The sequence below is a fragment of the Anomaloglossus baeobatrachus genome, chromosome 4 (assembly GCF_048569485.1).
Source record: "Anomaloglossus baeobatrachus isolate aAnoBae1 chromosome 4, aAnoBae1.hap1, whole genome shotgun sequence".
Lineage (NCBI taxonomy): Eukaryota > Metazoa > Chordata > Amphibia > Anura > Aromobatidae > Anomaloglossus > Anomaloglossus baeobatrachus.
In genome coordinates, this window is record NC_134356.1 from 395682512 (window position 1) to 395826690 (window position 144179).

Sequence of the window (144179 nt, forward strand, 5' to 3'; positions counted from 1 at the left end):
AGCACCCGCCCTGTACCTGCATCACCCAGTAATTAAAAAAAAAATATAATGATTAAATATATTATTATGTATATCATTATTATGTATAATATCCACTACTAGGATAGACGCTTTTGGTTTTCTAGCATTCATTCTGTACCTTTGACGTCATCCGTATATGTCCAGCAACTGCCCTGTGCCTGCATCATTATTATCTGCCCAGGCATCCATATCTGCACAGGACCCACCCTGTACTCACGTCATTCATATCTGCCCAGCACCCAGTCTGTACCTGCATCATCCAGATCAACTCAGCACCTGCGGACACCTGCATTATCCATATCTGCTCAGAAGCCACCTTGTACCAGCATCATCCGTATCTGCTCAGAACCCTCCCTGTACCTATATCATCCATATATGCCTAGCACCTGCCCTATAGCTGCATTATAAATATATGCCCAGGAAGACCTCTCTGTCCTTGCATCATCCATATCTGCCCAGCAACTACCTTATGCCTGCATCATCCATTTCTGCCTAGCACACACCCCGTACCTGTAGCATCAATATCTGCTCCTCACCCGCACTGTACTTGCATCATCCATATCTGCAGAGCACCTGCCTTATACCTACATCATCCACATGGGCATAGCATCCACTCTATACCTGCATCATCCGCATCTGCCCAGCAACTGTCTTATTCCTGCCTCATTCATGTCTACCCAGAACCCGCCGTATATCTGCATCATCCATATCTGCCCAGGATGTGCCCTGTACCTGTATCTCGTATATCTGCCCCCAGACCTGCCTTGCAAGTGCGTCATTGGTATCTGCTCAGCACCTGCTTTGTATCTTCATCCATCATAGCTACCCAGCATCTGCCCTATACCTGAATCATCCATATCTGCCTAGCACCCACTCTGTACCTACATCATCAATATCTGCCCAGCACCCACTCTGTACCTACATCATCAATATCTGCCCAGCACCCACTCTGTACCTACATCATCAATATCTGCCCAGCACCCACTCTGTACCTACATCATCAATATCTGCCCAGCACCCACTCTGTACCTACATCATCAATATCTGCCCAGCACCCACTCTGTACCTACATCATCAATATCTGCCCAGCACCCACTCTGTACCTACATCATCAATATCTGCCCAGCACCCACTCTGCACCTGCATTATGCGTATCTTAATCAAGGAGCTGGGAGTCCAGGCAGCCATCCATCCAGAAATAGAGCCATCACTAAGGCATGGGAGAAGGGAGTATAAGCCCCTCCCAAAATGTGATTGAGCGAACCACACGAGAAAGGGCACACACCTGAATAGAAGTGAAACAGGAAGGCAAGGCATGAGAAAGAAAGACAAAACATCCATCAGCGGTTGGGCCAACACAAAAAAGGCTGTGGTCTAATCAAGAGGAAAACCAGCCAAAAACCAGAGATTACCTGGTTTGAACCCTGGAGTGGAGCCATGATAATGCCTGCATCATCCATATCTGCCCAGCACGCGCCCTATACCTGCATCATCCATATCTGCCCAGCACTCGCCCTATACCTGCATCATCCATATCTGCCCAGCACGCGCCCTATACCTGCATCATCCATATCTGCCCAGCACTCACCCTATACCTGCATCATCCATATCTGCCCAGCACGCGCCCTATACCTGCATCATCCATATCTGCCCAGCACTCACCCTATACCTGCATCATCCATATCTATCCAGCACTCGCTCTCTACTTATTTTTCACCATTTTTATAATCTCTGCTTGCTGTTTATGAATTGGAACATTCTTCTTGACAGCTTATGAATCTGTTACAATGTATCAGTGCAGGACATCCTCTGTGAGGAGCACTGGGCAGCACAGATGTCTCTCCTATCCTGTTTGTTACAATGTATCAGTGAATGGCACCCTCTGAAGAGCACTCGACAGCACAGATGCCTCTCCTATCCTGTTTGTTACTATGTATCAGTGCAGAGCATCCTCTGTGAAGCACTGGGCAGCACAGATGCCTCTCCTATCCTGTTTGTTACTATGTATCAGTGCAGTGCATCCTCTGTGAAGCACTCGACAGCACAGATGTCCCTCCTATCCTATTTGTTACAATGTATCTGTGCATGATATCCTCTGTGAGGAGCACTCGACAGCACAGATGTCTCTCCTATCCTGTTTGTTACAATGTATTGTACCGCCCCGCGGACTCGGCTGCGACCGCCGTGCCGCTCGGATCCGTGCTCGTACGGTGGGTGGTGGTTCAAGCTCCTCACGGACCCGGGAGTCACGTCGCTCTGCAAGGGGGTTGGCGCTACACGCAGGGACTTCAGTGGGGGAAGTTCCACGGCCGGGGCCACGGTGGTTTGGTAGGGGTGTAAGTTTGTGACGCCACCCACGGGTTGTGGTGAATAGATGGACACCACTGCTGCCGTTAACTAGGCCTCCCGGGGATGGTGTTGCGCAGCTTGGTGTTGACCCCTCCGTGGGTAGGGGAGTGATGGTCCCGGGGGCCCGAGGGAGGTGCGGAGGCGTCGGAGCGGGTGCAGGCGTATGATGGTGCAGTGCGGCGCGGTGCGCGGCCCGAAGGCACTGGTGTACTCACTATGACACAATACACTGGAGTCTCTGGTAAACCAAACGGAGTGATGAACGGGGCCCGCAGCCGGCTGCAGCTTGTCCCTGAACGGGATGGTGGTTTCCGCCTTTCTCCTGCAGCTTTTTATATGAATGTTTGACTCCTATGCCTAAGCAACGATAGTCCGCTCCCTGGCTTGCTGGTTGTCGGAAGAGCCCTGTTTGCCCGCAGACGCTGGCCCTTTGGGTCTCTCTCTATGCCTTGGCGGTGGCTTTACCCTGTATGGTTGGGCTGTTGTCTTCTAACGGGTCTTGTGTGGGATAGGTCCTTAAGTCCAGTCCTCAATCAGTTGATTTGACTTGGCCTTGTCGGTTCGGGGCTTTGTACCCCTCCTGGTGCTCCGGTTTCCAATCGTTTCCCCGGTTCAGTAACGGTGGGCCACCGTCCCTACGGTTCCACCGGCTGTAATCCCAGCTCCTGCAGGCGGCCACCACCGTCTGCCTCCTTGCCAGAGGTGACTGGGCTCCAACCCAGCCACCTGAGTAGACTATTGGCAGGCCTGGTCACAGGTCTGCCTTTGAACTCAACCTCTCTCCTTCACTGTCAAGACCCATCTACTTGAGTGTCCTAGAACTTGTGTCTTTCCCGCCTCCAGGCCTGTGAACTCCTCGGTGGGTGGAGCCAACCGCCTGGCTCGGCCCCCTGGTGTGGACATTAAACCTGGAGGGTGGTGACAAGGGTTTCTTGGTTGGCTGCTGTCACCTACTCAGGGAGGGTGGGGGGGGGTGTGTGTGTGTGACTACCTGGGACGACCTGACTAGTCCAGGGCGTCACAGTATCAGTGAAGGGCATCCTCTGTGAGGAGCACTCGGTAGCACAGATGTCTCTCCTATGCTGTTTGTTACAATGTATCAGTGAAGGCCATCCTCTGAGGAGCACTCGGCAGCACAGATGTCTCTCCTATCCTGTTTGTTACAATGTATCAGTGAAGGGCATCCTATAAGAAGCACTCGGCAGCACAGGTGTCTCTCCTATCCTGTTTATTACAATGTATGAGTGCCTTTAACAAATCAGTCTGGAGTCCAGGTGGTTTAGCACATTACAAAGCAGGTGCCAGCTACTGACTGCCATCGCCCAGCGACTCCTCAGTAATATATAGGTCAGTGCATGATCGGGGGTGTAGTAGGAAGACGCAGAGGGTCCGGCGGATACTGTTAGATTTTATTCACATGTAAAGATTCGGTAAGTTTCTGGTACAAACCGTTTCCATCTCCCGAATACTAACCTTATAATTTACAATGTTCACTACAGACGCCCCTCCCCCACTTCGGGAAGCGAGGAGGGGGGCTTAATCTGCTATACATTAATACAAAGTAGTTACAAAATGTAAAAAGAACAAAAGACATTAAATTACAGTTTACAGAGTCTCCTATGATGAGGTTGTTGGACGTGCCCACCCTGGCGTGGATGCAGGTCAGACCGCGCTCAGTCACACTCCCCCGATCCTCTATCTATCATTAATGATGCCCTACCTGGTGCATCGTGGGAAAAAATTAAAGGGTGACTCCACCCAGTTTGTCCATTAGGAGGGGGGGTCTGTCAGACCAGGTAATTATAGCCATAAACCGAGTCCCGTTATTGTCTGCTGGTGGCAGGCAGATAATTATATCAGCTCTGTAATAAACACAGAGAGAACCTGATTCTAGTAGGGGGACCATTACTTTACAAGTGCTGGCTGAGGCTGATGTGCTCTGGGCTCTCAACTCTCCCCAGCCTGAGATGGCTGATAACAGGGATAATAGGCTGTCAGCGTACAGAACCTGAGAGGCGCTTGTGTATATACCGCAGTGCGGCCATACATAGAGCCCTGTGCGGCTGAATGTAACATGATTGTAGATGTTGATCAGAGAGTCCATGTGATTGGCGGCTAATCACCCCAGCACTTCAGGGGTTACTGGATTTTGGCTCTTGTCAGGAGGCCCCTGCTCTTTTTCCACTCACAGGAACTTGTACAGAATATAAAATAGTTTCCGATTGTTCTGCTGAGTTTCATTGAGGCGCGAACAGTTTCAGGGCGACACCAGGAGCCCCCGCGAGGCTGTCAGCGACCACAGACGTGACCGGATTTCATACACGTCGCCTTTTGTGTACCATGAAATGCCTAGTGAGCCCCTCACAGCCCCCTTCCCTGGAGCTCGGCCACCTCTGCAGGGAGCCTTGGGATGGATTTCCTCTCGATTTCCCTCATGCTGTGCCCCCTCTATCTGAGAAGCCGCCCACAACCAAGGGGCAATTCATTGGAGACCTTGGCCAGCATAACCCTTGCACTGGGCTCCATCAGATGGGGGGCGCCATTGTGATGACATCATGTGACTATCTTCCCAGGTTCTTTAGCACAGTCTTCTCTTGTGAGTGACCCTCTCGCAGAGGTCCTTATTTTATGAAGACCACCAGAAACCCTTAATCACAAGCCCCTGTGTCACCAGCAAGCATGGTACAAGAAGAGTGGGCTATGGTGTGGACAGAGGAGAAGGACCTGGAGCTCATCCCTCCCCGGCACTGGCCGACGGGAGATCGGATTTTGAGTGGATATGACAGTTCTGTTACCTTCCCGCCACACCTGCAGGAGAGGACACAATATGGACCCTTCTTCACCATGGACGGCAGATGTCCAGCAGCATAGTGACAGTGCATAGTTAAGTCCTGGGGTGCTGAGGGGTGCAGGCTGTTGGGGTGGTCTATGGGGAGGGTTAGTGGCTTCCGCTGCTCTTGCTGTTTCCACTTGACCAGTCGATGATGATAAAACTGAGACTCATGATCATGAAGAGAACCCCGAGGCCTGCAAAGCAGGCAGCCTGTGAGGACAAGAGGAGATATCAGAAACTCGTCTGGGATAGGAGGACATGGGGGATGAAGGGAGGAGCTCATCCAGGATACGAGGGCATGGGATGTGAAGGGAGGCGCTCGTCCGGGATACGAGGACATGAGATGTGAAGGGAGATGCCAGTCTGGGATATGAGGACATGGGGGATGAAGGGAGGCACTTCTCCGGGATACAAGGATATGGGATGTGAAGGGAGGTGCTCGTCCGGGATACAAGGACATGGGGGATGAAGGGAGGAGCTCGTCCGGAATATGAGGACATGGGATGTGAAGGGAGGTGCCAGTCTGGGATATGAGGACATGGGGGATGAAAGGAGGCGCTCTTCTGGGATACTAGGACATAGTATGTGAACGGAGGTGCCAGTGTGGAATACGAGGACATGGGATGTGAAGGGAGGTGCTCATCCGCGATACAAGGATATGGGGGTTGAACGGAGGCACTCATCCGGCATACGAGGACATGGGATGTGAAGGGAGGCACTCGTCCGGGATATGAGGACATGGGATGTGAAGGGCAGTGTCAGTCTGGGATATGAGGACATGGGGAATGAAGGGAGATGCTTGTCCGGGATACAAGGACATGAGACGTAAAGGGAAGTGCTCGTCTGGGATACAATGACATGGGGGTTGAAGGAAACACATGGGATGAGGACATGGGATGTAAAGGGAGGTGCCAGTCTGGGATACGAGGACATGGGGGATGAAGAGAGGCGCTCGTCTTGGATATGAGGATATGGAAGATAAAGGGGAGGCGCTCGTTAGGGATATGGATACATGGGGGATGAAGGGAGGCGCTCATCTGGGAAACGAGAACATGCGAGATTAGAGGGGGAGCTAGTCCAGGATACAGAGACATGGTATATGAAGGGAGGACCTTATCCTGGATACGAGGACATTGGGGATGAAGCTAGGCACTTGTCTGGATTACAAGGACATGAGGGATAAAGGGAAGTGTGCGCCTGGATCTTGGCACCTACCAGGATTTTGGGTGGTGATTTCGTTGGCTCTTTGTCTTTGGGCATTATACGAATGTAGAAGGCAGCAGGGAAGATGAAGATCAGACATGGGGCAGAGGTGGCACCTGCAACAAAAGAAAGATAAAGACACAAAGACCAAGACAAAGTTCTCCCCAAGATGAACGCTCTATATATATTATAGGTCCAGTCACACATAACGAGATCGTGAACGAGATCGCTACTACGTCACAGTTCCCGGATCATTGCTGAGTCGTTGGTGAAATCGTATGCGAGGTGTCACACACACCGACTTTAGGAACGAGCATGCGACCCGTATAACGATCTTGTAAATCGTCGGGTCCCTGTCACACAACAGCTGTGGTGACAATTCCGATCTCGAATCACTCATTTAGGTCGTTAACGAAATCGTTAGCTAGGTGTCAAACATACAGATCCATCCTGCCCAGCAGGACTCTAACGAGCCAAAAATGGCCCAGGCTGTTCAGCATCGACCAACGATCTCACAGCAGGGGGCGGATCGTTGGTACGTGTCAAACGTGACGAGATCGCTGGTGAAGTCATTGTTGCGTCACAGAAACTGTGACGTAGCAAAGATCTCGTTCACAATCTCGTTATGTGTGAAGTGGCCTTATCACCTTAGCCCTTACTGTTATCACAGCTTCTCCACTTGCAAATATCTGATTACTAAAGGCCAGTCACACTAAACAACTTACCAGCAATCCCAACAAGGATACAACCTGATAGGGATCGCTGGTAAGTTGCTAGGAGGTCACTGGTGAGATGTCACACTAAGCGACGCTCCAGCGATCCCACCAGCAACCTGACCTGGCAGGGATCGCTGGAGCGTCGCTACACGTGGAAGCATGCTGCGCTTGGTAACTAAGGTAAATATCGGGTAACCAACCCGATATTTACCTTGGTTACCAGCGCACACCGCTTAGCGCTGGCTCCTTGCACACCTAGCCACAGTACACATCGGGTTAATTACCCGATGTGTACTCTGCTACGTGTGCAGGCAGCAGGAGCCGGCTTCTGCGGACGCTGGTAACCACGGTAAACATCGGGTAACCAAGAAGCCATTCCCTTGGTTACCCGATATTTACCTTCGTTACCAGCGTCCGCCGCTCTCACACTGCCAGTGCCGGCTCCCTGTTCCCTGCACTCATAGCCACAGTACATATCGGGTTAATTACCCAATGTGTACTCCAGCTACATGTGCAGAGAGCAGGGAGCCGGCACTGACAGCTGAGAGCGGCGGACGCTGGTAACGAAGGTAAATATCGGGTAACCAAGGGAATGGCTTCTTGGTTACCCGATGTTTACCGTGGTTACCAGCATCCGCAGAAGCCGGCTACTGCTGCCTGCACATTTAGTTGTTGCTGTCTCTCTGTCACACACAGCGATGTGTGCTTCACAGCGGGAGAGCAACAACTAAAAAATGGCCCAGGACATTCAGCAACAACCAGCAACCTCATAGCAGGGGCCAGGTTGTTGCTGGATGTCACACACAGCAACATCGCTAGCAAGTTGTGCATCAGCAGCGATGTTGCTTAGTGTGACGGTACCTTTAGGCAGTATGAGTGGAGTGCTTCCTGCTGGCAAGACCGAATATAAGCTGCCTGACAGCCCCATTGTATCTGCAGCTAGAGCAAATGGATGGTAGTTTTCCGAGTCCCCTTATACCTTATCCTTATCTACATCTTACCGATGATGCCGAATATTCCCAGTATGGTGGGGGCAAAGATAACCAGCAGGTTAATGAGAGTGAGCAGCACCACGGCGATGATGATGTGCCGGATCCAGCTGAAGTCCTTGTTCTGGAAGAGCATGTGCTGAATGGCGCGGCGGACCTGCGGAGATTAGGAGATAAACAGCATTCAGTCCTGCACTATCACCACCGCCTCCAGTTTCCACAAAATACACTACACCCCAGGCAGCATCCTCCAGAAGATATCCTGCACTCGCTATAAGATATGCTACATCCCCCAGCCAGCAATTTCCACAAGATACGCTACACATCTCTCAAACACCACCCTCCACAAGATACACTACACCCCCCGGCCAGCACCCTGCAGAAGGTACGCTACACATCCCACAGCCAGCATCTTCCACAAAATATGGTACACCCCCCAGCCAGCATCCTCCACAAGATTGGCTACACCCCCCAGCCAGCATCCTCCAAAGATATGCTGCACCTGCCACAAGATACGCTACACCCCCCAACCAGCACTCTCCAGAAGATACGCTACACATTCCACAGCCAGCACTCTGCAGAAGATAACCTCCACACAATACACTACACCCACCAGCCAGCACTCTCCATAAGATACGCTACATACACTCCAGCCAGCACCCTCCACAAAATATGGTACACCCCCCAGCCAGCATCCCCCACAAGATACGCTACATCCCCAGCCAGCATCCTCCAGAACATATGCTGCACCTTCCACAAGATATGCTACACCCCCCAACCAGCACTCTCCAGAAGAATTCTACACATCCCACAGCCAGAACTCTCCACAAGAAATGCTGCACCCTCCATAAGATAAGCTACACCCCCCCACCAGCGAGCACTCTCCACAAGTTATGCTACACCCCCCAGCCAGCATCCTCCAGATGATACACTACACCTCCACCAGCCAGCACTTTCCACAGGATACACTACGCCCCCCTAGCGAGCACTTTCCACAAGATATGCTACACTACGCTCAAACACCACCCTCCACAAGATATATTAATCAGCCAGCACCCTCCAAAAGACTGAAGATATGCTGCACTCTCCACAAGATATGCTACACCCCCCAGCAAGCACCCTTCACAAGATACGCTACACCCCAGCAATCTCTGCACAAGATATGCTACACCCCCAAGCCAGCACCCTCCACAAGATACACTACACCTCCCTCAACCAGCACCCTCCACAAGATATGCTACACCCCCAAGCCAGCACCCTCCACAAGATACACTACACCTCCCTCAACCAGCACCCTCCACAAGATACGCTACACCACCAAGCCAGCACCCTCCACAAGATATGCTACACCACCAAGCCAGCACCCTCCACAAGATACGCTACACCACCAAGCCAGCACCCTCCACAAGATACGCTACACCACCAAGCCAGCACCCTCCACAAGATACACTACATTCCCAGCCACCACCCTCCACAAGTTATGCTACATCCCCCAACGAGAACATTTCAGCTCTTACCGGGAATAAGACTATGGGCACAGTGAGGGTGACCGCGGTGAGAACAGCCACACGTACACACAAGATGTGGATGTCAAATGGGTCCACGTAGCTGTAAGTGTGCAGAAGCTCTGACTCCACATGGTCTGAAAACATCAAAGAAGAAAGTGAGGGAGGATGTGACGGGGAGTAGTTATATAGGACAAATCTGCACATACAAGTCCCTAAATACAAATAAGTCGATTCAGTGTCTGCATTTGATGGTGGAAAAATTGAGAAAAAGCTGCCCAGCAATACAGGAGTGTTGCAGAATAAGCTTGCTGACTGTTTCCAATAATAACCAGAATTCGGTATTGTTGTTGTCGGTGATAGGGAACATTCTTGACCTGGTCCTGCTCACACAGCTGACAAATTCCTAACCTAGGATCCAGTCTGCACAATTTCTTGTGCACTGCACAAAGCTGCTATTATCTGTACTGATAGTTTGCTACAATGTGTCAGTGCAGGAAAAATATTCGGCCTTTTAACACCAAGTCCTGTTCTTTTCAGACCAGTCCCCCATGGTCTTATAGGAGAAGCATTTGTGCACTACACTCGGTCGCACCGAGCTCTGATTTATGGCGCTATATATTTATATTCATGCCTTTTACACCACTCGTTACAGAAGTAGAAGCTTCTCCTTTTCTAATGATTTGTGCATTTCCTGCAGAAGAGACGCCTCTCTCATGTGTCTGATGACATGAACCCGTCGCCTCCGTCCCTGCACCTGCAGAACATCACGCTGAGCGGCGACAACCCTCCTCCCGGGGTCCCGATCACGTGAACTCGCAACCTACCATAGAAGGTGAGGTATCCGAAGAGAGCGGCCAGGAAATACATGCAATACATGACGGCAATGGAGATATTAGACACTTGCTGCATCTTCTTCTTGGAGGCGCTGACAAGAGAAAAGTAACAACTATCAGGCTCCTGTCCATGATAAGGGACTGGATCAGCGGGGAGGCCTATAGGGGTGCGAGGTGGCGGTCACCCCCGTACACTACTGCGCAGGACGGAGGGCAGCAGACATTATATTCAGATATTCAGAACTATTAGGTCTCTACATCAAAGCACAGGAGGGGAAGGGGCAAATCTGAGGCCGGCAGAAGGGGCAAATCTGAGGCCGGGAGAAGGGGCAAATCTGAGGCCGGGAGAAGGGGCAAATCTGAGGCCGGGAGAAGGGGCAAATCTGAGGCCGGCAGAAGGGGCAAATCTGAGGCCGGGAGAAGGGGCAAATCTGAGGCCGGGAGAAGGGGCAAATCTGAGGCCGGCAGAAGGGGCTAATCTGAGGCCAAGAGAAGGGGCAAATCTGAGGCCGGAAGAAGGGGCAAATCTGAGGCCGGAAGAAGGGGCAAATCTGATGCCGGGAGAAGGGGTAAACCTGAGGCCGGGAGAAGGGGCAAACCTGAGGCCGGGAGAAGGGGCAAACCTGAGGCCGGGAGAAAGGGCAAATCTGAGGCCGGGAGAAAGGGCAAATCTGAGGCCGGGAGAAAGGGCAAATCTGAGGCCGGGAGAAAGGGCAAATCTGAGGCCGGCAGTAGGGTCAAATCTGAGGCCAGGAGAAGGGGCAAATCTGAGGCCAGGAGAAGGGGCAAATCTGAGGCCGTGAAAAGGGGCAAATCTGAGGTCGGGAAAAGGGGCAAATCTGAGGTCGGGAAAAGGGTCAAATCTGAGGCCGTGAAAAGGGGCAAATCTGAAGTCGGGAGAAGGGGCAAATCTGAAGTCGACAGAAGGGGCAAATCTGAGGCCGGCAGAAGGGGCAAATTTGAGCCAGTGACAGCACAGACCCCCGGCAGCACAGACCCCTGGAAGCACAGTCTCGTGGCAGCAAAGTCCCGCGGCAGCACAGTCCCGCGGCAGCACAGTCCCGCGGCAGCACAGTCTCGCGGCAGCACAGTCTCGTGGCAGCACAGTCTCGCGGCAGCACAGTCTCGCGGCAGCACAGTCTCGCGGCAGCACAGTCCCGCGGCAGCACAGTCCCGCGGCAGCACCCTGCTCTTCTGGATACTCACTCTTTCAGTTCTGTGTATATAGGAAGGACCTCTGGGTGACACACAAAGGCAAAAGCCATGATGGGAATGGTGTACGCAGTCTACAAAAATGGAAGATCCAAAAATAAGCACGAGGGCAGAACAATATCAGGATGAGTACATGACTTCTCACAACTACACACAACACTACACATGCAGCACTACAAACAGATGATAACTACACACCACACTACACACATGACTCCAAGCACACATATTACACAGTCAAGACATGCGGACTCCACAAACATGACACTACACACACAACCCTACATGTCGGTATTATACGACCACGGCAGTCTTGTAATCGTCACCTGTGAGTTCAGTGTGAACATCATGGCTGAGCATTCTCCACTTTCCGGCTCTGCTACATCTGTGTGACCGTTCTGATAGGCGTAGTCACCAGATGTCAGGCTCGTGTTCCCGAGCATCGTGTGGTTCATGCTGTCCCAGGACATGGGACATGGAATCTGGAACTTCTTATATATGACCTGGATTTGAAAAAACATGGATGTCAAAAAGAGGCTCTACACCCATAAACATACAAGAAATGAGTTTTCAGATGTTCAGGAGAAATGAACAACGCTGTTTTATTTAGTGCTGTAAAGGGTCGTGCTTGCTCTAGAGTTGCCATGGAAGCATTAACTTTCAAGTTCTGAGGTGCTTGGACTCATATCCTATAAATATCACTATCCAAGACAGGTCATGTGACAGGAAGTGCACACAGCTACTTTTCTGATGCTATGGTGACCCCAGAGCAAGCACAATACTTCATACTTCAGCTGCAATAAGTAAAAAAACAAAAATAATTGTGCAAAATCTTATATTTCGCAAGACAAATTCTTATGAAGAGTTCCTTTAAAGGGGTGATCTACTACTCAGACAGCCCCTTCCCAATCACCATATTACCCCTCCTCTGAGTGTTCGCTACAACTGAAGGAAGAAAAAGTGAAGTGGCTTATGATTGGCTACAGAGGTCATGTGATATAACATCACGCGAGACCTGGTGCCGACTTTGCTGGAACAACGCCAGCACCGATGGCGACTACATAATAATAATAATCATAATCATAATAATAATTTATTCATTTATATAGCGCTATTAATTCCATAGCACGTTACATACATTGGCAACACTGTCCCCATTGGGGCTCACATATTGACATTATTTTATCTGGTGGTATATAGCAATTGAGAAGGGGTTGTCTGAGTAGTGGACAATCCCTTTAAGGAAGATTTTCTGGAATCTGTAGTCCTTTTTATTTACTGTATGGTACACTGATCACTTACGGAGCACAAGAAGAACACCATACAGCTGAGGGAGAAGCCGCTGGCATATCCGAGGTAACCTGGAGAGAGACAGGAGAAGGCTCGTAATCAGGCGACGTTCATCACACTGCCATTATAATGCAATCACTCTGTCCAGAGTATATTATTCCCTGTTATCAGCCCGGCTATTTATCTGCCCACAAACACTTTACACTCACCCAGCTGCTTCATTAACGCCAGCGGCAGAATGATGGAGATCGATACTATAACAACCAGATAGTTCCCGTCCATGTACCAGTCCCTGCAAGAAGAAGACGAGGCGAGAGCATGAGACGGAGGAGAAGAGATAACGAGAGGACACAAAACAGTGAGCACAACATGGCCACAGGTATATAGTGTGAATAATATAATCCCCTATACATATACAATGTGAACAGTATACAAGGTAAAACGGCTGTAAATATACAGTGTTACCAGTATACGGAATAATATGGCTCTACATATACAGTGTGACCAGTATACGGAGTAACACGGCTCTACATATACAGTGTGACCAGTATACAGAGTAACACGGCTCTACATATACAGTGTGACCAGTATACAGAGTAACACGGCTCTACATATACAGTGTGACCAGTATACGGAGTAACACGGCTCTACATATACAGTGTGACCAGTATACAGAATAATATGGCTCTACATATACAGTGTGACCAGTATATGGAGTAACACAGCCCTACATATACAGTGTGACCAGTATACAGAATAATATAGCTCTACATATACAGTGTGACCAGTATACAGAATATAGCTCTACATATACAGTGTGACCAGTATACGGAGTAACACGGCTCTACATATACAGTGTGACCAGTATACAGAATAATATAGCTCTACATATACAGTGTGACCAGTATACGGAGTAACACGGCTCTACATATACAGTGTGACCAGTATACGGAATAATATGGCTCTACATATACAGTGTGACCAGTATACAGAATAATATAGCTCTAGATATACAGTGTGACCAGTATATGGAGTAACACCGGCTCTACATATACAGTGTGACCAGTTTACGGAGTAACACGGCTCTACATATACAGTGTAATCAATATATGGAGTAAGACGGCTGTAAATATACAGTGACCAGTATACAGAGTAACACAGCTCTACATATACAGTGTGACCAGTATACAGAGTAACACGGCTCTACATATACAGTGTGACCAGTATACAGAGTAACACGGCTCTACATATACAGTGTGACCAGTATACAGAGTAACACGGCTCTACATATACAGTGTGACCAGTATACAGAGTAACCACGACTCTACATATACAGTGTGACCAGTATACAGAGTAACCACGACTCTACATATACAGTGTGACCAGTATACAGAGTAACCACGACTCTACATATACAGTGTGACCAGTATACAGAATAATATGGCTCTACATATACAGTGTGACCAGTATACGGAGTAACACAACTCTACATATACAGTGTGACCAGTATACAGAATAATATGGCTGTACATATACAGTGTGACCAGTATACAGAATAATATAGCTCTACATATACAGTGTGACCAGTATACGGAATAATATAGCTCTACATATACAGTGTGACCAGTATACGGAGTAACACAGCTCTACATATACAGTGTGACCAGTATACAGAATAATATGGCTGTATATATACAGTGTGACCAGTATACAGAATAATATGGCTCTACATATACAGTGTGACCAGTATACGGAGTAACACAGCTCTACATATACAGTGTGACCAGTATACAGAATAATATGGCTGTACATATACAGTGTGACCAGTATACAGAATAATATGGCTGTACATATACAGTGTGACCAGTATACAGAATAATATGGCTCTACATATACAGTGTGACCAGTATACGGAGTAACACAGCTCTACATATACAGTGTGACCAGTATACAGAATAATATGGCTGTACATATACAGTGTGACCAGTATACAGAATAATATAGCTCTACATATACAGTGTGACCAGTATACGGAATAATATAGCTCTACATATACAGTGTGACCAGTATACAGAATAATATGGCTGTATATATACAGTGTGACCAGTATACAGAATAATATGGCTCTACATATACAGTGTGACCAGTATACGGAGTAACACAGCTCTACATATACAGTGTGACCAGTATACAGAATAATATGGCTGTACATATACAGTGTGACCAGTATACAGAATAATATGGCTGTACATATACAGTGTGACCAGTATACAGAATAATATGGCTCTACATATACAGTGTGACCAGTATACGGAGTAACACAGCTCTACATATACAGTGTGACCAGTATACAGAATAATATGGCTGTACATATACAGTGTGACCAGTATACAGAATAATATAGCTCTACATATACAGTGTGACCAGTATACGGAATAATATAGCTCTACATATACAGTGTGACCAGTATACGGAGTAACACAGCTCTACATATACAGTGTGACCAGTATACAGAATAATATGGCTGTATATATACAGTGTGACCAGTATACAGAATAATATGGCTCTACATATACAGTGTGACCAGTATACGGAGTAACACAGCTCTACATATACAGTGTGATCAGTATACAGAATAATATGGCTGTACATATACAGTGTGACCAGTATACAGAATAATATGGCTCTACATATACAGTGTGATCAGTATACAGAATAATATGGCTCTACATATACAGTTTCACTAGTATATGGAGTAACACGGCTCTACATATACAGTGTGACCAGTATACGGAATAATATGGCTCTACATATACAGTGTGACCAGTATACAGAATAATATGGCTGTACATATACAGTGTGACCAGTATACAGAATAATATGGCTCTACATATACAGTGTGATCAGTATACAGAATAATATGGCTCTACATATACAGTTTCACTAGTATATGGAGTAACACGGCTCTACATATACAGTGTGACCAGTATACGGAATAATATGGCTGTACATATACAGTGTGACCAGTATACAGAATAATATGGCTCTACATATACAGTGTGATCAGTATACAGAATAATATGGCTCTACATATACAGTTTCACTAGTATATGGAGTAACACGGCTCTACATATACAGTGTGACCAGTATACGGAATAATATGGCTCTACATATACAGTGTGACCAGTATACGGAGTAACACGGTTCTACATATACAGTATAATCAGTATACGGAGTAACACGACTCTACATATACAGTGTAATCAGCATACGGAGTAATACGACTCTACATATACAGTGAGACCAGTATACGGAGTAACACGGCTGTAAATATTGTAAGGATGCAATGTGGTAGATGGCCGGTATGTGTCACAGAGGTGGAAATCCTCTGCGATCTGAGCCTGGATTGTTTCTCTGGGACTTGTAGTTCCATGAGGATTTTTGTACACATTCAGGGCTGGGTTCATGGGATGGTCAGAAGTGATGGGCGGGACTGACCATCCACATACCTCCCATACATAGGTGTGTCTCATGGGATTTAATGGAGTTGTCGTTTGTCACATGATCTCTGTGTGCTGGTGGGAGCCATCTTGGTTGGAGCACATGTGCAGGAGATCCTGTGCATACAGGGCTGGTGAGGGCGCTGAAATGTCAGGGAGATGCAGAATCCACTGAGGCTTTGAGGAATTGGAACGTGTACAAGGGCCGGGATGGTGAGCCCAGTGTGAGAGTCTCCCTGGACTGGATGGAGGCAGACTGACAGCCTGCAAACCTACTGGCAGGTAACACCCCAGAAAGGGGAACTATACTGGCTGATGCCAGAGAACGAACTGTATGAACAATCGGCAGTTTAAACAGACAGTGAGACATTGTTGTCCTGTGGGAGAGTGGCTGTGGCCCGTTACACTGCGTGATTTATGAGAATGTGAATAAATCACCGAGATTGTTTAAGAGACCAAGTGCTCGTGTGGGTCTTGATCCCGCTGCCAGACGTGTGCCCAAAGACGTTCAGGGCCCAGGTTGTCACATTATGGTGGAGAATGCGGGTATATGGCCTGGTTTCTAGGGGCAACGCAGCCTGGTTGCTAAGGGCAACGGCCTAGGACGTATTCCTGGGGATACGGACTGCTTGCTGTTGATTGGCGGGTCCACGGAAATTTTTTGAAGCGGTTTACGGTGGATCGGCGGGTCCACGAAAATTGACGGCACACTCAAGCGGCTTGCGGTGGATCGGCGGGTTCACGAAGTTCCGGGAAAGCTGAGCGACCATGAGTGGAGCAGCAGGCCTGGATGTTATGGAGGCTCTGTACCAGTTCCTTGTGCGTGGACAGCAGGAGCTGTCAGTGTGCAGAGATGTGGCAGCAGTGGACCAGTTTGTGAGTTCCCTTCTGGGGCCAGTACGGGCATAGTGTACCCAGGGAGATAATGGGGAACGGTGTGAACTGGGATCTACAGACACTGCAAGGAAGCCACAGAAAGCCCAGAAGGGGATGGAGTCCCATAAAGGGGTGGTTGCCCAGAAGGGGATGGAGTCCCATAAAGGGGTGGTTGCCCAGAAGGGGATGGAGTCCCATAAAGGAGTGGTTGCCCAGAAGGGGATGGAGTCCCATAAAGGGGTGGTTGCCCAGAAGGGGGAGGAGTCCCAGAAAGCGGTGGTCACCCAAAATGGTGCGGAGCATCACAAATCCAAGGGTGCAGTGGCGCAGATGGACTGTAGCCAGGGACAACAGTGTTCATGCTACAAGTGTCCGGTTTGCAGTATAGACCACCCATCCGACGAGAAGCCATGTCTGTGTTCCGTGGAAGTGGATGGGGAATCTGTAACAGGACTCGTAGACTCAAGGAGCTTGGTGACCCTGGTGAGGGCCACCTCTGATGTCCACTTGATTCCTGGAAGGAAGATCCACGTCGGCTGCACCCACAATAATGGGACAGAATACCCGGTATCCAGCGTGGTCATTAAGACAGCCAGGGACAGTGGCTCTCATGATGTTGGTGTAGTCTCAGATTTACTGCACCCAATTATTATAGGTTGGGACTCTAAATTATTTGTGGACTTGTGGAAGCAGGGGGACGTATCCGGTTGCTTGTGTAAGAGCCGGAACAGCCCAAAGGAAACCCCACCACAATGGGAGGTTAAAAGGGGTCCTTGTTGTGGGGTTATGTGTGGTAAGGAGGAGATAGCACCTCCTAAAATTGACTGTCCTAAGTTAGGGGTGACGAAAGAAAATGATGGACGGACCCAACTTAGTGACATAAGAACTAAGGGAATAACCGATAGTGTGACCGTTAAAAACGGGGTAGCTCCAGAAAGTGAGGCAGATATCTGGTTAAGTGGGGACATGATAGTCCAGGACGTCAGGGGGAGTGACGATGACTCCAGGATGGACACTGACTCTTATAAAAGGACAAGAGAGTGCAGTGAGGTACAGACACTTGAGAAGGGCAAACCCTCCTCCAGACGCCGGAGACGTAATAAGCGCCGAGAGGTAGTGCAAGGTATACCGTCTGAGGGTGCAGAGAAGGTGAAGTACCTGGTTGAGGAAAACACGTTGCCAGTAGCAACTGCTAAAGTAGATACAGACAGCGATGTCCTATACAAGAAAGAGGAATCAGAAACTGAACTGACACATTGTAACGACAGACATCAGCAGGGTGAAATGTCAAAAAAGGAGCCAACCAAAGCAGTAATGGTGGTGTCTCCTATAGATTCCAAGCCTGAAGCAGAAGGTCTGTCGGACGAGAACGCTGTAGGACGTGAAATCCTAGAGGGTAATACAGGACAAGAAATCCTGGAGAGTGTTGGTGAAGTACAAATCCATAGAGGTTATGGTGAGCAGACTGGTAAATTACCCAGTGTTGGGGTGATGAAGGGTGAAAACGGTGCCAAAGTTCTAAGAGGAACAGAGTACCACGCTGAAGGGTGTGACACCCTTGCAGAAAAAGAGAAGACTGAAGGTGACACTGCAGAGACCGGCAAGGAAGTTGAAGGTAATGCAGTGAAGACCCAAGAGACAGCTGGTGCTGCAGAAGTGAAAAGAGCCTCTGATGAGGTGAAGTCTGGACCAGAGGTCTCATCGGGAACTGATAAATAAGGAATAACGTTTGGAACACCATTCTAAGTCTGAACTGGGTGCAAAAACCTAAAAAAACATCACTATGGGGAGATAAGGTATGCACACCAGTGACTATGTAAGGGGAATACATGGAATAGCAGAAACTGCTGTGTGAATACTGACTTGAAAAATCCAATAGCTATATGTAAGAGTGAAAATGTGAAAAATGGAATCTGCATTACTGCCATGAACATATGAATCAAGAGAAATTTAGCTACTGAATTGATCAATGCAATAGAGCCCCAACACTACGCCACTACGGTTTTTCGTTTGATTGATCAATTCAGTAGCTAAATTTCTCTTGATTCATATGTTCATGGCAGTAATGCAGATTCCATTTTTCACATTTTCACTCTTGCATATAGCTATTGGATTTTTCAAGTCAGTATTCACACAGCAGTTTCTGCTATTCCATGTATTCCCCTTACATAGTCACTGGTGTGCATACCTTATCTCCCCATAGTCATCGGGAACTGATAGCCTCAGTGACCTGCCTGGTAAGACCAAGATGGAAGACATAGAGAGTGTCTTGGTTAAGAAGAATAGCAAACCCAAAGGCTCTGAGGCTGGAGCTGACCCAGAAGAGTGTATAACTCAAGAGGTGGAGCCGTGGATGAGAGAAAAAAATAGATGTAAGAGACCAAAGGAATGGTCTAATGTCCTTGAAGGTCAAGAAACCTGTCCATTCTTTAAGTGCATGGTATATGTGCCCGAAGACCTAAGAGAAGTCTGTGCCCATAAGTCAATGCATGAGAAGTTTAAAGGGGTGGTTCACCCATTTTTTTTATTTTCTGTATGAGTTCTACTTACAATTCTAGGTATTTTCTCCATTGGCTTGTATTTCCATTTCTGGCACTGAGCGGCGCTATGCTGCACGCTCAGTGCCTGTCACATGACCCCCTGGAGCTGTGGCCGCCGGCATCCTCTGACGTCCCGGCATTTCCGAGCTCTCAAACAAGACTGGTACGTCACAGGATGCCGGCGCCACTCAGATTGAGTGACAGGGCTGTGGGTGGTGACTACCGCACGTCACAGCTCAGCATCGAGGGGAGGATCCGGAGGACGTCAGTGTGGAACCGGCTGAGCGTCCTGCAGATGGTGAGGCACGGGGCGCCAGTGTGCAGTACAGGGGGGGGGTTCTTCAGCTGAATCCCCCCCTGCACGTAAGTATGTGATCACACTGTCCACCCGCCCACTCTGCTGCGATGTCAGGAGAGCGGCCGGTGTCGGGCAGTGTGATCGTGTGCTCCTCCCAGCAGCAAGACACTGACAGGCATGTCACCGCTGTGCTCTGCCATCTGTCCTGCTGCATGGGACCAACTGTCTGCACTCTGTCACCTGCACCACAAGTCACAGAGTAGAGACAGTTGGTGACAGAGCACCTCTGCCACCCCCTCTTCTTTCCCCTCTCTCTCTTCTCCCCCTCTCTCTCTTCTCCCCCTCTCTCTCTTCTCCCCCTCTCTCTCTTCTCCCCCCCTCTCTCTTCTCCCCCCCCTCTCTCTCTTCTCCCCCCCCTCTCTCTCTTCTCCCCCCCCTCTCTCTCTTCTCCCCCCCCTCTCTCTCTTCTCCCCCCCCTCTCTCTCTTCTCCCCCCCCTCTCTCTCTTCTCCCCCCCCTCTCTCTCTTCTCCCCCCCTCTCTCTCTTCTCCCCCCCTCTCTCTCTTCTCCCCCCCTCTCTCTCTTCTCCCCCCCTCTCTCTCTTCTCCCCCCCCTCTCTCTCTTCTCCCCCCCTCTCTCTCTTCTCCCCCCCTCTCTCTCTCCCCCCCCCTCTCTCTCTTCTCCCCCTCTCTCTCTCTCTTCTCCCCCCTCTCTCTCTCTCTCTTCTCCCCCCCTCTCTCTCTCTCTTCTCCCCCCCCTCTCTCTCTCTCTTCTCCCCCCCCCTCTCTCTCTCTCTCTTCTCCCCCCCTCTCTCTCTTCTCCCCCCTCGCTCTCTCTTCTCCCCCCCCACCTCTCTCTCTTCTCCCCCCCCACCTCTCTCTCTTCTCCCCCCCCCGCTCTCTCTTCTCCCCCCCCTCGCTCTCTCTTCTCCCCCCCTCTCTCTCTTCTCCCCCTCGCTCTCTCTTCTCCCCCCCTCTCTCTCTTCTCCCCCCCTCTCTCTCTTCTCCCCCTCGCTCTCTCTTCTCCCCCTCGCTCTCTCTTCTTCCCCCCCCCTCGCTCTCTCTTCTTCCCCCCCCCTCGCTCTCTCTTCTCCCCCCCCCTCGCTCTCTCTCTTCTCCCCCCCCCCTCGCTCTCTCTCTTCTCCCCCCCTCGCTCTCTCTTCTCCCCCCCCCTCGCTCTCTCTTCTCCCCCCCCCCTCGCTCTCTCTTCTCCCCCCCCCCCCTCGCTCTCCCTCTCCCCCCCCCCCCCCCGCTCGCTCCTGGCATGGTCAGATGGTCAGTACAGAAATCTCTCCATCGTGGAGGGGTGAGAGGGAGTAATAAACATGGAGTCCCTACTGTGTCTGTGTATTTATTTCTAATAAAGTGTTTTTCTCTGTGTGATGTCTTTTTTTTTTTTTTTAAACCCTTTGTTGGAGATTCTTAATGGCCAGGTTAAACTTGGCCTGACATTAAGAATCTCGGGCTTTATACCAGCTGGTAAAACATAGCTGGTATTAACCCCTTATTACCCAGCATGCCACCTGCCACCAGGGCCACTGGAGGAGTTGGATACAGCGCCTGAAGATGGCGCTTCTATGAAAGCGCCATTTTCTGGGGCAGCTGTGGACTGCAATTCGCAGTGGGGGGCCCAGAAAGTTTGGGCACCCTGCACTGTGGATTCCAATCCCCAGCTGCCTAGTTGTACCTGGCTGGACTCAAAAATTTGGTGAAGCCCACATCATTATTTTTTTTTTTTAATTATTTCATGAAATTCATGAAAAAAAAGGGCTTCTCTATATTTTTGGTTCCCAGCCGGGTACAACTAGGCAGCTGGGGGTTGGGGGCAGCCCGTAGCTGCCTGCTGTACCTGGCTAGCATACAAAAATATGGCGAAGCCCACGTCATTTTCTTAAAAACGTTTTCAGGGAAAAACCTTTATATAAAAAAAAAAAATGCTTCCCTGCATTTCTATTGCCAGTGAAAGTAACACCAAGCAGCGGGGGCTAGCAGCCAGTAGCTGCTTTGGTTACCCTTAGCAATAGAAAATGCAGCGGGAGCCCACAAACAATGTGATTTTTTTGATTTTTTTATTTTTAATGAATTTTTTAAAAAAAAATCGGCATGGGCTTCGCCCATCGAGCACCAGAGCATTTTACTGCTCAATTCATCCCAAGTAATCAGATGACTCCAGTGTCGGCCGATTACTTGTTCTGTGTCCCCCTGCATCCATCGCAGCGTGTACGGGCTGTGAGGTCAGCGAGTGGAGACAGTGACATGCTCTGCTCTGACACATAGTGTGCTGCATGTCACTATCTTTCTCCACTCTGGCACTTGTTGTGCAGGTGACCGGATGCTACATGTCACTAACTGTCTCCACTATGGGACTTGTTGTGCAGGTGAGAGTGTATACAGTTGGTACTATGCAGCAGAAATCACAAGAGTGTGGCAGTTAGTGACATGTATCATCCGTCACCTGCACAACAAGTCCCAGAGTGGATACAGTGACATGCAGCACACTATGTGTCAGAGCAGAGCATGTCACCAACTTGCTCTGCTCTGTCACCTGCGGTGCTGCATGTCACATTTTTGCCGCGATTTGGTGCCTTTTTTGCTGCGTTTTTGCTCACTGCGTTTTTAATCCGTGCACAATGCCATTAAAGATTGTTGATGAAAAAAAAAAAAAAGGTCTGATGTCATTTCCTTATTCAAAATGTTCATTGTATGCAGGAGAGCAGACAGCAGCTGCAGAACTACAAGGCTCAGCATCCTCCATTCACTAGTGTATGCAGGAGAGCAGACAGCAGCTGCAGAACTACAAGGCTCAGCATCCTCCATCCAAGACTGTATGCAGTTTTTTACCCAAAAAGAAAAAAAAAATGACATGGGCTTCGCCATATTTTTGTATGCTAGCCGGGTACAGCAGGCAGGTACGGGCTGCCCCCAACCCCCAGCTGCCTATTTGTACCCGGCTGGGAACCAAAAATATAGAGAAGCCCTTTTTTTTTAATTTCATGAATTTCATGAAATAATTTAAAAAAAAAATGACGTGCGCTTCGCCTAATTTTAGTGTCCAGCCGGGTACAACTAGGCAGCTGGGGATTGGAATCCACAGTGAAGGGTGCCCAAGCTTTCTGGGCACCCCCACTGCGAATTGCAGTCCGCAGCCACCCCAGAAAATGGCGCTTTCATAGAAGCGCCATCTTCTGGAGCTGTATCCAACTCTTCCAGCTGCCCTGATGCTGGGTGGCTAGCTAGGTAATAATGGAGTTAGGGCTAGCTGTATATTATCAGCTGGCCCTAAGCCCGAAATTCATGGTGTCACGCCAATATTAGACATGGCCACCATGAATTTCTAGTAATGATAAAAAAAAAAACAACACACAGAAAAATATTTTTATTAGAAATAAAACACAACACAATTAGTGACTCCATCTTTATTGAAATAAACCCCCCTCCGCAGTAATCCTGGGTTAGGGTCCCGCGCCGTCCAATCAGGATCCAATATCATCTGATCGGTTTGCTGGAAGGCAAAGCGATCAGATGATGTGTCAGGTTAAACTACGTGAATCACATGACACATCAGCTGATTGTATAAAAGCCGATTATACAATCAGCTGAAGCATCAGTGCAAAAAAATAAATAAATAAATAAATACTCACGTCTGTGCTGATTACCGGCAGCTCCTGCAGCGGAGTCTGATCCTGGCCCATCACTGCAGGAGCTGCCGGTAATCAGCTGATGAAGTCCCCTGACGGCAGGATCAGCTGATAGCCGGCCGGGCGCGAAAAAGCCGGCGAGACTACGATCAGCTGATGCGTCAGGGGACTGCATCAGGTGATCCACCGCCAGGTCCTGCAAGCTTCGTACGTGCCCCGGGGAGACTGCACACAGCCAGAGCGGCGGGACCGAGACAGGGGCTGGAAGCAGGCATGGCACCGGGACCCTGCAGACAGGTGAGTATGACATACACATACACACACTCACTGTATATATACACACACACACTGTATATACGCACACACACTGGATATACACATACACTGTATATACGCGCACACACACTTTCTTCCCCTGGCTGTGTAGAGCTGCTGCTGTCTCTGTATGATTGATCTCAGTGCATCCACAGGGAAGAGGCAGGGAGGAGGGTTTGGGTGGGAGCAGAGTGGGTGTATTAGACACAATGGGTGTGTTAGATAAGCCAGACACCGCCCTAGAGCCACAAAGAATTCTGGGACTTGTAGGAACTGAACACAGGAAGTCAGAGGAGAGATTAACCCCATCAGAGCTGGAGCCAGCAATGACCGTGTGCTGCTAGTGCACAATAAAAGGTAATTTTGCTGAAAAAACATAATAAATGTGTTGAGGGGCACATATTAGCAAGATTTATCAGAAAAAAAAAAAATCAGTTTTGGTAACTGGACAACTTCTTTAAGAAGGCCGTAGGGGCCTGTGAAGTGTACTTTGCCCCAGAGACTTGTCGGTTGGTGGTGTGCTCTGCAAGTAATGTCACAAAGAAGCGGGTGGCTATCCTGAGTGACATGCACCTGCAGTGTCTTCACACGAAATGGCTCATCTCGGCACAGATGGAAGAAGACACCAGACGCTTGGAGTGTATGAAGCAGCTCACTGCAGAATTTCAGGAAGTTGTGGTGGTGAAGAAATCATTAATTGGGCTCGCATTAAGAGTGCTGAAAAGTAACATTCAGCAAGCCAGGAAGGTTCCAGGTATTACAGCAGTTGAATTAGAAGAACACAGTGGAACATTCCACATCTATGGGAAAACTGAAGAAGCAGTAAAAACAGCTCGAAGGCTGTTGGACTTTGTGGAAGAGGTCACACAAGTGCCCAGAGAACTTGTCAAGAAACTGATTGGCAGAAATGGAAGAGTCATGCAGGAGATGGTTGATACGTCCGGTGTGACGAGAGTAAGACTTAAGGTTTAGCATAAAGCCAGGTTAACCTGTGAAGTTGGTATGGTTCCATGTTTCATGGTGGAAACAAAGAAGTGTGTTGAAAATGTACGAGTTCTCCTAGAATATCGCCTGGGATACTTGGAAGAACTAAAGCAAATGGATCTTGAAAGACAGAAGATTGCAGAGAAACTTGGTCAAGTGAGTGGGAGGTCGCGACCGCTTTCGGGCCAGGGCCCAGAGAAGAAGTGTTGTCCACCTGATGAACGTGTTGCCTTCACTGGCAAGGGAAGTAGGTCCTGTAGGGAAAGGAGCCTAGGTCATAGAAGACCTACTTATACATCAGGCTATGGCACAGACTCTGAAGGGTCTAAGCCCTCTAAGACAAAATCTAAAAGAAAAGATGGAGGGAGTGACTGGTCCATAGCCAAAAGTGGTGGTGGGAGAAGGCAGAGATGGAAAGGTGACCTAAGACATCATGAGAGAAGAGGCCATAGTAGATTGGCAAACAGAGAGTGTGCAGGGTCTAGTTATGGGAGATCTCCTGTCAGCTCGGTGGTGAGGTACCTGGACAATAGCCCCTCTAGTGGACTGGATAGCGCAGAGTCAGGCCGCATGGTAGTTTCGACTGACGGAGTGTCTCACTACCACACTGACCGTTGGAGACAGTTATGGAACGATATGTTGGACCGGCGGACGTGTCTGAGAAGAGGGTTCACTGAGGAGGGTTTGTTGACAGTGGCAGATGGTAGGTCAGGAGTGGAAACTCAAAGTTGTCATAGAGAGCGCATTCGACTGGTAGGGTATGGTTTCCCTAATGCCCTGTCTCAGGGTCCCTGTAGGTTGTCGAGTGTTCCACCCTACAAGTTGGAACAAGTTGGAACAGAAGGATGCAATGTGGTAGATGGCCGGTATGTGTCACAGAGGTGGAAATCCTCTGCGATCTGAGCCTGGATTGTTTCTCTGGGACTTGTAGTTCCATGAGGATTTTTGTACACATTCAGGGCTGGGTTCATGGGATGGTCAGAAGTGATGGGCGGGACTGACCATCCACATACCTCCCATACGTAGGTGTGTCTCATGGGATTTAATGGAGTTGTCGTTTGTCACATGATGTCTGTGTGCTGGTGGGAGCCATCTTGGTTGGAGCACATGTGCAGGAGATCCTGTGCATACAGGGCTGGTGAGGGCTCTGAAATGTCAGGGAGATGCAGAATCCACTGAGGCTTTGAGGAATTGGAACGTGTACAAGGGCCGGGATGTTGAGCCCAGTGTGAGAGTCTCCTTGGACTGGATGGAGGCAGACTGACAGTCTGCAAACCTACTGGCAGCTAACACCCCAGAAAGGGGGACTATACTGGCTGCTGCCAGAGAACGAACTGTATGAACAATCGGCAGTTTAAACAGACAGTGAGACATTGTCCTGCGGGAAAGTGGCTGTGGCCCATTACACTGCGTGGTTTATGAGAATGTGAATAAATCACCGAGATTGTTTAAGAGACAAAGTGCTTGTGTGGGTCTTGATCCCGCTGCCAGACGTGTGCCCAAAGACGTTCAGGGCCCAGGTTGTCACATTATACAGTGAGACCAGTATACGGAGTAACACGGCTCTACATATACAGTGTGACCAGTATACGGAATAATATAGCTCTACATATACAGTGTGACCAGTATACGGAATAATATCGCTGTACATATACAGTGTGACCAGTATACAGAATAATATGGCTCTACATATACAGTGTGACCAGTATACGGAATAATATGGCTCTACATATACAGTGTGACCAGTATACGGAATAATATCGCTGTACATATACAGTGTGACCAGTACACAGAGTAACACGGCTCTACATATACAGTGTGACCAGTATACAGAATAATATAGCTCTACATATACAGTGTGACCAGTATACGGAATAATATGGCTGTACATATACAGTGTGACCAGTATACGGAATAATATGGCTGTACATATACAGTGTGACCAGTATACAGAATAATATGGCTCTACATATACAGTGTGACCAGTATACGGAATAATATGGCTGTACATATACAGTGTGACCAGTATACAGAATAATATGGCTCTACATATACAGTGTGACCAGTATACGGAATAATATGGCTCTACATATACAGTGTGACCAGTATACAGAATAATATGGCTCTACATATACAGTGTGACCAGTATACGGAATAATATGGCTCTACATATACAGTGTGACCAGTATACATAATAATATGGCTCTACATATACAGTGTGACCAGTATACGGAATAATATGGCTCTACATATACAGTGTGACCAGTATACGGAATAATATGGCTCTACATATACAGTGTGACCAGTATACGGAATAATATGGCTCTACATATAGAGTGTGACCAGTATACAGTATGAGAGTCCCCATGGAGACAGTGATACACTGTGACAGGAGAGGTCACACTTGATATGATTGGGTATGAGGTGACATGTTAAATTATTGGGGCTACTCGTAGATTGTGGCCGGCCTCTCAGCGTCTGTGGGCACACACATGGTGTCAAGGTAGGGGGCAGCTAGTAACTGAGCGTAACGCCGTGCACCCCCCCCCCCCATGGGTGCCTGCCAGCTCCTCTGTATTTTTCCACTTCTCCCTGTCTCATGCCTCGTTATTTTTAGGTGCTGTGCGTTACTACAGAGCTGGACGGCGTAGCTGGATCTCACCAAAAAGATGTGAGCAGCTACAGATCAGACGACAAGCAATTCACAACTACCACACTGCAAAACTCCAGTGCACACCATGCGGAGGACGGGGAGAGGGACGAGGACGGGGACGGGAAAAGATCGAAGTAAGGGGAGGGGGCAAGATATGTTTTCAGATTGGCAAGAGGATTGGAAAGAAAACCACATGTAATGCCATTCCCAATAGAATTATTGAATGCTGAAGTACAGCCAATGCAACACCCAGCGATAGGTCACATCAGCGACACCATGTAACAACCACTGATATATTGTAAATCCAGTGATACATTGTATCGCTGGATGTTGCATTGTAACTGTTACGCTCACTGCTGGGCATAAGGCGGCAAGCGGGAGTGACCATAGGGGGAATCCAGGCTAACCCGTTAGTGGGAGGGGCTTAACTTAGCGCCTGCCACGCAGCAGAACGCCAGGTGCCACTCCCAGGGCAGTGACCGGGACTGTGGCAGCTGAGCAGTACATGGTGATAGCAGGACAGGGAGAACACAGCAAACAGGGCAGCACAAGGGGCAAAGTCTGGACGGGGACAGGCAGGCAGGGTACCAGCAGGTAAGGAACTTCCAGACTTGATCCTCAGGTCACCGGGCAAGGGACAACAGGCTCAGGACATTAGGCGCAAAAGGTGTGAACTGTAGCAGGGTGTTGCAGGCCCTGCAGGTGTGGACCACAGCAGGGTGGTGTAGGCACTGCAGGCGTCAACTGCAGCACGGTGATGAAGGAACAACAGGCATGGACTGCAGCAGGGTGGTGCAGGTACAACAGGCATGGACTGCAGCAGGGTGGTGCAGGTACAACAGGCATGAGCCACAGCAGGATGGTGCAGGTACAACAGGCATGAGCCACAGCAGGACGGTGCAGGTACAACAAGCATTGATCGAAGCAGGATGGTGCAGGTACAACAGGTGTGGTCCGAAGCAGGGAGGTGCAGACACAACAGGCATGAACCACAGCAGGGAGGTGCAGACACAACAGGCATGAACCACAGCAGGGAGGTGCAGGCACAACAGGCATTAACCACAGCAGGGAGGTGCAGGCACAACAGGCATTAACCACAGCAGGGAGGTGCAGGCACAACAGGCATTAACCACAGCAGGGAGATGCAGGCACAACAGGCATGAACCACAGCAGGGTGGTGCAGGCACAACGGGCGTGGACCGCAGCAGGGTGGTACAAGCACAACGGGCGTGGACCACAGCAGGGTGGTGTAGATACAACAGGCGTGGACCGCAGCAGAGTGGTGTAGATACAACAGGCGTAACACTCAACAATACAATGTAACAACCAAGATACAATGTAACATCTGAGAAACAATGTAACAACAAATGAAACAATGTGACATCCAAGACAATGCAACATCCGTGATACAATCTAACATTGACTAATACATTGTGTTCCTATGTTACATTGTAACAACCAGTAATACACTGTAAGGAGCCAACTGTGTATTATCTCTTCTGATACAATGTCCCCTCCCTGTACATACAACCTCAGGTGGGAGTGACAGATATGGGGCAGTGAGATTTGCAGGGAGAGGAGCAGGATCCATTCTGGTCACTTGCAATAAGAGAGGCTTTGAGAACAGGCGGACGTGCTAAGGGCTATTTATTCTTAGGTGGGCGGCTGTGTGGTTAGGGCTGGCCAGCAAACTGCAGCTCTCGGGTCTGAGGGAAGGTGTGGAGAGATTTCAAGAGCAAAAAATCCACTAATTAAAAGCGACTCCAGAGAAAGAACAGAGAGAATGAAACGCGAAGCATCGAGCGCAGTCACCGTACATTGCACATCTCCGGCAGAGGACACATCTGCCTGCCGGGAAAACCAGTCCTAAGAGATCTTGTGTGACTGGTGACAAATGTGGTCAGACCACTGGGCCCACACACAATCAGATCCACCTCATTACTATGAACATGTGCAAAACGGCCTCATACACATCCACTCAGACTTAAAAGGCCAAATATCCTAAATATGGCCGCTGATCACAGTCACATGTGGCTGTCCGTGTCTCATAAAGTGGAGGATGGGGGGGCCGGGAGGTGTCTGGACTTGAAGAACGCAGCAGTCAGTCTCTATGAAGCTTTAAATGGCCGACACCAGAGAGCAATTCACCTTTGATACCGGCACATTGTATATTTACACACTAGAGACTCTAGGTTGCGGTCCCTGCCATCCAGGATGCGGTCCCTGCCATTCCTCCGGTGCTCTGCTGAGAACCGATGTTTTCAGCACCAAACCTGAGGCCGTATTCGGCTGGCGATGTGACTTACGTGGTTTTCTCCTTCAGGTTCAGGAACGTCTGGATGACCAGGGGCAGCTCTGACTTCACGATATACAGGTAGCTGGACATGGCTGCCGAGAGAGAGAACAGTGTGAGGTGTGCGGGCGTCCGGATCTGCAAGGTCACAGCGACATCTCCACTACTCACCTCCAATGTTCTGCAGAGTTATAGCAATGGCAGCCGCTAACTTTCCTGGGGTCCCAAAGGCTTTGTACCCCAACTGTTCGTAGGCCCGTATCCCTGCAATGCACAGGAGGTGATTACATGCCAAGACGTTGGCCATGACTACCGCAGAGGTGCATTAGGGACCACACTCACCTACAATGCCCGAGGACTTGAGCAGTAAGTGGATGGAGTACGTGGACAACAGAGCCACGGCCGTGAGGAGGAACCTGCAAAATGAAGGAAAGATCAGGGTGTCAGGAGCTGGTACTGTACCGTCGTGTTAGATGCACCCTAAAAATCTGCACAGCCGAGAAGCAAACCACAGAGCTCATGGCTCACTTCACCAATTGTAGGATCTCTGCTTGCTGTCAGGGAGGTTTGGATAAGTGCACAGTGTGTCAGACATCTGACTTAAGGGAGCAGCACAGCTTTATAGAGAAAAATAAACACACTGATACACTGCAACAAAGTCATCAGCTGTGAGCAAGACATGGTCACATGTTACCAGGGAGGAGGAATACTCTGCATGTGTATACCCACAGCTTGTCCTCAGGTAACACCTCCAGTCCTAAAGGGGGAGTATTCCAAACTCTCAGGATGAAGAGAGGAGAGGAGCGGCGCCTATGCTCGGATGGGCAGCGCTGTTACTGCCGCCAGATTAGGTTTCTGTCCCTGAACTGTGGGAAAGTGCAGCTGGCACTGAAAAGTCGGCCAGGAGATAAAAAGAAAACCATGACCCCCGATCCCTGCAGAGGCCCCGCAGTGTACCAGCCAGGTGTTACACAGCGCCGGCATAAACACGTCGTTCTGACCCACACCACAGCATGGGGGCGCTACAATCTCCCCTCCATCTTCTCAGACACATTCTGGGGTCCACAGTATGACAGCAGAAGGACTACAGATAAGGCTGCTTTCACACTACGTTTTTTTAACATCCGTCATGAACGTTTTTTAACGCAAAAACGGATCCAGTGCAAATGCGTTTTCATTTCAATGCATTTGCAATGGACTCGTGTCAACATGCGTTCACATGCGTTTGCATGCGTTATAGTGAGGATCCAGCGACTTGCAGTTTTTTAACTTTTTTCAAAAACGCTACTTGTAGTGTTTTTGAGCTGCGTCCAAATACTGCAAATTGCTGGATCCTGACTATACTGCACGCAAACGCATGTGAACGCTGGCATGCTGATAGACAGGATCCTGCTTGCTCTACTGAGCATGCCCAGAAACCAGCCTCAGGTGATCAGTCTCTCTCCCCCCTCCCTCTCTGTCTCTCTCCGCCTCCCTCTCACCCCCTCCCTCTCACCCCCTCCCTCTCGCCCCCCTCCCTCTCTCTGTCTCTCTCCCTCTCTCCCCCTCCCTCTCCGTCTCTCTCTCCCCTCTCTCTCCCTCTTCCTCCCTCTCTCTCCCCCCTCCCTCTCTCTCCCCCTCCCTCTCTGCCTCTCACCCTCTCCCTCTCCTCTCTCTCTCCCCCTCCCTCTCTCCCCCTCCCTCTCCGTCTCTCCCTCCCCTCTCTCTCCCTCTCTCTCCCTCTCTCTCCCCCTCCCTCTCCCCCGCCTGAGAGCTGCGGACACTCGTAACCAAGATAAATATCGGGTAACCAAGGAAAGCGCTTCTCTTAGTTACCCGATGTTTACATTGGTTACGTGTGCAGGGAGCTCGGCTCCTAGCAGCTGCGGATGCTCGTAACCAACATAAATATAAATATCGGGTATCCAAGCAAGTTACCCGATGTTTACCTTGCTTACGAGCCTCTGCAGCTGTTAGAAGCCGGCTCCCAGTCCATCACGTTCAGTTCCACTGACTCCCGATCACATGACTCCAATGCCCGCCCATAAACTTAAAGTGACAGGATCCTGCAAAATAACACATGCGCTTGCATGCGTTTTTTTGCTGTAAAAGCAGGATCCGCTTTTACAGCAAAAAAACGTTCATGACGCATGTAAAAAAAACGTAGTGTGAAAGCAGCCTAAACCGAAAAGACTGAGCAATAACCGCGATCAAAGACCCACACATCTCCATCCTAAACCCGAACCAATCCAGGAGTGCATCATCTGACAACCGTCCATCACCCTCTGACAACCCTACCATCCGCAGGGTAATAACTAATCTAACAGTACAGCATCTGACAACTGTGCATTACCCTCTGACAACCCTACTATCCACAAAGTAGTAACTAATCTAACAGTGCACCATCTGACAACCTTATCCTTTACATCCCAGCCATCTACCTGTCCTACCACCCTGACATCTGTGTTTCCAGACTCGGACCCCCTGACCTTGGGGTGATATTCGCACCCACAGGACTGATTGCGGCGTCCTCTCATTTAGGATCACATCTGTGATCGGTGTCGGGGTGATGAGATGGCGCTTAGCTCCGCTTGGTTAGGGTGAGTATTGGCAACAAACCTCAGCCCTATTAATGGATATTTCTTATTAATTTGGTGAGATGTTATTAACCGGCGGCAGAGTGGTTAACCTCTCACCGTACTGACACACTGTAACAAATCCAACAGCTCTGTGAGTTGGACTTGTCCAACCCTTTATGTTGCCTGTCACTGCCTGCAAGCAGACGTATTGAAGTCCTTGACAAAGTTGCAGAGATTCCCATTAGCCTTTATTTGCATGGGACTGCACCCGGGAGTACGGGCGCCTTCTACAATCATAGAGATGGCTACTTACAATAGGAGCCACTTACAGGAAGAGAAGAATGCCCGTGTTTGCCATGGCATATGCCAATCCCAGGATGCCGCTGCCCATGATAGCGTTGCTCAGGTTAAAGATGGACATTCCAAATGACGTCTTCCCCTCAAACTGTAAGGAAACAAGTGTGAGATTCGCCCATGGGCAGCGCGCAGCACATGGCAGGAGCAGGGCGCGTGCCTAGTCCATTCATCTAAACCATTTTACAAAGTCCAGTCCAGGAGATGGCGCCCTGCACTCCTCACCACACACCATTATACTGAGTCCACTAAGGTAGTCATTCCCCCTCCCACGCTCAGGTAGGCACAAGGGTAAAACCTGTGTGGTTAAGTGGCTGCTGGTATTTTTCTTAAACTGCACTGTGGACTAGGACCAGTTCCCGAACCTGCCCATCATGTATAGAGGCTACTGGGATAGTTCACATCGCTTGCGGCTGCCCCTGGTAACTTACATCTGTAAATCGCGGTTTCTCCTTCACGGAAGTGTGAGGGAGGAACTCCTCCAGCTCTTGGTTTTCGGCTCCAGTGTAGCTAATAAAGCAGATATTATAGGGTTAGTGGGGTGCAGTCTTAGGGGGACGCCATGCTCTCAGGGACATAGCAGGGGGGTGAGGAACACAGCGGAAAATGCGCATTTTACCTTGGCTCTGGCGTCTCCATTCCCAGTGCTCCATTGGTTTTTTCACACAGCCGCATGTCCACCATCTCTGTCTGTGGAGAAAGCTCCATATTTGGAGGTCAGTACCGCTCAGCGCCCTGTAAGAGATAAATATGGGTCAGAGAGTGGACCACAACAGTGAGAGGAACCCCACAGCGAGCGGGCTACAACAGCGTATGGGCCACCACAGAGAGCGGGCCACACCATAGAGCAGACCACTGCAATGAGATGGTGACGACAGAAAACGAGCCACTACAGAGAGCGAGCCACCACAGAGAGTAAGAACCCCAGAGAGCGAGCCACCACAGAGAGCAAACCACCACAGAGAGCGGGCCACCACAGAGAGCGGGCCACCACAGAGAGCGGGCCACCACAGAGAGCGGGCCACCACAGAGAGCGAGCCACCACAGAGAGCGAGCCACCACAGAGAGCGAGCCACCACAGAGAGTAAGAACCCCAGAGAGCGAGCCACCACAGAGAGCGGGCCACCACAGAGAGCGAGCCACCACAGAGAGCGAGCCACCACAGAGAGCGAGCCACCACAGACAGCGAGCCACCACAGAGAGCGGGCAACCACTGAGAGCCACTGAGAGCGAGCCACCATAATGAGATGATGACCCCAGAGAGCGGGCCACCACAGAGAGTGAGGAACCCCAGAGAGCGAGCCACCACAGAGAGCGGGCCACCACAGAGAGCGGGCCACCACAGAGAGTGAGGAACCCCAGAGAGCGAGCCACCACAGAGAGCGGGCCACCACAGAGAGCGGGCCACCACAGAGAGCGGGCCACCACAGAGAGCGAGCCACCACAGAGAGCGAGCCAACCACTGAGAGCGAGCCACCATAATGAGATGATGACCACAGAGAGCGGGCCACCACAGAGAGTGAGGAACCACAGAGAGTGAGCCACTACAGAGAGATGGTGACCCCTGAGAGCAGACCGCCATAATGAGCAGACCACACCATAGAGTGGACTACTGCAATGAGATGGTGACCACCGAAAGCAAGCCAGCACCAAGAGCGAGCCACCACAATGAGATGCTGACCACAGAGATCGGCCCACCACAAAGATCAGACCACCACAGAGATTGGACCACCACTGAGAGTGGACCACCACAATGAGAGCTGACCACAGAGATCTGACCACCACTGAGAGCGGTCCACCATAGAGAGCGGGTCACCACAAGCTGTGAGTGTGCCGCAGTCTGTATACTCTCTTCCTGATCATTCCTGCTCCCTGAAAACAAATATGATAAGGAGGGCGGAGCGGTGCGAGCCGCACACAATGTTTCCTGTACATACAGACGCACTCTTGGACCTCTTCAGATGGAGTTTCTCCAATTAAATTCATAATCCCATGATGCACCTGGACAGTATACAGACTCTCGTGCAGTATATGCTGAGAGTTGTGATTCAGGAGAGGAGACTAAGCCCCAGACGCCTCGGTGGTCTTCCTGACCTGGGGACAAATCTGACCACCAGTGACCCTACCACAGCCTTACCTCCTTTTCGTTGCCTACAAAGCTTCAGTGTGACCCCCTCCCCCAATAACCCCTCTTCATACATCCAGCCTTCTTCATAGCCCCCTCCCATAACTCTGGCCATTAATATCCTGAGTGACTGTGTCTATTTAGAAGTGTCATGTGAGCACAATGTGGAATTACAGCACTGCGCAAAAGTTTTAGGCAGCGTGGAATACTGCTGCAGAGTAAGAAGAAAGCTTCAGACATCGAATGTTTAATAGTTTATTTTATCATTTAACAAAATGCAAAATAAATGAAGAACAGAGAACTATAAAACCTCTCAGTAGTCAGTGACCGCCCGTCGTTATTTGTACAAAAGTTATGGAGGAACGCGGCAAGAAGTTGTCCCAAACATCTTGGAGAACTGACCCCCGATCTTCTGTGTATGAGGCTTGTGCGGATCCTTCTGTCTCTTGATCCCAGATAGACTGGATGATGTGAGATCAGGGCTCCGCGGGGGCCGGATCATCACCTCCAGGACACGATGGCTGGAGCCAATCAAACGTCTCTCTGATGGTGTTACATGATGGATAAGGATCTTCCGGGATTTCTGAGTGTAGAAGTGACCTTGAAGAAGTGATGGAGGCGCTGGGAGGTCACCACATACTGATGGGAGTAACCACCGCTCCACACATTGAGCAGGCAGGTGACAAATACAGTCACGTGGTCGCAACGGAGAGGAGCGGGCAGCCGGCGATCAGTAATAATGTTACTATATTCAGGACACTTACACACATGACCCCTGATGAAGGGGCAAAGAATAAAATAACTCAAAATATTAACACTTCTATATTTGGAAGTTTCTTCTTTTGCAGAATTTTTTCCACACCTGTCTACAACGTTTGCACAGTACTGTATATAACTTATACAAAGTAACCACCTATACACATAGGACAGTCTCCCAGAAGCTTTGTGGCTTGTCGCAGCACGGTGGCTCAGTGGTTAGCACAGCAGCCTTGCAGCGCTGGGGTCCTGGGTTCAAATCCCAGCAAGGACAACATCTGCAAGGAGTTTGTATGTTCTCCCCGTGTTTCCGTGGGTTTCCTCCCACACTCCAAAGACATGCAGATAGGGACTCTACATTGTGAGCCCCAATGGGGACAGTGTTGCCAATGTATGTAAAGCGCTGTGGAATTAATAGCACTATATAAATGAATAAAATTATAATTAATTAATTACCTATAGAAATTATTTATTAGCCCCCTGTTATCTATATAGCACCAGCATGTTGGGCAGCGCAGCACGGACACGTCACTGAGGTGGGTGACGATGTGGCTATTGCTGCCGGTAACACGCCGCCCCCCGGTGATGTCACCAAAAGGACGCAATGTTCCAGTCTAACAGAATAGTTTGGAGTTGTGAAAGCAGGACCCGTGCGCCCCTGAACGGGCCTTGACCTGCTCCTCCCCGCTACCGCTCGTTTCTGTTTGACAGGATTTATCTGATCAAAATCCACTTATATCCGGAAAACAAGGTGTCACTGGGCCACCAGCAGCTGTGTACCATGGCCGCTGGACCTGGGAAGGAACGGCACAAGAGCCAGTATACTGTCCTGGAGCTCATATGTACTGCACAGGAGCCTGTATACTGTCCAGGGGCCCATATATACTGCACAAGAGCCTGTATACTGTCCAGGGGCCCATATATACTGCACAGGAGCCTGTATACTGTCCTGGAGCTCATATGTACTGCACAGGAGCCTGTATACTGTCCAGGGGCCCATATATACTGCACAAGAGCCTGTATACTGTCCAGGGGCCCATATATACTGCACAGGAGCCTGTATACTGTCCTGGAGCTCATATGTACTGCACAGGAGCCTGTATACTGTCCAGGGGCCCATATATACTGCACAGGAGCATGTATACTGTCCAGGGGCCCATATATACTGCACAGGAGCCTGTATACTGTCCAGGGGCCCATATATACTGCACAGGAGCATGTATACTGTCCAGGGGCCCATATATACTGCAGAAGAGCCTGTATACTGTCCTGGAGCTCATATATACTGCACCAGAGCCTGTATACTGTCCTGGAGCTCATATATACTGCACCGGAGCCTGTATACTGTCCAGGGACTCCTATATACTGCATAGGAGCCTGTATACTGTCCAGGGGTTCATATATACTGCACCAGAGCCTGTATACTGTCCTGGAGCTCATATATACTGCAACGGAGCCTGTATACTGTCCTGGAGCTCATATATACTGCACTGGAGCCTGTATACTGTCCTGGAGCTCATATATACTGCACAGGAGCATGTATACTGTCCAGGGGCTCCTATATACTGCAGAAGAGCCTGTATACTGTCCTGGAGCTATACTGTACAAGAACCAGTATACTGTCCAGGGGCTCTTATATACTGCACAGGAGCCTATATACTGCTCAGTGGCTTCTATATACTGCACAGGAGCCTGTATAATGTCTGGGAGTTCATATATACTGTACCAGAGTCTGTTTACTGTCCATGGGCTCATATATACTACACATGAGCCCATATACTGTCCAGGAGCTTCTATATACTGTACAGGATCTGTATACTGTCCAGGGGCTCATATATACTACACAGGAGCCTGAATACTGTCCAGGGGCTCATATATACTACACAGGAGCCTGAATACTGTCCAGGGGCTCATATATACTACACAGGAGCCTGAATACTGTCCAGGGGCTTCTATATACTGTACAGGATCTGTATACTGTCCAGGGGCTCATATATACTACACAGGAGCCTGAATACTGTCCAGGAGCTTCTATATACTGTACAGGATCTGTATACTGTCCAGGGGCTCATATATACTACATAGGAGCCTGAATACTGTCCAGGAGCTCATATATATTGCAAAGAAGCTTGTACGCTCTCCAGGAGCTCATATACGTGTTGGCACCATTGAAATTGTTCCAGAAAATGAATTATTTCTCCAATGAAATTATTTTTATCATACACATGATTATTTCCTTTGTGTGTATTGGACGAACAACAACATAAAAAAAAAGAAAGCAAATTGGACAAAATTTCACAGAAAACCCCAAAAATGGGAATGACAAAATTGTTGTCCCCCTCACCTTAATACTTGGCTGCACACCCTTTACCCTTTGGAATAAAAAAAACCTACAATCGATCGCTTCCTATTACCGTCCACAAGCTTCTTCCACCTTGCACCTGGAATCTTGGACTCTTCTTTATAAACTGCTCCGGGTCTCTCATATATGAAGGAGTCTTCTCTTCTCCCAACATCAATTTTAAGATCTCTCCACAGGTGTGAATGGGATTTAGATCTGGACTCATCGCTGCCAATTCAGATCTCTCCAGCGCTTTGTTCCATCCATTGCTGGGGGCTTGTTGAAGTATTTTTGGGATCATTGTCCTGCTAGAAGACCCATGACCTTGAACGCAAACCCAGAATCTGACACTGGGCACTACATTGTGACCCAAAATCTTTTGGTAATCTTCAGATTTCATGATTGCTTGCACACAGTCAGGGCCCCTAGTGCCAGAGGCAGCAAATCAATCCAAATCATCTCTGACCCTCCACCATATGTCACTGTAGGTATTGTGATCTTTTCTTTGTAGACCTCATTCTGTTTTCGTTATAGAATGATGTGCTTTATCATAAAGCTCTATCTTGGTCTCATATGTCCACAAGACGTTTTCCCAGAAGGATTTTGGCCAACGGCAGTCTAGCTTTTTTATGTCTCTGTGTCTCCTCCATAGTGCTTCATTTCATTCAAATGTGGACGGATAGTTCACTCTGACACTGATGCCCCCTGAGCCTGCAGGATGGCTTGAATTTCTTTGGAACTTGATTGGGGCGGCTTATCCACCATCCGTCCTATCCTATGTTGCAATTTTTCATCACTGTCCACATCCAGGGAGATTAACTACAATGCCATGGGTAGTAAACTTCTTCACCATGTTACGCACCGTGGACAAAGGAGCATCAAGATCTCTGGGGATGGACTTGAAACCCTCAGATTGTAGAAATTTTTCAACATATTTGGTTCTCAAGTCCTCAGACAGTTCTCTTCTTCTCTTTTTGTTTTTCATGTTTTGTGTGGCACACAGAAACACCATGCAAAGACTGAGTCAACTTCTCTTTTTATCTAGTCTCAGGTGTGATTTTCTTATTGCCCACACCTGTTACTTGCCACAGGTGAGTTGAATGAGAATCAATGAGAATACTTGAAACAAAGTACCACTTTGTCTATTTTCTCTGGTGTTTTTTTGTGTTGTTCCAATAAACAAAAAAAATAAACATGTGTATAAGAAGCAATCATTTTCTGTAAGAAATACTTCATTTTATGGAACAATTTAACAGGGAGCCATCAGTTTTGGCCACAACTGTATACTGCATAAGAGGCCATTTACTGCTCAAGACCTCATATACACTGTCTAATAGCCGTTCATATACACCGCCCAGGAGCTGCTCATATACACTGCATAGGAGCTGCTCATATACACTGCCCAGGAGCTGCTCATATACACTGCATAGGAGCTGCTCATATACACTGCATAGGAGCTGCTCATATACACTGCCCAGGAGCCGCTCATATACACCGCCCAGGAGCTGCTCATATACACTGCCCAAGAGCTGCTCATATACACCGAACAGGAGCAGCTCATATACACTGCCCAATAGCCGTTCATATACACCGCCCAGGAGCTGCTCATATACACTGCCCAATAGCCGTTCATATACACCGCCCAGGAGCTGCTCATATACACTGCATAGGAGCTGCTCATATACACTGCCCAGGAGCTGCTCATATACACTGCATAGGAGCTGCTCATATACACTGCCCAGGAGCCACTCATATACACTGCCCAGGAGCTGCTCATATACACCGCCCAGGAGCCGCTCATATACACCGCCCAGGAGCTGCTCATATACACTGCCCAAGAGCTGCTCATATACACTGCCCAAGAGCTGCTCATATACACCGAACAGGAGCAGCTCATATACACTGCCCAATAGCCGTTCATATACACCGCCCAGGAGCTGCTCATATACACTGCCCAATAGCCGTTCATATACACCGCCCAGGAGGTGCTCATATACACTGCCCAAGAGCTGCTCATATACACCGAACAGGAGCAGCTCATATACACTGTCTAATAGCCGTTCATATACACCGCCCAGGAGCCGCTCATATACACCACACAGGAGCTGCTCATATACACCACACAGGAGCTGCTCCTATACACCGCCCAGGAGCTGCTCATATATAATGCCCAATAACCTTTCATATACACCGCCCAAGAGCTGCTCATATATACTGCCCAGGAGATTCTCATATACACCGCCCAGGAGCTGCTCATATACACCGCCCAAGAGCTGCTCATATATACTGCCCAAGAGCTGCTCATATACACCGCCCAGGAGCTGCTCATATACACCGCCCAGGAGCTGCTCATATACACCGCCCAGGAGCTGCTCCTATACACCGCCCAGGAGCCGCTCCTATACACCGCCCAGGAGCCGCTCCTATACACCGCCCAGGAGCTGCTCATATGTACACTGCCCAGGAGCTGCTCATATACACCGCCCAGGAGCTGCTCATATACACCGCTCAGGAGCTGCTCCTATACACCGCCCAGGAGCCGCTCCTATACACCGCCCAGGAGCCGCTCATATACACCGCCCAGGAGCCGCTCATATACACCGCCCAGGAGCCGCTCATATACACTGCCCAGGAGCTGCTCCTATACACCGCCCAGGAGCTGCTCCTATACACCGCCCAGGAGCTGCTCCTATACACCGCCCAGGAGCTGCTCCTATACACCGCCCAGGAGCTGCTCCTATACACCGCCCAGGAGCTGCTCCTATACACCGCCCAGGAGCTGCTCCTATACACCGCTCAGGAGCTGCTCATATATAATGCCCAATAGCCGTTCATATACACCGCCCAGGAGCTGCTCATATACACCGCCCAAGAGCTGCTCATATATACTGCCCAGGAGATTCTCATATACACTGCCCAGGAGCTGCTCATATACACCGCCCAGGAGCTGCTCATATACACTGCCCAGGAGCTGCTCATATACACTGCCCAGGAGCTGCTCATATACACCGCCCAGGAGCTGCTCATATACACTGCCCAGGAGCTGCTCATATACACCGCCCAGGAGCTGCTCATATACACCGCCCAGGAGCTGCTCATTTGTACACTGCCCAGGAGCTGCTCCTATACACCGCCCAGGAGCTGCTCCTATACACCGCCCAGGAGCTGCTCCTATACACCGCCCAGGAGCTGCTCCTATACACCGCCCAGGAGCTGCTCCTATACACCACCCAGGAGCTGCTCATATATACTGCTCAATAGCCATTCATATACACCGCCCAAGAGCTGCTCATATACACTGCCCAGGAGATTCTCATATACACTGCCCAGGAGATTCTCATATACACCGCCCAGGAGCTGCTCATATACACCGCCCAGGAGCTGCTCATATGTACACCGCCCAGGAGCTGCTCATATATACACTGCCCAGGAGCTGCTCATATATACACTGCCCAGGAGCTGCTCATATATATATATACACTGCCCAGGAGCTGCTCATATACACCGCCCAGGAGATGCTCATATACACCGCCCAGGAGATGCTCATATACACCGCCCAGGAGATTCTCATATACACTGTCCAGGAGCTGCTCATATACACTGCCCAGGAGCTGCTCATATACACCGCCCAGGAGCTGCTCATATACACTGCCCAGGAGCTGCTCATATACACCGCCCAGGAGCTGCTCATATACACCGCCCAGGAGCTGCTCATATACACCGCCCAGGAGCTGCTCATATACACCGCCCAGGAGCTGCTCATATACACTGCCCAGGAACTCATACATACTGTCCAGGAACTCCTGTATACTGTTCAGGAACTCATATATAGTGCCCAGGAGATGCTCATATATAGTGCCCAGGAACTCATATATACTGCCCAGGAACTCATATATACTGCCCAGGAACTCATATATACTGCCCAGGAACTTGTACATACATAATAAACTGGCTCTTCACATAATTCACAGAGGCTGAAAAAGCCCAGATCAATGCGATGTTCACTAAATTCAGTAATTTTCCAAATCAAAGTAGTCCAAATTAAATGTCAGCAAATCACAAGCGGCGCCAGGGTTATCAGCGTCACAGATATCGATCAGTGTTCTGGCAATCTGCCCCCATAACAACCTGTCGCTGATGTTGCAACCTAAAGAGTGAAGGTGAATGGAGCCAAAAAAACAATTATGGGGGCTACAAAGAAGGCGACTGTGCGGACACAGGAGTATTAGATAAATACAGTCTATTGTTCCCTGTTATCAGCTTACTCTTCTTATACATCAATCAGCAGTCTTTTATTGTTCTTTGAGACTGACTGGCCCTTTAAGAATATTCTGCACATTTTTTACTTTTTGAAATTTTACAGTTTTATTATTCAGATTTTATTTGTTCAGTTTTATGGGTAAAAAAGAATTTTAAAGGACAAGTGATGCCATGAAAGGGACGAGAGGGTCCAGGCTGTGCCACGGGCTCAGCAGCAACGAGGGGCTAAGTGGCCCCAGCACCCATCGGACTATTTTTGCACTATTGCACCTGTTCCATGAGCAGGCAGATAGATATTACGTCAGGCAGTCTCAGGGTGTATTATGGGTTTTACCGGTCGGGGGCAGACATTTGTTATAACCTTACTCCATGTCTTCTCTGTAATTAAATCCTGTGCAGATCTGAAACTTCTCACAGCTGAGGTTCTGCTACAGTGTATCCAGTGCAGATAAAAAGTGAGCAGCACAAATCCCTTCTGTTCTGATAGTTTGTTACAATGTATCAGTGCAGGCAATTGGACTGATTGTCTAGACTGGTTAGAACTGTAACGAACCCTCAGCTCTGAGATGTATCAGCCCGGACTGGTTTTCAGTTCTGAATGCACACAAAAGTGCTCCAAGTCATTGCCAGCAAGCAGAGATCTTGGAAGTGATTGCCAGCAAGCAGAAATCTTGATAATGATTGCCAGCAAGCAGAAATCTTGGAAGCGATTGCCAGCAAGCAGAAATCTTGGAAGCAATTGCCAGCAAGCAGAGATCTTGGAAGTGATTGCCAGCAAGCAGAGATCTTGGAAGTGATTGCCAGCAAGCAGAGATCTTGGAAATGATTGCCAGCAAGCAGAGGTCTTGGAAATGATTGCCAGCAAGCAGAGGTCTTGGAAGTGATTGCCAGCAAGCAGAGATCATTGGAAGTGGTTGCCAGCAAGCAGAGATCTTGGAAGTGGTTACCAGCAAGCAGAGATCTTGGAAGTGATTGCCAGCAAGCAGAGATCTTGGAAGCGATTGAGAAGACAGATTATTGAAGGTTATCCTATTACAGGCTGGGCTTTCCTTTAGGGCTAAAGGTTCATTGTGCTGCTTACGCCGGACCTAGAGACCTCGGCCCAGGCAAAGAGGCTTGATGTGCTCCATCCTGACACCCAGTACCTGGGGGAATATGCTAGGTTACCCTCCAGGCTACGCTTTTGATAACGTGTCGGCCCACCACGACAGAGGGCAGTTAGCAAATCTCCACCATTACATCCCATAAGCCAGGGGTAACGCAGCGCTCACTATGGAGCTCGGCAATGCTATAGGCAGAGATATACGATACCTCCAGGACACATCCTCGGACCCCCACCCCCAGAACATTCTGACCTAATTTAACCCAGTCTTGCCTGTAGCTGGGTGGGAAGTTGGATCTAAACTCAGCACTGACCCCGTTCTTTATTAATAGGAAGGCATAGCTGCCAGGGAAAACCTCCCCCCCCCAGTGACGCAGAGCTGGGGTGCACGGCTCGGCCTGCAGACTATATACTGATATATGGAGCCTTGTTTTTTTCCATTGCCAAAATAGGGAACATAAACATAGCAGGCAGGATGACGCCTTCCTGGCCAGTAACCGGAGTGGCCCCAGTGCCACGGCCGCCTGTGTACAGTATATGGCCTCCTCACAGACAGCGAGCACGGAGTCTGATCCATATAGGCCTTGACGTGGTTGGATGGCTTTTGTGCTCTTTGACCAAAAATCGCTTACTAAGTACCTCACAATTTTAATATTTACATCAATATTTCATGTATTCATTAATCACAGTGTGCTGACGGACCGTGTATCTCCATGATCCATATATTATTATGGGCCATCAGACATAACGCAATGTTCACAGGGGAATGTGCTCCTACTACACGAGGCTGAAAGCTGATCCTACATTGCACAACTGTGACATCTGGGTAGACTGAGAAAGCAGGGAATGCTGGGAGATTTCAGCTCTGAAGTCTGCAGAATACAGAACGTACCTTAATTCTATAAACTCTAAAATAATCATCATAGCTGAAATTCAATCTGAGGCCGTGGTATCTAAACACCATCGCCATATTCTTCTAACGCTTTCTGCCACCTAATGACAAACCAGTCAGGAAAAGTGACCTCTGGCTTTTTGACTACACAGATTCTAATTATATCATCTCCCGCCCCTCTCACCTAGCAAACTCAAATAGTGGACACAGCTCCTGTCAACTGACCCCTACCCGAATCATGAGCGCCAAAGGCAGACGCTCATGTGCCAGTTCTCATATTTGCAGATAAAGAGCGACCTTCACCGCATCTACCCTACTTTTAACAACCCTAACGTCCCCAAAACACATCACCCCGGGGTATCAGCACTGGTATCTAACATTCTCCAACCCCATTACACAGTGAGCATACACAATGTACCACTATAAACTGTGCAGTAACTGTGTACATACAGCTGAAACCAGAAGTTTACATCCACTATCACATGAAAGCAGAATAAACCTTTCCCATTTAGGTCAATTAGGAACCAAAATTATTTATATTTGCCAATTGCCAGAATAATGAGAGAGAATGTTTTAAGGCACTTTTATTACTTTACGCAAAGTCAAAGGTTTACATATACTAAGTGTACTATGCCTTTAAACAATATGGGAAAGCCCATATGATGATGTCATATCTTTGGAAGCTTCTGATAGGTCTATTGGCAACATCTGAGTTAATTAGAGACACACCTCTGGATGTATTTTAATGCACACCTGAAACACACTGCTTCTTTGTGTAGCATCATGGGAAAGTCAAAAGAAATCAGCCAAGATCTCAGGAAGAGACTTGAAGACTTGCACAAGTCTGGTTAATCCTTGGGTGCAATATACCTGTGAAGGTGCCTCATTCATTTCATATAAACAATTATATGCAAGTATAAACAAGATGGGAATGTCCAGCCATCATACCACTCAGGTAGGAGATGGGTTCTTTGTACCAGAAATGAATGTGCTTTGGTCAGACATGTGCATATCAACCTAAGAAAAAAAGCAGAAGACCTTGTGAAGATGCTGGCGGAAGCTGGTAAGATTGTGTCATTATCCACAGTGAAACGAGTACTGTATCAACATGGGCTGAAATGCCACTCTGCCAGGAAGAAGCCATTACTCCAAAAGAAACATAAAAAAGTCAGATTAATGTTTGTAAATACGCACAGGAACAAAGACTTTAATTTTTGGAGACATGTCCTTTGGTCTGATAAAACTAAAATTGAATTGTTTGGCCAAAATGACCATCGTTATGCTTGTAAGAAAAAGGGAGACGCTTTGAAGCCTAAAGAACGCCATCCCAACTGTGAAGCACGATGGTGGCAGCATCATGTTGTGGGGTTGCTTTGCTGCAGGAGGCACTGGTGCATGTCACAAAATAGATGGCATCATGAGGAAAGAAGATTATGTAGCAACACTGAAGCTGTAGCTCAAGACATCAGCCAGGAACTTAAGGCCCAATCACACACATCGACTTACCAGCGATCCCGAAAACGATGTGACCTGATAGGGATCGCAGGTAAGTCGCTGGGAGGTCGCAGGTGAGATGTCACACAGTCAGATCTTACCAGCGATGCAGGAACAATACAGGTCACAGTAGCGACCTGTATAACGATCTCAGCAGTCACTGTGACCCTGTCACACAGTGTCAAACACAGCGATGTGTCCTGCCCAGCAAGACATGGCCTGGACCATTCTGCAACGACTAGAGATCTCACAGCAGGGGCCTGATCGCTGGTAGATGTCACACATAACGAGATCGCTAACGGGATCGCTACTGCGTCACGGAAACAGTGACTCAGCTGCGATCTCGCTAGCAATCTCGTTATGTGTGACGGTACCTTTAAAGCTTGGGCGGAAATAGGTCTTCTATATGGACAATGACCCGAAGCATACTGCCAAACTGGTTACTGAGTGGCTTAAGGATAACAAAGTCAATGTTTTGGAGTGGCCATCACAAAGTCCTGATCTCAATCCTATTGAAAAGTTATGGACAAAGCTGAAAAGGCTGGTGCGAGCGATGACCTACAAACATGGCTCAGTTACACCAGTTCTGTCAGGAGGAATGGGCCCAAATTCCACCAACTATTGTGAGAAGCTTGTGGAAGGAGATCCAAAATATGTGACCAAAGTCATACAGTGTAAGGGCAATGGGACCCAATACTAAATGTATGTAAACTTTGACTTTGCAGAAAGTAATAAAAACGCCTTAAACATTCTCTCTCTCTCATTATTCTGGTATATTGCCAAATACAAATACTTTTGGTTCCTAATTGACCTAAAACGGAAAAGGTTTATTCTGATTTCACGTCAGATAGTGAGAAACACCGTCAGATGTGTCTTTATAGAGAGCGGAGGGAAAAACCTGCAGATGTGTCTTTATAGAGAGGTGATAAAAGCTTCTGGTTTCAACTGCACATTGCATTATTTATCTTGTACTGTACTGATCCTGACATCTTGTATACTCCAGAGCTGCATTCACTATTCTGTTGGTGCAGTCACCATGTATATAAATGACATTACTTGTCTTGCATTCATCTAGTGTTACATCCTGTATTTTACTCCAGAGCTTAACGCGCTATGTACATCCATTACGTTAGTTATGTACTGATCCTGAGTTACATCCTGTAGAATACGCCAGAGCTGCATTTGTGGCGCCCCTGAGGCTTCCGTCGCCACAGGTCATTGCACCCCACCAGCGGTGTGATGCCCCATTCTGGGAGAGGAAGAGAGTGAACTCCGGTCCCCTGGTAAATCCACACTACACCCATTGTTAGGTACATACTGGGACCAGGGAAAGTGGCAGGCAACCCTCCCATGCTGCATGCTGAGAGGGGCTGTAAGACCCATCCCTGCTCCCATAGGGTGGTAGCTTAGCAACTGGGGAGGTGGGAGGAGCCACCAGAGAGCAGATAGAGAAAGGAAGGCCAAGTTAGTTTCAGTTTACCTCAGGGAGGGAGAGAAGCAGCATGTAGTTGGAGGAGAAGAACGAGAGAAAGGAGGGAGGAGGAGGCCTGCTGAGGCAGGCAAGGAGGAGAAAGAAGAGAAGGAAAGAAAGGGTCGCAGGGCCGCGGGTAGTCCTGTAGGTACCACGAGCTGTCCTTGTTGGGTACCGCTGCCGAGGGCCCAGAGGCGCTACGAGTAGCTGCAGGCTGCGGTGGCCTGGTCCACAGTGACATCGGTGGAGTGATTAGCTGCGACAGGGGACGGTCCCTAGAGACTGGAGGAGTGAAAAGACAATCTTCAAACAGTAAAAACCGAGGCCCAGGGACGTTGTAAGCTCCCAGGGCCAGAACCCAGAGCAGCCCTTTAGAAAAGGGGTAATCAGCCGACAGGTGACCCCCCAGCCTGGAGGCTGTAATGGAGGCCAAGCCAAGTCCATCTTAACAAAGGCAAGGCTAGTGAAGACAGCAGAGAAAGAGACACTAAGCGGAGGGTACCGGATTTCACACTCTGAATCACCCAGAAGACGGAGGTCCCTGACAGTGGTCTCAGCAGTCCAAGGGTCCTTCCTGCCCTGACAAGAACTGTGAGTAAAGAACTGGAACTGCACCTCTGAAGTTGCCTCAGTTATTTCCGCTGCATAGACATTCACGAGCACCAACTGTGCCCCGGGCATTGCTCCACCTGTGGGGAGCAGTACTACCATTGCTGCCATAACATCATCCCGGAGGCCCCACACAGCAGCGGCGGCTTATTAGCCGCATACCACAGGTGGCGTCACGAACACAAACTTTAACTTAAGCCACATATTCTACTGACACCCACCAGGGCCACGGAGCCGGGCCCAGCCACCACTGACTACCACCGGACTAGTCCGGCCCGGCACCGGGTGTCCCATAGCCCTGGGGTGGGCGAGTCAATTTTGGCGTCACGAACAGGATTTCGTGCCCGGTCTAACCGGGTACTGTGCGCCTGGAGAACCGTGTGACAGACTGTGTACTTTACTGAGAAACCGCCGCCATTAGCGCTGCTGAGAGCGGGAAGAAGGGGGGCGTGCAAGAAGAAAGGGCGCGAAGAGAAGCCCCGCCCCCTTGTCCAAGAAAAGCGCGCGAAGCGGTGCCCGCCATAGAAAGCGGAAGAAAAAGAAGTGGTGACCAAATAAGCTGGCCGGCTGGCAGACAGAGTTTAAAAAGCCAGACCAGCAGACAACGAAAATGTACCTTATCGCAAGCGGAGTGATGCCGGTCGTGGTGGGCTGGGCGCCAGTCTGGCGCCAGATGCAAGTGCAGCCTCCGGCCCCGCCGCCGAGAAGGGAAAGGGAGAAGCCGAGTGGCGTGGTCGAGCACCCGAGCAGTGATCCAGCAAGCGTTCCCCAGGTCGGCAGCATGGTAGAGAGGCTGCAGGAGTGTACCCCAGGGACCGGGAAGATGGATCCCGAGCTGGACCTGCTCCGGGAGGAAATGCGAATCCTGGCTCGGAGACTGCGTAACCTGCAAGCAGAGGTGGACCGGCGGAGTGAAACACCGATGGTGCCGGAGAGTGTGGGCCACAGGATGGAGGCCGCGGAGCAGCGACCGGGTGAGCAATGTGAAGCCCCGACCCGTCCGGACCCACTGACCCACCAAGCACCACCGCCCTGTCCCTCCACTGTCCCGCAGGCCTTCCCCGCCAACCTCGCAAATGCTCGGTGGGGCACCGGAGGCCTGCCCGAAACCCCCGCAGACGGAGCCTGGGGAGGGGTGGACCCCGACCAGCTAGTGGGCCCCCTACCGAGTCCCCCTGTGAGTCTCCTGGGAGCGACATCCCCGGGAGTGCACTGGGACGCAGCGCCCATAGAGAGTAGGGGACTGCAAAAGCCCCTGCGCCCCAAGGAAACCGCACTGGCAAACGAGCTGACCTGCCGGAGATTGGTGCAGGAGTACCAGCAGGAGCGGGAGGCCCGGGAGGAGACGGCCTCAGAAGAACCGGAGTGGCGCCGCACTATGCCAGCGTGCGGCGTCTCTCCTGTCAGCAGCAGCCGCAGCACTACCTCAAGGCAGACCCAGGTCACAGAACTGAGCAGAGGTCCTGCGACAGCCACTCAGGAGACACAGACCCGGATCTCCATGGCTTGTTTGATGCAAGGTGCACGGCCAAAGCAGGACACCAAAGATCACAGCAACAGCCCCCTGCAAACAAGCAGCCCTTTGCTGGAACGCAGTGTTGTGCCTGCAAGCAGCCCTACTTCTATTCAGGCTGCAGCGCCTCGCAGAAGGTCAGTGACCAGTGCCCAGGGCCCTGCCAAAGAAGGACCCCTGCAAAGAAGATGAGGAGTTGCTGAACTGTACATAGCTGTACAGTTCAGCAACCCCTCATTCTTTTTGAAGAAGTCCCTCGTGTTTTGCCCCTTATTCTTTTCGAAGATGACACCCTTTCCTGCTGTACTGCCCCTGATGCTTTTTGAAGACGTCACCCCCCATGTTATGTGCTACCGGGCCACTGAACTGGAATGTGGGCCCCGGTGGAAGTGTATGTGTCATGTCATACCAGGCCACTGGACTTAGTGGCTGGTATGTTGTTTATGTGTCCTATGTAACCAGGCCATTGGACTTAATGGCTGGTTGATTTGTCCCATTTGTGTTTGATTGAAAGAAACGAACTGCCGGGCTACTGGACTTGTTGTAGCCGAAAATGTAGATAGTTGCACCCGTTGTGCCCCCTACCAGAATTGTGGGGGAAGTGCCCAAACTGTGCAATGAACTGAAAGTGCACACATAGTTTCTTTATAAGAAGTTCGCAACGTTCACTGATATGTGCCTCCCATAAAGGGAAGAAATGTTTTATTGTTTTATGTTTTGCATACCAAAAATGTTTTGCAGTTCTTCCACATGTTTTTGTTGTTTTTCAGCCCGAGGACGTGCTGGGATTTGCTGTGGGGGAGTGTGGCGCCCCTGAGGCTTCCGTCGCCACAGGTCATTGCACCCCACCAGCGGTGTGATGCCCCATTCTGGGAGAGGAAGAGAGTGAACTCCGGTCCCCTGGTTAATCCACACTACACCCATTGTTAGGTACATACTGGGACCAGGGAAAGTGGCAGGCAACCCTCCCATGCTGCATGCTGAGAGGGGCTGTAAGACCCATCCCTGCTCCCATAGGGAGGTAGCTTAGCAACTGGGGAGGTGGGAGGAGCCACCAGAGAGCAGATAGAGAAAGGAAGGCCAAGTTAGTTTCAGTTTACCTCAGGGAGGGAGAGAAGCAGCATGTAGTTGGAGGAGAAGAACGAGAGAAAGGAGGGAGGAGGAGGCCTGCTGAGGCAGGCAAGGAGGAGAAAGAAGAGAAGGAAAGAAAGGGTCGCAGGGCCGCGGGTAGTCCTGTAGGTACCACGAGCTGTCCTTGTTGGGTACCGAAGCCGAGGGCCCAGAGGCGCTACGAGTAGCTGCAGGCTGCGGTGGCCTGGTCCACAGTGACATCGGTGGAGTGATTAGCTGCGACAGGGGACGGTCCCTAGAGACTGGAGGAGTGAAAAGACAATCTCCAAACAGTAAAAACCGAGGCCCAGGGACGTTGTAAGCTCCCAGGGCCAGAACCCAGAGCAGCCCTTTAGAAAAGGGGTAATCAGCCGACAGGTGACCCCCCAGCCTGGAGGCTGTAATGGAGGCTAAGCCAAGTCCATCTTAACAAAGGCAAGGCTAGTGAAGACAGCAGAGAAAGAGACACTAAGCGGAGGGTACCGGATTTCACACTCTGAATCACCCAGAAGACGGAGGTCCCTGACAGTGGTCTCAGCAGTCCAAGGGTCCTTCCTGCCCTGACAAGAACTGTGAGTAAAGAACTGGAACTGCACCTCTGAAGTTGCCTCAGTTATTTCCGCTGCATAGACATTCACGAGCACCAACTGTGCCCCGGGCATTGCTCCACCTGTGGGGAGCAGTACTACCATTGCTGCCATAACATCATCCCGGAGGCCCCACACAGCAGCGGCGGCTTATTAGCCGCATACCACAGGTGGCGTCACGAACACAAACTTTAACTTAAGCCACATATTCTACTGACACCCACCAGGGCCACGGAGCCGGGCCCAGCCACCACTGACTACCACCGGACTAGTCCGGCCCGGCACCGGGTGTCCCATAGCCCTGGGGTGGGCGAGTCACATTCACTATTCTTCTGGTGCAGTCACTGTGTATATACATTACTTGTCTTGCACTGATCCTGAGTTTTATCCTGTATTGTACTCCAGAGCTGCAATCACTATTCTGCAGCTAAAGATCAGTCCTCACCCTGTGCTTGTTCAGTATCTGCACTGATCTTGCTGATTTGCAGTTTTGTCTTTACTCCAGACTCGGCACAGCCGCTTTCGAGGGTGGTTGTCGGCGGTGTGTGGTCCGCAAGCAGGTACAGGCAAGTGACATCTTACTGAAAAAAATCCCAGAAACTGATTTACAGAAAACATTGTTCTACTTCCCACAACAAGTGTGAGACTCTCCCGTGTGTAGATGTCAGTAAGGTTTACAAAGTCAGGAGGATCTAGTGGGCCCCTTCTTTTCTGCTGACAGGGGAGATTGTAGTTATTATGGGAAGGAGAACAATGTCTTTGGGATTTTCCCCTCACCTCTCCACTGATTACTATTTATGGTGGACTTGTGTATGAATCTGCAGATCCCCCCTATCCAGGTATACCCGCAGCCCTACAGCACAGCAGATCCCACATCAGACATATATTAGATCCCTGTAAGACTTGAGACCCCATCACAAACAATATGCTGAGCTTGTTTAGCCAAACTGAAGAAGAGCTGCAGTGTAAAGCATGGAGGAGTAACGTGAGCCTCTGAAGAGACACGCGGTAAACCTCATACGCCAATAAACATTGCGTTGCTCGTTCCAAGATTCCCCATGAATGGCAAGCCAGGAGTGTGGAGAAAACTAACAGCCATGGGCAGGCTAATGGCAGCCACCAGTGGTTGTCACTCAGCATTTGTTACCTGTGACCAAAAGAACAGAGGAACAGTAAAAGATGTCAGAGGGAAGCGGCACGCCAGGGGTTAACCTTTATGTGAATTCCACTGCAGATCTAATTAAAGTAACACAAAGGGTCACAATGGAAAACTACTTTAACAAGCTGATAAGACGCCTCCTGTACATTACACAAGGAGTGTTCACCGATTTAGACACCGCAGCACTCCATACAGTAAATGTAACATGGAGACCATTAACACCAACATCGCAGGGCTCCATACAGTAAATGTAACATGGAGACCATTAACACCAACATCGCAGGGCTCCATACAGTAAATGTAACATGGAGACCATTAACAACGACACCGCAGGGCTCCATATGATAAATGTAATATGAAGACTATCAACACTGACACCGCAGGGCACCATACAGTAAATGTAACATGGAGACCATTAACACCAACACCGCAGGGCTCCATACGATAAATGTAATATGAAGACTATCAACACTGACACCGCAGGGCACCATACAGTAAATGTAACATGGAGACCATTAACACCGATACCACAGGGCTCCATACGATAAATGTAACATGAAGACCATCAACACCGACACCGCAGCGCTCTGCCGCCCTGATGCGATAAATATAATATGGAGACCACCAACTCTGACGTCACAGCGCTCCACCACCCTTCATACAACTAATGTAGCATGTATACCATCAACTTTGATGACGCAGCCCTCCGCCGCACTCCATACAATAAATGTAATAGAGACCACAACACTGACGCCGCAGCGCTTTGCTGTCCCCCCTTATAAAAGATAAATGTAATATGGCGACCACCAACACTGACGCCGCAGTTCTCTGCCACCCTCCATACAATAAATGTAACATGGAGACCACCAACACTGACACCACACACCTCTGCCACCCCCATACCATTCCATTAACGTAACATGGAGACCACCAACACTGATACTACGCCCCCCTGCTACCCCATATTCCATAAATGTAACATGGAGATAACCAACACTGATAACAAAGCGCTCCACCACCCCCAAATGATAAATGTAACATGGAGACCACCATCACTGAAGTACTCCATCGCCCCCATACGATAAATGTAACATGGAGACCGCTAACACTGATGACGCAATAATCTGTCATCCCCCATAATATAAACCTAACATGAAGACCACCAACACTGACCCGCAGAGCTCCGCCGCTCCCATATGATAAACGTAACATGGAGACCACTATCACTGAAGCACTCCGTCAGCCCTCAATATGGAGGCCACCAACACTGACACCGCAGAGCTCCACTGCCCACATACAATAAACATAACAAGGAAACCACCAACACTGACACTGCAGAGCTCTGCCCCCCCATACGAGAAACGTAACATGGAGACCACTATCACTGAAGCACTCCGTCAGCCCTCAATATGGAGGCCACCAACACTGACACCGCAGAGCTCCACTGCCCACATACAATAAACATAACAAGGAAACCACCAACACTGACACTGCAGAGCTCTGCCCCCCCATACGATAAACGTAACATGGAGACCACTATCACTGAAGCACTCCGTCAGCCCTCAATATGGAGGCCACCAACACTGACACCGCAGAGCTCCACTGCCCACATACAATAAACATAACAAGGAAACCACCAACACTGACACTGCAGAGCTCTGCCCCCCATACGATAAACGTAACATGGAGACCACTATCACTGAAGCACTCCGTCAGCCCTCAATATGGAGGCCACCAACACTGACACCGCAGAGCTCCACTGCCCACAAACAATAAAAATAACAAGGAAACCACCAACACTGACACTGCAGAGCTCTGCCCCCCCATACGATAAACATAACATGGAGACCACTATCACTGAAGCACTCCGTCAGCCCTCAATATGGAGGCCACCAACACTGACACCGCAGAGCTCCACTGCCCACATACAATAAACATAACAAGGAAACCACCAACACTGACACTGCAGAGCTCTGCCCCCCCATACGATAAACGTAACATGGAGACCACTATCACTGAAGCACTCCGTCAGCCCTCAATATGGAGGCCACCAACACTGACACCGCAGAGCTCCACTGCCCACATACAATAAACATAACAAGGAAACCACCAACACTGACACTGCAGAGCTCTGCCCCCCCATACGATAAACGTAACAAGGAGACCACCAATACTGACGCCGCAGAGCTCTGCAACCCTCCGCCGACCCCCATATAATATGTAACATGAAGACCACCAACACTGCCACCGCAGAGCTCCGCTGCCCTCTTTCCTATGACGACAGTCATATCCACAGATGCATGTATATGACACTGATACTGCAGAGATAGACAGGCTGTGGGGCGTCCACAGTGCATCTTGACCCATGAGTCTGAATATTTTCTAACACCGGCTACCAATTCCTCTGCACAGTTCCATGAGAACACTGACTGGTATTGAGACTCCACTAGAGGGAGCTCTCTGAATACCGATTATACATAAGCCTCAATAGTAAATCTTTCTTTAGTGTGCGCCCCCTGGTGGTGACTGCAGGCAGCAAAGGTTTATTACTTCTATAGCCGTGAAGGGGTGGGGAGCTTTGTATCAGGATAATGTATCTCTGACAGCTATAAAGAATTTACCACGCAGCTCATCTCGATCCGGAGTCCACTGAAGTAACAGTTGTATGCCTTGTAAGGAATATTTTGGCTGGGGGGTAAATTAGACTAGATCACATTTTTTTGTGAAGTAAATTTTAGTGAATCTGTCATTGCTCTTTCAGGAAGGGCAAGAGTTAAGATCAGGGTGTGGCAGCATCAACCAGGAGAGCGGCCATGTTGGATTCCTGTAATGAAGCCCCTTCTATATAACGGGTGTGTAATACTGTACAAAGCAAACCCAGATGGCGACCACCCCCCGTGCTCGTCGTAAGCGCTGAGCACAATATTTGCTTCAATATTGAAGCACTTGTGGAATGTGAGGAGGATGAAGGCGCAGTGACCGCGGGGTCTGAGGGCCGAGGGCACATAGATCATGGCTGGGGGCAGTCACATCGTAGCTACACATTATGTCCCTCAGTGGGGTTTACATAAGAAGACCCCCTATGTCAGTGACCCGGACACGGGGCAGGATGGGAACCTCCCTGAGGTAAAAAAAGATGGGGCCCTCACTGAGGTAAAAAGACAGTGAGGTCCATAACCTGGTCACACAGGGGGTAACAGCAACAACCTGCCCGACGGGTGACAACTAGCAGCAAAAACAAGGAGTAAGAAGAAACGCCAACAAGCAGCAGAAGCCCAAAAATGTTCTGTCTCCCATATTAAATACTCACCGAGGACAGTCCGGCAGCTGAGGAGACAACTTACAGAATCATGGCGCAAATCTGTGACCATTCTGACACCACATCTGCACGTTCACCGCGGATTCACCTGTCAATGGTGGGAACGCCGCACCTTCTGCCTGACCGTAAAGACATTTAGTGCCTCACATAAAACCTTCTCTGTCAATCCCAGCCTCGTCGGCATTTATGAGCATCATGCGATGGTCATGTTTATCAGCGGGATGACATGTCTCAGCAGTTTTGCCATGTTACTGCTTCGGCTTTAGGTGACCGCCATCACAAAAAAAGAAAGTGGCTGTAAAATTCTGGGGCAAAGTTAAATCCAATGCAGGACGCGGATTAAAAATGTCCCTGTCTTCATTTTCATCACTTTAAGGCGATATTCACACTGCGCTTTTCTCAGGCTTTATTTTTTTTTTCCCTTTTTAGCAAGTGTGCCCGAAAAACACCTGAAAAATTGCTCAGAAAAAGCTTGAAAGACTTTTCTTGCTCATCTCTTTTGTAAAACCACTTTATTCTTTCAGGCCTTTAATCGCTTCAGGTCTCCAAAACCACCGGACGGTGAACAGAGGTGACCGGACGGTGAACAGAGGTGACCGGACGGTGAACAGAGGTGACCGGACGGTGAACAGAGGTGACAGGACGGTGAACAGAGGTGACAGGACGGTGAACAGAGGTGACAGGACGGTGAACAGAGGTGACAGGACGGTGAACAGAGGTGACCGGACGGTGAACAGAGGTGACCGGACGGTGAACAGAGGTGACCGGACGGTGAACAGAGGTGACCGGACGGTGAACAGAGGTGACCGGACGGTGAACAGAGGTGACCGGACGGTGAACAGAGGTGACAGGACGGTGAACAGAGGTGACAGGACGGTGAACAGAGGTGACAGGACGGTGAACAGAGGTGACCGGACGGTGAACAGAGGTGACCGGACGGTGAACAGAGGTGACCGGACAGTCTCCTAGCGCTTTCTGCTCGGATGCGGCTCCATATTGTACAATGGAATGGGAAGGCAGAAAGAATGGGGCCATTGTGTATTCACCTCAGATAACGCTAGCATTTTATACATCGCTTAATGGTTGTGAAAATATCGCAGCCATCATCTGCTGGGAAAAATGTGGGATCAGGTCCTGAGCCTGCACCAAAGTAAGGGAGCCAACGTAACTGTACGTCATGTGTCGGTAAGGAGTTAAAAATCATTGTTCTCGGCAGCACATCGTCTTCTGTAAATATATGCTGCGGAGAGATATTCTACATAAACAGAATGATTGTATTAATGAGCACTTTGTGTACATGAAAGGGCAGCCTATCTATAACCTTAAAGTCTGTGAATGGCGTGCACACAAGTGGGAGAATTGAGGAGTTAGTGAATGGGTCAACAAGACCAGGTCCAAGTCACAGAGAATCACTGCACACTCACATACAATGCAATATTCATTTGTGATTTTTTTCAGAAAAAATTGTGCACAAAAATGACCGTCTCTGATATTTCGGCCCAAGGGGCCTTGATCACAGGGTCGCTAAACAAAGCAAAAATTATATACAATAAATATACAAAAATATTTACAATATATACAAATGCAAAGTATAGATGTATCAGTACATAAGATAAAATGAATAAACCAATAATAAATAAAAAAATAAATAGCATGTGTGAAAGAATAGATCTGGTATATTGGTCCAAAATGCCACGCAGTGCCATAAACATGCTGAAGGTATAATGGGTAACTCATACTGTATATTCGTATGGTGGAACATGATAAAATATGGTGTTATATAAGGTAAAATAGGTGTCAAATACTATAGATATAGTCACATACATATATATCAATGCAAATAACATATCACACTGGATAAAATCATTCAAATGCATGGAATGGGAATCAACGAAAGAGGTAATCACATTGTGTGTGGATATATGTACCTGTCATAAGTAGTCCTGGTATAAGGATGTCTAGTGTGAAGTGTGAGGAATGCTGACGTACCTATGGGGATAAAGGTGGTACAGGTAAGTAATTTAACAAAAATAAGAATCCGGGTGCCCAGGTGGCTAATCTCAGACGATTTTAGGGGTGAAGATGATGGATCTGGAGGTCCTGTGCTGGTGTGGATACACGTGGTCTGCGCACGGACTGGTCACTGGTCTCCTGTGCCTAGCGTGACAGCCTCATAGCAATATATGAAGCTGTCATGCTCTGGTTGGGAGAGCCGCAGCCAATCTGTGCATTCTGGTCTGTGCATTCTGGTCTGTGCATTCTGGTCTGTGCATTCTGGTCTGTGCATTCTGGTCTGTGCATTCTGGTCTGTGCATTCTGGTCTGTGCATTCTGGTCTGTGCATTCTAGTCTGTGCATTCTAGTCTGTGCATTCTAGTCTGTGCATTCTAGTCTGTGCATTCTAGTCTGTGCATTCTAGTCTGTGCACAGATGTCTGAAAGAGTCCGTAGACAAATTTGTGAACAATACTTGAGAGAATAAGGTCTTTTGTGTACATAGAAAAAGTCTTAGATATTGGAGTTCAGCTCATGAAAAACAGGAGCAAAAAACAAAGTGTTGTGTTTTATCTTTTTTTTTTTTTTTTTTAAATTAGTATGGATCATGGTGATATTGCTGATGGTTCTATAGATGTAGGCTATGTAAAGGTACTATATACATACAGTTATAGGTGATGGCACTATAGATTTGTTCTATGGGTGGTGGCCAGATAAGATTTAGGGTATACGTTTGTGTACTATAGGTATTGTCACAATATATCTGGGTTAAATATGTTATGGAACTTTATATTTGTATCCCTTAGGCGGTAATACTTTAGATTTATTGTTTATAGATCTAGGTGATATAGGTGATGGCACTCTGCATCTCGATTCTATAGGTGTAAACACTATAGCTCTGGGTTCCACAGGTGATGACACCATATATCTGAGTTTATATTTCCGAGCTGTATAGGTGGTGGTACTATAGATATAGGTTATATGTTGAGTTCTATAGGTGATGACACTGTAGTTTTGCATTATCTGGGTAATCTATATACAGTGGCATGTTAAAGTTTGGGCACCCTGGTCAAAATTACTGTTATTGTGAACAGATAAGAAAGTTGAAGATGAAATGATCTCTAAATATCTGTCACGGTCGTCTCTCTATTGTAGAGACAAGTGACAGGTTCTGGGCCAGAGCTTGTTTGCTTTGAGACTCTGCAGATTTATTGTATTCCCTTTCCTTTGGCGAGGAGAGGGTTAACGTCTGTATTCCTTGACAGCAAGCATTCCATTGCCTTCCTAGGTGTTTCCGGTTTGGAACACTCCCAGTCCCAATATATACCCTCTGCTCCTTGTAGAGGGTGCCAGTTATTCTCTTCCTCATTTGGATGCTTGGTCTGGAGGTAGAACGAGCTAGTGGAGCCCTCTCTGCAAATTGCTGTATAGGCTCCAGTCTTGGTACTGACTGCAGCAGTCTGTTGTGTTTTCCCCTGTCTGTCTTTCCTTCCTTTGGGTTTTTATTAGTGCAGTGGTGGGGCTAGCATTCCTCACCTGCCAGCTCCCTAGCCAGGGCTATTACAAGGTTCTCAGGTATCCTATTCAGCGACAGGTGCGGAACCTGTATAGGGACTGGCTAGGAGTGTAGGGTACAGCTGCAGGTGAGTAAAGGAGGTGTCCCAACTTCTCCTTACTAGTGTTAAGGCCTACCGTTCTTAAAGTGTCCCCGTCGTATGCCATATTTCCGTGTCACCCAGCGTGACAAAGGCATAAAGTTAAAGATAGACACATTTCCTTTGTATTTTAGGCAAAAAAAAATTATTTTAACATTTTAAAATTAACTATAAAGGAAAATGGGCCAATGCAAAAGTTTGGACACACCCCTTTAGCCTTTTGTAGAAGCCAAGTTTATTTCAATCCTTGTTTGAGGGATATTAATCCATTCTTCCTTGGAAAAGTTTTCTAGTTTTGTGAGATTCCTGTGTCGTCTTGCACTCACTGCTCTTTTGAGGTCTAGCCACAGATTTTCAATGATGTTTAGATCAGTGGACTGTGAGGACCATTATAAAATCTTCAGCTTGCACGTTTTAAGGTCATTTATTGTGGATTTTGACGCGTGTTTAGGATTATTATCCATTTGTAGAAGCTATTCTCTTTTGAACTTCAGCTTTTTTACAGATAGTTTATTGTTTCATCAAGAATTTGTTGAAATTTTATTGAATCCATTCTTCCCTCTAAACCGTGAAATGTTTCTCATGCCAATGGCTGCAACACAACCCCAAAGTATGATTGATCCACCCCCATGCTTAATGGTTGGCAAGATATTCTTTTCCTGAAATTCTGTGCCATTTTTTTGTACACACATACCTTTGATCATTGTGGCCAAAGAATTATATTTTAACCTCATCGGTCCATAGGACTTGTTACCAAAATGCATCAGGCTTTTTTAGATGTTCTCTTGCATACTTCTGATGCTGAATTTTCTGGTGAGGACGCAGCAGAGGTTTTCTTCTGATGACTCTTTCATGAATGCCATATTTGTACAGGTGTCTCTGAAAAGGAGAACAATGTACCACAACTCCAGAGTCTGCTAAATAGTCCTGAAGTCTTTTGCAGTAAAGCGGAGGTTCTGAATTGCCTCTCTAGCAATCTTTCGAGCAGCTCTCACAGAAATTTTGCTGGGTCTTCCAGACCTTATCTTGACCTCCACTGCTCCTGTAATGCTGCTGCAACTGCCATTTCTTAATTATATTTCAGAAAAGGCAACTTGAAAACACTTCTGCTATCTTCTTATAGCCTTCTCCTGCTTTGTGGACCGCCACTATTTTCAATTTCAGAGTGCTAGGCAGCTGCTTAGAAGAACCTATGGCTGCTGTTTTTTGGCACAAGGTTAGAGGAGGCTGGGCCTTTATAAAGCTGTGAAATTTGCATCTCCTGACCTTTCCTAACGATGATCGTGAACAAGCCATAACCCTAACAGGATAATTAAGGTCTGAATCCTTGGTCAAAGTTGTCTATCCACACAAATCTTCAAAGGTGCCCAAACTTTTGCATCAATCAGTTTTCCTTTTTGTAATTTTTCAAAAGTAAAAGATGATTTTTTTTTTTGCCTAAAATACAAAGGAAATGTGTTATCTTTCAACTTTATGCCTTTTAGAGATAATTTCGTCTTCGACTTCCTTAGCGGTTCACAATAACAGTATGTAATTGTGACGAGGGTCGCCCAAACGTTTACATGCCACTGTAGGTGGTTATACTATGGTTTTGTGAGGCCCCATTATAGATAGAAGCCAAAGCTCACATCACAGTCATAGGGATGAAGCAAACAAGTCGGTGCCTCCGGATGACGCTTGCTGTTACTTCTGTGAATGGAGAAATTAATGTGTAACCCACTGTAAATGTAACGCAGCCACCGCTGTGGATGATGCAATTGTGTGCTCCTGTGTATCAGCCAAAACTATCGGAATATGAACAGTTCAAGGCAAATAATAAGGAACCGTTAGGGGAGCAGTTAAAACAATATAATGGACCCTTAGGCAGTTGATTTCGGGCCATAATGAGCAAGCATTGATGAGTTATATATAAGCGGGTTGGCGCTGCAGGCATACACAGCGATGGATCTGGCGATGTGCTGTCAATAAGTGATTTATCAGGTGAGCGCTGACATGTCTACATGGGCCGATAGTCAGGATCGTGCGCCGTTCCCTGAAAGTGTAAAGGATATGCAAAGTCTGCAGGGGACGAGGTATAAGCTGCTCCGTATGTACAGAAGAGGCGGCCATGACACCCAGCCACACACATTCCGTATAGGATTTAGGTGAAAATAAAAGGAACCCCATGAACCTGCACACGAGGCGAGGGGGATGGGGGAGTGAATACTGGCATCACTTATACTTTGTGCTTCTTTCATTCCTCACCATTTCCAAGACCTCTGCTTACTGTCACTGAATAAAAACATGCTAGTGAGTATAATGACATTTTATTCAGAGCTAGTAATTTGCACAGCTGAAGATTTGTTACCATGTATCAGTGCAGATCATTCTCCATGAGCCACACACCTCAGCAGCACAGAGCTCTCTCCTGTCCACTTTGTAACAGGTCTATACTGCTTAGCTTATTGAGTATTAGATCTGTAGTTTAGGTCTGTGCAGTCTGGGAGGACCCCCTCCCCAACTTCAGGTCACCCCAATATTGTTCTCATAGGGACACAACCCCACCTGACTACAGGTCACCCCAATACTGTCCTCATAGGGACACAGCTCCCCTGACTGCGGGCCACCCCAATACTGTCCTCATAGGGACACAGCCTCACTGACTGCAGGTCACCTAAATACTGTTCTCATAGGGACACAGCCCCTCTGACTGCAGGTCACCCCAATACTGTCCTCACAGGGACACAGCCCCACTGACTGCAGGTCACCTCAATACTGTCCTCATAGGGACACAGCCCCACTGACTGCATGTCACCTCAATACTGTCCTCATAGGGACACAGCCCCACTGACTGCATGTCACCCCAATACTGTCCTCATAGGGACACAGCCCCACTGACTGCATGTCACCCCAATACTGTCCTCATAGGGACACAGCCCCACTGACTGCATGTCACCCCAATACTGTCCTCATAGGGACACAGCCCCTCTGACTGCGGGTCACCCCAATACTGTCCTCATAGGGACACAGCCCCACTGACTGCAGGTCACCCCAATACTGTCCTCATAGGGACACAGCCCCTCTGACTGCAGGTTACCCCAATACTGTTCTCATAGGGACACAGCCCCTCTGACTGCAGGTCACCCCAATACTGTCCTCATAGGGACACAGCCCCTCTGACTGCGGGTCACCCCAATACTGTCCTCATAGGGACACAGCCCCACTGACTGCAGGTCACCCCAATACTGTCCTCATAGGGACACAGCCCCTGTGACTGCAGGTCACCCCAATACTGTCCTCATAGGGACACAGCCCCACTGACTGCATGTCACCCCAATACTGTCCTCATAGGGACACAGCCCCTCTGACTGCGGGTCACCCCAATACTGTCCTCATAGGGACACAGCCCCACTGACTGCAGGTCACCCCAATACTGTCCTCATAGGGACACAGCCCCTCTGACTGCAGGTTACCCCAATACTGTTCTCATAGGGACACAGCCCCTCTGACTGCAGGTCACCCCAATACTGTCCTCATAGGGACACAGCCCCTCTGACTGCGGGTCACCCCAATACTGTCCTCATAGGGACACAGCCCCACTGACTGCAGGTCACCCCAATACTGTCCTCATAGGGACACAGCCCCTCTGACTGCAGGTCACCCCAATACTGTCCTCATAGGGACACAGCCCCACTGACTGCAGGTCACCCCAATACTGTCCTCATAGGGACACAGCCCCTCTGACTGCAGGTTACCCCAATACTGTTCTCATAGGGACACAGCCCCTCTGACTGCAGGTCACCTAAATACTGTTCTCACAGGGACACAGCCCCTCTGACTGAAGGTCACCCCAATATTGTCCTCATAGGGACACAGCAACCATGACTGCAGGTCACCCCAATACTGTCCTCATAGGGACACAGCCCCACTGACTGCATGTCACCTCAATACTGTTCTCATAGGGACACAGCCCCTCTGACTGCAGGTCACCCCAATATTGTTCTCATAGGGACACAGACACCCTGACTGCAGGTCACCCCAATACTGTCCTCATAGGGACACAGCTCCCATGACTGAAGGTCACCCCAATACTGTCCTCATAGGGACACAGCCCCACTGACTGCAGGTCACCCCAATACTGTCCTCATAGGGACACAGCACCACTGACTGCATGTCACCCCAATACTGTCCTCATAGGGACACAGCCCTCTGACTGCATGTCACCCCAATACTGTCCTCATAGGGACACAGCACCACTGACTGCGGGTCACCCCAATACTGTCCTCATAGGGACACAGCCCTCTGACTGCATGTCATCCCAATACTGTCCTCATAGGGACACAGCCCCACTGACTGCAGGTCACCCCAATACTGTCCTCATAGGGACACAGCCCTCTGACTGCATGTCATCCCAATATTGTTCTCATAGGGACACAGCCCCACTGACTGCAGGTCACCCCAATACTGTCCTCATAGGGACACAGCCCTCTGACTGCATGTCATCCCAATATTGTTCTCATAGGGACACAGCCCCTCTGACTGCAGGTCACCTAAATACTGTTCTCACAGGGACACAGCCCCCCTGACTGCAGGTCACACCAATACTCTCCTCATAGGGACACAGCCCCCTGACTGCAGGTCACACCAATACTCTCCTCATAGGGACACAGCCTCCCTAACTGCAGGTCACCCCAATACTGTCCTCATAGTGACACAGCCCCCCTGACGGCAGGTCACCCCAATACTATCATCATAGGGACACAGCCCCTCTGACTGTAGGTCACCCCAAAATTGTCCTCATAAGGACACAGCCCCCCTGACTACAGGTCACCCCAATACTGTCCTCATAGGCACACAGCCCCCTGACTACGGGTCACCCCAATTCTGTGCCTACAGGTACACAGCTCCCTGTGACTGCGGGTCATCCTAATACTATCCCTACAGGTACAGGTGTTATTATATAAATATATATATACCTCTATGTAGGTCACTGGCATACCTTACACAGCTCTGTTCAGTAATTATCACATTATGTAGTGGTCTTCTGATATTTCTCTGAGATACATAACCCCCTCCGCTCTGTGAAATATTCAATTACACCCGGACAACAACTAAACTCTTTATCTTTTCTCCGCTCGACTGAACCCTGCACCTGGCATCACATCTGAAGTCACAGAAACCGTATCCAAGAAAAGCGATCGTCCTTGTCCTTCTGGTACCTGCATTAAAGGGCCGAAGTCAAACAGAAGGAGGAAGCGGCCAGAAAAATCAGAGGTAACCGGAGAATGCAGAAAATGACCACTTGTAAGTGCACAATGTAGGAGGAACTAATCAAAACACACTATGCAGGGCACACCACCCCGGCGGGAAAGGTCAGTATCCACGGCGCAGGGTGTACAGCGCAGGAGACACCGCACAGGATGTAAAGACCGGTATACACAGCTCAGGACACACAGTGCAGGAGAACAGCGTATGATGGATAGTGCAGGAACCAAAGCACAGAACATATAGCACAAGACGTACAGTGCAGGAGGCACAATGCAAAGGTCAGAGTGCAGGAGGCACCTATGGGACAGCACAAGGTGTACAGCTGGTAGAAAGGATCGTGCTGCAGTCCAGTCACTAAAGAGTTGCGCAAAAACAACATTTTTTTGTTCGACTAAAAATAATAATAATTTCAACTGGATCCATTATTTTTTTTTTATTTTTCCAGTAAGCAAAAAGCGAATCCTTATCAAATGGAAGAGAACGGATGGCTAGTCAATGGAAACGTTTCCAATAGTGTTTAATGTAAAAAAAACAAAAAAACCGAATCCAGTTGAGGTTATTTTTCAGCTGGACAAAAATGTTGTGTTTGCACTGGATTGTAGGACGCACAGAGCAGAACTGGATGCCCGGAGCAGGACGCACAGAGCAGAACGCACAGAGCAGGACTGGATACACGGAGCAGGACGCACAGAGCAGAACTGGATACACGGAGCAGGACGCACAGAGCAGGACTGGATACACGGAGCAGGACGCACAGAGCAGGACGCACACAGAGCAGAACGCACAGAGCAGGACTGGATACACGGAGCAGGACGCACAGAGCAGGACGCACAGAGCAGAACGCACAGAGCAGAACGCACAGAGCAGGACTGGATACACGGAGCAGGACGCACAGAGCAGGACGCACAGAGCAGAACGCACAGAGCAGAACGCACAGAGCAGGACTGGATACACGGAGCAGGACGCACAGAGCAGGACGCACAGAGCAGAACGCACAGAGCAGAACGCACAGAGCAGGACTGGATACACGGAGCAGGACGCACAGAGCAGGACGCACAGAGCAGAACGCACAGAGCAGGACGCACAGAGCAGGACGCACAGAGCAGGACGCACAGAGCAGGACGCACAGAGCAGAACTGGATACATGGAGCAGGACGCAAAGGGCAGAACTGGATACATGGAGCAGGACGCACAGAGCAGAACTGGATACATGGAGCAGGACACACAGAACAGAACGCACAGAGCAGAACTGGATACACGGAGCAGAACTGGATACACGGTGCAGGACGCACAGAGCAGAACTGGATACATGGAGCAGGACGCACAGAGCAGAACTGGATACACGGTGCAGGACGCACAGAGCAGGATGCACAGAGCAGAACTGGATGCCCGGAGCAGGACGCACAGAGCAGGATGCACAGAGCAGGACTGGATGCCCGGAGCAGGACGCACAGAGCAGGACGCACAGAGCAGGACGCGATGCCCGGAGTAGGACGCACAGAGCAGGACGCACAGAGCAGAACTGGATGCACGGAGCAGGACGCACGGAGCAGCACTAGATGGATAGAGCAGGACGCACAGAGCAGGATGCACACAGCAGAACTGGATACACGGAGCAGGACGCACAGAGCAGGACGCACAGAGCAGCGCTGGATGCACGGAGCAGGACGCACAGAGCAGGACGCACAGAGCAGGACGCACAGAGCAGCGCTGGATGCACGGAGTAGGACGCACAGAGCAGCACTAGATGCACGGAGTAGGACACACAGAGCAGCACTAGATGGATGGAGCAGGACGCACAAAGCAGGATGCACAGAGCAGCACTGGATGCACGGAGCAGGACGCACAGAGCAGCACTAGATGGATGGAGCAGGACGCACAAAGCAGGATGCACAGAGCAGCACTGGATGCACGGAGCAGGACGCACAGAGCAGGACGCACAGAGCAGCACTGGATGCACGGAGCAGGACGCACAGAGCAGCATGCACAGTGCAGCACTGGAGTAACAGAGCAGGACGCACAGAGCAGGACGCACAGAGCAGGACGCACAGAGCAGGACGCACAGAGCAGGACTGGATGCACGGAGCAAGACGCACAGAGCAGCATTAGATGCACGGAGCAAGACGCACAGAGCAGCAGGACGCACAGAGCAGCACTGGAGTAACAGAGCAGGACGCGTGGAGCAGGAGGCGCGGAGCAGGAGGCGCAGAGCAGGAGGCGCAGAGCAGGAGGCGCAGAGCAGGACTCATGGCTGCCATTTTCTGTAGAATTCAACAAATATTCACCATATCTTATAAGACTCAAGGACATTTCTTTGAAGTTCATAAAGGAACCAACAGTAATAATTAAATCCCAGGTAAGGGGCCACCCGGGGCCGTTACTGTACACACTGGACACTTAACCACTGAGCCGGCTGCTGCTAATCTCTAGTGCCTGCTGTGAGGTATGAGAACATTACATTAATATATATGAAATACATAGAATCCATTTAACATGGGATTAAGCACTCACAGCTCTGTGTACAAAATGACTGATAACAGAGAGCAGTACATTACACAGACAATGGTTGACCCTACTAGTCCTAAATGCCTGACCCTTGAGCTGCACAGTAAGTGGGGTAGGAGAACCCCCTAAACTTCTAATGAAGATGACATCCTTTTGGGTGATAAATGCTTCCGGTATCCTTTATACATCCTCGATTTCCACGCTCCGTTATCTGCTATACACCCCCAATATCAGTTACCCCCCCACTTCTCCCCCCACCACATACACACGGGAAGAAGAGAATCATGGGACTCAGCCTGTGGATGAAACATCAAAGTCTTTTCTCCTCGTTTGCGCTAATCTCTGGTGCAGATTATTTGCCGCTGATCTCTGCGATTCCGTTAGTTACACGTCTCTGTCTCTAATATTACTAATCTCTTTACTGACGACGCTGCGGGGAGCAGACGTGTACCGGGAACATTCTATCCAACATGGAGGAGGGAGAACCCACCTCTAGGATGTCACAGAAGAGGCGCCGCTGATCTGACAGATATTGGTCATATTGGTCAGAAATCTTTCTGTACACCCAAAGCCAAAGAGAAGCGTTCCGGAGTTTGGCCAGATCTGAAAACCGATCATCAGCTACGACATTTATACCGAACATCACTGCCAGAAGCCGGAGGACACCACACCAACAGCCACACAGTATAGCCAGTCTGACCGTGTACTCCACCTCCACCTTGTGCCAGCCATTGCACTGGTTACCTCTCCGCCACAGTACAATCTATACTTCTTTCTCTCACCCACAAATGTCTCCACAGTTCGGCATTACTGTACATAGTGACATATTACTTAGGTTGAAAAAAAAAGACCTAGGTCCATCTAGTTCCCTCTTCCTCCACCAGTTCTACATTTGGTCACTAAGTCATTTATAACCAGCAATGTTGTGTGTGCTGAGGAAATCATCCAGCCCTGATATAAAAGCTGTTATAGTATCTGCCATTACTACCTCTTGTGGTCGGCATTCCACAGTCTGACTGCTCTAACTGTAAAGAACCCTTTCCTATTTAGCTGTCGGAATCGCTTTTCTTCCACTCGCAGTGAGTGCCCCCTGGTCCTTAGTATTGTCTTTGGAAGGAATAAGTCATGTGCCAGTCCTTTATATTGACCACACATGTATTTATACATAAATGAGATCTCCTCTGAGACGTCTTTTTTCTAAGCTAAACATATCTAACTTTTTCACCCTCTCATCATATGTGAGGCCTTCCATTCCTTGTAGTGGTCTAGTTGCCGCCTTTGAACTGACTCTAACTTCTGAATGTCCTTTTTGAAATGTGGAGCCCAAAACTGGATCCCATATTCCAGATGTGGCCTTACAAGTGATTTCTAGAGGGGTAACAATACGTTGGGATCACGGGATCTAATCTCTCTTTTTATACACCCTAGAATCTTGTTTGCTCCTTCCTGATCTTGCCCATTCTGCAATTGATCTAAGATGAACATCTTCCATAATCTGAACCTCTCACTTCCATGTCCAGGATTTCTCTTGTGCTGCACCAGTTTCCTGGAATGCACTACCCTGGACGAATCAAGTAATACCTGGCCACCGTATTTTTAAGCATACCCCGAAAAACACATCTCTTTAGACTGGATTATCACCTTAACTAACCTAACTATCCCATGTTCCCTCTTTCTAATTTTTCCAGAGAATCTGGTCCCTCATATTCATCATCCTCCATGCATCCTATAGCACTTGGTAACTGGTTGATGACCGGATCATTGATGATGATTGGTTCATTGATTATGATGATGCCTCATACTGAAAATCAAAAGGGGGAGAGGCAACAGTAGAATAATGATGCCTCATACAGCTGATGATGACTCATACAGCTTTATATCATAACCTCTATTTACTATATTTTTGGCAGGGCCATATATGACAGCACATTCTACCTATCATGTCCCTTATTTCCTCACAGATTGTCGCTTAGGACCCTCACTCCTCCTGTAACTGTTACTTTGTACTATCTTTATGGTCTGTACATGTCCCCTCTCAATCACAGCCCTCTACAGGAAGATCCACACTGTGACCGCGTGCTCTATACATGGGGCTGGATGTGTGCAGCTGTCGGTCCCCATCAGCTGAGTGCTGCTGCTGTACACTCCGGCAAAGGAGTCTGTACTCACGTGTAGCGTGCTGGAGACCACGGAGCCCGGCGCAGGGGAGGCTGCGGGTGCAGACAGAGGTCCGGAGGTTAGTAGAGGAGGCTGGCAGCGCACTGCGCGGGGTCTGACGCTGGCACAGGCACTGACAGCATTTAAAGCTCCAGAGCAGAGAGTTAATGATTGCTGACTCCGCCCCCACTGCCCGGCTAGAAGGGGGGGCATCACTTGCTTCCAAAACTCTGTGCCTACAACCGCCACCGAGACCGGAAACTGTAAATACATATATACCCGAAACATGGAGAGAGGATACACTGAAAAGAAATATACACCCGAAATATGGACACAGGATACACTGTAAAGAAATATACACCCGAAATATGGAGAGAGGATACACTGAAAAGAAATATACACCCGAAATATGGAGAGAGGATACACTGTAAAGAAATATACACCCGAAATATGGACACAGGATACACTGTAAAGAAATATAAACCCGAAATATGGAGAGAGGATACACTGAAAAGAAATATACACCCGAAATATGGAGAGAGGATACACTGTAAAGAAATATACACCCGAAATATGGACACAGGATACACTGTAAAGAAATATAAACCCGAAATATGGAGAGAGGATACACTGTAAAGAAATATACACCCGAAATATGGAGAGAGGATACAATGTAAATATATATACACCCGAAATATGGAGAGAGGATACACTGTAAAGAAATATAAACCCGAAATATGGAGAGAGGATACACTGAAAAGAAATATACACCCGAAATATGGAGAAAGGATACACTGTAAAGAAATATACACCCGAAATATGGAGAGAGGATACAATGTAAATATATATACACCCGAAATATGGAGAGAGGATACACTGAAAAGAAATATACACCCGAAATATGGAGAGAGGATACACTGTAAAGAAATATACACCCGAAATATGGACACAGGATACACTGTAAAGAAATATAAACCCGAAATATGGAGAGAGGATACACTGTAAAGAAATATACACCCGAAATATGGAGAGAGGATACAATGTAAATATATATACACCCGAAATATGGAGAGAGGATACACTGTAAAGAAATATAAACCCGAAATATGGAGAGAGGATACACTGAAAAGAAATATACACCCGAAATATGGAGAAAGGATACACTGTAAAGAAATATACACCCGAAATATGGAGAGAGGATACAATGTAAATATATATACACCCGAAATATGGAGAGAGGATACACTGAAAAGAAATATACACCCGAAATATGGAGAGAGGATACACTGTAAAGAAATATACACATGAAATATGGAGAGAGGATACAATGTAAAGAAATATACACCCGAAATATGGAGAGAGGATACACTGTAAAGAAATATACACATGAAATATGGAGAGAGGATACAATGTAAAGAAATATACACACGAAATATGGAGAGAGGATGCAATGTAAATATATATACACCCAAAATATGGAGAGAGGATACACTGTAAATAAATATAAACCCGAAATATGGAGAGAGGGTACACTGTAAAGAAATATACACCCGAAATATGGAGAGAGGATACACTGTAAAGAAATATAAACCCGAAATATGGAGAGAGGGTACACTGTAAAGAAATATACACCCGAAATATGGAGAGAGGATACAATGTAAAGAAATATACACCCAAAATATAGAGAGAGGATACACTGTAAAGAAATATACACATGAAATATGGAGAGAGGATACACTGTAAAGAAATATACACCCGAAATATGGAGAGAGGATACACTGTAAAGAAATATACACCCGAAATATGGAGAGAGGATACACTGTAAAGAAATATAAACCCGAAATATGGACACAGGATACACTGTAAAGAAATATACACCCGAAATATGGAAAGAGGATACACTGAAAAGAAATATACACCCGAAATATGGAGAGAGGATACACTGAAAATAAATATACACCCGAAATATGGAGAGAGGATACACTGAAAATAAATATACACCCGAAATATGGACACAGGATACACTGTAAAGAAATATACACCCGAAATATGGGGAGAGGATACAATGTAAATATATATATATATATATATATCCACCGTGCGGAGCTGCCGCCCCACCACCGTGCGGAGCTGCCGCCCCACCACCGTGCGGAGCTGCCGCCCAACCTACACCCCACCTACTGTCTCCTCCCCAAAATCCTTTAGGATGTAAGCCCGCAAGGGCAGGGCCCTCTTCCCTCTGTGATAGTCTGTCTATTGTAACGTGTATATGTATTCTGTATGTAACCCCCTCATGTACAGCACCATGGAATCAATGGTGCTCTATAAATAAACAATAATAATAATAATATACACCCGAAATATGGAGAGAGGATACACTGTAAAGAAATATACACACGAAATATGGAGAGAGGATACACTGAAAAGAAATATACACCCGAAATATGGACACAGGATACACTGTAAAGAAATATACACCCGAAATATGGAGAGAGGATACACTGAAAATAAATATACACCCGAAATATGGAGAGAGGATACACTGTAAATAAATATAAACCCGAAATATGGAGAGAGGGTACACTGTAAAGAAATATACATCCGAAATATGGAGAGAGGATACAATGTAAAGAAATATATACCCAAAATATAGAGAGAGGATACACTGTAAAGAAATATACACATGAAATATGGAGAGAGGATACAATGTAAAGAAATATACACACGAAATATGGAGAGAGGATGCAATGTAAATATATATACACCCAAAATATGGAGAGAGGATATACTGTAAAGAAATATACACCCGAAATATGGAGAGAGGATACAATGTAAAGAAATATATACCCGAAATATGGAGAGAGGATACAATGTAAAGAAATATATACCCGAAATATGGAGAGAGAATACAATGTAAAGAAATATATACCCGAAATATGGAGAGAGGATACAATGTAAATATATATATACACCCAAAATATGGAGAGAGGATGCAATGTAAAGAAATATACACACGAAATATGGAGAGAGGATACACTGTAAAGAAATATACACCCAAAATATGGAGAGAGGATACAATGTAAAGAAATATACACACAAAATATGGAGAGAGGATACACTGTAAAGAAATATACACCCGAAATATGGAGAGAGGATACAATGTAAAGAAATATACACCCAAAATATGGAGAGTGGATACACTGTAAAGAAATATACACCCGAAATATGGAGAGTGGATACACTGTAAAGAAATATACACCGAAATATGGGGAGAGGATACAATGTAAATATATATATACACCCAAAATATGGAGAGAGGATACACTGTAAAGAAATATACACACGAAATATGGAGAGAGGATACACTGAAAAGAAATATACACCCGAAATATGGACACAGGATACACTGTAAAGAAATATACACCCGAAATATGGAGAGAGGATACAATGTAAATATATATACACCCGAAATATGGAGAGAGGATACACTGAAAAGAAATATACACACGAAATATGGAGAGAGGATACACTGTAAATAAATATAAACCCGAAATATGGAGAGAGGGTACACTGTAAAGAAATATACACCCGAAATATGGAGAGAGGATACAATGTAAAGAAATATATACCCAAAATATAGAGAGAGGATACACTGTAAAGAAATATACACATGAAATATGGAGAGAGGATACAATGTAAAGAAATATATACCCGAAATATGGAGAGAGGATACAATGTAAAGAAATATATACCCGAAATATGGAGAGAGAATACAATGTAAAGAAATATACAGCCGAAATATGGAGAGAGGATACAATGTAAATATATATATACACCCAAAATATGGAGAGATGATACAATGTAAAGAAATATACACCCGAAATATGGAGAGAGGATACACTGTAAAGAAATATACACCCGAAATATGGAGAGAGGATACAATGTAAAGAAATATACACCCGAAATATGGAGAGAGGATACACTGTAAATATACACCGAAATATGGAGAGAGGATACACTGTAAAGAAATATACACCCAAAATATGGAGAGAGGATACACTGTAAAGAAATATACACCCGAAATATGGAGAGTGGATACACTGTAAAGAAATATACACCGAAATATGGGGAGAGGATACAATGTAAATATATATATATATATCCACCGTGCGGAGCTGCCGCCCCACCACCGTGCGGAGCTGCCGCCCAACCTACACCCCACCTACTGTCTCCTCCCCAAAATCCTTTAGGATGTAAGCCCGCAAGGGCAGGGCCCTCTTCCCTCTGTGATAGTCTGTCTATTGTAACGTGTATATGTATTCTGTATGTAACCCCCTCATGTACAGCACCATGGAATCAATGGTGCTCTATAAATAAACAATAATAATAATAATATACACCCGAAATATGGAGAGAGGATACACTGTAAAGAAATATACACACGAAATATGGAGAGAGGATACACTGAAAAGAAATATACACCCGAAATATGGACACAGGATACACTGTAAAGAAATATACACCCGAAATATGGAGAGAGGATACACTGAAAATAAATATACACCCGAAATATGGAGAGAGGATACACTGTAAATAAATATAAACCCGAAATATGGAGAGAGGGTACACTGTAAAGAAATATACATCCGAAATATGGAGAGAGGATACAATGTAAAGAAATATATACCCAAAATATAGAGAGAGGATACACTGTAAAGAAATATACACATGAAATATGGAGAGAGGATACAATGTAAAGAAATATACACACGAAATATGGAGAGAGGATGCAATGTAAATATATATACACCCAAAATATGGAGAGAGGATATACTGTAAAGAAATATACACCCGAAATATGGAGAGAGGATACAATGTAAAGAAATATATACCCGAAATATGGAGAGAGGATACAATGTAAAGAAATATATACCCGAAATATGGAGAGAGAATACAATGTAAAGAAATATATACCCGAAATATGGAGAGAGGATACAATGTAAAGAAATATATACCCGAAATATGGAGAGAGAATACAATGTAAAGAAATATACACACGAAATATGGAGAGAGGATACAATGTAAATATATATATACACCCAAAATATGGAGAGAGTATACAATGTAAAGAAATATACACACGAAATATGGAGAGAGGATACACTGTAAAGAAATATACACCCAAAATATGGAGAGAGGATACACTGTAAAGAAATATACACCCGAAATATGGAGAGAGGATACAATGTAAAGAAATATACACCCGAAATATGGAGAGAGGATACAATGTAAAGAAATATACACCCGAAATATGGAGAGTGGATACACTGTAAAGAAATATACACCCGAAATATGGAGAGTGGATACACTGTAAAGAAATATACACCGAAATATGGGGAGAGGATACAATGTAAATATATATATACATATATATATATATATATATATATATATACACCCGAAATATGGAGAGAGGATACACTGTAAAGAAATATACACACGAAATATGGAGAGAGGATACACTGAAAAGAAATATACACCCGAAATATGGACACAGGATACACTGTAAAGAAATATACACCCGAAATATGGAGAGAGGATACACTGAAAATAAATATACACCGGAAATATGGACACAGGATACACTGTAAAGAAATATACACCCGAAATATGGAGAGAGGATACACTGTAAAGAAATATACACCCGAAATATGGAGAGAGGATACAATGTAAATATATATACACCCGAAATATGGAGAGAGGATACACTGAAAAGAAATATACACCCGAAATATGGAGAGAGGATACACTGTAAATAAATATAAACCCGAAATATGGAGAGAGGGTACACTGTAAAGAAATATACACCCGAAATATGGAGAGAGGATACAATGTAAAGAAATATACACCCGAAATATGGAGAGAGGATACAATGTAAAGAAATATACACCCAAAATATGGAGAGTGGATACACTGTAAAGAAATATACACCCGAAATATGGAGAGTGGATACACTGTAAAGAAATATACACCGAAATATGGGGAGAGGATACAATGTAAATATATATACACCCGAAATATGGAGAGAGGATACACTGAAAAGAAATATACACACGAAATATGGAGAGAGGATACACTGCAAATAAATATAAACCCGAAATATGGAGAGAGGGTACACTGTAAAGAAATATACACCCGAAATATGGAGAGAGGATACAATGTAAAGAAATATATACCCAAAATATAGAGAGAGGATACACTGTAAAGAAATATACACATGAAATATGGAGAGAGGATACAATATAAAGAAATATATACCCGAAATATGGAGAGAGGATACAATGTAAAGAAATATATACCCGAAATATGGAGAGAGAATACAATGTAAAGAAATATACACCCGAAATATGGAGAGAGGATACAATGTAAATATATATATACACCCAAAATATGGAGAGATGATACAATGTAAAGAAATATACACCCGAAATATGGAGAGAGGATACACTGTAAAGAAATATACACCCGAAATATGGAGAGAGGATACAATGTAAAGAAATATACACCTGAAATATGGAGAGAGGATACACTGTAAATATACACCGAAATATGGAGAGAGGATACACTGTAAAGAAATATACACCCAAAATATGGAGAGAGGATACACTGTAAAGAAATATACACCCGAAATATGGAGAGTGGATACACTGTAAAGAAATATACACCGAAATATGGGGAGAGGATACAATGTAAATATATATATATATATATATATATATCCACCGTGCGGAGCTGCCGCCCCACCACCGTGCAGAGCTGCCGCCCAACCTACACCCCACCTACTGTCTCCTCCCCAAAATCCTTTAGGATGTAAGCCCGCAAGGGCAGGGCCCTCTTCCCTCTGTGATAGTCTGTCTATTGTAACGTGTATATGTATTCTGTATGTAACCCCCTCATGTACAGCACCATGGAATCAATGGTGCTCTATAAATAAACAATAATAATAATAATATACACCCGAAATATGGAGAGAGGATACACTGTAAAGAAATATACACACGAAATATGGAGAGAGGATACACTGAAAAGAAATATACACCCGAAATATGGACACAGGATACACTGTAAAGAAATATACACCCGAAATATGGAGAGAGGATACACTGAAAATAAATATACACCCGAAATATGGAGAGAGGATACACTGTAAATAAATATAAACCCGAAATATGGAGAGAGGGTACACTGTAAAGAAATATACATCCGAAATATGGAGAGAGGATACAATGTAAAGAAATATATACCCAAAATATAGAGAGAGGATACACTGTAAAGAAATATACACATGAAATATGGAGAGAGGATACAATGTAAAGAAATATACACACGAAATATGGAGAGAGGATGCAATGTAAATATATATACACCCAAAATATGGAGAGAGGATATACTGTAAAGAAATATACACCCGAAATATGGAGAGAGGATACAATGTAAAGAAATATATACCCGATATATGGAGAGAGGATACAATGTAAAGAAATATATACCCGAAATATGGAGAGAGAATACAATGTAAAGAAATATATACCCGAAATATGGAGAGAGGATACAATGTAAAGAAATATATACCCGAAATATGGAGAGAGAATACAATGTAAAGAAATATACACACGAAATATGGAGAGAGGATACAATGTAAATATATATATACACCCAAAATATGGAGAGAGGATACAATGTAAAGAAATATACACACGAAATATGGAGAGAGGATACACTGTAAAGAAATATACACCCAAAATATGGAGAGAGGATACACTGTAAAGAAATATACACCCGAAATATGGAGAGAGGATACAATGTAAAGAAATATACACCCGAAATATGGAGAGAGGATACAATGTAAAGAAATATACACCCGAAATATGGAGAGTGGATACACTGTAAAGAAATATACACCCGAAATATGGAGAGTGGATACACTGTAAAGAAATATACACCGAAATATGGGGAGAGGATACAATGTAAATATATATATATATATATATATATATATATACACCCGAAATATGGAGAGAGGATACACTGTAAAGAAATATACACACGAAATATGGAGAGAGGATACACTGAAAAGAAATATACACCCGAAATATGGACACAGGATACACTGTAAAGAAATATACACCCGAAATATGGAGAGAGGATACACTGAAAATAAATATACACCGGAAATATGGACACAGGATACACTGTAAAGAAATATACACCCGAAATATGGAGAGAGGATACACTGTAAAGAAATATACACCCGAAATATGGAGAGAGGATACAATGTAAATATATATACACCCGAAATATGGAGAGAGGATACACTGAAAAGAAATATACACCCGAAATATGGAGAGAGGATACACTGTAAATAAATATAAACCCGAAATATGGAGAGAGGGTACACTGTAAAGAAATATACACCCGAAATATGGAGAGAGGATACAATGTAAAGAAATATATACCCAAAATATAGAGAGAGGATACAATGTAAAGAAATATACACACGAAATATGGAAAGAGGATGCAATGTAAATATATATACACCCAAAATATGGAGAGAGGATATACTGTAAAGAAATATACACCCGAAATATGGAGAGAGGACACAATGTAAAGAAATATATACCCGAAATATGGAGAGAGGATACAATGTAAAGAAATATATACCCGAAATATGGAGAGAGAATACAATGTAAAGAAATATATACCCGAAATATGGAGAGAGGATACAATGTAAAGAAATATACACACGAAATATGGAGAGAGGATACAATGTAAAGAAATATACACACGAAATATGGAGAGAGGATACACTGTAAAGAAATATACACCGAAATATGGGGAGAGGATACAATGTAAATATATATATATATATATATATATATATATATACCCGAAATATGGAGAGAGGATACACTGTAAAGAAATATACACACGAAATATGGAGAGAGGATACACTGTAAAGATCTGGATAAGATGTCAGAATGGGCAGATACAAATGGGCAAATGAGATTTAATGTTGATAAATGTAAAGTAATGCACCTAGGACAGAGTAATCCTATAGCTGCGTATACATTAAATGGAAGTAAACTCGGGACTACAGAACAGGAGAAGGACTTGGGTATTCTCATTACAAATAAGCTGAGCAGCAGCACTCAATGTCAGGCAGCAGCTGCAAAAGCAAACAAGATTCTAGGGTGTATAAAAAGAGAGATTAGATCCCGTGATCCCAACGTATTGTTACCCCTCTATAAATCACTTGTAAGGCCACATCTGGAATACGGGATCCAATTTTGGGCTCCACATTTTAAAAAGGACATTCAGAAGTTAGAGTCAGTTCAAAGGCGGGCAACTAGACTATTACAAGGAATGGAGGCCTCCCGTATGATGACAGGTTGAAAAAGTTAGATATGTTTAGCTTAGAAAAAAGACGTCTCAGAGGAGATCTCATTTATGTATAAATACATGTGTGGTCAATATGAAGGACTGGCACATGACTTATTCCTTCCAAAGACAGTACTAAGGACCAGGGGGCACTCACTGCGAGTGGAAGAAAAGCGATTCCGACAGCTAAATAGGAAAAGGTTCTTTACAGTTAGAGCAGTCAGACTGTGGAATGCCGACCACAAGAGGTAGTAATGGCAGATACTATAACAGCTTTCAAAAAAGGGCTGGATGATTTCCTCAGCACACAAAACATTGCTAGTTATAAATGACTTAGGGACAAAATGTAGAACTGGTGGAGGAAGAGGGAACTAGATGGACCGAGGTCTTTTTTCAACCTTAGTAACTATGTAACTATGTAACACACGAAATATGGAGAGAGGATACACTGTAAAGAAATATACACACGAAATATGGAGAGAGGATACAATGTAAAGAAATATATACCCGAAATATGGAGAGAGGATACACTGTAAAGAAATATACACACGAAATATGGAGAGAGGATACATTGTAAAGAAATATACACCCGAAATATGGAGAGAGGATACAATGTACAGAAATATATACCCGAAATATGGATAGAGGATACAATGTAAAGAAATATATACCCGAAATATGGAGAGAGGATACACTGTAAAGAAATATACACCCGAAATATGGGGAGAGGATACAATGTAAATATATATATATATATATATATATATATATATACACCCGAAATATGGAGAGAGGATACACTGTAAAGAAAAATACACCCGAAATATGGAGAGAGAGAATACACTGTAAAGAAATACAGATAGGGACTCTAGATTGTGAGCCCCAATGGGGACAGCGTTGCCAATGTATGTAAAGCGCAGTGGAATTAATAGCGCTATATAAATGAATACAATTATTATTATTATTATTATTATTATTAAATATACACACGAAATATGGAGAGAGGATACAATGTAAAGAAATATACACATGAAATATAGAGAGAGGATACACTGTAAAGAAATATACACATGAAATATGGAGAGAGGATACAATGTAAAGAAATATTACACCCGAAATATGGAGAGAGGGTACACTGAAAAGAAATATACACCCGAAATATGGAGAGAGGATACAATGTAAAGAAATATACTGTACACCCGAAATATGGAGAGAGGATAGAATGTATATGTAATGGTTTTGATAAACTGAAACGTTGCCACTGGGCTCAATAAAGTCAACTCTTTCCACCTGAAAATTTGGAGTGCTGCCTTTGCTTTTTCCTGGATATATATACACACAGTCATTACACACAGAGGGATCTATTCCTATATATTATATAGAGTCATTACACACAGAGGGATCTATTCCTATATATTATATAGAGTCATTACACACAGAGGGATCTATTCCTATATATTATATAGAGTCATTACACACAGAGGGATCTATTCCTATATATTATATAGAGTCATTACACACAGAGTGATCTATTTCTATATATTATTTAGGCTATGTGCGCACGTTGCGTACAGTCACTGCAGAATTTTCTGCAGCGATCTGAAGAGCACATGTGCGCTTCAAATCGCTGCAAAAAATGTCCGTAGAGAAAAAAAAAAAAGCCGATTCCATGCGCTCTGCCTGCAGCTCCTGCCATAGACAGAGCAGGGGCTGCCGGCAAAGCGCACGGAAGAAGTGACATGTCACTTCTAGAACGCAGCGCTTCGGGCAGCAGCCGAAGCGCTGCGCTCTAAGACGCCACGTGCGCACGGCCCCTGCACAATGTCCATAGACTGTGCAGGGGACGCAGGACGCATGCAGTTACGCTGTGCTACAAAGCGCAGCGTAACTGCATGAATTACGCACACGTGCGCACATAGCCTCAGAGTCATTACACACAGAGTGATCTATTTCTATATATTATATAGAGTCATTACACACAGAGGGATCTATTCCTATATATTATATAGAGTCATTACACACAGAGGGATCTATTTCAAGTGTTTATTTCTGTTAATGTTGATGATTATGGCTTACAGCCAATGAAAACCCAAAAGTCATTATCTCAGAAAATTACATTATTATATAAGACCAAATGAAAAAAATATTTTATACTCAAATGTTGGCGCTTACTGAAAAGTCTGTACAGTAAATGCCTCAATACTTGGCTGTGGCTCCTTTTGCAGGAATTACTGCATCAATGCGGCAATGTGGCATGGAGGTGATCAGACTGTGGCACTGCTGAGGTGTTTGGAAGCCATGGTTGCTTTGATCGCAGCCTTCAGCTCGTCTGCATTGTTGGGTCTGGTGTCTCATAGATTCTCTATGGGGTTTAGGTCAGGCGAGTTTGCTGGTCAATCAAGCACAGTGATACTGTGGTTAGTAAACCAGGTATTGGTACTTTTGGCAGTGTGGACAGAGGCCAAGTCCTGCTGGAAAATGAAATTTCCATCTCCAAAAAGCTTGTCAGCAGAGGGAAACATGAAGTGCTCTAAAATGTCTTAGTAGACGGCTGCGCTTTGGTCTTGATAAAACACAGTGGAGCTACACCAGCAGATGACATGGCTCCCAACCATCACTGATTGTGGAGGCTTCACACTAGACCTCAGCAGCTTGGATTGTGGCCTCCACTCTTCCTCCAGACTCTAGGACCGCGATTTCAAAATGAAATGCAAAATTCACTTTCATCTGAAAACAACACCTTGGACACTGAGAACAGTCCAGTTCTTTTTCTCCTTGGCCCAGGTAAGACGCTTCTGGCGTTGTCTATTGCTCATGAGTGGCTTGACACAAGGAATGTGACACTTGTAGCCCATGTCTTGGATACGTCTGTGTGTGGTGGCTCTTGAAGCACTGCCTCCAGCAGCGTCCACTTCTTGTGAATCTCCCCCAAATTTGTAAATGGCCTTTTCTTAACAATCCTATCAAGGCTGCGGTTATCCCGGTTGCTTGTGCACCTTTTTCTACAACACTTTTTCCTTCCACTCAACTTCCCATTAATATACTTGGATACAGCACTCTGAACAGCCAGCTTCTTTAGCAATGACCTTTTGTGGCTTACCCTCCTAGTGAAGTGTGTCAATGACTGCCTTCTGGACATCTGTCAAGTCAGCAGTCTTCCACATGATTGTGTAGCCTACTGAACCAGACTAAGGGACCATTTTAAATGCTTAGAAACCTTTGCAGGTGTTTTATGGTAATGATTCTAATTTCTGAGATAATGACTTTTGGGTTTCCATTGGCTGTAAGCCATAATCATCAACATTAACAGAAATAAACACTTGAAATACATCCCTCTGTGTGTAATGACTCTATATAATATATAGGAATAGATCACCCTGTGTGTAATGACTCTATATAATATATAGGAATAGATCACTCTGTGTGTGATGACTCTATATATTATGTGTTTCCCTTTGTGTATTGAGTTGCTGAAATAAATTAACTTTTTGATGATATTCTAATTTATTGAGATGTACTTGTATATTTACAGCTGAAACCAGACGTTTCTCTCTGCTTTCTATAAAGACACATCTGCAGGTTTTTCTCACTATCTGACATGAAATCAGAATAAACCTTTTCCGTTTTAGGTCAATTAGGAACCAAAATTATTTATATTTGCCAAATGCCAGAATAATAATAAGAGAGAGAATGTTTTAAGGCTTTTTCATTACTTTCTGCAAAGTTAAAAGTTTACATACATTTCACTAGTATTTGGTAGCATTGCCCTTACACTATGACTTGGGTCTCCTTCCACAAGCTTCTCACAATAGATAGGAATTTGGGTCCATTCCTCTTGACAGAACTGGTGTAACTATTATTATTATTATTATTATAGCGCCATTTATTCCATGGTGCCTTACATGTTGAAAGGGGTACACATAGTAGGACAAGTACAATAATCATAAACAATACAAGACATAGACAGGTACAGGAGGCGAGAGGTCCCTGCCTGCGAGGGCTCACAGTCTATACTGGATGGGTGAGTATACACTAGGTGAGGGTACAGATGGTTGTGTATAGCTATAGCAAATTGAGGGTTACGGCAGGTTGCAGGCTTGTTGGAAGAGGTGGGTCTTCAGGTTTCTTTTGAAGCTTGTCAAGGTAGGTGAGAGTTTGATATGTTGGGGTAGACAGTTCCAGAGTAGGGGATATGCACGGGTGAAATCTTGGATGTGATGGTGGAAGAGGAGATGAGAGGGGAGTAGAGAAAGAGATCTTGTGAGCATCGAAAGTTACATGCGGGTAAGTACGGGGAGACTAGGTTACAGATGTAAAGAGGAGACAAATCATGGATGGCTTTGTAGGGCATGGTTAGGGTTTTGAACTGGAGTCGTTGGGCAATGAGAAGCCAGTGAAGGGATTGGCAGAGAGGAGAGGTCGGGGAGTAGCGGGGGGACAGGTGGATTAGTCGGGCAGCATAGTTTAGAATAGATTGTAAGGGTGCGCAACTGTTAGAAGGGAGGCTACAGAGATGGGGGTTGTAAGAGTCCTGGCGGGAGATAATAAGGGCATGCACTAGGGTTTTTGCAGCTTCTTAGGAAAGGAATGAACGAATCCAGGAAATATTTTTTAGTCGGAGATGGCAGGAGGTGAAGAGGGCTTGGATGTGTGGCTTTAAAGAGAGAACAGAGTCTAGAATTACTCCCAGGTAGCAAGTACTTGGAAGTGGGGAAACTGAGCAGCCATTGACTTTGATGGATAGGTCAGTTGTGGGGTTGAGTGAAGAAGAAGAAAGATAATGAATTGTGTTTTGTCCATGTTCAGTTTTAGAAATCAAGCAGAGAAAAAGGAGGAAATAGCAGACAGACATTGTGGGATTCTAGATAGTAAGGAGGTGAAGTCAGGTCCAGAGAGGTAGATCTGCGTATCATCAGCGTAGAGGTGATACTGAAAGCTGTGGGCCGCTATGAGCTGTCCCAGGCCAAAGGTGTGGATGGAGAACATCAGTGGTCCAAGAACTGAATCTTGGGGGACACCGACAGATAGGGGGCGAGATGACAAAGTGGTGTGAGAGTGTTAGACACGGAAAGTTCGGTCGGTTAAGTATGAGGAGATCAAAAGATAGGGGTAAGTCTGTAACTGACCATGTTTGTACGTTGCCTTGCTTGCACCAGCCTTTTCAGCTTTGCCCATAAGTTTTCAATAGGATTGAGATCAGGGCTTTGTGATGGCCACTCCAAAACATTGACTTTGTTATCCTTAAGCCATTTTGTAGCCAGTTTCGCAGTATGCCTCGGAGCGTTGTCCATTTGGAAGACCCATTTTCGCCCAAGCTTTAAGTTCCTGGTTGATGTCTTGAGATGTTGCTTCAGTATTGCCACATAATCTTCTTTCCTCATGATGCCATCTATTTTGTGAAGTGCACCAGTCCCTCCTGCAGCAAAACAACCCCACAACATCATGCTGCCACCCCCGTGTTTCACAGTTGGGATGGTGTTCTTAGGCTTCAAAGTTTCTTCCTTTTTCCTCCCAACGTAACAATGGTCATTATGGCCAAACAGTTAAATTTTAGTTTTGTCAGACCACGGGACATTTCTCCAAAAATTAAGGTCTTTGTTCCTGTGTGCATTTGCAAACATTAATCTGGCTTTTTATGTTTCTTAGGATGAACCAGACTTGAGCAAGCCCACAAAAATCTCTTCCTGAGATCTTGGCTGATTTCTTTTGACTTGCCCATGATGCTACACAAAGAAGCAGTGTGTTTCCGGTGTGCATTAAAATACATCCACAGGTGTGTCTCTAATTAACTCAGATGTTGCCAATAAACCTATCAGAAGCTTCCAAATGACATGACATCATCATATGGGCTGTCCCATATTGTTTAAAGGCATAGTACTCTTAAGGCCGCTTTACACACAACGACATCACTAACGAGATGTCGTTGGGGTCACGGAATTCGTGACGCACATCCGGCCTTGTTAGCGACGTCGTTACGTGTGAAACGCACGAACGACCATTAACGATCAAAATTACCTAATCGATGATCGTTGACGCGTCGTTCCATTCCCGATTATCGTTGCTGTTGCAGGACGCAGGTTGTTCGTCATTCCTGCGGCAGCACACATCGCTACGAGTGACACCGCAGGAATGAGGAACATCACCTTACCTGCGGCTGCCCGCAATGAGGAAGGAAGGTGGTGGGCGGGATGTTCGTCCCGCTCATCTCCGCCTCTCCACTTCTATTGGGTGGCCGCTTAGTGACGCCGCTGTGACGCCGCACGAACCGCCCCCTTAGAAAAGAGGCGGTTCGCCGGCCACAACGACGTCGCTAGGCAGGTAAGTATGTGTGACGGGTGTAAGCGATGTTGTGCGCCACGAGCAACGATTTGCCCGTGATGCACAACCGACGGGGGCGGGTACGCTCGCTAGCGATATCAATAGCGATATCGCTGCGTGTAAAGTGCCCTTAAGTGTATGTAAACTTCTGACTTTGCAGAAAGTAATAAAAATGCCTTAAAACATTCTCTCTCTCTCATTATTCTGCCATTTCGCAAATGTAAATCATTTTGGTAATACTTATTGACCTAAAACGGGAAAGGTTTATTTTTATTTTATGTCAGATAGTGAGAAAAATCTCATATGTGTCTTTTTAGATAGTGGAGGGAAACTTCTGGTTTAAAAACTGTGATTAGAAAGCATGCCTGCCACTTAGTGAAAAATAATATCATCTGTTCCACTGATGGCCTATCTAGGTGTCTCACTACCAAGGTGCCACACAAGAAACATCTCATGATAAGTAAAACCAGTCAGCTCAAGACCTTTGTAACCTTTTTGTTGCAAAGTATAGTGATGTCATTGATTACAGAAGACTGAAGGTTCCAGGTTTTTGGGGCCATAAGCGAAAATAGAAAGAACATAGTTTCACCATAAACCGGCCATGACCAGGTGTTCCCTGCAAGATTTCAGACAGATGAGTGAAAAAAAATATCAGAAGAGTTTTCCAAAAGCTAAGAAATACCTGTGGAGAGCTACAGAAAGACCTGGAATCAGCAGGTGCAATTGTTTCAAAGAAAACAATAAGTAATGCACGCCCCCTCCATGGCCTGTATGCACGCTACAAAAATCATGTTCAAGCACATATAAAGTTTTTTCAACAACATTCAGACAAGCCTGTTAAATACTGGGAGAATATAGGCTGGTCAGATGAGACCAAAATTGAATTCTTTGGGTGCCATAATACACACCATTTTTGGAGGCCAAAAGGCAAATCACACCTAAAACACCATAAGAACAGTAAAGTGTGGAAGTGGCAACATCATGGCGTGGGGCTGTTTTTTTTAGCATGCGGCACTGGCAAACTTCATATCATTGAAGTAAGGATGAATGGACAAATACAGTACAGACCAAAAGTTTGGACACACCTCATCTCTAGAACAACTGTTAAGAGGAGACTTTGTGCAGCAGGCCTTCATAGTAACATAGCTGCTAGGAAACCACTGCTAAGGACAGGCAACAAGCAGAAGAGACTTGTTTGGGCTAAAGAACACAAGGAATAGACATTAGACCAGTGGAAATCTGTGCTTTGGTCTGATGAGTCCAAATTTGAGCTCTTTGGATCCAATCACCGTGTCTTTGTAGAAAAGGTGAATGGATGGACTCTACATAGCTGGTTCCCACCGTGAAGCATGGAGGAGGAGGTGTGATGGTGTGGGTGCTTTGCTGGTGACACTGTTGGGGATTTATTCAAAATTGAAGGCATACAGAACCAACATGGCTACCACAGCATCTTGCAGCGGCGTGCTATTCCATCCAGTGTTTTCATGCCTTCAATGTGAATCTACAATTTTCAGAGTCCTGAAAATTAAGAAAATTCTTTAAATGCGGAGGTGTGTCCAAACCTTTGACTTTTGGTCTGTACTGTATACTGAGACATTCTTGATAAAAATGTGCTGCCATCTACAAGGATGATGAAGATGAAACAAGGGTGGACATTTCAGCAAGATAATTATCCCAAAACATACAACCAAAGAAACTTTTATTTGGTTTCAGAAAATGAAAATTAAGCTTCTAGAATGGCCGAGCTGATCACCAGAGCTGAATCCAACAGAAAATTTAATGAAGGAGCTAGAGTTCAGAGTTTATAGAAGGAGTCCACTGGACCTTCAGAATATAAGAGTGCTTGTGCCGCCCCCGTGGCAGCATGTGAGCTGCTCGGATCCGGGTTCTCAGTGGCTCGAGGGTCTCCAGACCCGGGGGTCGTGCGGCCACTCAAATGAAGGGGGTATTTACAAGGGATTATAGAGTTTGTGACGCCACCCGTGGTGTGTGGTAATTAGGAGTACCACTGCTGCAGTTGGGAGTACCCGGGGGTGATGGAACTGGGCAGCAAGGTGTTAGAACCCTCCACGGGCAGGGGGGAAATGCCCTGGGCATCGGTGTATGGAGAATAAGGCCATGGGATGCAGGGATCACTTTTGTACTCACTCAGTCCATTAAGCAGACACCAACAACTGAGTAAACCTAATCTCTGGACACCGCTGCCGCTGAGGGGAGCTAATTCGGGTCCCGTCCCCAATGGTGCTGCCTGGTGATCCGTGACCTGCCTCCTGGCACTAAGTTTACTTCTTTGGTGGTCCCGGTAATGTGAAACTTGCCGGGTCCTGCTCCCCACTGTGGCTAAGTGTGGGAGCTTGCTCTCAGGGCTCACGCTTGGGATTTTCTGGACCGTTTTGAATGGAACGTCCTATCCCCCTCGTTGCGCTAGTGATCCGATTTTGGAGCGGTTGGGAACGAATCTTGAAGGCTCCGTTCTCCACGGGTAAATTATAGGGTTGCATGCAGCTACTCCCCAACCTAGGGTTCACGTACCCTGTCGTGCCTTGGTCCCAGCCCGGTTATGGTGCAAGGCCACCGGCTTTCCTGCTCGACAGATCCAAGCCCCTTGCCATGATCCCCTGAGATCGGGGGTCCAACCCCTCTAGGCCCAAACCACCGTCTGCCACCTAGGCAGTCTCCTTATGGGAGTCCCCACTCCCAACCTCCTCAGAGCTCCTCACAGCTCGAGGGCTACTCTCCAACTCATTTCTCCTACTACTACCGCTCTACTGACTACCGCTCTACTGACTACACTCTACTGACTACACTTCTCACATCCCCTCCCTGACCCCCCCAAGTAGGCGACTCTATTCCACTCAAGCCGTCCACTGGTGTGTCTGGTGGGTGTGATGCAGGGTATATCTAGGATTTGATTAGCTGATGTAGGCAACACCATTTGGTTAGGGACCCATAACCCAGAGGGAGGTGGATGCTGCACGGGAGGGTAGATTGTGCAATACCCTGTGACGACCTAATAGGCCAGGGGCGTCACATGCTTATGTGGAAAAATGGGTCAAAATCACACCTGAGCAATCCAGGCGACTAATTTCTCCATACAGGAGGCTTCTGGAAGCTTTGTCACCAACAAAGGCTTTTGCACAAAGTATTAAATAAATTTCAGTAAGCGCGTTGGTCACTTTTTCCCTATCTCTCATTATACACATTGCTTACTTTATGTACATCTATGGTTTAATTTCTGTGATATAATAAATATCTTATTGAATACAAGAATAATTTTCCACATTTTGAAAATTCTGAGTTTCATAGAACATTTTTTAAACCCATAACATGATAGCAAAGCCCGCTTTACACGCTTCAATATATCTCACAATCCGTCGTTGGGGTCAAGTTGTAAGTGACGCACATCTGGCATCGTTTGTGAGGTATCTGCGTGTGACACCTACGTGCGATCAGGATTGAACGCAAAACCGTTGATTGCAAACACATCGTATCTTTGTCTAGAATTGAACGTTTTGTTGCACGAACCTAGTCAATTGTAACGTGTGACATCCCTTATACGATTTTGATGTCTGAGGCTATGTGCGCAGGTGTGCGCTCTGCACCGCAGCTTAAAAAAGGTCCGCTTCAGAGCGCAGGTGAAAATCTGCGTTCTGAAGCGCCTCACAACGTCTGTCATTCACTAATCTCTGTCAGTCGGTCACTATCCCTGTCCCTCTCTCTCTGTCCATGTCAGTCTATCCCTCTTAAGGCTGCTTTACACGGTACGACCGATTGTGCAATTTCACAATCGATCGTACCCGTCCTTTTTGCGTCACGGGCAAATCGCTGCCCGTGGCGCACAAAGTCGGTAACCCCCGTCACACATACTTACCTCTCGTGCGACCTCGCTGTGGGCGGCGAACGTCCACTTCCTGGAGTGGGAGGGACGTTCGCGTCACAGTGACGTCACACGGCCGCCGGCCAATAGAAGCGGAGGGGCGGAGATGAGCAGGATGTAAACATCCCGCCCACCTCCTTCCTTCCACATAGAGCCGGCGGCTGACGCGGGAGGCAGGTACGCGATGTTAATCGCTCCCGTGGTGTCACATGGAGCGACGTGTGATGCCACGGGAACGATGAACAACCGTCGCCCGATTTCAGGACCGATATTATGGAACCTAGCGAGCAGTACACGACTCACGATTTGTGAGCGATACTGCGTCGCTAGGAGGTGTCACACAGGCCGGCATCGCCAGCGATGCCGGATGTGCGTCACAAAAACCGTGACCCCGACGATCTATCGCACAATAGATTGTCTGGTGTAAAGCAGCCTTAAGAGTACTATGCCTTTAAACAATATGGGACAGCCCATATGATGATGTCATATCTTTGGAAGCTTCTGATAGGTCTATTGGCAACATCTGAGTTAATTAGAGACACACCTCTGGATGTATTTTAATGCACACCTGAAACACACTGCTTCTTTCTTTCTTGAAGGGAATAGCGCGATCAGCTGAGCTGTCACTGAGGTTACCCGCTGTCACTGGATACAGCGGTGGCCGCGGGTAACCTCAGTGACAGCTCAGCTGATCGCGCTATTCCCTTCATTAGCTGCGTGGAGCTGACAGGAGCGGCTGTGTCTTCTGCAGCTCCGGTCACCTCCATGCAGCAGAGCTGGAAGCGACGCTGGAGCATCCTGAATTACGCCAGACATGGAGGGCTTTTTGGGGCTTATTAAAGTGGTGAACCAGTGTATATGTTTGTGTTTTTTATTTCTAATAAAGGATTTTTTCGGGTGTGTGTGTTTATTTACTGTCACTTACAGATTAATCATGGAAGGTATCTCGGGGAGACGCCTGACATGATTAATCTAGGATTTATTGGCAGCTATGGGCTGCCAATAACTCCTTATTACCCCGATTTGCCAACGCACCAGGGCATATCGGGAAGAGCCGGGTACAGTCCCAGAACTGTCGCATCTAATGTATGCGGCAATTCTGGGCGGCTGCTGACTGATATTGTTAGGCTGGGGGGCTCCCCATAACGTGGAGCTCCCCATCCTGAGAATATCAGCCTTCAGCCGTATGGCTTTATCTGGCTGGTTTTAAAATTGGGGGGACCGCACGCTGGTTTTTTTAATTATTTATTTCACTGCACAGTATAGACACGCCCACCGTCTGCTGTGATTGGGTGCGGTGAGACACCTGTCACTCAGCGTGAGGGCGTGTCTCACTGCAACCAATCATAGGCGCCGGTGGGCGGGGAAAGCAGGGAATACGAGATTGTTTAATGAGCGGCCGGCTTTTTCAAAATAGTGAAAGCCGCCGGAGCAGTGTGAATGCCGTGCAGCGCCGGTGATCGGGGATCGGTAAGCATATGAGAGAGGGCTGCTCACTTCAGTCACTCAGGGGATTAGCGGTCACCGGTGAGCCCTTCACAGGTGACCGCTAATCAGGATGCGACACAGACAGAGCCGCAGCATGACAATGAAGTCGGGTGAAGTTCACCCGAGTTCATTCTGATCGTGCGGCTCTGTCTGTGTCTGCTGTCATCTGCCATTCAGCTCTGCTACATGGCTGTCTGTGTCTGCTGTTAGCGGCCATGTAGCAGAGCTGAATGGCAGATGACATAGTAAAAAACGCATCCCTACACATTACACACGCTTGGCAAGTCAATAAATTAAAAAAAAAAAAAAAAAAGGGTTCCCAATGCATACGTCACAGAACACATGATCTAAAGGATCGCACACAAAATTGATCAATTTAACATAGACTACTAACGCACATGTGACAGCAAATGAACGACCAACGTGCAATCTCATAAGATCCCGTATGCAACCTGGGCGTGTCACATCGCAAATGCGATTGTACAACTAATTACAACGTGTAAAGCAGGCTTTAGATTGCTAATACAACTTTCATTACAAAATCTGCAATTTTATTCAAATTAGTTGATGCAAAATGAGTACACCCTTCATCAAAAACTCCTACATATAGTATTTTGTATGAACACCTTAATTTCTAGTGATAGCACCATGTTTTCTAGGTCTGGAATGAACAAGTCGGCAACACGTTACAAAATATATTGTTGCGCTGGACCCAAATACCCTGGAGGGACATAACTAAGTGACTACCTCGTCTTCACTAGAGCCTCTGATGGTAAGGTTAGGCTAGGTACCACGTCAGGGCAGTCCCCAGTTCTGTGACAGCTGACCCCAGACTGGAACAGACTTGAAGACTGGTATGGAGCCTATAGCTGGTATGGACTGGTGGCTGGTACAGACTGGACAGATAATACTGACATGATGGCTGGTACAGACCTGAAGGTAGGTACTGGCAGGACTGCTGGTACCGACTGGACGACAGATACGGGGAGGACTCAGGGACTCAAGGAACAAAGAACCGAAACAGACTCAGGAACATGGGTGCGGATATACTGGACTAGTACAGAGACAAGAACAATGGTAAATGTTTTTAAGGCAGGTACAAGTTCAGGGGACCTGACAACCAGCAACCGTGCAGACTACAGACAGGACACGTTGCTCAGGCACTTACCAAATGGGGAGGATGCCTTAAATACTTAGTGCCTCTCAGCCATAGGCACTTCCGGATTAGGGCACATTGGTCCTTTAAAAGAAGGAAGAGGCGTGCACTCCCGGGAAAACCTACATGGCGTGAGCATGGGCCGGTGTGAACAGAAACTATCGCTGAGCGCCCGGGAAGGTGAGCACACCGGCGTCTCTGCCAGGTGGAGGAAGTGGAATAGCACGGGGATGTCAGCGACGATGTTACATCTATCTTTTTTCATTCTTCAAGAAGGAGCTCTTTTAGAGTCTGGATGCTGGATGGAAAGTGATGACATCTTGTTTCTTCAGAGCTCCACATAGGTGCACGCTTGGCTCATATCAGGAGACATTCGGCCACTGAATCACTGTCACCCTGTTCTTCTTTAAAAAGGCAGCCGTGACCTTAGATGTGAGTTTTGTATCATTGTCATATAGGAAAAGTGCAAGGAGTGATGGCGGTATATTCTCTGTCACTATAGAGCAGTACACCTGTGAATTAATGATTCTATCTACAACATGTGGCTCCCCGACACCAGCAGTGCTCATGTACCACACATAAGGACATGGCCACCACCAGGTCTCACTGTAGGTACAATTTGGTTGCAGTGTATATATATATATATATATATATATATATATATTGTAAGATGGCAGCAGGACATGTCATGGATGGGAGGTGCATTGATGAGCAAAAGGGTAACAATATTTTGAACTTTTGACTTTCAGTCTCCATGTCTCACCATTCACTAAAGCTTTGAGCCTGAGACGACCTTCATTTGATAGACAATCATCTTGGCTATCTCATACATAAATTTGACTTGCGACTATTTAGTATATGATTAGTTATGCAGATTCTTGTCATGTCACTGCATTGATACTGTTTTGCTCCTAAAAATCTACATTTTTGTACGTGAGATTTATACAAATCCTAGAGCCCAGGTTTATATTCCAGGTTTCCTCTCGATTCACTTTCATTTGCATAAGGGGACTAGGCAGGGCTGTCCCCTTTCACCACTACTCTTCAACCTGGCTTTGGAGCCCCTGGCGAGGCTGTTAACTGACCAACGCACTTTTCAAGGGATCCTCATAAATAAGATGCGAATACAGGCGACACTCTTTGCCGGCGACGTACTGTTGTTTCTCTCTGATCCTAAAACTTAGGTACCACTTATATTAGATATATTGCGAGAATACGGGAGCTACTTAGGCTTTAGAATTAACCCAACTAAATGTGAATTGCTGTACCTGAGCAATGGGTAAGGCTCATTTGCAGGAGGGTGGCCAGTGTGAGCATATTTCTTTAGCAAAATCATACATTACATATCTAGGTATTAGAATTGGTAAGGGGCCGACTTCTTTGCATAGCCTAAACTTTCCACCTCTTATAAATCAAATAGTTCAGGACCTCCAGAGGTGGCAGGACCTCCCGTTGAACATCATGGGCAGAGCACAATGTCCATGTCTAAGTTGATGTATCATATCCAAACTCTACCTTTGCTCTTGAGACATCAGGATGTTGAACTTCTTAATAGAAGTTTCTCGAGGTTTGTGTGGAGGGGGAAACGAGCTCGCATTGGTATAAGAAAGCTGACTGCATCAAAGGATAATGGGGATTAAACCTGCGAAATATTAGAGATTACAATCTGGCCTGATTGTGCAGGTATTGGATGAATTGGATTCATGGCTCACAGAAACACGTGTCCCTTGGAGTTGAGAGAGATTATGCATTTCCATGGGATTTAAGGCCCTTCTACACACCAGTCAAGCTAATGTACCCCAAAAACTTAAGCAGTCTTCTCTGTTTAAGTATACGATAGCAGCCTGGAGGGCAGTGAGGAAGCATTACAAGTTGGCATATAAAATTTCTAAATATCTACCCCTATGAGATAATCCAGGGTTCAGCCAGGGAGTTATTAAAGATTGTGAATCTTACTGTGAATACTGTGAACATTGATTAGATTTTGTAGTACTGAATTGTAAAAGGAGTGATATACAATTTTCCTGTCATTTTGCTGATAATATTCTTTGTTTCTATGTAATGATTTGTTTGCTTTTGAAAATCAATAAAATTTATAATTTAAAAAAAATCTACATTTTAATTTTCATTATTTTGTAAATCCACTTTTGGCTTTCAGTACTGCCTGAATCCTTCTGGGCTCTCAATCAGAGTCAAGCATGTCAAGACTGAATTCTGATCCCAGGTCTCTTCTACACGTTCCCACTCTTGGTGTATACTGGTCGCTCACTTGGGTATGTATACAGCTTTTTCTTCAACTCTACCCACAAGTGTTCAGTTGGGTTGAGGTCTGGGGACTGTGGGGACAATCCAGCTCCTCTACTTCATTGTCATTGAACCATTTCTTCGCCAATTTCGATGTATGCTCCAGGTTGTGATGGAACACTATGTCGTCTTTTTCATACCCATAGTATTCTAGTGTATGAAGTAACTCATCTTGTAGGATCCTCACATAAAGCTCAACACTGAGACTACCATTGACCCTATTCACATATCCAATACCTTTGGCTGTGAATCAACCCCATATCATCAGACTTCCTCCACCAAACTTGAGAGCTCCTTCAATTTCTCGATCCATTAGCCCCTTTTTCCTTTGTTTCTTCCAGACAGAATTGGCCCCCATCAGAGCCTAGTAGTCTAATGACTTTCATCTCCTCGCTCCAAGTCACCCATTTCCAATCCTCTACTGTCCACTATTTGTACTGTTTGGGCAAACTTGAGCCAACACTTCTTATAACGATATTAAAGTTGAGGCTTCACCCTTTTTCAGGCCACCATTCTAGACTTGCGTAACGTGTATTGCACGGTGCTTGCATAGATGTCTGTGATCTCACTATTATGAAGCATACGAGCCCCGCCTCCACTGCTGTGTTAGTTGCACCAAAACTGATAGACCTTGTGATGAGACGACTTATTGACTACGATATTTTGTCAGGACGTCCAACTCTTGGCTTTTGAATGGATGGACAAACTTAATTTCATACTTTTCCAGCTGTCATGGCCTCATGTGATGCAGTTTGGCAATTTTCTTGGTAGAGAGACCGCTATCGATGAGCTGGATGATGCTGCTTCTCTTTTCTTGGGAAATCTTCATGGCTGCTTCTCAATTCAAACTAGTGACATTTTTCTTGGGAACCAACCTAACAACACACTGAGCTATTAGGGAATGCAAGAGCAAGTTGTACTTTGTAGTATACTCGAAGAAAAAGATTTTTGAAACACCGGGAGCGAAATAGTAACAATGCAGTGACATGACAAGAATCTGCAGATCCCTCCATGCTTCACGGTGGGAACCAGGCATGTAGAGTCCATCCGTTCACCTTTTCTGCGTCGCACAAACACACGGTGGTTGGATCCAAAGATTTCAAATTTGGACTCATCAGACCAAAACACAGATTTCCACTGGTCTAATGTTCATTCTTTGTCTTCTTTAGCCCAAACAAGTCTCTTCTGCTTGTTGCCTGTCCTTAACAGTGGTTTCCTAGCAGCTATTTTACCATGAAGGTCTGCTGCACAAAGTCTCCTCTTAACAGTTGTTCTAGAGATGTGTCTGCTGCTAGAACTCTGTAAGGCATTGACCTGGTCTCTAATCTGAGCTGCTGTTAACCTGCGATTTCTGAGGCTGGTGACTCGGATAAACTTATCACCCGCAGCAGAGGTGACAGGTCTTCCTTTCCTGGGGCGGTCCTCATGTAAGCCAGTTTCTTTGTAGCATTTGATGGTTTTTGCCACTGCACTTGGGTCACTTACAAAGTTTTCCCAATTTTTCGGGCTGACTGACCTTCATTTCTTAAAGTAATGATGGCCACTCGTTTTTCTTTACTTAGCTGCTTTTGTCTTGCCATAATACAAATTCTAACAGTCTAGATCAGCTGTGTATCCACCAGACTTCTGCCCAACACAACTGATGGTCCCAACCCCATTTATAAGGCAAGAAATCCCACTTATTAAACCTGACAGGGCACACCTGTGAAGTGAAAACCATTTCCGGTGACTACCTCTTGAAGCTCATCAAGAGAATGCCAAGAGTGTGCAAATCAGTAATCAACTCAAAAGGTGGCTACTTTGAAGAACCTAGAATATAAGACATATTTTCAGCTGTTTCACACGTTTTTGTTAAGTATTTCATTCCACATGTGTTAATTCATAGTTTTGATGCCTTCAATGTGACTTCTTTTAAAATAAGAAAAACACACAATAATTACTGGAATAACTTGAAACTGACAAGTAGTTTTATATTAAAATTTCATGAATAACAACTAATGAGAATCAGACTATGCTTTTGAATTGTGTTGAATGAAAATGATTTTGACATAAATTATGATTCCCCTAGTAAAAATGTAAAATGATTTGACTGTAGGGACATTTCAAAACTAGTGTGTGTCCTGAATTAGCATCACAGGTATCTACAAACTTGTAATCAACTATTTACAGTGTGAAAAGTAGTCGATGTGCTGTTTGATATCATGGTGTGTACCACACTGAACAAAGGGTAAAGAAAGCCCAGAAGATGCTGCCGCAGGAGTAAAATGGATGACAAATTAAAGAAACGGATAATACGAATGGTAGCAAAAGTGCCAGAACATCTTCCAGAGAGAACAGAGATGAAGTTTTTGCGCGTTTTTTTGGGTGCTGCTTTGGTCCTAAAACTGCATGCATTTCCTTCGCCAGCAAAATCTATGAGATTTCAGTTTTTCTGTCTGCACGTTGCAGCTTTTTTGGCAGCATCTTTGTGGTGACCACAAAGATGCAGCATGTCAATTCTTTCTGTGTTTTTGCCAGTGTATTTGAGCCCTTCCAGTCAATAGATTTGGCCAGGGCCGGATTATAGGCGGGGCAGGCGGGGCTTCAGCCCCGGGGCCCCCACCAAAAGAGCTTCCAAGGGGGCCCCCACCACCAGGGCCATACTTGCCACTCGTCAGCAATTTTTTTTTTTTCTTCACACCCTCTCCCCCTCCGTAAAGACAGTCTAAATCAGCTGTGTTTTCGGGGGGGGGGGAGCACCTACATTTATTTGTATTAGAGACGCAAAAACAAACTGCGGGCGCAGGACGCTGATTGACCCCAGAATTACCAGCGCCTGTACTTCCGGGGTCAGAGGTCTGCCTGCTCCCTGCTCTGCTGCGGCGTCCAATGCTGCGGGCGTCACAGCAGGATGCCGCGGACGTCACAGCAGGACGCCGCAGCCGCGGAGGAGAAGACCCACGGCGCGGCCGCGGAGGAGAAGACCAACGCCGCGGCCGCGGAGGAGAAGACCCACGCCGCGGACGCGGAGGAGAAGACCGACGCCATGGCCGCGGAGGAGAAGACCGACGCCGCGGCCAGGAGAGAAGACTCACCGGAGCAGGAGGATGGCCGCGGCACCGGAACATCAGCAGGAGGACGGCGGCCTATACCGGAGCAGCAGGAGGATGGCATCAGAGCAGGTAAGGGCAGAGCTGAAGAAAGATGTGTGGTGTGATGCAGAGCTGTGTGTGTGTGTGTGTGTGTGTGCGTGTGAGAAGCAGAGCTGTGTGTGTGTGTGTGTGTGTGAGAAGAAGAGCTGAAGAAAGATGTGTGCTGTGATGCAGAGCTGTGTGTGTGTGTGTGTGTGTGTGTGAAGCAGAGCTGAAGAAAGATGTGTGGTGTGATGCAGAGCTGTGTATGTGTGTGTGTGTGTGTGTGAGAAGCAGAGCTGTGTGTGTGAAGCAGAGCTGAAGAAAGATGTGTGGTGTGATGCTGTGTGTGTGTGTGTGTTTGTGAGAAGCAGAGCTGTGTGTATGTGTGTGTGAAGCAGAGCTGAAGAAAGATGTGTGGTGTGAAGCAGAGCTGTGTGTGTGTGAAGCAGAGCTGTGTGTGAAGCAGAGCTGTGTGTGTGTGTGTGTGTGTGTGTGTGTGTGTGTGAAGCAGAGCTGTGTGTGTGTGTGTGTGTGTGTGTGAAGCAGAGCTGTGTGTGTGTGTGTGAAGCAGAGCTGAAGAAAGATGTGTGGTGTGAAGCAGAGCTGTGTGTGTGTGCGTGAAGCAGAGCTATGTGTGAGAAGCAGAGCTGTGCGTGTGTGTGTGAAGCAGAGCTGAAGAAAGATGTGTGGTGTGAAGCAGAGCTGTGTGTGTGTGTGTGTGTGTGAAGCAGAGCTGTGTGTGTGAGAAGCAGAGCTGTGTGTGTGTGTGTGTGTGTGAAGCAGAGCTGAAGAAAGATGTGTGGTGTGAAGCAGAGCTGTGTGTGAAGCACAGCTGTGTGTGTGTGTGTGTGTGTGAAGCAAAGCTGTGTGTGTGTGTGAAGCAGAGCTGAAGAAAGATGTGTGGTGTGAAGCAGAGCTGTGTGTGTGTATATATGAATCAGAGCAGTCTGTGCAGCACCCCAGAACTATATGGGTCCCCCAGAACGCTAAGCCACCCATCCCAGTAATGTGTACGCCACCAGAGCTGTTTTCCACTCCAGTAACATTTATGCCCCCCCCAGTAATGTCTATGCCCCCTGCCCCTCCTGTAATATATATATTGTAGGCCCCACCCTCTCCTGTGATGTATATACAGCAGTGCTGTGTCAGTGTGCATGGTGTGCAGTCATGTCAGTTAGTGATGGCCATCATGCAACACAGACACATGTCCTGGAGGAGCTGGAAACAAGCGGGGGAGGTGAGTGATGCTGCTTGTGACTTCTCCATATTAACACCTGTAATGCGTCTGTGTCTGCATGTATGTCAGTGTATATGACTGTGCATATATTTGTCTGTTTAAATGTATTTTTGTGAATTTGTCTTCAAATGTGTATATGTACGTATGCCTGTATGTGTATGTGCGTGTCTGCGTGTGGATGGGGCCTACTGAGACTCAATCGGGGGCCACAAAAACCTGGAGCCGACCCTGGCTGCCTTAACATTGGGATCAATTAAAAATATGTGAGTAACTCTACTTTCTGTGTATAAGTGACGGCTGTGAGTGATCCTGGGCTGTATCTGTATTGTACTGTGTGTATAAGTGACGGCTGTGAGTGATCCTGGACTGTGTCTGTATTGTACTGTGTGTATAAGTGACGGCTGTGAGTGATCCTGGACTGTGTCTGTATTGTACTGTGTGTATAAGTGACGGCTGTGAGTGATCCTGGACTGTATCTGTATTGTACTGTGTGTATAAGTGACGGCTGTGAGTGATCCTGGACTGTGTCTGTATTGTACTGTGTGTGTGATAGCTGTGAGTTATCCTGGACTGTATCTGTATTGTACTGTGTGTATAAGTGACGGCTGTGAGTGATCCTGGACTGTGTCTGTATTGTACTGTGTGTGTGATAGCTGTGAGTTATCCTGGACTGTATCTGTATTGTACTGTGTGTATAAGTGACGGCTGTGAGTGATCCTGGTCTGTGTCTGTATTGTACTGTGTGTATAAGTGACGGCTGTGAGTGATCCTGGACTGTGTCTGTATTGTACTGTGTGTATAAGTGACGGCTGTGAGTGATCCTGGACTGTGTCTGTATTGTACTGTGTGTATAAGTGACAGCTGTGAGTGATCCTGACTGTATCTGTATTGTACTGTGTATAAGTGACGGCTGTGAGTGATCCTGGACTGTGTCTGTATTGTACTGTGTGTATAAGTGACGGCTGTGAGTGATCCTGGACTGTGTCTGTATTGTACTGTGTGTATAAGTGACGGCTGTGAGTGATCCTGGACTGTGTCTGTATTGTACTGTGTGTATAAGTGACAGCTGTGAGTGATCCTGGACTGTATCTGTATTGTACTGTGTATAAGTGACGGCTGTGAGTGATCCTGGACTGTGTCTGTATTGTACTGTATGTATAAGTGACGGCTGTGAGTGATCCTGGACTGTGTCTGTATTGTACTGTGTGTATAAGTGACGGCTGTGAGTGATCCTGGACTGTGTCTGTATTGTACTGTGTGTATAAATGACAGCTGTGAGTGATCCTGGACTGTATCTGTATTGTACTGTGTATAAGTGACGGCTGTGAGTGATCCTGGACTGTGTCTGTATTGTACTGTGTGTATAAGTGACAGCTGTGAGTGATCCTGGACTGTATCTGTATTGTACTGTGTGTATAAGTGACGGCTGTGACTGATCCTGGACTGTGTCTGTATTGTACTGTGTGTATAAGTGACGGCTGTGAGTGATCCTGGACTGTATCTGTATTGTAGTGCTATAAATCTGAATGTGGCAGAACAGGATAAGATACATGTTCATTGGATTTATATCTAAATGCTACAGTTCGCGCTCTACTGTTATGGCTAAAAATGTTAACGTTTATGGGGCCCCCACCAGATTTTCTGCCCAGGGGCCCCCACCAACCTTAATCCGGCCCTGGATTTGGCTAAAACAATGCACTGGGCAAAAACACAGTAATACACGCAGTAAAATGCGGCAAAAAATGCATGCTGAGGGAGTGTTTTTTTGGACCAAAAACATGCATCTGTCGCAGGCGGCGGGGCGCTGCGCTCGCCAACGCTCGGGTCCGGCGCTGCTGCTGCTGCTCGGTGGTTCGAGCGGTGGGCCGCATCCGGGGACCCGAGCGGCGCTCCTCGCCCTTGAGTGAAAAGGGGATGGTTTGGGTTTGGGGATGTTGTCCGTGACGCCACCCACGGTTGTGGTGAAATTGGGACACCAGCGCTGCTCTAGACGGGGATCCCGGGAGCGATGACAGGGAGCAGCCGAGATGTTTTCTCTCCCCTCCGTGGGTAGAAGGATTTGGTGGTTCCGGGGCCCGATGATGGTGACTGCAAGGTGGATAGCGGGGTTTGGCGAGGTGCAGGGTCGCGGGGGCAGCGCGGTGCCAGACGGCATGATGGTACTCACTCAGCCAATGATGTAGACGGAGTCTCCGGTAAAACAAACGGCTGGATGGACGGGTCCCGCAGCCGGCTGCGATGGTCACTCCCGGTAGGTTGGCGGTGACTGTCTCTCCCTGCACCTGTGTTGCTTTGTCGGCTCCGATGGCTTCCCACCGGTAACCCGGTCCCCAGCGGTGTATTTGCCAGAGGAGCCCCTTTATGCCCGCAGGCTCTGGCCCTGGGAACTCTCGCTGTGGCAGTAGCTGTATTTCCCTTCACGGTTGAGCGGTTGCCTTCAGTCGGGTCTTTGCTGCTGGGAAACCCCGGAGGTTCCCGTCGCTGAGGGATTTGACCGGTTTAACGGCGACTCCAAGCCTGGTCGGGGTCCGTAGACCCTACCGAATGGTGCTGGCTTCTCTTCGCTCCCCGGTCCGGTACTGGCGGGCCACCGCCCGTCCCCGGTCCTTACGGTTATGCGTCAATCGGCCTCTCCTGCATGACGGTCACCACCGTCTGCCAACCTTGCTGCATGTGCCCGGGCCACGTACCCGGACACGGTCAGAGTGCTCCTCAACTACCACTTCCCTCCTTCCACTTCACTTTCCCTTCCTCAACTCTCTCGTCCTTTCCCGCCACCAGGACTGTGAACTCCTCGATGGGTGGAGCCAACTGCCTGGCTCCTCCCCACCTGGTGTGGACATCAGCCCCTGGAGGGAGGCAACAAGGATTTGTGTGTGTGACTGGTGTGCCTAACCGGGGTGTGGGGTGTGTTGTTGCAGTACCTGTGACGACCTGGCTTGTCCAGGGCACCACACATCTTTGAGGTCACCACAAAGACACAGCGTGTGCACTAAATGCATTTCTGACTGTCAGACTTGACTGGCTCCGAGCCCTAACTGTGTGACCGCTCCAAGCCACTGATTAGACCCATGCAAATCCTTATGATCCCAATAATGGAGGACAATCAATGTGTGGATTTGGTTATAGTACAGATAAAAGAAGAGGTCACAAGACATAATGTGGAGTCTCAGTATTTTACCCACAGTCATTGTGCTACAGTACATGTCATATATGCGCCCTGAAAGCTAATCATAGGGATACAAGCGCAACCTGGGAAATAAGGACAAAGTAGTCTAGATATCCCCTTTAAGAATTCTCACTGAGAAACTTGTGCTTTGTCCTCCAAGGGGCGATCTTCTATACAAGGACAGTAGTTATTGCATTGCTCGTAGAGATTGCAGTCTATCACATATATGGTACCATCATGGTGAGTGGGGGGCGAGTAAACTCAAAGGCTTGGTTCACATTGCAATGGATCCCCATGTCACTGTCTCCGTCAGGGCTTACTGGGCGTTCTGTTTGACATTGTATCCCCCTATTTAAACACCATGACGTGGTCAACTGTGTTTTGATACATACCTCAAAAAGGCGTATATGGCCAAAAATAATGCCCAACAGCACTTACAGTGAGTCCGCCTACACCATTACAATCAATGGCTCTGGTATCGCACACACTTGAATCCCTTTTTCCAAGGCTCTAGAAGTATACCCCAACGGAGCCTCTGATGTGGGGATTAAACCCAATGTGAACCCGGCCTTAGACACGAGGGCCCGGGTGTGACTGCCACTGTAACGATAATAATGTTTTGTTGTCAGACATAAAAATAATAATAGTGTGTTCTATGGTTTGTGCTCATTTGTACGATTTTTATTAGTGTTCTTTTAATTTTTTTCTCCTGTTTCTCTTTCTAATCATTTTGGCCATCAAGATAGCGAGAATCTGGACAAATCAGGTTGGTTGTTTTAGCGTCTCATCACAGGATACAGTTCTCAGCTGGTTTATTGGGTGATAGTTAAAGTTTAGTATTAACCTCAGGACCATTGTGTGATCTATTGTGTGATATGACAGGAATCTGCTACCAAGGACGTCTGATCAGCTGGACACAGCAAGCCTCATCCTGGGGCTGGCGGTGCAGAGCAGGGGAAAGTCTCCTCACACTAGAGCATATAGTGCAGAACAAGTGAACGTTTCCTCACACCAGGGGCCTATAGTGTAGAGCAGGGGAAAGTCTCCTCACACTATGGGCTTATAGTGCAGAGCAAGAGAAAGTCTCCTCACACCATGGGCCTAAAGTGCAGAGCAGGGGAAAGTCTCCTCATTCCAGGGGCCTATAGAGTGGAACAGGTGAACGTCTCCTCACACCAGAGGCCTATAGTGTGGAACAGGTGAACGTCTCCTCACACCAGGGGCCTATAGTGTGGAAAAGGTGAATGTCTCCTCACTCCAGGGGCCTATAATGCAGAGCAGTTGAATGTCTCCTCACACCATGGGCCTATAGAGCAGAGCAGGGGAAAGTCTCCTCACACCAGGGGCCGGCAGTGCAGACCAGGGGAAAATCTCCTTTCACCAGGGGCCTATAGTGCAGAGCAGGGGAAAGTCTCCTCACACCAGGGGCCTATAGTGCGGAGCAAGGGAAAGTCTCCTCACACCAGGGGCCTACAGCACAGAGCAGGGGAAAGCCTCCTCCCACCATGGGCCTATAGTGCAGAGCAGGGGAAAGTCTCCTCACACCAGAGGCCTATAGTGCAAAGGAGGTGAACGTTGCTTCATTCCATTGGCCTATAGTGCAGAGCAGGTGAATGTTTCCTCACATCAGGGGCCGGTGGTGCATAGCAGGGTAAAGTCTCCTTTCACCAGGTGGTGCAGAGCAGAGGAAAGTCTCCTTTCACCAGGGGCCTATAATTTGCAGCACGTGAACATTTCCTCACACCAAGGCCCATAGGGTGGAGCAGGTGAACGTCTCCTCACACCAGGGCCCGGAGGTACACAGCATTGAAACGTCTCCTTTCACCAGGGATCTATAGTGCAGGTGAACCTCTCATCACACCAAGGGTCGATGGTGCAGAGCAGGAGAAAGTCTCCTCACACCAGGGGTCGGCGGTGCACAGCAGAAGAAAGTCTAAAAATACCAGCCCATAGCTTCCTCATCATATTAGATTTGCCAGTCCTGGCGCTTTGCCTCGGCTCTTCTCGATCGCACTGGTGCAGTGTCAGCTGGCATCAAAACCTGGTGTTAGTAATGGAGAGGCATCTATCAAACACCCTCATTACTAACACGGTAAGTTAAAAAAACATACACACACAAAAATATTTTATTGTAAAAAAACACACCCCAACTCTAGCCCTGGTTCACCAATTTATTTAAAAAAAAAATCCATGCAGATCCGAAGTAGTCCACCAAGTCCAACGTACTGCATAAATGGAAAACTGAAAGACATAAAGACATACTGTCCCTCATGTACCAATTTATTATTAAAAAAAATTATTCCCGCAACTCCGACATAGTCCTCGGTGTAGCGCCTGGTCCCGCCAGATCCCGATGAGGGCGCTCTCCCTGACATCTGCCCAGCCCCAGCATGGCCCCCACGTGCACTCCTGGTCCCAGCCTCCGGCAGCGACGTACTTCTGTCGCGGGCGGAGGAGGTGACGCTGCGCTCTCCCACTGCTCGGGTCCGGCCGCTGCTGCTGCGGCTGCTGCTCGGTGGTGGCTCGAGCGTTGGGCCGGATCCCGGGGACTCAAGCGGCGTTCCTCGCCCGTGAGTGAAAAGGGTGGGGATTGATTGTGGGGGATTTGGTATTGTCCGTGACGCCCGTGGGTAGGGGGGTTGGTTGTCACGGGGCCCGGTGAAGGCGTAGGGATGGATTGCAGGCGGATTACGGGGCCTGGCCAGGTGCAGGGTCGCGGGGGCAGCGCTGTGCCGCATGGCACGGTGGTACTCACTCAGCCAATGATGCACACAAAGTCTCCGGTAAAACAAACGGCTGGATGAACGGGTCCCACAGACGGCTGCAGTGTTTCTTCTCCCGGCAGGTTGATGGTGACTGCCTTTCCCTGCACCTGTGTAGTGTGTACGGTTCCAATGGGTTCCCACCGGTAATCCGTTCCCCAGCTTGAAGGATGCTGAAGGAGCCCCTTTTGCCCGCAGGCTCTGGCCCTGGCAACTTTAGCCTTGGCGGTGACTGTGTTTCCCTCTCTTGGTTGGACTGTTGCCTTCTGTCGGGACTTGGCTGCAGGGAAACCCAGGAGGTTCCCTTCTCTAACGGATTTGACAAATTGCACGGCGACTCCTAGCCTTGTCGGGGTCCGTAAGCCCCTGCCGGATGGTGCTGGCTTCTCTTTGCGTACTGGTCCGGTACCGCCGGGCCACCGCCCGTCCACGGTCCCTACGGCTAGCTCCAATAGGCCTCTCCTGCAGACGGTCACCACCGTCTGCCAACCTTGCTGATCCGTCCGGGCCACACACCCGGACCACTTCTGTCTGCTCTTCCCGCCTCCAGGACTGTGAACTCCTCGGTGGGCGGGACCAACTGCCTGGCCCACCCCCTGGTGTGGACATCAGCCCCTGGAGGAAGGCAACAAGGGTTTTTTGTCTGACTTTGGTGTGCCTGACCGGGAGTGTGGGGTGTGTTAGTGTAGTGCTTGTGACGTCCTGGCTTGCCCAGGGTGCCACATTCCCCCTTAGTAAAATGCAGACCATCCACGGGCTGCCCGTCCATCACCGGTTTTATTTTTACAAACTGGAAAAGATAAACAGTAAACACAGATTACAAGTATAATAACTTCTTCCCACATCAGGAGGCACATTACTTAAACGTTGCTAACGGTAATGGCTTCCGCTCTCTCCCACCCAAGCAACCTGGCCCTGATGCTGCCCATAAGCAAATGGGCAGCACCCCTTGACCCCAGTCCAGCACAAGTCACAAGCGGGTTCTGTCCTTTTCAGGGGACCCACGTCCATGGGGAACCCCTGAAACCCCCAGAGGATCGCCACCGGTTGCGGTAGTGGCGGGCCTGGGCCATCTCTTCCCTCCAGGCCCATCCTCCAAATCAGCCTCTCCGGAGGCGGTAACGGTTTAGCCACAAAACATTTTTATTTACAGACCACAAGTTCGTGGTTGCCCTGCCAGTTCTCGGGCTTGTCCGTAGCAGTTTCTACGCATAATTTGCAAACAGTCCCCACGGGGACAACAGTGCTTCGTAGCCAAGGGACTACCACAAACAAAACTGTAGGGTCCCAACGGAGACTTGCCGTAGGGTCCCAACGGGACTGTCAGCTGGGTCCCAGGGGCCATCCACAACACCTGGCTCCGGTACAGCTTCCTCCTGCAGCTTTCCCACAGTCCACCATCGAACAGCACGAGACCCCAACGCCACCCTCACACAGGGGTGACACTGTCCCACAGGACTCCATTTTCAGCTGCCGATGATGCGGGTACAACTGCTCCTCCAACCGGACTCCTTAGCCTTGAGGGCCGTCTGGAACGTCAGCAGAGTCCCAATGGGGACCGACAGCAAGGTAACCGGGAACCGCTACCATGCTCTAACTTTTCTTTCTTAATCAGCAATCCCGCGGCGCAGCTGCCTTTGCTGCCGCTCCCGGTGCGGAGCACTTTCTGCTTGCTCCGGTTCAGGCGGTGTGGGGGATGGGCCCAGCCGGAGTCCCCCTGTGCCGGCCACGACCGGTACCTTCGGTAATGAGGGACCCCGCTGTGACATAGCCTGCTCTGCCTCCTGGCAGCTGCATCCCCGCCGTGCCTCCGGTGCATCTTTGCTGACGGGCTCAGCCTTCAGCTTCTTCCATGGAAGCGGATCAGGGCGGTCACGAGCTTTTGCTGCAGGTCGGTCCGCCGGGGCGGATTGGCAGGGTACCGCTACCGGTGGTGGTGGTAGCGGGCCTAGTGGCGGGGCAGCAGCAACCAACACGGGTAGCGGGGGAGGTAGCAGGGCGAGCGGGTATGGACCGGGTCCCTCGGCCGCGATGACCGACCCACTAGGGGTACAGGGGCGTGGGTCACCTACCCTCCCTTCCAAGACTCCCTCCACCTCGCATCTCCGTATGGCCGCCACCACTTCCGCCATGTCGGCCTCCCACTCCTCCAGGAGGAGCTGCTTGCGGAACTGCAGACGGCTGCTTAGCTGGACGGTCCGGACTTCCACCCACGCTGCGGTGCCAGGCGCGGGGACCACGGTGTTATCGGCCGGACTCAGCATCTTTAGCAGCGGCCTCTTCCAGGAACCAGTAAATGGCCGCAGGGTCCTGGCGTCCCTGCTTCCATAGCCGCGTGCTACATGCGGCCGGCCGCCATCAGTCCCCCTTAATCTCTTTCCGGCTCCTCCTCTACAGGGGCGGGGTTTAGGCCTTCGCGCCTCCACTGCTCGAGGAGACGCTCGAGCGGGAATTTTTCACGCCCAAGATGGCGGCTTCTCCAAATTTTCGGCCGGACACCTCCGGTGGTCACAAGACGCACCTCCACTAGACGGCAGAGCGGCAAGATCCTGTTCGTGACGCCAAGTTGTCGCGGGCGGAGGAGGTGACGCTGCGCTCTCCCACTGCTCTGGTCCGGCCGCTGCTGCTGCGGCTGCTGCTCGGTGGTGGCTCGAGCGGTGGGCCGGATCCCGGGGACTCGAGCGGCGTTCCTCGCCCATGAGTGAAAAGGATGGGGATTGATTGTGGGGGATTTGGTATTGTCCGTGATGCCACCCACGGTTGTGGTGAGATTGGTGACACCACCGCTGCTCTGGACGGGGATCCCGGGAGCGATGACAGGGAGCAGCCTGGCTGTTAGTTCTCCCCTCCGTGGGTAGGGGGGTTGATTGTCCCGGGGCCCGGTGAAGGGGTAGGGATGGATTGCAGGCGGATTACGGGGCCTGGCCAGGTGCAGGGTCGCGGGGGCAGCACTGTGCCGCACGGCACGGTGGTACTCACTCAGCCAATGATGCACACAAAGTCTCCGGTAAAACAAACGGCTGGATGGACGGGTCCCACAGATGGCTGCGGTGTTTCTTCTCCCGGCAGGTTGATGGTGACTACCTTTCCCTGCACCTGTGTAGTGTGTACGGTTCCGATGGGTTCCCACCGGTAACCCGCTCCCCAGCTTGAAGGATGCTGAAGGATCCCCTTTTGCCCGCAGGCTCTGGCCCTGGGAACTTTAGCCTTGGCGGTGACTGTGTTTCCCTCTCTCGGTTGGACTGTTGCCTTCTGTCGGGACCTGGCTGCTGGGAAACCCAGGAGGTTCCCTTCGCTAACGGATTTGACAAATTGCACGGCGACTCCTAGCCTTGTCGGGGTCCGTAAGCCCCTGCCGGATGGTGCTGGCTTCTCTTTGTGTACCGGTCCGGTACCGCCGGGCCACCGCCCGTCCACGGTCCCTACGGCTAGCTCCAATAGGCCTCTCCTGCAGACGGTCATCACCGTCTGCCAACCTTGCTGATCCGTCCGGGCCACACACCCGGACCACTTCTGTCTGCTCTTCCCGCCTCCAGGACTGTGAACTCCTCGGTGGGCAGGACCAACCGCCTGGCCCACCCCCTGGTGTGGACATCAGCCCCTGGAGGAAGGCAACAAGGGTTTTTGTCTGACTTTGGTGTGCCTGACCGGGAGTGTGGGGTGTGTTGGTGTAGTGCTTGTGACGTCCTGGCTTTCCCAGGGCGCCACACTTCCTCTTACCGCTCCCATGGCTCTGCAGGCTCTGCTCCTGGTTCGGCTCCTGCTGTGCGTCCTGCTCACTCCCGGGTCGGGCGTCCTGCTCCAGGGGCTGCTGCAGCCTCTTCCTGTCTCCCGGCCACACACAGCTCTGCAGTGAGTGATCCCTTTCTTAAAGTGGTAGCGCTCCATTATCTGGAAGTGACCTCAGAGGTCACCTCAGGGCCGGCTCCAGGTTTTTGTGGGCCCCGGGCGGAAGAGTCCCAGTGGGCCCCATCCACACACAGGCACCGATACGAACACGTACATATACATATTTAAAGACAAACTCACAAAAATACATATAAACAGACAAATCTATACAGTCATATACACTTACAGACAGACACACACACACACAAACACAAGTCTGCTGCATACAGACAGACACACACACACACACACACACACAAGTCTGCTACATACAGACAGACACACACACACACAAGTCTGCTACATACAGACAGACAAAGACACACAACTCTGCTACATACAGACAAACACACACAACTCTGCTACATACAGACAAACACACACAACTCTGCTACATACAGACAAACACACACAACTCTGCTACAAACAGACAAACACACCCAACTCTGCTACATACAGACAAACACATACAACACTGCTACATACAGACAAACACACACACACACACACAACTCTGCTACATACAGACAAACACACACAACTCTGCTACATACAGACAAACACACAACTCTGCTACATACAAACACATACAACTCTGCTACATACAGACAAACACATACACAACTCTGCTACAGACAGACAAACACACACAACTCTGCTACATACAGACAAACACATACAACTCTGCTACATACAGACAAACACACACAACTCTGCTACATACAGACAAACACACACAACTCTACTACATACAGACAAACACATACAACTCTGCTACATACAGACAAACACACACAACTCTGCTACATACAGACAAACACATACAACTCTGCTACATTCAGACAAACACATACAACTCTGCTACATTCAGACAAATGCACACAACTCTGCTGCTCTGTGGGGCCCACACCCGCGGCTCGGCGGGGACAGCACCCGCGGCTCGGCGGGGACAGCACCCGCGGTTCGGCGGGGACAGCACCCGCGGCAGCACCCGCGGCTTGGCGGGGCCCACACCCGCGGCTTGGCGGGGACAGCACCCGCGGAATCGGCGGGGGGGGGGATTGGCAGGGGCCAGGGCATACATCTGGCGGGTTAGAAGCAGCTCACCGGGGCCCATAATGGGGAGGCGGGGAGGGCACTTACCCGATTAGGTCACGGTGGAGAGGGGGCCCACACAGCGCCAGACAGAAGCTCGCCTCCTTCATCTGTGGGACTGAGAAGGTGGTAGCTCCGCCCACAGATGAAATTCAAACCAGGATGTCTGCGCGCCTTAAAGTGACGGCGCCGCAGATTGCTGCCGAGGACTGCGGTCCCCGGAACTCGGCCGGGGACCGCAAAACTGTAAAGGCGAGTGGGCCCCGGCCAAGGGACAGGAGAACTGACGAGGCCGAGTGGGCCCCCCCGGCTCTCCAGGGCATCGGCATTTGCCCGGGTTTGCCGGGTGCTGACGCCGGCCCTGGGTCACCTGTTACCATATGGGTATTTAAGTTCGCCTCCCCTGGCAGTAGGCGCCCGAGCAACGCTCCTACTAGTGCATTGCTAGTGTCCAGGCCCCTGTGTACTACCATTTGTATCTATGCATCATCTACTTGTTGCTAATCTTCTGTCTCGCCGTAGTGCCATCTGTACATTTCCGGCTGTGGACGTCACCGGCCATACCTACAGTGGACATCAACGTGCCATACCTCCTGTGGATGTCACCGGCCATACCTGCAGTTGACGTCACCGTGCCATACCTACAGTGAACGTCTCCGTGCCACCTGCTGTGAACATCTCCGGTGCCACAACCATATTCCGTACGTCACACCCGTGCTACACCGAGCCGTACAGAGACTCCTACTACCGGTTCCTGGCTGCCGTGCATCTAGGCCCTTTGAGGAGGCACCGCACAGTCGCTGTATAGGGGTTCGCTGTTGGTCGTCTTCTCAGGGGAGTCCGGTGCACGATCCAGTAGGTCCACCTCCGGACGCTCGCCGCTCCTCGGTGAGCGTAACACTCGGCATTCTCACGACGTCCACCAATTCTGTAGTACAACCTATAGAGCCTCGTTCTGAGAACAATGCTTCATAAGTCACTGCCAGTCAGGCTGTGCTCTGTGATATCCGGCAACTGTGATGAGTGGTGATGACTTCAGTAATGTTATCGCTTGTCACCGCTCTCGCCAGGTCACACAGAGGGCAGCACGAGAAACGGAATATCTGACAAGAGGTGAAGTCAGTAACTTGGTAATATTATCACTTATGAAACATTCCGGGTCTCGCGATGTCCACTGTGTGATGCTGCGAGAGCGGTGATGAGCTTTAGCATTATTGACGTCATCACCGCTCATCACAGTTGCCACTGGGTATCACAGAGCGCAGCCTGACCATGAGTGAATCATGAATCATCATTCCTCAGAATGAGGCTCCATTGGTTATACTACAAAATTGGTGGACGCCGTGGGAATGCAGTGGACTATGTCGGAGCTGCAGGGATTATTTTTTTAAAAAAACTGGTGAGAGAGGGACATTATCTTGTCTTTTTTTCCTCTCTGGGCAATCAGCAAGAGCTGAGACAAAGCACCAGAACTTGCGCATCTAATGTAATGCGCTCTTTCTGGGGCAGTTGCTGGCTGGTATTTTTAGGCTGGGAGGGCCCCAATAACCTTGGACCTTCCCAGCCTGATAATATCATCTTGCAGCTATCTGCTTTACCTTGGCTACCTATCAAAAATGGGGGGACCCTACATAATTTTTTTCATTTACCGTATTTATTAACAAATACAGTAAACTACACATGCAAAGCACATAGATATCGGTCAGATGCTTGTGTAGTTTAGTGTACTTGTTAATAAATAAATTAAAAATAACCAGCCAAGGTAAAGCAGACAGCATGGGGCTGGTAATATCAAGCTGGGAAGGTCAATGGTTATTGGATCCCTACCAGCCTTAAAATAGCAACCCACAGTTGCCCTAGAATTGGTGCTTCACATTAGATGTGTTAATTCTGGTGTTTTGTCCAGCTCTTCCTGATTGCCCTGCTGTGGTGGCAACCAGGGTAATATGTCTCAGGGTTGCTGTCAGCTGTGTATTGTCAGCTGGCATAAAGCCCAAGGGCTGATAATGGAGAAGTGTCTATCAGACAGCCCAATTATTAACCCAGTAATAAAAAAAAACAACACATACGGAAAAATAGTTTATTTGAATAAAGACTCCCCCACACTATCCCTCATTGATCAATTTATTATCAAATATCTTCCCACCAAGCTCGTCCGTCTTAGTCCACAATCCACAATGCAGCTCCAGTGACTGTGAATAGCAGTAAAGTACAGCCACTTGCAGGTGCCGGGTACTGATGACAGCTCTCATCAGCGTCGACAGGTCTTGCTGACCACAACGTTGAGACAATGGCTCTGATGAGTGTTGTCGCTACTATCTGGCACCTATAAAAACTATACTTTACTGCCATTCACAGTCAACAGAGCTGCATTCGTGGACAGTGGACTACAACGGAACTTCATTGGAATTTTTTTTTTTAATAAATTGGTGAGCGAGGGATAGTGTGAGGGAGACTATTCAAATAAAACATTTTTTTCTGTGTTTTTTTATTACTGGGCTAGTAATGGGGGTGTCTGATGGACACCCCTCCATAATAAACCCCTGGGCTTTATGTCAGCTGACATCAACCCAACTACCAATACCTGATTGGCACCGCATCTGGGCAATTGGCCAGAGCTGGGCAAAGAGCCATTGGCTTATCTAATGTCATGCGCCAATTCTGGGGCAGCTGTGGGCTTGTATTTTTAGACTGGGAAGGGCCAAATAACCATGTACTTTCTGAGCCTGATAATATCAGCCCGCAGCTGTCTTGTTTACCTTGGCTTGGCCCAAATAATTTTTTTAAATATTTATTTGTTTAGTTTCCATCAGTGATGTGAGAGTCAGAGGTGTCTTCCCCATGCTGTTTCCATACATTTCAGTGATTTTCCACCCCCAGTCCACCTATTAGGGTCTTCCGGAAAAATGTTTGAGTTTCCCATTGACTTCTTTTATACTCATTACTCAAGTCAAGTCTGTCCGAGCGTCCAACCTGCCCGATTTGAGTAACGAGCACTCAAGCATGTTAGTGCTCTCTCATATCATCGTACTCAATGGCTCCATTTGTGGGTTACATCTACAGTCATATGAAAAAGTTTGGGCACCCCTATTAATGTTAACCTTTTTTCTTTATAACAATTTGGGTTTTTGCAGCAGCTATTTCAGTTTCATATATCTAATAACTGATGGACTGAGTAATATTTCTGGATTGAAATGAGGTTTATTGTACTAACAGAAAATGTGCAATCCACATTTAAACAAAATTTGACCGGTGCAAAAGTATGGGCACCTCAACATAAAAGTGACATTAATATTTTGTAGATCCTCCTTTTGCAAAAATCACAGCCTCTAGTGGCTTCCTGTAGCTGTTAATGAGTTCCTGGATCCTGGATGAAGGTATATTTGACCGTTCCTGTTTACAAAACAATTCCAGCTCAGTTAAGTTTGATGGTCGCCGAGCATGGACAGCACGCTTCAAATCATCCCACAGATTTTCAATGGTATTCAGGTCTGGGGACTGGGATGGCCATTCCAGAACATTGTAATTGTTCCTCTGCATGAATGCCTGAGTAGATTTGGAGCGGTGTTTTGGATCATTGTCTTGCTGAAATATCCATCCCCTGCGTAGCTTCAACTTCGTCACTGATTCTTGCACATTATTGTCAAGAATCTGCTGATACTGAGTTGAATCCATGCGACCCTCAACTTTAACAAGATTCCCGGTGCCAGCATTGGCCACACAGCCCCAAAGCATGATGGAACCTCCACCAAATTTTACTGTGGGTAGCAAGTGCTTTTCTTGGAATACCGTGTTTTTGGCCTCCATGCATAACTCCTTTTTGTATGACCAAACAACTCAATCTTTGTTTCATCAGTCCACAGGACCTTCTTCCAAAATGTAACTGGCTTGTCCAAATGTGCTTTTGCATACCTCAGGCGACTCTGTTTGAGGCGTGCTTGCAGAAACGGCTTCTTTTGCATCACTCTCCCATACAGCTTGTCCTTGTGCAACATGCGCTGTATTGTTGACTGATGCACATTGACACAATCTGCAGCAAGATGAAGCTGCAGGTGTTTGGAGGTGGTCAGTGGATTGTCCTTGACTGTTCTCACCATTATTCTTTTCTGCTTTTCTGATATTTTTCTTGGCCTGCCACTTCTGGGCTTAACAAGAACTGTAACTGTGTTCTTCCATTTCCTTACTATGTTCCTCACAGTGGAAACTGACAGTTTAAATCTCTGTGACAACTTTTTGTACCTTCCCCTGAACAACTATGTTGAATAATCTTTGTTTTCAGATAATTTGAGAGTTGTTTTGAGGAGCCCATGATGCCACTCTTCATAGGAGATTCAAATAGGAGAACAACTTGCAAGTGGCCACCTTAAATACCTATTCTCATGATTGGATACACCTGCCTATGAAGTTCAAAGCTCAATGAGGTTACAAAACCAATTTAGTGCTTTAGTAAGTCAGTAAAAAGTAGTTAGGAGTGTTCAAATCAAGAAATTGATAAGGGTGCCCATACTTTTGCACCGGTCAAATTTTGTTTAAATGCGGATTGCACATTTTCTGTTAGTACAATAAACCTCATTTCAATCCAGAAATATTACTCAGTCCATCAGTTATTAGATATATGAAACTGAAATAGCTGTTGCAAAAACCCAAATTGTTATTAAGAAAAAAGGTTAACATTAATAGGGGTGCCCAAACTTTTTCATATGACTGTAAATCCTTTTTTGGGGGGGGAAATATTTACTATCTCTGGCATAGTCATAGATGTATAACATGTATGCAGTGTGAACAGGGCCTCCCTGAAACATGAACAGCAGGAAGTTAATGCTGGCGACAAACAGCCCAGTAGCTTTAGTGTTGCAGGCGGTTATCCCGCACACATCGCAATATATCACACTCGGATGAACCTGCAGTGGCTTCCGCAGGCTCAGTCCGTAATACATCCTGACAGATGCAGGGCACAACAGAATTCACGGACACTTACATCTAAAAGGACTCCAAGTGTGTAAAGCTCTGTCTCAGGCCACAGCGCCACTTCACGCAAAAAACATAGTCTCTGTCACAATTGCAGACTACTTTATTAGTGGTCTCAAGCAGGTGGGCTAGAACCATCAATAGATGCAGGATCAAAACTCTATGTTAGGAAATTGCAGACAGAATCTTATCATGTATCTCTGTATATAGGAAACTCCATATAGTGGTGGCTGCAGACAGAATCTGATCATGTATCTGTGTACAGGTATCTCCCCCTAGTGATGGCTGCAGACAGAATCTTATCATGTATCTCTGTGTAAAGGGAGCGACCCCTAGTGATGGCTGCAGACAGAATCTTATCATGTATCTCTGTATACACGGATCTTCCCCTAGTGGTGGCTGCAGACAGAATCTTATCATGTATCTGTGTACAGGGAGCTCCCTCTAGTGGTGGCTGCAGACAGAATCTTATCATGTATCTCTGTATACAGGGAGCTCCCCCCAGTGGTGACTTCAAAGACAATGTTATCATGTACACCGATGAGGAAAAAAAGGTAACAATGTTTTGAACTTTTGTTTTTCAGGCTCCATATCTCACCATCCACTACAGCTTTGAGCGTGAGACAATCTTCATTTTATAGACAACCATCTTGGCTATCTCAGAAATAAATTTGACTTGCAAATGTCGCGGGCAGGGAGGGCGCTGCGCTCACCACGCTCGGGTCCGGCGCTGCTGCTACTGCTGCTCGGTGGCTCGAGCGGTGGGCCGGATCCGGGGACTCGAGCGGCGCCTCGCCCCGTGAGTGAAAGGGGTGGTTTGTTGGTGTTTGTGATGTCGGTTTATGACGCTACCCACGGTATGTGATGAGGTTGGAACATCACCGCTGCTTGGTACGGGGATCCCGGAAGCGATGACAGGGAGCAGCTGGGATGGTTCTCTCCCCTCCGTGGGTAGGGGGAATTTTGGTGGTCCCGGGGCCCGGTGATGTTGACTGGGAGGTGGATGGCGGGGTTTGACGAGGTGTAGGGTCGCGGGGGGCAGCGCGGTGCCAGACGGCACTGTGACGCCCTGGGCAAGCCAGGGGTCACAGGTCATCACACCACCACACCCTACATCCCAGTTAGGAACACCAAAGCTACTAAAATCCTTGTTGCCTTCCTCCAGGGGCTGATGTTCACACCAGGGAGTGGGCCAGGTGGTTGGCTCCGCCCACCGAGGAGTACACAGCCCTGGAGGCGGGAAGAACCAGGCAGTTGAAGTCTGGCTGAGGGCTAGAGTGGAGTCTAGTTAGGGGAGTGAAGGAGTAAACAACAGAGGCTAAGTGAAAGTGAAGTGGTAGTGGAGCAAAGAAAAGGAGCAAAAGTGAGTGTAGAAAGACCTGAAGTTAGTCCAGCTAAGTGCAGGACAGTGTCAGCAAGGTCAGCAACAGCGGTGATCGTCTGGAGGGGGACTGCTCGGAGGTTGCTGGAAGGACCGCAGACGGGTAATGGCCCGGCGGTCTGGAGCAGTATACGAAGGACAGTCAGCACCAGGGCAGGGGCCTCTCGGACCCCGGCAAGGCTAGAAGTCGCCATAATTTGCCAAATCCGTCAGTGAAGGGAACGTCGATCCCCCAACAACCAAGTCCCGACTGAAGGCAAAAGTCCAACCATTAAGGAGGAACACCGCCACCGCCAGGGCACCAGTTCCTCAGGGCCAGCGTCTGCGGGCAAAGTAGGGCTTCTCCGGCCCATATCCAAGCCGGGGAGCGGGTTACAGGTGGGAACCCATCGCTACCAACATAGAAACACTAGGTGCAGGTCAAAGGGACATCACCGTTACCTACTGGGAGAGCAAGTGCAGCCGTCCGTGGGAACCGTCTTTCCAGCCATGTGGTTTACCGTAAAACTGTGTCAACGTCTCAGGCTGAGTGAGTACCACAGTGCCGCAAGGCACAGCGCTGCCCCCGCGTCCCTGCGCCCACCAGGCCCTGCACCTTCCACACCATCACTGGGCCCCGGGATCACCAACCCCTACCCACGGAGGGGCAACACAACACCTGGCTGCTCCGCATCACCACTCCCGGGATACCCATATTGAGCAGCGGTGGTGCTAGAAATCACCACAACCGTGGGTGGCGTCACGGACAATAAACAATCCCCACACCCAACAACCCCCTTTCACTCACGGGCGAGGAGCGCCGCTAGAGTCCCCGGGATCCGGCCCACCGCTCGAGCCACCGAGCAGCAGCAGGCCGTAGCAGCCGCGGCAGCCGGACCCGAGCAGCAGTGGGAGAGCGCGGCGTCCCCTCCTCCGCCCGCGACAGCACGATGGTACTCACTCAGCCAGTAACGTACACGGAGTCTCTGGTAAAACAGACAGCTGGATGGACGGGTCCCACAGGCGGCTGCAGTGATCACTCCCGGTAGGTTGGCGGTGACTGTCTCACCCTGCACCTTTGTTGTGTTTTCGGCCCCGATGGCTTCCCATCGGTAGCCCGCTCCCCAGCGGTGTGTTTGCCAGAGGAGCCCCTTTTGCCCGCAGGCGCTGGCCCTGGGAACCCTAGCTGTGGCGGTAGCTGTATTTCCCTTCACGGTTGAGCGGTTGCCTTTAGTCGGGTCTTTACTGCTGGGAAACCCCGGAGGTTCCCGTCGCTGACGGATTTGACCGGTTTAACGGTGACTCCAAGCCTGGTCGGGGTCCGTAGGCCCTGCCGGGTGGTGCTGGCTTCTCTTCGCTCCCCGATCCGGTACCGGCGGGCCACCGCCCGTCCCCGGTCCTTACGGTTGTGCGTCAATCGGCCTCTCCTGCAGACGGTCACTACCGTCTGCCAACCTTGCTCTCAGGTGCCTGGGCCACGTACCCGGACACGGTCAGTCTGCTCCTCTACTAATACTTCCCTCCTTCCACTTCACTTTCCCTCCAGTTCTCAACTGCACCCTTTTCCCGCCTCCAGGACTGTGTACTCCTCGGTGGGCGGAGTCAACCGCCTGACTCCGCCCCACCTGGTGTGGATATCAGCCCCTGGAGAGAGGCAACAAGGATTTGTGTCTGACTTTGGTGTTCCTAACCGGGGTGTGGGGTGTGTTGTTGCAGTACCTGTGACGTCCTGGCTTGTCCAGGGCGCCACATTCCCCCTTGGTTAAACGCAGACCGTCCGCGGGCTGCCCGTCCATCACCGGTTTTATTTACTTAATTCTGTAGAAAAACATATAAAGCACAAGCATTTTTATAGAACTTCCCTTACGGGCGGCACTTCCTTAAACGTTACTAAACGGCAGTCAATTTTTATTAACGGTAACAGCTTCCGCTCTCCCCCCGCCCAAACAACCTGGCCCTGATGCTGCCCCTAAGAAGTGGGCTGCACCCCTTGCCCCAGTCCAGAACCAAATTGCCCGAGCGGGTACAGTCTCTTTCAGGGGACCCACGTCCATGGGGGACCCCTGACCCCCGGAGGATGGCCACCGGTCCAGGTGGTGGCCGGGCCCCAGCCTACTCCACTGCGGGCCCTTCCTCCAATCTGCCTCTCCGGAGGCGGTAACGGTATTAGCCAACATTTTTTTATTTACATGCCACTAGTTTGTGTTTGCCCTGCAAGTTCTCGGGCTTGTCCGTAAGCAGTTTCTTACGCAACGGTGCAGAAAGTCCCAACGGGGACTAGTTGCCGGCAACGGCCGGTTCAATCACGGTGCTAATCTGGTCACAGTTCGGTTGATTACTCTTTCTTATCATTCGGTTACACACTTAACGGTACTGGTGGTCCCAACAGGGACAACTTGCAGCGGGGAACCGCTGACTCACTTCAAATCCACGGTGTCGGCCGGAGGAGGGGGCTGGGCTGGTACTTGGGCCTCTTGGCTGCCCCTTAGCTTAGCGTCCAGGGCAAACCAGCCCCTCTCCCAGCAATGTCTAGTGTACTGGACCAAATCCCCTGGCATCAGGTTGTGGCCCGGGTGGTCCTCTGGCAAGTGGGCATTGACGTCCCGTCGGGCTATAAAGACTTCGGCCTCCAGGCCCGGCTCATATATGAATCCGTACCCCTGACGGACGTCAAATCTCCTCACCTGCCCCTCATGGATCGGGCCCCGTACTCGGAAGGTGGCCCTGCGGAGGCTCTCTTTTTCTCTAATAGTGCGGGCTACCAGCTCCGCCTTCCTCTTCTCCCTCTCCGCAATCTCCTGGCCCAGCGGTGTCGGCTTCCTGTCCCAGAAAGGGGCTGCTGCAAGCCCCTGCACACGGCTCGGGCCCCGCGAGACCTCCTTTACGCTGCCCGTCACTGGCATTCTGGGTGGAAGGTCCCGCGGTGTCATGGCCTGGGGTGCTGCCTCACAGCGGCGACCCGGCGCAGCCTCATCCGAGGCGTGGGGGATGGGCACAGGGATCCTCTCCCGCTTGACTTCCGTCTCCTCCGGCACAGGATGGGCTGCCTGGGCCGGTATGGGACTAGGCACATTCACTGCAGGTGCCTCCGGTGCGTTCCCGCTGACGGGCACGGTTTTCGGTAGCTTCCAAGGAAGCGGTTCAGGACGGTCACGGGCTTCTGCTGCAGGTCGGTCCGCCTGGGCGGACGGGCAGGGTACCGCTACCGGTTGGGCGGGTAGCGGGCCTAGTGGCGGGGCGGCAGCAACTAACACGGGTAGCGGGGGAGGCAGCAGGGTGAGCGGGTGCAGGCCGGGCCCCTCAGCCGCAACGGCCGATCCCTTGGGAATACAGTGGCGTGGGTCTCTTACCCGCTCCTCCAAAATCTTCCTCCACCTCGCGTCTCCGTATAGCCGCCACCACGTCCGCCTCCCACTCCTCCAGGAGGAGGTGCACACGGGCCTGCAGACGGCTGCTTAGCTGGACGGTCTGGACTTCCACCCACGCCACGGTACCAGGCACGGGCGCGGGAACGACGGTGTTGCTGGGCAGATTCAGCATCTTAGCAGCGGCCTCTTCCAGGAACCAAAAGATGGCCGCAGAGTCCTGGCGTCCCTGCTTTTATAGCCGCGATCTACATGCGGCCAGACGCCATCCGTGCCCCCTTGGTTTCTTTCCGGCACCTCCTCTTCAGGGGCTGAGCTTTGGCTTTCGCGCCTCCACTGCTCGGGAAGACGCTCGAGCGGGGACTTTTCGCGCCCAAGATGGCGGCTTCCGAAAATGTTTACACCTCCGGCGGGACACAAGGCGCACTTCTACCAGGCGGTAGAACGTTAAGATCCTGTTCATGACGCCAAGTTGTCGCGGGCGGGGAGGGCGCTGCGCTCACCACGCTCGGGTCCGGCGCTTCTGCTACTGCTGCTCGGTGGCTCGAGCGGTGGGCCGGATCTGGGGACTCGAGCGGCGCTCCTCGCCCGTGAATGAAAGGGGTGGTTTGTTTGTGTTTGGGATGTCGGTTTGTGACGCCACCCACGGTATGTGGTGAGGTTGGAACACCACCGCTGCTTGGTATGGGGATCCCGGGAGCGATGACAGGGAGCAGCTGGGATGATTCTCTCCCCTCCGTGGGTAGGGGGAATTTTGGTGGTCCCGGGGCCCGGTGATGTTGACTGGGAGGTGGATGGCGGGGTTTGGCGAGGTGCAGGGTCGCGGGGGGGCAGCGCAGTCTGCAGTCTCACTCAGCCAGTAACGTACACGGAGTCTCTGGTAAAACAGACGGCTGGATGGACGGGTCCCACAGGCGGCTGCGGTTTCACTCCCGGTAGGTTGGCGGTGACTGTCTCTCCCTGCACCTTTGTTGTGTTTTCAGCCCCAATGGCTTCCCACCGGTAGCCCGCTCCCCAGCGGTGTGTTTGCCAGAGGAGCCCCTTTTGCCCGCAGGCGCTGGCCCTGGAAACCCTAGCAGTGGCGGTAGCTGTATTTCCTTCATGGTTGAGCGGTTGCCTTCAGTCGGGTCTTTACTGCTGGGAAACCCCGGAGGTTCCCGTCGCTGACGGATTTGACCGATTTATCGGCGACTCCAAGCCTGGTCGGGGTACGTAGGCCCTGCCGGATGGTGCTGGCTTCTCTTCGCTCCCCGATCCGGTACCGGCGGGCCACCGCCCGTCCCCGGTCCTTACGGTTGTGCGTCAATCGGCCTCTCCTGCAGACGGTCACCACCGTCTGCCAACCTTGCTCTCAGGTGCCCCGCCCACGTACCCGGACACGGTCAGTCTGCTCCTCTACTACTACTTCCCTCCTTCCACTTCACTTTCCCTCCAGTTCTCAACTGCACCCTTTTCCCGCCTCCAGGACTGTGTACTCCTCGGTGGGTAGAGTCAACCGCCTGGCTCCGCCCCACCTGGTGTGGACATCAGCCCCTGGAGGGAGGCAACAAGGATTTGTGTCTGACTTTGGTGTTCCTAACCGGGGTGTGGGGTGTATTGTTGCAGTACCTGTGACATCCTGGCTTGTCCAGGGCGCCACACAAATATTTAGCAAATGATTAGTTATGCAGATTCTAGTCATGTCACTGCATTGTTACCGTTTTGCTTCTAAGAATTTTAATTATTATTATTTTGTTAGCATTTTGTAAATCCACCTTTTGGCTTTCTGCATTCCCTTAATTCTCCTGGACTTGCTCTCAATCAGATTCAAGCATGTGTCAATTGAAATCTGATCCCAGGACTCTTCTACATGTTCCAGATGTTGGTGCATACTGGTCGGCTCACTTGGGTACGTATACAGCTTTTTCTTCAACTCTACCCACCAGTGTTTGATTGGGTTGTGGTTTGAAACTGTGGGGGCCAATCCAGCACCTCTGCTTCATTGTCACTGAACCATTTCTCCACCAACCTTGACGTACTGTATGCCTTGGGTCGTTGTCCTGCTGGAACACTATGTCGTCCTTTTCGTACCCATAGTATTTGAGTGTACGAAGAAACTTGTCTTGTAGGATACTCACATATAGCTCAGCTATGAGACCACCATCGATCCTGGTGTCAACTATCCAGCACTTTAGGATGTGAAACATCCCCATATCATCAGGCTTCCTCCACCAAATTTTATAGTTCCTTCAATTTCTTTATCCGTTCGCCCCCTTTTCCTTGTTTCTTCCAAACCCATTTGCACCCATCAGAGCGATGACTTTCATCTCATCGCTCCAAACCACCCGTTTCTAATCTTGCATTGTCCACATTTCGTACTGTTTTGCAAACTCGAGTTGCCGCTTCTTATGATGATATTGAACTTGATGCTCCTTCATCTTTTTTTGGGCCACCATTCCAGACTTGTGTAATGTGTATCACATGGTGCTTCCATGGACGTCTGTGATTTCACTGTTACACTGCATACGAGCCACCACCACTGCCGGGTTTATCTCGCCAGAACTAATAGACCTTGTGATGAGACGACTTGTAGACTCCGATATTTTGCCTGGACGTCACCTCTTGGCTTTTAAATGGATCTGTGAATTTAATTTCGTATTCTTCCAGCTGTCATGGCCTCACATGATGCAGTTTGGCAATTTTCTTGGCTGAGAGACCGCTATGGATGAGCTGAATGATGCTGTTTCTCTTTTCTTGGGAAATCTTCTTCATGGCTGCTCCTCAATTTAAACCAGTGACCTTTCACTTGGGCATCAACCTAATAACACACTGAGCTATTAGGCAATGTGCGAACAGGTTGTAATTTGCAGAATACAGGAAGATTTCACTTTCCATAACCAGGAGCAAAACAGTAACAATGCAGTAACATGACAAGAATCTGCATTACTAATCATATGCTAAATAGCTGCAAGTCAAATTTATGTATGAGATAGCCAAGATTATTATTATTATTATTTATTATGATAGTCTATAAAATGAATGTAGTCTCATGCTTTGTAGTGGTGAGATATGGAGACTGAAAGTCAAAAGTTCAAAGACTTGTCATCTTTTTTTAGATCCCTGTAGTGGTGGCTGTAGACAGAACCTTATCATGTATCTCTGTAAACAGGGAGCTCTCCCTAATGGTGGCTGCAGACTTGATCTTATCATGTATCTCTGCTTTGTATACAGGGAACTCCCCTAGTGGTGGCTACAGACAGAATCTTATCATATATCTCTGTGTACAGGCAGCTCCCCCTAGTGGTGGCTGTAGACTTGATCTTATCATGTATCTCTGTGTGCAGGGAGCCAGGAGCAGAACAATCATGGTTGCAGGGAGGTGCAGGGGGCCCTCTGGCCCCAGCCCCTCTTTCAGCTGGATGTGCGTCTGAGGCTACACATCCAGCTGAATATATCGCAGTGCAGAGACCCGTTGGGTCCTTGTACTGCGATACAAGCTGCCTTCCAAACAGAAGCCAGCAGATTTCATCTGTGTTCCTGTGACTGAGGGTGGCACATGGCACATAGCAATGACATCATGCGTTGTTATAGCATGGATACCATTGGATGGCCACTGTGCGCTGCCTAAACACAGATGAACACTGTGGGGACATATATACCAGGATGGTGACATATATACCAGGATGGGACATTTTTACCAGAATGAGGTTATATATACACACCAGGATGTGGGCTAGAATGGGGAACATATATACTAGAATGGGGGACATATATATCAGGATGGGGGAGACTGATATGCCAGGATGAAGACATACTTACCAGGATTGGGGGCATATATATCAGGATGGGGGATATATTTACAAGGAAGGAGCCCGTGATGGGGGACATTCGAACAGGGTGGAAAGCATTATTACATAATGGGGGGGGAAACTCGTATGTCTTTATAGGATTTAGAATGCTAAATCTATACATACATATACATACATCTGACCAACATAGGGGGGCCCAGGTCCAAATTTTGCACCAGGGCCCATCAAATTCTCGTTACGCCACTGCAGGGAGCTCCCTTTACTGGTGGCTGCAGACAGAATCTTATCGTGTATCTCTGTGCACAGGGATCTCCCCCTAGTGGTAGCTGCAGGCAGAATCTGATCATGTATCTCTGTATACAGGGAGTTCCTCTTAGTGGTAGCTGCAGACAGAATCTTCTGTATCTCTGTGTACAGAGATATCCCCCTAGTGGTGGCTATAGACAGAATCTTATCTTGTATCTCTGTATACATAGAGCTGCCCATAGTGGTGACTCAGACAAAATCTTATCATGTATCTGTGTACAGGGAGCTCCCTCTAGTGGTGACTGGAGACAGAGTCTTATCATGTATCTCTGTGTACACGGATCTTCCCCTAGTGGTGGCTGCAGACAGAATCTTATCATGTATCTCTGTATACAGGTAGCTCCCCCTAGTTGTGACTTCAGACAGAATCTCATCATGTATCTTTGTGTAAATTGAGCTCCCCCTAGTGCTGGCTGCAGACAGAATCTTATCATGTATACACGGATCTTCCCATAGTGGTGGCCGCAGACAGAATCTGATCATGTATCTGTGTACAGGTAGCTCCCCCTAGTGATGGCTGCAGACAGAATCTTATCATGTATCTCTGTATACAGGGATCTTCCCCTAGTGGTGGCTGCAGACAGAATCTTATCATGTATCTCTGTGTACAGGTAGCTCCCCCTAGTGATGGCTGCAGACAGAATCTTATCATATATCTCTGTGTACAGGGAGCTCCCCCTAGTGATGGCTGCAGACAGAATCTTATCTTCACTCTGGCTCCCCACCTTGAGAAAGCTTGACCTCGCGAAACGCGCGTCGGATGGAGATCCTGGGCGCTTCGTAGGGACTTCACTGAGCTTTTCGGACAGCGTTTTGGCTTGCAGGACTTTGAGCACATTCTTTGAATATTTTATTGCACTAGCACTTTAGGTAAGAAATTGTTGATAAATACTTCATGTGCCCCTACAGCTCTTGGTCTATGTACTGCAATTGTACATTGACTTTTATACTTAGGTTATAACCTCACCACATTTTTCTCCACACCATCTGGAGGAAATTGTCGTGCTGCAACTCCTTTACCGTTTGATTCTGGTATTGCAGGCTACACTCCCACCATGGTTTTCCCCTTATTGCGCGGGGATCCCATGGTGGAATTTAGTGCTGCAACCCTTCTCACTGTCCCTGCTCTGTACTATCCTTATTTGCCTCTGTCTCGAGTTTATTTGGTGAACAGCCCCTATCTCTTAGAACCATTCATTTCATAATTGATACACTTCGGTTGGCTGTCCTTATTCTACCATACTCATACATTGGCATCCTGTCTCTCTTCCATTTTATGGTAGTGTACCACCACTTTTTACTTGTCCTGTGTTGTGTATGTCTCAATAAAAGTATTTTTATTTTTGCACTTTACTCTTGTCCTCCTGTGTATCACTGTTACTATGAGTAGTGCTGGCACCCTCTTTGCCCTAAATTGGCCGATTTGGTGCTTATAATAAGGGCTTCTATTATGAGAATTGTAGTGTCAGAATCTTATCATGTATCGCTGTATACACGGATCTTCCCCTAGTGGTGGCTGCAGACAGAATCTTATCATGTATCTCTGTATACAGGTAGCTCCCCCTAATGATGGCTGCAGACAGAATCTTATCATGTATCTCTGTGTACAGGTAGCTCCCCCTAGTGATGGCCGCAGACAGAATCTTATCATGTATCTATGAGTACAGGGAGCTCCCCCTAGTGGTGGCTGCAGACAGAATCTTATCATGTATCTCTGTGTACAAGGAGCTCCCCCTAGTGGTGGCTGCAGACAGAATCTTATCATGTAACTCTGTGTACAGGTAGCTCCCCCTAGTGATGGTCGCAGACAGAATCTTATCATGTATCTATGAGTACAGGGAGCTCCCCCTAGTGGTGGCTGCAGGCAGAGTCTTATCATATATCTCTGAGTACAGAGAGCTCCCCCTAGTGATGGCTGCAGACAGAATCTTATCATGTATCTTTGTATACAGGGAGCTCCCACTAGTTGTGGCTGCAGACAGAATCTTATGTATCTCTTTATTCAGGGAGAAATCCCTGCACTAGGGTTCCTCAACCTATTGCTGTCAGGGCATGATGGAAATTATCAAGGTGGACATACCAGTGGTGCAACCTCTGCAGCCACACGGCGGCTCAAGAAGTAATGTGGCCAACTTCCACCCCCCTAAGCAGCAGTCAGCTTCTGTCACAAAGATTTTTGGTCTGTAAGGGGCCCATATATTGTTCTTGCACAGGGGCCTATTTCTATAGGGGTCCGCTCCTGGGAATTGTGGTGGTGTAATAGCAGGAGAGCCCGTGGTTCGGGAGCTCCTACAGGTCCAGGTGTCCAGTGCTCCCCTTGCTCTCCTCACTATTCTGTGCTCGCTGCCCCCTCCTAGTGGCCTCTAATCCTGTATTCACTGATTATTTGTGTCCATTAGGGCTTGTATTCAGCTGTGGGAATATCACGGCTTTATGGGATGTATTTTATATTTGTAGCACGGGAAGCGGGATGAATTCATCCATTATAATGCGCTGTGCCAGAACGGGGACTGCGGGGGCTTGTCTGCTCTGATTAATTCTCTTCAATTTCTGTCAGGAGCTATAAACTGAAGAATCTCTTCATACCATTGTTCTCTTGGAAAAAGCAGGAGCCACCTAGTGGTCAGAGAATCATGTAAAAGACCATAACTGACAAACAAGTGGTCTCCAACTGGTTCATAACTGCAACCCCCAACATGTCTTAACAGTCTATATCAGGGGTCAGGAACCTTTTTGGCTAAGAGAGCCGTAAACGCCACATATTTTGAAATATAATTCCGCGAGAGCCGTACAATATGTTTAAAGGGCCATTGACAGATCAATCGCTCCAATGTTCACTTAGTACAGCAAGGAATGCTCCTCCCTGCTGTATAAAGCCACAACTGGACTGAAACAATGGTAATTAGCAGTAAAAAAATCAAATAAATAACTTACATTGTGAACTTGCGATGCATGACATCAGTCCAGCAGTCTGGCTTCTTCTTTTTCCTGCGCATGACTGGAAGCTGGCATTCTTCCCACCTGATGTTGAGAGAATGCCAGCTTTAAGGCATTCGCAGAAGAAAGAAGCTGGAATATTGGACATGTCACACAACGCATTGTCAGTTATGTCAATTATCTATTTTATTATTTTACAGCGAATTATTGTTTAGGTCCAGCGGTGGCTTAGTGCAGCAGAGAGGAACACTCCTTTGTGTACTAAGTGACCGCTGGAGCAATTGTATCTGTCAGTGGCCCAGACACCCTGCTTCCCATACAGCCTGCACCCCCCATATCACACACACACACTGCTCCCCATACAGCCTGCACCCCCATATCACACACACTACACCCCCATATCTCACACACCCTGCTTCCCATACAGCCTACACCCCCATATCTCTCACACCCTGCTTCCCATACAGCCTGCACCCCCCATATCACACACACACACACACACTGCTCCTCATACGGCCTGCACCCCCCATATCCCACACACACACACACACACACTGCTTCCCATACAGCCTGCACCCCCCAAATCTCACACACTACACCCCCATATCTCACACACCCTGCTTCCCATACAGCCTACACCCCCATATCTCTCACACCCTGCTTCCCATACAGCCTGCACCCCCCATATCACACACACACACACACACTGCTCCCCATACGGCCTGCACCCCCCATATCCCACACACACACACACTGCTTCCCATACAGCCTGCACCCCCCAGATCTCACACACTACACCCCCATATGTCACATACCCTGCTTCCCATACAGCCTGCACCCCCCATATCACACACAATACACCCCCATATCTCACACACCCTGCTCACATATCTCACCCTGCCTGTACCCCAACTTACCCCTCTCAAACACTCTGCACCCCTTCACATGCTTCTGTTGTAGTGGGTGGGCCTACCCCCTACTAGTACCAGCGTAGTTTACCCGGAATTGTAATTATTAAAAATGTTGATTTTTATTATTGTATGTTGTGTTAGGGCACCCCCTAGTGGCCGGGTGGGACGGCTGTTGCCACCGGGGAAGGAGGAGTCGGCTGGATGTCTAGGGAAGGTCTGTGTGTGTGGAGGGAGAAGGGATCCGGGACAGCAGTGTGTGACCATCGGTGGCAGTGTGTGAGCGGAACACCAGGGGACGCCGGAGCAACGGAGGGGAACGTAACCTCAAGGTCTGAATCCGCTGGTGTGGGTCCGGTGTGTGCTTGACCTAGGAGTGGGAGCCCAGGGCATATCCCCACCAGAGGGTGCGTTTGGGCAGGTTGTCCCCAGCTCCACAGAAAATTGCCGGATTCTGCTGACCGGATTGTTTTGTGCCAATAAATGTCATCTTTTATTATAACCAGCTTTTGCCTGAAGACTGTTTGTGCACCATCCGGTGAAGACGTCGTCACACACTGTCCCACCAAGCCAGTCCCCGACCTTGTAGTAGTGATGGAGCCAGGGGTAAGCCTTGAAGCAATGAAGGCCACGACTATAGAGCCAGGGGCTCCCCTGGCCCATCACTTCATGTGGCGTAGTCGGCAGGATGCGAATCCCCTGCCAGGGACCCAAGAAACTGGAGATCAAGTGGTGCCTGGGGCACAGGATCTCGACAACGGCAGAAGATTTCCAGTCCCCTGGTGGGAAGAAGACACGGTGCCCGTAGCGTTGGACCGGGCACCAGATGGCGGCAGGAGGGCCGTTATCTGTGAAGAGGAAGAAAAGGCGCGAAAAGTTGGCGCCAAAAGAAGAGCCTGGGGCTGGCCGGTGCCGAAGGACAGGTACAGAGTACTCCGCCCAAAGAGGGGAGGCGCCAGTCCCAGGGCATTGAGGAAGACATACAAAGTGGGCGGTGTTCGGAAGAAAAAGAAGTACCGCCGCGGAGGAGTCAAAATGATGCGTGAGGCTGGGGGAGGAATCTGTTTAAGAGCGGGAAACCAAGCCCCGCCTTCTCTCTTCTCAGTCTCAACTTTGACACCGCCGCCATTGTTAGGACAACGATCGGAGATGGAGACTTCAGGACAACCCGAAGAACTTACCACCACCATGGCTCTGGTCAGCCTAGGCCGGGGCCGTCCCAAGTTTGCTGCCGCAAGCGAGGCATCCCTAGCAGACCTTCCGACCGGGCCGGGAGGTTCCACGCGTCCCGAGAAGGTGACCTGGAAGACCACTTGGAATGCGAAGACCGGAGGTACGATTACGGAGGTCCGGGCAACGTATGCCACCCAGCCACCAGTGAGAGACCGGATTCCGGGGATCACGTATTCCCCTTGGGAGACACCACAGCCTGGCGCCACCGCCGCCACACCCTCTGTTCCATCTGGGGAGCCGGCCGAAGTGCCTGACGAGCGGCTGGAGGTAGATCACCTGGGCTTCATTTGGGATCCGGTAATCGTCCCGTCCTCCGTGCCGTACCCCAGAGCTCCGTCCCCGGTACCCGACCCTGTCCAAGAACGCCTGCTTGCCGAAACCATCGTCCGGGAAATGTTGTCCGGTCCCGGCGGTGAGGAGCTGGCCCTGCAATTCACCACCGGCATAGTGGTGAAGTTCAATCAGCAGGAGGGATACGGGTTCATCCGGGAAGCTAACACCGGGGACGACTACTTCTACAACCGGGTCCACCTGGATGTAGAGGGGCTGCCGAAACGTCTCCACACGCTCTATCCCGGGGAGAAGGTGCAATTCTTGCCCGATGCGGGTAGCCGTGGCCTGTTCGCGGTGGGGGTCATGCGGATGCCGACCGCCCGGGAAGCGGCCCAGTGGCAGCAAGAGCTGGAGTGGGAGGAGCAACAGGAACGGCGCCGGAGCCACCCAAAACCGGTACCGGCCGTGGCCTCCCATTCCAGGCGCCCCTTGGCAGCTGCACCGGAAGTACCATCTGGCCCGACCGCTGACCCAGAGAGAGTCCCCTCGGTGGTAGCGGTGAATCAGAGTGTGACCAACAGACCGGTCATCGTCCTAGATGTGCCGCAACCTGCGCTACAACCACCCCGAGGAGCGACGCCATCACCCCCGCCGGGAGCTGAAGCAGCTGTGCCAGCAGAGCCACCTTTTGCCCCCGTGTCATTCCGGAGAATACGCCGCCAACCGGGGCAGTCTCTGGGTGCCTACATACAGGCACAGGCGGAAGAGTGGAAGCGGTCCTGGCCTCCGGAATAGATCTCTGCAGATATCCTGGTTGAAGACCGGTATTGTTCCTAGACCGGCAGAAGTTGAAGTTCCAGAAAGTTAAAAAGTTTTATTTGCCGTCTGCGCATCACCCAGAGACCGGGAGCGCTGTTGCGCCTCCGGGCGCCATCTAAGACCGGGAGCGCTGTTGAGCCTCCGGGCGCCATCTAAGACCGGGAGCGCTGCTGAGCCTCCGGGCGCCATCTAAGACCGGGAGCGCTGCTGAGCCTTCGGGCGCCATCTAAGACCGGGAGCGCTGTTGAGCCTCCGGGCGCCATCTAAAGACCGGGAGCACTGCTGAGCTGCCGCGCCCTGGACTGGCGTCTCTTTGGTGGACGGGCCGCAGGTGATGGACTGGACTGGAGTTTGTCACCATGATGTTTATGTTTTTACAGTTAAATGTTTTAAACAGAGCCTTGCCGGGAGGCTCGGATTTTAAGAGGGGAGGCATGTAGTGGGTGGGCCTACCCCCTACTAGTACCAGCGTAGTTTACCCGGAATTGTAATTATTAAAAATGTTGATTTTTATTATTGTATGTTGTGTTAGGGCACCCCCTAGTGGCCGGGTGGGACGGCTGTTGCCACTGGGGAAGGAGGAGTTGGCTGGATGTCTAGGGAAGGTCTGTGTGTGTGGAGGGAGAAGGGATCCGGGACAGCAGTGTGTGACCATCGGTGGCAGTGTGTGAGCGGAACACCAGGGGATGCCGGAGCAACGGAGGGGAACGTAACCTCAAGGTCTGAATCCGCTGGTGTGGGTCCGGTGTGTGCTTGACCTAGGAGTGGGAGCCCGGAGAAGCGGAGTACCCAGGGCATATCCCCACCAGAGGGTGCGTTTTGGCAGGTTGTCCCCAGCTCCACAGAAAATTGCCGGATTCTGCTGACCGGATTGTTTTGTGCCAATAAATGTCATCTTTTATTATAACCAGCTTTTGCCTGAAGACTGTTTGTGCACCATCCGGTGAAGACGTCGTCACACACTGTCCCACCAAGCCAGTCCCCGACCTTGTAGTAGTGATGGAGCCAGGGGTAAGCCTTGAAGCAATGAAGGCCACGACTACAGAGCCAGGGGCTCCCCTGGCCCATCACTTCACTGTCACAGTCTGCAGCCCTCATATGCCCCTCACCCTGCAGCCCCCTCACCCTCATGTCCCCTCTTTTCTTATTACCAGTCATCATGTGTCCAAATCTCCTTCAGGATTCAGTTCTCTTGCTTTCTGCCCGGCATCCTGTGTCTCCTCCCACACAGTCACATGGGCGTGACATCATCGCAGGTCCTGCAGGATGGAGATTCCGTCTGCTGTGCAGGTCAGGACTAGCACTCCTGCAGCTCAGACATGGCTGGTGGCCTCTCCAGGTCAGGGGCCCCTCTACTGACACTGGGCTCCCCTGACTCACAGTTCGGCCACTACACAGCAGCACTACACATAGACGCAGAGCGGCTGCCGGGCCCCTATGTGTACTAGTGCCGCTGTGTAGTGGCCGGCCTGTGAGTCAGGGGAGCCCAGTGTCAGTAGAGGGGCGGCTCACTTCTCGTTCCCCCGCTGATCCGGTCTCCTCGGCGCATCGTCCATTGCTGTCGCTTGCTGACCTTTCAGCAGGCGCGCAGTGATGACGTCACCGCGCTCGCTGCAGAGCTGTCAGAAGAACGCCGACAGTCACAGTGGGGAGAATGATAAGAGAGAGAGCGCGCCGCTCACTCTCTCATCATTGCTCTCAATTGTATCGGCACCTGCGATGCCGATGCAATTGAAAGCTCGATCCTCGGCGGGGAGCGGTGACAGCGCGGCCACCGGGCCCCCCTGAGTAGCGGTGCGCCACTCCTGCCACCGCGAGTGGGCCCCCCCGGCAGCTGACCGGGTTTGCCGGGTGCTGGCGCCGGCCCTGATCCTTCCCATAGACAGGTAGGAGCCCTGTCTGCGAGCCAGATACGGCCATCAAAAGAGCCATATCTGGCTAGCGAGCCATAGGTTCCCGACCCCTGGTCTATAGGGACCTAATACTCCTCACAGCTTAGGGTTTGCTACCAATTTACAGAAAAATAGAAACCATTTTACCAATCAGGACGGCCATCTTTATGCCTGTGGGACTAAAGCGAACACCAGGAGTGATGACATCCACTCCTACTACAGGATATCGCACCGTACACCCAGTGACTCCACCACACCCTCTGTCCTTGGCACTTCTCACTGCTGTGTCCCCGGTGTTGCCAAAACCATCGTTACAGGACATCTCCAGGGATCAGGATCTAACGATGTTGACCATTAAACACAATGTTTAATTGATGGCTCCTTAATTCAGGCTGATCAGGAATGAACCAGACGACCCTTCGTATGACCGGATGATGGGAGTAAATGAAGCCGTATCATGCCCCTCTGTGATCTGGCCTGTGTTTTAACATTTTCAAGATTTCTGCTTGCTGCTGTGAGTAAATGAAAATATTCTTACTATAACCCTGTCCTGATCACATCCTACTAACACAGCTGGAGGTCCGTTACAGTGTATCAGGAGAAGCTGTGGACAAAATTGGGAGGGATGTTCCGATTCACTGTCAGCAAGGAGAGATCTTGGAAGTGGTGGGAAAAGGAACTGAAACATGAAATCTATGAGATACAAGTGCTTTTCAGTAAATTAGAATATCCTCAAAAAGTTAATTTAGTTCAGTAATTCAATACAAAAAGTGAAACGCATATATTATATAGAGTCATTACACACAGAGAGTTCTATTCCTATATATTATATAGAGTCATTACACACAGAGGGATCTATTCCTATATATTATATAGAGTCATTACACACAGAGAGATCTATTTCTATAAATTATATAGAGTCATTACACACAGAGGGATCTATTCCTATATATTAAATATAGAGTCATTACACACAGAGGGATCTATTCCTATATATTATATAGAGTCATTACACACAGAGGGATCTATTCCTATATATTATATAGAGTCATTACACACAGAGAGATCTATTTCTATAAATTATATAGACTCATTACACACAGAGGGATCTATTCCTATATATTAAATATAGAGTCATTACACACAGAGGGATCTATTTCAAGTGTTTATTTCTGTTAATATTGATGATTATGGCTTACAGCCAATGAAAACCCAAAAGTCATTATCTCAGAAAATTAGAATAATTACCACAAAACATCAGCAAAGGCTTCCTAAGCATTTACAATGGTCCCTTAGACTGGTTCAGTAGGCTACACAATCATGGGGAAAACTGCTGACTTGACAGATGTCCAGAAGGCGGTCATTGACACACTCCACAAGGAGGGTAAGCCACAAAAGGTCATTGCTAAAGAAGCTGGCTCTTCACATAGTGCTGTATCAAAGCATAATAATGGAAAGTTGAGCGGAAGGAAAAAGTGTGGTAGAAAAAGGTGCACAAGCAACCGGGATATAACCGCAGCCTTGATAGGATTGTTAAGAAAAGGCCATTCAAAATTTGGGGAGATTCACAGGAGTGGACGCTGCTGGAGTCAATGCTTCAAGAGCCACCACACACAGACGTATCCAGGACATGGGCTACAAGTGTCACATTCCTTGTGTCCAGCCACTCATGACCAATAGACAACACCAGGAGCGTCTTATCTGGGCCAAGGAGAAAAAGAAGTGGACTGTTCTCAGTGTCCAAGGTGTTGTTTTCAGATGAAAGTAAATTTTGCATTTCAATTGGAAATCGCGGTCCCAGAGTCTGGAGGAAGAGTGGAGAGGCCACAACCCAAGCTGCTGAGGTCTAGTGTGAAGCCTCCACAATCAGTGATGGTTTGGGGAGCCATGTCATCTGCTGGTGCAGCTCCACTGTGTTTTATCAAGACCAAACTCAGCGCAGCCGTCTACCAGGAAATGTTTAGAGCACTTCATGCTTTCCTCTGCTGACAAGCTTTTTGGAGATGGAAATTTCATTTTCCAGCAGGACTTGGCCCCTGTCCACACTGCAAAAGGTACCGATACCTGGTTTACTAACCACAGTATCACTGTGCTTGATTGGCCAGAAAACTTGTCTGACCTAAACCCCATAGAAAATCTATAAGGTATTTTCAAGAGGAAGATGAAAGACACCAGACCCAACAATACAGATGAGCTGAAGGCTGTTATCAAAGCAACCTGCGCCTCCATAACACCTCAGCAGTGCACAGGCTGATCGCCTCCATGCCACACTGCAAGGATGCAGTAATTCATGCAAAAGGAGCCACAGCCAAGTATTGAGGCATTTACTGTACAGACTTTTCTGAGTGTAAAATCATTTTTTTAGTTGGTCTTATATAATATTCTAATTTTCTGAGATAATGACTTTTGGGTTTTCATTGGCTGTAAGCCATAATCGTCAACATTAGCAGAAATAAACAGGTGAAATAGATCCCTCTGTGTGTAATGACTCTATATAATATATAGGAATAGATCCCTCTGTGTGTAATGACTCTATATAATATATAGGAATAGATCCCTCTGTGTGTAATGACTCTATATAATATATAGGAATAGATCCCTCTGTGTGTAATGACTCTATATAATATATAGGAATAGATCCCTCTGTGTGTAATGTCTCTATATAATATATAGGAATAGATCACTCTGTGTGTAATGACTATATAATATATAGGAATAGATCCCGCTGTGTGTAATGACTCTATATAATATATAGGAATAGATCCCTCTGTGTGTAATGACTCTATATAATATATGCCTTTTACTTTTTGTATTGAATTTCTGAAATAAATTAACTTTTTGAGGATATTCTAATTTATTGAGATGCACTTGTATATTCCAGCACTTGAGATGAGATTCAGAAAATTGCTGAAATAACTGCAATAAAAATGACTGATGCAAATTCACCGACAATTGGCAGAAAACCCAGCAGTATCGTCCCTGCCTTGTCCTGCGCCCGCATTATATACATGCACTGGAGCTGAAGAGCTGACTATGAGTGCTGCGTCACAGTGTGTCAGCGAACACCCTCACGTGAAATTCATTTGGAAGGAAGGGGTTAAATAAACCGCAGCTGTGAAACACTCCGAGTGTCCGCAGTAATCCACTTCTGTGAAACCACTTCATTTCAGAAAGCCTCTTATCGGCCCAGTAAAGCCAAGCGGCCCGTAATCCTGAGATTACAGCGCAACGAGGCACCAGAGAGAGCAGTCCTGTGTAAATAAGCAGAGTGAACAGTCCTGTGTAAAAATGAGAGCAATGAGTCATGTGTGCAGTCCTATGTAACTAAAGAGAGCAAGTATTCCTGTGTAATAATGAGCAAGCAGCCCTGTGCAAATAAGCAGAGTGAGCAGTTCTGTGTAAAAATGATAGCGAGCAGTCATGTGCGCAGTCCTATGTAACCAAAGAGAGCAAGTATTCCTGAGTAAATAATGAGCAAGCAGTCCTGTGCAAATAAGCAGAGTGAGCAGTCTTCTGTAAAAATGATAGCGAGCAGTCATGTGCGCAGTCCTATGTAACCAAAGAGAGCAAGTATTCCTGAGTAAATAATGAGCAAGCAGTCCTGTGCAAATAATGAGAGCAAGCAGTCCTGTGTAAATAAGCAGAGTGAGCAGTCCTGTGTAAAAATTGAGAGCGAGGAGTCATGTGCGCTGTCCTATGTAACTAATGCAAGCAAGTACTCCTGTCCTGTGTAAATAATGAGCAAGCTGTCCTGTGCAAATACTAAAAGCAAGCAGTCCTGTGTAAATAAATTACAGCGAACAGTAATGTGCAACATTCTATGTAACTAATGAAAGCAAATAGTCCTGTGTGCAGTCCTATTTAACTAATGACAGTAAGCAGTCCTGTGTAAATAATGAGATCAAGAAGTTGTGTGTGCAGTCCTATGTAAAATGAGTTAGCAGTCATGTGCAAATAATGAGAGAGCAAAAGCATTGTCATGTAACTAATGAGCAATCAGTCCTATGTAACTACCTAATTAGCAGACCTATGTAAGTAATGAAAGCAAGCAGTCAAGTGTGCAGTTCTAAGCAACTAACTGAAAGCTGTCCTGTGTGCAGTCCTGAGCAAAAAAAAATAGAGCAATAGCAATCCCATGTAAATAATAAGAGCATGCAGTCCTGTGTAAATAATGAGAGAGAGAACAGTCCTTTGCAAATAACGTGAGTGAGCAGTCCTGTGTGCAGCCCTATCTAAGTAAAGTGCATGAGCAGTCCTATTTAACTAAGAAGCTAGCAATCCTATGTGCAGTCCTATGTAAGTATTGAGAGATAGCAGTGGTGTATGCAGTCCTATGTAACTAATTAAAACAAACATTCCTACATAAATAACAAACAGTAAATTATGCAGCTTTATGTAAAGAACAAGCATGATCACTCCTCTGTGCAGTCCTATGTAACTAATGAGCGTGAGCAGTCCTGCATGCAGCCCTATGTAAATAATAAAAGCGAACAGTCCTATGTAACTGAGAGCGAGCAGTCATATGTGCAATCCTGTGTAAATAATGAAAGCAAATAATGAGAGATGTGTATTCTTGTGGATAGTTCTATGGAAATTAGGATGAGCAGTTGTGTATGCAGTCCTATGTAAATAATCCTTATATCATGAGAGCTTCCATTGTTTGCTGTCGGTGAATGGAAACGTCCTTGTTCACACGCAGAAGCAGAAAACCTGTTCTGCCTTCTGTCACCCATTAGGGAAATGATGGCCCTCGACGGGGTGGAGATTGGCATGAGGAGTGTCCCCTGTCCAGGCCTCGGGGATCAGTCAGTTCCTCTCTGCTTAGTAAACATGTCTGCACAATACAGGAGCCTAAACGTTCATTATCTGCGGGTGATGGCGGGCGTTCCCTGCTGCGGTTCAGAGAGGTCGGGAGGAATGGACGTTCATCGAACATGTGAAGAACAACCCCAACATTGGGGGAATCTCGAGGCCCCATCTGTGAGGAGGGCCTGAGCTTAAGGCTAATCCCATAGGCCACAGTGTGGACGCATCCCGGGGCTCGGAATACGTGTCACTGTGAAAGGAAGGTCCCAATTTCAGAATAAACTTAAGTTCTCCTTCACAATTTTATGGGTGTTTGTTACAGTGTGTCGGTGCAGGGAAGTGATGTGGGCCAGTATTTCACGACACGACATATCTGTGCTGCACTGTGGGCCAGAATAGGAGAAGCCATTGTCAGCCAGCGGACGTACAGAATGATTTGTGGTAATAGCGTCACATATAAGTAAGGCAGGACGGATAGTGTAAGGGTTAATAGTTGCTGTGCTGCCGTGGTTACTTCGCCGTTCTCGTGTTTACCTTGGTGGTGTTATCACAACTCTATAAATATGACTCGTGTCTATACGTCGAGCCCCCGCCACACCCCGCGGTCACTCACAGTCACACGGCAGCGCACACCCCTGCAGCGCGTGCTGCCATTGGCTTCCAGCTCGCTGGCCCTGACCTGAGGAGGCATCTAACATCACCTTTCCCACCATGCCTCAGCGTCCGAAGAGGGCTCTGTGTGCAGTGGGGCAGTAGGCCAGAGACAAGAAACGCTAAATATCTTATGTACTTGTAACGGGGTGCCAGAGGCGCCTCCGGGGTTGTAGTCGTGGCACTTGCTATCAGGCTTACCCCTGGCTCCGCCATCACTTTGGGGACAGGAGATGTCATGGTGGGGCAGAGTGTGGTGGTGCAGATGTCGTCCGACGTGTAAACACTCTCCAGGCATGCTTTGGTGCAAATAAAAGACATTCTTTATTTTCCAAAATAAACCGGCAGTTGCAGTTGACATGCACGTTCTTCCTTAGCTGGGGAAAGCCTGCCCTGACGTCCTCTCCAGTGGGGATGTGCCCGGCTAATCTACTTCACCTGGCTCCCACTATATGGCTACCCACAAACCGGACCCACACCAGTCTGCTTCGCTCCTGAGACTCCATCCTCTCCTGTTCTCTCCGGCTTCCCACTTCTTCCAGCTCCCACACTCTGCCCCGGCTCTGCTCTCTTTCTCCTGTCCCGGACACAACTGCCTTCCAGAACTCACACTCCTCTACACAACACTTCACCTCCCTCCCCTTGCTTCTGCCGGCTCCTCCTCTCCACTGTGGCGACAGCCGTCCCACCCGGCCACTAGGGGGACCCACTACAACAATACAATAATAATAAAAACATTTTTATTAATAACAGTATTCCGGGTAAACTATGCTTCCTTTGTAAGGGGTCTGCCCACCCCTTACATACCTCCCCTCTTAAAGCCTGAGCCTCCCGGCAAGGCATACATCTAAAACTACACATGAAAGAAACAACATCATCTCCATAGAACTGCCAGCAAAGTCACCTTTGTGCAACCGCAAGGGGCGCACCAGTCCAGCGCCCGGAGTTCCTCCTGGAAGCTCCCGGTCTTAGTCGTGCCCGGAGGCCGTTGGCAAGCACTCCCGGTCTTAGTGGAGTTTCTGCCCGGAGGCTTTTGCAGCACTCCCGGTCTTAGATGTTAAACAGCCGGAACACAACTCGAGAAACAAAACTTCTTCTTCTTACCGACGCGGAGGAGCCCCTGGCTCAGTCCAGCAGCAGGCTCTCTCCGGGCTTAACACTTGAACGGTGATTAACAGTAAACTTTTGCCGGTCTTCAAAACAACGCCGGTCTTCAAACAAGCCGATCAGGGCACTTCACTCCGGGTGCAGAACTCGTTTCCATTCGGCTCGTTGAGCCCTCACATAGTCCGACAGGGACTGCCCGGGCAGCCGTCGCAACCTCTGGAAAGGCTCGTACCCGCCGGTGGGCTCCAGTGTCTTGGTCTCCTCATCCCCCGATGGGGGTGACGGGGTCGCTGCACGCGGCGGCGGAGGTATGTCCATGACTATCACCGGATGCGTGGTGATGTTCTGACTAATAGCCAGCACCACCGGGGTTCCCTTCTCCGGGTCAGCGGTCGGTCCGGGCTTCACTTCAGGAGTTACGGCCAAGGTGCGTTTCGGGTGGGGGATTTCAGCGAACACCGGTCTTGGCTGCGACTGCCGCCGGTACTGGCATTCCTCCCACTCCAGCTCTTGTTGCCATTGAGCCACCTCCTGTGAGGTAGGCATCCGAGTTACACCAACTGCGAAGAGGCTTCGGCAGCCCACCTCTCGCATAAACCGGACCTTTTCCCCCGGATACAACGTGTGCAGGCGCTGGGGTAGGCCTTCAACGTCCAAGTGTACTCTATTATAAAAATAGTCATCGCCGGTCTCTTCGTCTTTAATGAAGCCGTAACCCTCCTTTTGGTTGAATTTCACCACAACTCCGGTGGAGCACTGTTGCTCAAACTCCTCACTCCGGGAACCGGCCATCATCTCCCGGGCCACGGTCTCGGCAAGGAGTCGCTCCTGCACCGGGTCCGGTTCTGGGGACGGGGACTTCCGTGGAGGTAGGGGTGACGGCTGTATTGGGTCCCAGAAAAACCCCAGCTGTCTCTTTCCAGCTTCCGGGCGTGTAGATCTTCCAGAGCTTGCACTGAAACAGGTGTCGACGGTCCCACCGCGACGGGCGGGGGTGTCTCCCGGTCTGGGTATGGGTATGGGATTCCCAGGGGCCGATTCCCCGACGGCAGCCGAGCGGTATACGTCGCCCGGACCTCAGTCGTGGTCTCTCCGGTCACGGCGTCCCACGTTGTCACCCAGGTCACTTTGGTCGGGCGCTCTTGCCCTCCTGGTACAGCCGGTATGTCGCTAGCAAGTGCTTCCGCAGCTGCAGCCTGCTTAGGACGTCCACAGCCCAGGTTAGTGGCTGCCAGCGCGGCCACCACATCTTGCTGCTGTCTGGAATTCTCCATCTCATTAGCACTCGGCAACTCCGGTAATGGCGGCGAGGTCAGTGGAGATGCTGGAGGAAGTGGAGGCGGGCCTATTTTTCCCGCTCTTGGGTATACTCCACCCCCAGTCTCACACATCAGGTCGACTCCTCCGCGGCGGTTCTTCTTTTTCTCTGGAACACCGCCCACTTCACATATCTTCATCCGTGCCCTGGGACCGGCACCTCCCCTCTTTGGGCGGAGTACTCCGAACTTCTTTTTCGGCACCGGCCAGCCCCAGGCTCTTTTCTTGGCGCCAACTTTTCGCGCGCTTTCTTCGTCCTTACAGACGACGGCCATCTTACCGCCATCTTGTGCCCGGTCCAACGCTGCAGGCACTGCTTTTTCTTCCCACCATGGGATCGGAAATCTTCTCCAATAGTCCGGATCCTGGGCCCTAGGCACAACTTGATCTCCATCTTCCTGTGGGACCCTTTGCATACAATCCGGATCCTGCCGACTACGCCACATGTAACGGGGTGCCAGAGGCGCCTCCGGGGTTGTAGTCGTGGCACTTGCTATCAGGCTTACCCCTGGCTCCGCCGTCACTTTGGGGACAGGAGATGTCATGGTGGGGCAGAGTGTGGTGCAGATGTCGTCCGACGTATAAATACTCTCCAGGCATGCTTTGGTGCAAATAAAAGACATTCTTTATTTTCCAAAATAAACCGGCAGTTGCAGTTGACATGCACGTTCTTCCTTAGCTGGGGAAAGCCTGCCCTGACGTCCTCTCCAGTGGGGATGTGCCCGGCTAATCTACTTCACCTGGCTCCCACTATATGGCTACCCACAAACCGGACCCACACCAGTCTGCTTCGCTCCTGAGACTCCGTCCTCTCCTGTTCTTTCACTTGAGCCACCGAGCAGCAGCAGCACCGCCGGACCCGAGCGTTAGCGAGCGCAGTGCCCCCGCCGCCCACGACAACTTGGCGTCACGAACAGGATTGAACCCATCTACTTACCAGTAGAAGTGCGCCTTGTGGTCTCCGCCGGCGGCATCCGGCCGAAAAATTCTTTGGCGCGAAGATTTCCCGCTCGAGCGTCTTCTCCGAGCAGGGAAGGCGCGAAAGTGAAGCCTCGCCCCCAACAATCGGAAGTGCTAAAGAGAACCAAGGGGGGACGGGAAAAAGATGTCTGCGCCCAATGGAGCCGTCGGAGGAGTGGCGGTCGCAGCAGCGCCCGTAGATGGAAACGGGATAGCCCATGCTCCGGCCGCAAGAGCGGGGGAGGCCACGAGCCCAGCGGTCGCCCAGGTGATGCCGTTCTCCCTGTCCTATGTGCCCGGTGCTACCTGGCTACCGCAGTACGATGGGAAGCCTGATGCTTTGCAGGTGTTCCGGAAAAAGATTAGCCCGGTCCTCGATTTATATCCCTTGACTGATAGGCAACGGGCAGCGGTAGTGCTAGGGCAGCTAACCGGCGCAGCTGAGCAGGAGACAGAAACCTGGACCGACGCGGACCGGGCCTCAGTGAATACCATTTTCGAGAAGCTACAAATCGCTTTTGAGACCCGCACGGAAGCGGAGCTGCGGATGCAGTTTTATCAGTGTCGACAGCGGCCTGCGGACAATATAAGAGACTATGCCTTGCGTCTGCAAACAGCTCTCCGTACGCTGAAGCGGGTGGACACTATTAATGATGCGGATAGCAATAAGATGCTAGTGGAACAATTCCTGCAAGGGCTGGGGTCTGCGGAAGACCGCAAGCAGCTACGGCTGTGGGCCCTATAACACCCCAATCTGGACTTTACAGTATTGAAAGAGCGGGCCATCAAGGCCCTGAAGGCCCCAACGCCAGACGCTCCAGAGGTGGCCTCATGGCCGGCTGAGACCGCTCCTATCACGGTGGCACCTCCTCTCCCGGCCCTACCGGCCCCTGCAGCGCCCGTCGGGATGATGGAGGAGCTAGCTGCCCAGATCCGCCGCATGGATGGAGACCTAGCCAAGATCCTCGCTGCATTCCAGCTTCCGACGAGAGTCAAGCCCCCAGGAGGGATCCAGCTCGCCGATAGCCCGGAGGACGTCCCCTGGATGCAGCGGAGAAGGACCAATGACTCACGGTATGGGCCTCCTATTTGTTACAGGTGCAGCAAGCCTGGCCACTACTCTAGGCGGTGCCCGTTAAACGAGCAACCCCTGGGGCCAAGGGCCAATCCTCAGGAGTAGACACCAACGGCCGCCCCGATTGGCGAGATCGGTACGTTGGAGCTCGCCCCATCATCCCTCTGGCAGTGGACGGCATCCCGCTCATGGCCCTCTTGGACACAGGATCACAGGTAACCACTATACCATATACACTGTACCAGCAGTATTGGGGTACGGACAAACTTGCCCCTTCTGATGATAGCCTGACCCTTGTCGCAGCCAACGGACTCCCTCTAACCCAGGTGGGATACAAACAAGTGACCCTGACCGTGGGACGTACGGAGTTAAAGAATCAAGGGATGATTGTGGTGATGAATTAACCCAGTGATCATAACCCAAAAGTAATCCTAGGGACCAATGTGATGGAGCATTGTATGAGTGAGGTGCTGAGTCTGTTGCAGCAGTTAGCTGCCACAGCAGGAGGAGGCCGACAAACGGCTGTGCAGCGTGAGATACGGGACCTTCTGTATCGGCAGCAAGTGAACTCAACTGGTGGAGAGATTGGTGGAGTAAGGGTGATGGATGTGGCCCCCTTGGCAGTGCCACCCCGAAGTGAGATGATGATTTGGTGCAGGGCAGTAGTAGGCTCCCAGGAGCGCGACTACCCGGCGATGGTGGAACCCACGCCTTCTGAACACTGGCCCACGGTGATGGCAGCCAGAGGGGTGGTTGACGGTAAAAAGGGGAGAGTGCCTGTAAGAGTGCTGAATTGTGGAGAAGAGGAAGTCAGGCTCCCCCGTTACGCTACCCTTGCCAAGTTGCTCACCCTAGACCCTCACACCATTCACGAAGCCGTCCCTCCTACCTCAGCATCCCCTGCCAGTAACCATACACCCCCTGAACAGTCAGAGGAGTGGTGCCAGGAACTACACGTAGGCACTGACGCCACTCTCATGCATCAAAAAGAGCAGGTATACAGGGTGGTGCAAGAGTATGAACAGGTTTTCAGCAAACACCCTTTAGATTTCGGGAGGATTAAGGGGGTTCAACACCATATCCCTACAGGCCTACATCCACCCATCAAAGAGAGGTATAGGCCCATTCCGCCAGCACACTATCAATGCACCAAAGACATGTTGAGGAACATGAAGGAGGCAGGGGTCATTCGGGATAGTTGTAGTCCCTGGGTAGCCCCACTGGTGCTGGTAAAGAAGAAGGACGGCACGATGAGAATCTGTGTGGATTACCGGAATATCAACCAGATCACACATAAAGATGCCTATCCTCTCCCCCGTATCGAAGAGTCGCTAGCTGCGCTGAGAACTGCTAACTTCTTCTCTACCCTGGACCTTACTAGCGGGTACTGGCAGGTAGCGGTCGCACCAGAGGACCGTGAGAAGACTGCATTCGCTACTCTTATGGGACTTTGCAAGTTTAACAGCATGCCGTTCGGGCTCTGCAATGCCCCTGGAACCTTCCAACGGCTCATGGAGTGTTGCCTGGGACATCTCAATTTCGAGACGGTCCTACTGTACCTGGACGATGTGATTGTATATTCCCAGACGTACGAGGCCCACCTGGAACATCTGGCTGAAGTGTTCGCGTCCCTAGCCAAATATGGGATGAAACTGAAGCCCTCTAAGTCCCACCTACTGAAACCCAGGGTGCAGTACCTCGGACATGTGGTGGGCGCGGAAGGCGTCGCCCCAGATCCCGAAAAGGTCTCTGCCATTCAGGACTGGCCAAGGCCGACCACGGTGAGAGAGGTGAGACAGTTCCTGGCCCTGGTGGGCTACTATCACCGTTTCATTAAGGGATACATGAAGATGGCTGCACCTATGCAAGACCTCTTCGTGGGACAGGCCAAGGGCGGCAGAGCCCCAGGACCCCCGTTGGTGTGGGAAGAGAAGCATGAAGAATCCTTCCGTCGGCTGAAGACGGCCTTGACCGGGGAAAAAATCCTGGCGTACCCCGACTACAGCCTCCCATTCATCCTCTACACCGATGCCAGTAATGTAGGCTTGGGAGCAGTCCTGTCCAAGGTCCAGAACGGAAGGGAGAAGGTGATCGCCTACGCCAGCAGAAAACTCCGGCCCACATAAAGGAACCCTGAGAATTACAGCTCCTTCAAGCTTGAGTTCCTAATGCTGGTGTGGGCCATTACCGAGCGGTTCCGCCATTACCTCGCAGCAGCAAAGTTCACCGCCTATACGGACAATAATCCGTTAACCCATCTGGACACGGCTAAGCTGGGCGTGTTGGAGCAGCGGTGGGTTGCCCGGCTATCTAACTATGACTTTACTATCAAGTACCGAGCCGGCCGCCAGAACACCAACGCGGACGCGCTATCTCGAATGCCCCACTTGCCGGATGAGGGGACAGAAGACGATGACCTCGAAGAAATTGAGTTGCCCGCGTTCCACCGGCCACCAGTCAAGAAGTTGCATGTCACGCAGCAGCAGGTGAGCTTGGACGCGCTACCCAGTCAGGGATGGCGAGAAGCCCAAGACCAAGCGCCTGCCGTCCAGTTGGTCAAGACCATGATTGAACAAGGCTCTGCTGGAATGGACCCTGCCGCTCCTCCCGAGGCCCAACGGCTGTGGAAGGAATGAGCCCGGCTGCACTTGTCCTAGGGGAAGCTGTATCGGGAACTGATCAACCCGAAGACTCATGAGAATGTTCGCCAGCTGGTGGTTCCTCAGGCTAACGTGCCCGCAGTTCTCCAAGCTTACCATGACGGTGCCGGGCACTTTGGGTGGAAGAAGCTGGAGATGCTGTTGAGAGAGCGGTTCTATTGGAGTGGGATGCGGGAGTCTGTAGAGGCTTGGTGCCGAGAGTGTGGTCCCTGTGCACTGAGAAGAAGGGACGAAGCCAGCCAGAAGGCCCCTCTACGACCAATCATTACCCATCAACCGCTGGAGTTGGTCGCTCTGGACCACGTCAAGCTCACCCCTAGCCGAAGTGGGTACACCTACGCCCTGACCCTCGTAGATCATTATTCAAGATTCATGGTGGTTGTCCCAGTCAAAGATCTGACCGGCCGTACCGCAGCTATAGCATTCCAGGCCTACTTTTGCCGACCGCACGGATACCCGGAGAGGGTACTTACGGACCAGGGTTCAGCCTTTGAAGCAGAGGTGTTTCAAGAATTCTGCCAATTGTATGGTTGTAAGAAGATCAGGACCACCCCATACCGTGCCCAGACTAATGGGATGTGTGAGAAGATGAACCACCTGGTCCTGGACCTCCTCAAGGTGATACCGTTGGAAGAGCGGAACCTGTGGCCAGA

At 48.6% G+C, this 144179-nt stretch overlaps 1 protein-coding gene across 1 annotated transcript; it reads right to left on the reverse strand.

Annotated features, from left to right (window-relative positions):
- Positions 1-3765: 3765 nt before the first annotated feature.
- Positions 3766-69382, reverse strand: LOC142303690 (sodium-coupled neutral amino acid transporter 3-like). The gene is made up of 16 exons (XM_075345281.1): positions 69269-69382; positions 33581-33696; positions 33393-33471; positions 32937-33052; positions 30392-30465; positions 30221-30313; positions 30063-30144; positions 13164-13246; positions 12967-13025; positions 11991-12167; positions 11659-11738; positions 10444-10544; positions 9629-9753; positions 8124-8268; positions 6419-6522; positions 3766-5413 (listed from the first exon to the last, which is right to left on the reverse strand). The coding sequence occupies exons 2-16, from the start codon at positions 33667-33669 to the stop codon at positions 5309-5311; spliced, it is 1512 nt and encodes a 503-aa protein (XP_075201396.1). The 5' UTR covers positions 33670-33696; positions 69269-69382; the 3' UTR covers positions 3766-5308.
- Positions 69383-144179: the final 74797 nt, after the last annotated feature.

Excerpts from the sequence above, each read along its gene's own strand:
- LOC142303690 (XM_075345281.1), bottom strand. The coding sequence starts at position 33,669 with ATGGAGCTTTCTCCACAGACAGAGATGGTGGACATGCGGCTGTGTGAA. Across the intron at positions 33,472-33,580 it reads ATGGAGACGCCAGAGCCAAG|CTACACTGGAGCCGAAAACC; the intron begins GTAAAATGCGCA and ends CTGCTTTATTAG. Across the intron at positions 30,314-30,391 it reads CAAGTCCTCGGGCATTGTAG|GGATACGGGCCTACGAACAG; the intron begins GTGAGTGTGGTC and ends TGTGCATTGCAG.